Consider the following 144,179-nt stretch of genomic DNA (forward strand, 5'->3'; position numbering starts at 1 on the left):
TTCGGGCACACCTCTGGCAAGTGCCAGAAAGAGGCGGTATGCTGAAAGTGCTCGCAAGAGCACCCAGAAATCGAAAAGTGCGGAATGATTTGTTCTGTAGGAATTGCAGAGGCAACGGCCACTGCTTCAACGGCCATAGCAGATGTTGCCCTGTCTTTATGAAGGAACAAAACATTATTAGGACTGACTTGAACGCTAACGTTTCTTTTGCGGAAGTAAGGAAACTCGAGACGGCCAAAACGGCGGAAACGTCGTATGCGGCCGTCTTAAAGTTCTCGAGGTTAATCGTCTCTGCGCCAAGTGCTACTCCTGAGAGAGTTAACACCAATAGCACATCAAACGTGTCCGCGGCAAACACGGCATCATCAGCTACTTCCGAGGTAGTGCACCCCGTGGAGAGAGTGACTGGTTTGAAGCGAAAGCAGAGCATAAAGCACAAAGTGCCTGCCGGAAATATCCTCCGTACGAGGTTGTGGTGTTTTGGCTGGACCTAGCCTCCACCCATCACGTGAAGAGATGGTTATAGGAGATGAATCGCCCGAAGATAGTTGTTGTTTCGAAGTCCACCAACCGTGGAGCCGATCTGGCGTGGAGGTAACATCCATACTTCTCACGCTCAAGATCACGAGTTCAATTCTCACTCCCGACAATCTTCCAAAATGGAAGGTAAAAGTGACGAACCAGCCAGAAGCGTTGAAAGTCACTATAATACAGAAAAAAAAAGTCCACCAACCCTCCGAACGTCCCCCAGCTGCATTCTATCGAACAATTTCATGGCGAAAACAGAGAAGGAACTAAAAATAAAGCTAAGAATGAACATGCTAGCATGATAGCAAGTATGTTTTCGACCATTTTTTAAGGCAAGCATTAGATGGACTTTCACAGGCTGAGAGGATCAGAGAAACAGAAAGATGTTGAGAGGTAAACAGAAGAAAGTAGAAAAAAGAAAGTAGAAAGAAAAAAAGAAGAAAGAAGAAAGAAGAAAGAAGAAAGAAGAAAGAAGAAAAAAGAAAGAAGAAAGAAGAAAGAAGAAAGAAGAAAGAGAAAGAAGAAAGAAGAAAGAAGAAAGAGAAAGAAGAAAGAAGAAAGAAGAAAGAAGAAGAAAGAAGAAAGAGAAAGAAGAAAGAAGAAAGAAGAAAGAAGAAAGAAGAAAGAAGAGAAGAAGAAAGAAAGAAAGAAGAAAGAAGAAAGAAGAAAGAAGAAAGAAGAAAGAAGAAAGAAGAAAGAAGAAAGAAGAAAGAAGAAAGAAAAAGAAGAAAGAAGAAAGAAGAAAGAAGAAAGAAGAAAGAAGAAAGAAGAAAGAAGAAAGAAGAAAGAAGAAAGAAGAAAGAAGAAAGAAGAAAGAAGAAAGAAGAAAGAAGAAAGAAGAAAGAAGAAAGAAGAAAGAAGAAAGAAGAAAGAAGAAAGAAGAAAGAAGAAAGAAGAAAGAAGAAAGAAGAAGAGAAGAAGAAAGAAGAAAGAAGAAAGAAGAAAGAAGAAAGAAGAAAGAAGAAAGAAGAAAGAAGAAAGAAGAAAGAAGAAAGAAGAAAGAAGAAAGAAGAAAGAAGAAAGAAGAAAGAAGAAAGAAGAAAGAAGAAAGAAGAAAGAAGAAAGAAGAAGAGAAAGAAGAAAGAAGAAAGAAGAAAGAAGAAAGAAGAAAGAAGAAAGAAGAAAGAAGAATTGGGTAGGCGAGTTCTGTAATTTTTCTCTTAAAACTGTTCATAAGCTTCTGTCCAGAGCCTTCTCAAACCATTTTACTACAGGATCTTTCAGATTAAACGCTCACGTAACAAAACAACAAAATAACAAAATAACAAATAACTTCTTCAAAAGAGAACCGATTTTTATTTTTTTAAATCGAAAATAAAGCTTATCTTAGGACATTATCGATGTGACCACCTCTTTTTTCGATAATGCGTTATAAACGGCGAACAAAATTCTTCATGCACAACTCTAACATTACGACTTCGATGCTGTTGAAAATCCGAGTTATTTCTTCTTTAAGTTCCTTAAGTTTAAGTTTTGTTTTGTCCTACCTTGTACGCAGAATCTACACTGAGGAAAAGCGGTACACAACGATTGATGAACTCAAGGCCGCAATATCCGAGACATGGGAAACATAGATGTTGGGAACCTTGCTCTTTCCCTTCAGTGTGGAAGTTAGCTAAAGTCATCCCAGTACTGAAACCGGGATACTTCTATTCTTAAGAGCTATCGACCCATCAGCTTGCTCTCCGCTCTTTCTAAGATTTTCGAAAAATGCGTCCAGAGTCGAATTCTTACTTTCGCGGATGAGAATGGTGTCCTTCCTGAGGAACAATTTGGTTTCCGGAGGGGAAGATCCACCATTCATCAACTTACTAAAGTTTCAAATATTATACATCGGAATAGGTCGATGTCCACGACAGCAATTGCGCTCTTGGATATTGAAAAGGATTTCCACAATGTGTGGCACGATGGCCTGGTGTACAAGCTGCATCGATTCAATTTTCCAATGTATCTTATCAAGATCATTAGAAATTACCTCTCTGATAGGGAATTTCAGGAACCTCTGTATAATGTGTGTTCTGATCATTTTAATATCGATGCAGGTGTGCCCCAAGGAAGTATTTTTAAGCCCATTCTGTATAACATTTAAACTGCGAACATCCCACCGCTTCCCGGCGATGGTATATTGTCCCAATTTGCCGATGACACTGCGATCTTGTTCAAGAGTCGCGTCATCGGTGCTCTTACACGCAAACTGCAGGGTGGCCTGGATACTCTAACAGAGTATTATAACAATTGGAAAATTGTTATCAATGCGGCGAAGACTTCGGCTATTTTATTGCCGCATTCGAGATCTCCTATACTTGTTCCGACCAATAATGTTAGAATTCGGTTCGGTGACTCAAACTCCAACGTATTTAAAATAAAGACTTAAGATGCATAGCAATAGTTGGTCACTTAATATGTTAAGTTTCATATAATAAAATGAAATATTTAGTATTTATGCAAAAAAAATATAGACATGGGAAAATATCGACAAATCCGTTCTGCAGAATTTGGTAAATAGTATGCCAACATCGATTTTTTCTGGTTATTAACCGAAATGGCAAGGTTACCAATTATTGACATGTAAATATGCCGATTGTTCTGAATTTTTCATTTATGTTTTTTTTAATTCGTTAATTTTTACAGGCTCAGTTACATAGGTTTAAAGAAGCCAAACTCTTAACTATATTTTTACTATTAACATGTTTTCTTAATTCTACGGTTAATGAAATAGGAAACCGATTACTTGCGGTCGACTCGAGTTTAGAAGGGTGACACATTTTCCTTAGGAAAAGGATGGGATGTAAGGAGATTGTAACAATGTTCACACTCACACTCACACTGAATTCTTAAACTATCCTCACCAGTCTTGGTAATGGTTACCATCGTATCACCAATTATGGAGACGTATGTGCTGTGTCATTAATGAACATCATAACATGAACAGTCAAAGTACCGTCGATCTAAAAATGTCATATGACATTTCGGTTTTTTTCCGTCTTATTCATTAGCTATCCATCGTCCCGTAATTAAACAACAGTGTTCACGGGGAACGCTCACCGCTTGAACCGTTCATTCAACACATTCAAACTTGATTGGGAATAGTTTGTCGGTTGCTTTGATCTAAACAATCCGTCTAAATATCATCCATCGTGTATGGATGTGTGAGTGAGAAGGTGGATTTATGTGTGCAGCTACGCTTGAACCAGAATAAAGAGAGAAGAAAAATGCATACCACTGCAGTTTTAATGTCAAATGACATTAAAACTACAGTCAAAGTAGCCGGAATTAAAGGATGGTTATGAGCACGAATGGTAGAATGGAAATAGCATATTTTCACCGCTCTTCTGGGTACGTTCGACAGAAAGAGAGAATATATAAACGTTCAATTGATTGTCATGTTTGTGGCTGTGCGTTTATTTCAGAGGTGACTGTGGGAACCGAGCAATGCTTTCTTGGTTACATTCGCAATACATATTGAGCTGTGAGTCAAAAAAATAAAAAATAAAATTTGCTTGTTCAAAAATATAAACAAAATACATCTGTGTAGTACTGTACCAATACTGTGTCAAGTATATTCCGTTCCTATTTTCATATATCAAAGTGCAATTCATAAAACGAAATTAATGGCGTTCAGCTTTACCCAATTCATAAACGGATTTACCACGTTTCGCGCTCGAAACGAATTTGCAAATGGAAACACGAAATATCTCAGTAAACAAATTCAAATTATCAAATGGAACCTATTTAACGGTAGTGCAAACATCACACGGTGAGCTTTGCTCCCATCCCATAAATGGATCGCAAGCCAAACAGAGTTCGAAATCGGCTCTTTATTCCGTTTTAGACTACACAAAAGCCGGTTCCCGGTTGCCGGTCTGCCATTCTCCGGCTCTTGGTCTACTACTCGCGCCAAAAGGCCAGCTGAGGGAAACATACTCAGATGTTTTCCCGTCCCGTTCACCATTTTAGCACCAACATTCGTACCAACAAATGCAGTATTGTTAGTCTGATTTACCTTTTTTTTTTTGTGTGGGCGTGAGGGTAAGTGCTTCCCACTTGGTTCGTCCACAAAAAAAGAAAAACAATCGAAATACGGTCGAAGCTACCGAATGCACCAGGTGTAGCGCACTGAAACAACGAAATGGCATGCTGCTAGCGATTTAATTAAGCAGTTGATGGTGGTTTATTTTACGGGGTGTATAATTTAATTCAATTAACCTAGCCACCGAAATCATGGAAAATTCGCTTCGGGATCAAAGAGGCACCCGGCTATGGTTGTTGGTGTTTCGGTTATAGGTGTAATCACGACCGTTGTTTGTGAAATTTTTCGGAGTATGGATTTTAACCCGCCAGACAATCAAACCTTTTTCATGTTCTCAAGGGTGTGGACTGTCGGCATAAGGGTGCAAGGTGACCGGTTCTCAGCTTAGCCCACAATTGCGACTGTTTTTGACGTAGAACTACGTCTTTCATTGAGGGTGCCAAATCAGAATACAAGTCACGTTTCTGACATAGGACTATGTCTTTAATTTCTATATAGGGGGTAACTCTACGAAAAATGTAACGATTCATTAAGATTTTTCAAACGCATATTACCCAAAATCATTATCGCGACATATGTTGTGTTATATACCATTGGACAGGAAATTTATCCAGAATTTTTTTGGCTCAAGACATGAACAGTGAATATAGTGAAAAACAATTTGACGCAACGCAACGAGCAATCGTTTTGCCTACATTTAGGCGTTAACTCACAATGTGGTTAGATGCGTATTCTGAATTATTCTCGATTTGCCGATAATAGGCATTTATCAGTTGTCAGAATCAAGGGGGGATGATTTAGGAATGATCTTGAAGATGATATTGGATGATTTCACTCTATACTCCCCAAAGATTTGATGAGAGCCTGCTTCAAAAAGGTTAAACGTCGAAATTTTTAGAAATTTTATTAGATTGAAGTTCAGGTTGTTGTCCAATCAATTCGTGCTCAATTCACGTTTAACGTGTAGGTCTTGCTACTAACAATTTAATTTGGTTATGGAAAAAAATCCAATTAATGAATTTAACCGGCTGATCATTTAGATGTTCCAAAAGGTATGCTCACGCATATGTTCATGACTTCCATTTGATGTATCAAAAAAGACTAAAATACAGATTTTGAACAATGGAAAAATTATAGGAGGTTGTGTTCAAGACACGACCGCATTGTTGACGTAGAACTATGCTGTGGTTTAATTCAAGTCGCTTGTTTATAACTGCAGATATGATTCTATAACGCTACGAAAATTAAGGGAATAACCATCCTACCAGTTCGGTCACCCTGAAATGTTTTTTTATTGTAGCCAATTATTGTCAATTGACAATAATTGTCAATTGACAATAATTGTCAATTGACAATTATTGTTTGATGATTCATTCTTGTGCTCGCAGACCAATACATGCTCGAGATAAGCGCAGCTGTCATCCTTAGTGGAAAAAGTTTTGCTACTGGCAAGCGATACCAAATCACATACAAAATTCCAGAACGACATTTACTTCCTTGGTGTCAAAATAATCGAAATAAATTCTATCTGCTAATCTCCATAATCTCGAAAAGAGTAGCACTGTTTCATTATGATCAAGATTAGCGCAAATACAATCCTAGTTGGAAGCAGTTTTGCGACTGGCACGCGAGCCCAAATTAATTATTAACTTAATATAACTTATTGAATAACTTTTTTTTTTTGTGCACAATCTTAATACCTGCTTCACCATAGGGTCAGTTCAATGTATTGATGGCAGAAAACAAACAATGTTAACTGCTTGGAAAAAGGATGAATATTTGCCTCAGCAGAGATTCATTACTAATACCTTAGCACAAATATTTCCCTCCCGCTATTTCCCCTCCTTGTTTATATTAATCATTACGGCTGCATAATTTGCAACACCAAACAACCGTCAATTATAGCATAAGAAAATTATGCGATTGTTGCATTTTTACAGGGCCAATACACACGGGAGCAGATACAAATGGGGTTTGAGCGTAGCGAAGATGCACTATTTTTACGTACGGGTTATGAAGCACGCACGTACGCACACAAATATCCATATATCGATGGCTTGAAGCAACAAAATATACACACACTTATCTCCGTTTTGCGCTCTTCTCAACAGAAGTCCTTTCTGTTAATATTGCCAGTCTAGATTAGCCTTGCTATCATCCTTTGTGGAGAGAGTTTTCCTACTGTCATGCGAAACCAAATCACTGATAAAATTCCAGAACATTTATTTTCTCGGTGAGCTGACGATAGCCTAGCTTGATGATTCCCCCTACGCGTAATTTGGTCGCGTCAACAGCTCAATCCGAAACGAAGACATGTGATGCCACAAAACAAGGAAGAACAAGCGATATTCATTGCTTTGAATACAGAACGATACTGAAAGTTTGCCTTTCTTCCTTGCTTGAGACTTTAAACATCTTCAGTTCATTCGTCTCTAATCATCAAACAGGCCCTTGGAAAACTTTACTTTATCCATCATATTACTCCTCCACTCCCATTGCCTTGAGAGAGGCATTCGATCCCTCGCCGTCCAGCTCGCCCAGCAACGATGTTGTTCAGTCGATTTCCTCACGAAGAATGAAAGTTTGTCTCAGCGAGATCTACTGTTTATACTCTAGGCGGGGAATATTTGCCTATTCGTTCTTCTTTTTTTCCTTTGTTCACGGAGACTTTGCATCTTATGATTTCCCCTTGGTTGCTCGTTATAGACAGCTCTGTTCGGGAAAGCACACAAATGGACAGAACAAAGGTATGAGGAAATGGGAATGCTTGCAGTTTTCATAAATTTATACCATATACAGTGTATGGGATTGTAATGTATAGCATATCAAACAAATCTTAGGGAATTTCCGATTCGTTTGGTATGTAAATCACCAAAATCCGTTTGCGGCAAAAATAGTTATTAACGTTAACTTTATTTCATAAAAACGTGACCTGTTTTCTGATTAGGCACCCTTAATGAAAGACGTAGTTCTACGTCAACAACTCTATTCAAATGCAATTACTACACACAATCACAGTCCTATGTCAAGATCGCGTTCGTGCCTCTGGGACCAGACCCATCAACTTTTATGAAATAAAGTTAACGCTAATAACTATTTTTGCTGCGGACCGATTTTGGCGATTAGTATAGCGGAAGGTTGCCCTGATTCGACCGGTGGCCCTGAACCGACCATCCCTTGGATCTCGGGAATGGCACAACCTACCGAATGTTAAGCAGTGTCAAATGAAAGGTGTCACTACACTGACAATTTGGTAGTGTGGTGATCTTTTTCCAGCTCCCTTCATTCTAGCGTTTTGGCTCCGTTTGATGTTTTCAATGCGTAAAAAACGGAAAAAATAAATTTTTGACCTGTACGGAAAATGAGTTAAATATTCTTGTAGATGTCGAAAAATTACAAAAACAATTTCGATTGCTTTTGGTCTGCTCTTCGAAATAAGCTATATATATTGAATCTACCTGTTACCTGTATTATACGACATGCCGTTTGCTCCGCCGGAGTGCTACCGCTACGGAGCACTGCGCCGAAAAGTGTGCACATCGCGTTGGTGTGACCGATGTGCAGTATCACTTTCATATCGTCTAAAAACAATGCTCGAAAATACAGCCCACCGCGCGGATTCCATCTATAGACGACGCTCATAGCGAAAGGGTAATTGGAAACAGTCAAGGTGGGCCTAAATCGACCCTTTGTTTGAAAAACGAAAATCGATCGCATCGTGAAAAATGTCCAATTTCAAACGCTTGTTGCTCAGTCATTTCTTCATGGATTGATGAGATTATTGCATCAAACGATTTCGGCACTCTATAACAATTTTTCACCTTGAATAAAATATTATCATGTAACTAACTATCGAACAATTGAAAAATCTCAACCGCTATCCTAACAGAAATACCCACTTCTGATTGGTCGAATCGACGACCCATGCGGCGGGTCCCTAACAGAGACATCAAAACCAAGCTGCCTAGGGGTAATTGGCATTGCAAATACATAAAAGTGGGGGGAGCTTTTGCTCCCACCGAAATGTGTTCCCTAACAGAGACATCAAAACCAAGCTGCCAGGGAGAAATCGGCATTGCAAATACGTAAAAGTAAGGGGAACTTTTGTTCCTACTGAAATGTGTTCCCTAACAGAGACATTAAAACCAAGTTGCCTTGAGGAAATCGACATTGTAAATACATGAAATAGGGGGATAATTAAAATTAAAATTTGGAACTTTAAAGTTGGTTGCTTCGTGAAATTTCATATCAATGCCCGATCGTGTTTTGTGAAAAATTTAGCACAAGTGTAAGTGTAAAATTCTATATGGTAGCAGTTAAAAATGACTTGAAATATAAAATGATTTATTTCAATTTTCATAAATAAAAATCAAGGTGTGTTCCAGCTCGAGAGCGATAGCGGGTCGTTTATAGGCGGAAAGGAAAGTTTATAGGCGAAAAAGATTGGAAAAGTGAAGAAATATTAGAAAAGGTGATTTCCCATATGCTCTACATATAGTATTAGGTGTTGTTAGTACAATTAAAATTCGCATTGGGTTGAATAAACACTCAGAAAGTAAAAATTATAAAAGAAAACCACCTTCCCATTTCAAATATGTTTTCTCTTTATTAAAGTAACATGTTTTTACTGATGAGAAAAATTGATAATTGTGTTCGGTATTGGTAATTATCTGGATAACATTGGTGAGTTTTTTTTCACTTTATTTCATCCATACATAACACAGGATGCATCTCGTTTAGGAGGGCGGTTTTCATCATATCTCGTTCCACTTCGGTATCTTTCATCTGATACGCACCATCCAACGACTGTTTACCATCCTTCTGTCATCATCATTCGGTAAACACTGGTGGAGTGAACAAACAATACCCAACAACCAAAAAAGGGCCCTTTTCAGGGCCACCGAATCATTAACAAAGAGCTTAACGATGTAATTCTTCAAACATATCCAAAATCAGCAGAGAGCCTAACGAAATCCTACGTCAACTATGCGGTCGTGTCTCGGACACAACCCTCCTGTGACTTTTTTTTTTCTCAAATATACGCGATAAAAAACTGAAATATTTGTAAATATGTGCTGATGTCTTGCATACTAGCCAGCTTCGTGTGTCACTTGGAATCAATAATGTTTTGTCACTATTTTAAACATCCTGCGCAGGAATAAAAGGTTGTGACAAAAGTTAAGTATCTGCAAATTCGTGAACATATGTGCGAATGTGGCATCTCTGATCAGACTTGGCAACCAGCAGAATGAACGGCTTGTCACTTGCTGTTCATCCTTTCACATACATAAAATGAACCTCTCATGGCATCCGATACGACTGTAGAAATAGTGAGGATAGTTGCGTGATGGTGGTGTGACAATTGTCATCTTACCTCACCGCGTAGAATCAGGCTATATAGTGTTCAGTTGAAAATCTTTCAGGATTTGTGAAAGCCCTGTGAGATCACCTTCTGAAAATTTTACGTTCGTTTACATTCGGATAAACGCCGCATTCGGGTAAATGATAGTTCAGGTAGCTGTCGCATTCGGGTATTTGTTAGATTCGGGTGAATGTCTTTCGGGTGAGTGGGTTCAGGGTAAATGTGACACAATCTGCGAAACGATAGATCGGGCGCTTAGGCCACACTCTGTCATAAATATACAGGAACAGTCTTCCATGTGTTTTGGAAAGAAATGTTTTGGGATGAATAATTTCTTTCCGTGTATGAAAAGAAACGAAACAAAAGCAATGAATACTGCGACATCGGGTGATATGATGTTCTTGAATTATAAACATCTTCATGATGTACATGATGTTCTTGAATTATAAACATCGTGTTTGTTTTCACATGTCTATGTTTGTGTATCATTGTTCGTGTTGGGGATAGACACTCAACACTAGCGAGAATCATGTTCGAATTCAAACAAAAATATGGAATTTTCACATCGCGTGGACATGTGTAAGTGTTTTTCGGAAGTCTGTACAGGAATGCAATAAAATCCTCTCGGGCTAGTGATAACCCGCCGGGAAGGAGAAGGAAAAATAAACGTATCAGGCAACATTGCACCGTATGCGATGAGTGCAGTAAATCGGAGCCTATCTCCAATTGTAAACACCGACGGACGGAAGAAATCCCAAGATCGTGATGAGACAAAGGTCGTGATGAGACAATGAGGCTTCGTCAGCATATGGGTGTACAGTTTCCAGGCCCATGACTTCCCCACCGTATTTTGCCGTTCGTCACGATTTGGAGCCTTCTGCACTTTGTACGTATGCAATCCCTCCCGGTCTGCAGTTCTCTGAACGAATGACTTGGACAGATTCAACACATCCCTAACCGAAACATTGGGATTCCGCTTAAACACTTCCACGACACGCTTTTGATCCTGATCTCTAATATAACATCCATCCATACCGCATTTCTCCTTCCGTTCGATACTCATAATTTCGTAGTAACGACTCACCGTTGACTGCACTATTTCGAGTTTTTTTCCGATGTCCCGATGAGAGAGTTGAGGATTTTCCAGATGCTTCGCAAAATCCATTCGCGGCGATGCTTTTCTGATGACGCCATTCTTCCAATTTTCGAAAAACTGACAGCTATAAATATACAATATAAACAATACACTCTAAGCTACTTCTATCCAAATTTTCAAGAGAAAATACCCACAGTATTATATTTACAGCGTTTTTTACGAAATGCAATTAGATGTGGGATACCCTTCAATAAGATTGTGCACACTTCAATTCGTATACCTTGTAAAGTGACGTTTGTAGTCAGGCCCATTGTCATCGTATAATAAAATCCCCAAAATTTCTCCAACCAAACCAACGTTATATTAAAACGAATAAAACTAAGATTAATCAGTGCCCATGCTTTTCCTAATCTCCGACTCCTTGAGTTTGATTCCTTCCTCCATCTGCCTTCCAAATTCTGGGCTGAGTTCAACTTTTTTGGGCCGCTTCGGTAGCGACCAAAATGGTTGATCCTTGCCGAATTTCTGCGCCTGTTCGATCGACTCCGGCAGGGCTTGGTGTAACGTCTCCGGCAGGAATGAAGCACACACCGCCGCAAACATGGACAACAGTCCAATCACCAGGAACGGATAGCGCACGTCGTACTCCGATCCCAAATAAACCACATACGGACCCAAAACGCCGAATAAGTTAGCATTTATTGCAGCAAATGCCAGTCCCGTCTGCCGCAGACACGTCGGATAAATCTCCAGCGACTGCAGATTTACGGCAAAGAAATTAATACTGACGCAGAATTTGATGGCAATGGTTAACATCAAGGTGACGAATTCGTACTCGGAATTGCGGACTATCATCAGGATCGGCACGCAGATCGAAGCCGCCATGGAGAATGCCAGGCAGTTGGAGAAGCGTCTTCCTAGTCGATCCGATAGAATCTGGCCGACCATGTAAGCCGGCAGCTCGATAGCGCTTTGCCACAGAAAATTGAGGAACGGGTTGCCATCCATTCTGGAACTGAGCAGCACCAGCGTGAAGTAGGTGATGCTGGCGACAATCCTGGAAGTAATATAACCGGAGGATAAATAAAATAAACCAGTATTCAAAGGTTATGTACAGCAAATTTCGCGTGGCTGACAATCTAAACAGTCCCGTTCGGATGCGGACCATGCAAGCCCAGCCCTTCTGCTGTACAAATATCGCACTTTTTTGATAACTACAGCCACTAGTTCTACTCACCAGCAGCAGATGCAGAGAATTGAATTTTTCGCCATCCGCCAGCCACTGAATAGGGACGCCATTCCGTAGACGGTCTCCACTTTGCGGTGTGATAAAATCTTCTCCAGCATGTGCTCATCGAACGGCAGCTGGCGAATCCCGTTGACGGTGGCAATTTTCCGCAGTTCCCGCATCGAGCGGCGGTAGTGCCCTCGAGTTGCCAGCCACCGAGGGGACTCAATCAGGTATCTAAACGAGGTGAGAGATAGAGAGGAAGGAAGACAGGCAGAAAAAAAAACAACCAATAAAAATTGAGGTTAGGTTTCGTTCTATGGGAGCAACACGCACACACACACAAAACGTGATTGCAAGTGTCGGAGCCTTATTGTGCTATTTTCCAGGTGAACTGCGGCGGCTTGGGAAAATGGATTCGGAAAACACGCTGCAAACGGGGCAAAAAACTGTACAACATCCCCGTGAGTCATGCAGTTGCGAAATTACTTTCCACTATGTTATGGATGCTGCTCCCAGAAACGAAAACATAAACGAATCTGCATACAGTGGAACGATCTGCACGTGCACTTTTCACTACATTTTTCGTGTTATTTTTTCTGCTGGTGCTGTGTGGGGATTATGCTGCGAATGGGATTATTTATTAGGTGTAACATTTTCGCTGGCACCTCTGGAAGGCGGTGCCATTTTTAGCGCGACCAAACAAAAGTGAGAGGTGGGAATATATTGGGCCAAAATGGAAGGAGGGAACATACAAAAAACTGACGTACCAGTATAGTTTGATTTAGTACATTATTAATTCCATGTGGATTTTTGTGTTCTTTCATAAATTTGTCCATTTGTATCGACTCAGTTACAAAGGAGCCGGATTCGTTTTTGCATGCTTGCTTAGGACTAGGGTAAAACCATCGAGAACCGATTACTCACGAGCGATTCGAGGATAGTCGGATGACATGATTTTTTGAGGAAATAAAAGAAAGACTAGAGGATCATGACAATCGAACCAATCATACAGGAAGATCCATAGGTTCGAAGAAAATATAGAGTTTAGACTTATAAACAAGAGTAGGTCAACCTACACATCTCTCGTTGACACCTTGACTCATTTTCCTCGGAGCCGAGAGGTCAGTCCATGAAGGATGCCAGGTTTTGTATAGAGCAAAAACATAAAATAAGCATCCAATTCAGAAATAAGTATTTTGTTATAATTCAATTTCAGTCCAATTCAGAGAAGAGCATCAATTTATAGTAAGGATAACTAGCGCGAAAACAAGTAAACAAACAAAAACTTACTGTGGAATGAAGACAAACAAAAATATCGGAATGGTGGTGAACAACAACGCCCAGAACCAGTCGCGTGTCGCCCAGAACACCAACGGCATGATGCAGAGTCCGGTCGTCCACCCAATACATTGCATCATGGAAATGTAGCCGCGTCGTTCACTGGAAAACGAATAAACAAAAATCACAGAGCATAAGAATGATGTAAATAGCATACATTGTGAATGGAATGATTTCAATCGGGTTGTTCATCCATCGTAATGCTGAGGGTGTATGCTTAGCTAATTGAATCATGATAACCTGAAAAATGATGCATATTTATGTGTTTCTCTTCAAACCGCACAAATTAGAGCTAACAATAAACAAAACGCTAATAATGTTTCCAACCATTTCCCGTTTGTCAAATTAATAGGAAAACACGTGCTGTGATATTTACCTTTTCGATATTTCCATTGCTATGATTAAAGGTGCCTGGAAAATGGAATTCGCTGTCAGCGATCCGAGGACGGCTGCAATGCTGAACACGATGTAGATCGATGCCGTGAACATGGAAATAAGTCTCCCGGCGGTGATGATGAAAACACTGAAGTAGAAAACTGGTCGTCGACCGATGCTGGAACGAAACTTGGAATCAGTGTCTCACACCAAACGTGTTCAATTACATGCTCTATAATGCTGATTATATCTACAGTTCCCGCTTAGCAGACACTCAATGAGCATTCGATAAGTTTTCCCTTCTCGTTTCTTTACTGCTATTCAATCGAATCGTATCAGTAAAAGTATCGTAAACTGTAATGTACAATGAAAACTTTTGACATAGGACTATGTCTTTGATTTCTATATAGGGGGTAACTCTACGAAAAATGTAACGATTCGTAAAGGGTTTTCAAACGCATATTACTCAAAATTGTTATTGCGACATATGTTGTGTTATATACCATTAGACAAGAAATTCATCCAGCATTTTTTTTGCTCAAAACATGAATAGTGACTATAGTAAAAAGTTAACAATTTGACGATTAAAATGGGTTTCTTTCGATTGCACCAAACACTCGCTTTCCTCCGCGACGCAACGACCAATTTTGTTGCCTAACTTCGGGCGTTAGCTCAAAATGTAAGGGGCTATCCACATACCACGTGGACAACTTTAGGGGGGGTAGGGGTTACAAAAATGTCCACGTTTGTCCACGGTGAGGGGGGAGGGGGTCTATATCACATCCACGTGGACACTAATAAATATTTTGAAAAACAAATATATATCTGTGTTCAACAATATAAGAAAAATATTCTGCATTGCAAGCAAATCTATACGTATTTCTGCTGTCTGATAGCACTGCGCGGTGGAAATTCTATATTTATACATATCGTTGAAATTTTTGCCGAAATTTGTATTCAGACAGTATCGCACATGAGCTGAGAGCTATCGATTTTTTTTTTTTTTTATCCAAAATATATATTTTTATTAAGGCTCATATGGCGTCAACCTGACGGGGCCGGGAGTTCAATATTTCGACAATGTTTACCTTATAACTATGTTAGTAATATGTAACCGATTGCTCGCGGTTGGCTCGAGGTTAGTATTACAATTGTTTTCGTAATTGTGATGTTGCTGTCTTCAATGATCTGTACCTGTGCCCGACACGGGATACTTCCTATTGGGATGCAGCTGACCATTAATCAGCAACGCCCCCCTAGTCTGTACCCCATATCTAGCGTGGTGCGTCTTCTCGAGGAATCCAGGATAGAATGGTCACTAGCCGGCGCAATCATCAGCTCGTGTAGATTTGTTTCAATTGATTTAAAAGAATCTTACGTTATCATTATCGATCAGAATTGGGACGCTATTATCGGCAGGATTCAGATACCACTAAAGCACGTTGGAATGTTGTAATATTAATAAAACACGACATTGTTTTCGATGCTTCGATTCAGTTTTCGCTCTCAATGTAAAAACCGCTTCGTTTATGTTATTCAAGAACTCTAACAACAAATTCATTCACGGGGACCTATCTTTAGAGAAGTCTTCCTAGCAGCGATGCTCTTCTTTGATGAATTATAATATTTTGTGGAATACGCTGATGATGATTTTGTGGAGACGCTGATGAAGAATAATCCTCGGTATACGACACATCAATTAGCAGGTTCTATGTATCTATGTTCATGAGCACCTGGTGAAACTAGATTAAGAAACGCTACAATTTATGAGTTCTACACCTATTGACCGAAAACATGAAATGGATCGTATCTCCATCAACAACTCGCTTCATAAATGCAATGAAAACTCGCAGTTTGAAGCAAATAGTGTCAGGCGAAGAAAAATATTATCCTTTACAACAATGTTGAGCGAAAAAAAAATCTTTGAGGTGAGCGAAATGAACCATCATTAGATATCTCCGAAACCGATCTTCACCTGCAGAAAGTCATTATTTGTGTCTAGTAAGATAGAAAAAAAAATCCTGCATTATAAGCTACTACCAAACATCCAATCGATAAACTTCAACAAGCACTATTCGTAACTAAACGAAGCAAAATCGTCAATCTAGAACAAACGTTCAGAATTGGCCAAGACGTCCTCTTCCAGAATAATGCCAAACCTTATATTTCTTTGGAAGCCCCTCCAAAAATTTTTAGAGTTTGACTAGGATGTGACCCGCTATCATCAGATATTACAATTTTTGTTCATCACTTGTTTAGACCCCCAATAAAAAAAAAATTGAAGGTAAAACATTTTGGTTGCGCGTTCGCTTAGTAAGCGATCGATCGTGAGTTTAAACCTCAGGGTCCTCAATTGACCATCAACAGAATAACTACGTCCACGCAACAATTATCAGCGATGGAGATCGATCCACGGCCGAAATAAGATCGATTCATCCTTACAGCTGCACTGCTCTGCAAGAAACATCGGGCTGTTCAATTAATAACACAACAATGATCATGTTAACTGTGTCCGCTGTCCGGTGGTCCAGCTGGACAATGGAAGAACAGATAAAGTACTCTTACGCCTTAATGGCTATTGTATAATGTACCATATGCAATGGTATAAAAGGAATACTCTTACACCTAATATGGCAACTGTGTCATGCACTATTTACAGATTTGACAAAAAAAAATGTGACATGTACACGATAAAATGCTAATGAACCTAAATAAATAAACAAATGGGATAAAAAAAGAATTTCGACTCATTGGACACAGTTTTTTAACGAGAAAACAAAGAAGTTCTGCGATGATAAATTCTGCAAGTTGCATGAAGAATGATGAATGATCGGCAATTTTGGAGTTGAATTCGCCAAAACTACATAGCACAACACAACATGTCTATATCCTACATGTTATGATTTTCAATCACTGTATTCCACTGTCTACGAAGCACATGATTTCATTGTCTTATTATCTTGAACACTCACAGTTCAGCCAGCTTGCGTCGGTTTATGATAGAAAATGTCCGAGATTAGATTTATATGTGATGTTTTTCTATAACGTAAATATTATGATTTATAACGTGATCACATTGTAAATGAAATTTGGGTGAAAAAAAGGGCTATACAAATAGCTTCACGAATTGTTGTCCCCCAAGGCTGTCAAAGAATTGAGAAGAAATTGCCTCTGTTAATTATGTTCACATGTTTATAATGTACAAACATAATAGAGAATAGAAACAAACATAAACTTAAATTTAGGCGCAATTCAGCTATTTTGACGTAGAACTACGTCTTTCATTAAGGGTGTCAAATCAGAAAACAGGTCACGTTTTTATGAAATAAAGTTAACGTTAATAACTATTTTTGCCGCGAACGGATTTTGGCGATTTATATACTAAACGAATCGGAAATTCCGTAAGATTTGTTTAATATGCCATACATTAGAATCCCCTGGTTAGTAAATGGTTAAAATTCATGGAAACTTTAAGTGTTTCTATTTTCCCATACATTTGTTCTGTCCATTTGAGTGCTTTCCCGAACAGAGATATCAATAACGAGCAACTTATCGACGACCAACGGAGGGGAAATCGTAGGATTTAAAGTGTCCGTGAACAAAGGAAAAGAAGAAGAATGAAGGGGAATACTTGCCTAGAGTATAAACAGTGGATCTCGCTGAGGCAAACTTTCATTCGGCATCGGACTGTTGAGTAATCCAGTTCACTTTGCTTGCGCTGCGCTTCGATCTAAGATTGGACCCCACCAGTGGTAATCCAACTTGGAAATCGTCGTTTGATTTTTTCGTTCGTTTTTCGCGTTATTCATATTGTTTTTTCTTCTTTCCGCGTCATAAATTGGACGCTTCGCGTAGTGTGCGATGAGCAAGAAGAAGAGGAAGGCAGGCTCGAGCCCTGCAAAAAACGAACGCATTGCCAGGGGCAATTAAATTTCGAGGTAAGCGTCATCTAATGATGCACGCGGTGTTGGTGCAGTGAAAAGCGCTCGCACTGAACCGAGCCTTCGCAAATGTGACACCGCACCGAACAACAGCGAAGTAGGCGATTTCGGCGCGTCGGTCGAGAATGTAAACGCCCATGCAGCAACCAAAATCAAGCTCCCCCCGCTGGTGGTGAAGGCGGTCGCTCTTGACAAACTCATCAGCGAATTTGCATCGATGGGTGTTTCAGCAGAGTACAAGCTGTGTGGCATAATTCAGTCTTTTTCCATGCAGGTTAACATTGTTTATTTTCCGTCTTCATAAGGGCTTCGTTGGTGCCTTTGAGAATGCATCAATGCACTAAACCGACGTTATGGCGAAGCAGACGTTAAGGTTGTGCACCAAAAAATTATTTGCGAATACCAAGCATCTTGAATGTCTTACTGGAATGTTATAAGTTATTTGGGTTCACGTGCCAGTCGCAAAACCACCTTCAACTAGGATTGCATTTGCGCTAATATTGATCATAATGAAGCATTGCTATTGTTTTCGAGGTTGTTATTAACAAAAAGAGTTTATTTCTCTTGTTTAGTCATCAAGAAAGTAAATGTTCTGGAATTTTGTATGTGATTAGGTTTTGCTTGCCAGTAGCAAAACTTCCTCCACTAAGGGTGACAGCTGCGCTTCTCTCGAGCATAAGAAAGTAATGCAACTTTTTTCGAGGCCAATAATATTAACAGAAGCGTTTCTTTTGAGAATAGCGCAAAATTATGAGAAATGTTTATATTGCTAGTAGTTTCAAACCACCAATGTATGGCTCTGTATGCATGCTATGGTGAACGCATGTTTGGCGCTTGGTTTACGCTTAGTTTGTACGAACGATATCTAGAGGTGCGATTCCTTTGAGGCAATACTAAATAACATGTAGCATGATATTTGATACTTGCAAGTGTTATCATTGTTGTTGTTTACATGCGGTGCCAAAGATATATTGATGTAGTTATGAGATATGGAATAATGGTGCTGGTGCAACATGTATATAATCGACTGTAGCCGAGTCTATGTCAATTTCGAAAAAGGCCACCGGAAGAGCCTTCGAGGTAAAATTTCAATGCATTGACATGAAATAAATTGCGACATACGATTGTTTTGCGAGGGCAAGAATGAATCATCAATCAATTATCGTCAACTAATTCTACAATGAATAAACCATTTCAGAGATTATTCTACTAAGCAGTTGTTTTTAAAATTTCACAGCATTATAGAATAATATCCGAAGGTATAAACAAACGACTTATATAAAATAACAGCGTAGTTCTACGTCAACAATGCGGTCGTATCTTGGACACAACCTCCTATAATTTTTTACGATTATTTTTTCCAAGAAATGGAGAAATGTCCACGTGGACAACAGGGGGAGGGGTATAGACAATGTCCATGTTTGTACACGGTGGGAAAGGGGGGTGTCTGAAATCGTAGTTTTTCTGTCCACGTGGTATGTGGACAGCCCCTAAGTTGATGCATATAATGAATTATTCTCCATTTACCGATAACAGGTATTTATCAGATATTGTATTTTATGTTGTCCAATTAATTCGTGCTCAATTCACGTTTTTATCGTAATGACATGTAATGTTTGTCCAGGATATCATGATATCGAGCATTTTGTTTGGTAGTGTAAAAAATGCAAAAAAAGAATTTAACTGGCTGCTGAATTAGGGTTTCGAATAGGGTATACTCACGAATATCAGATTATGATAGCGTGAGTAGTCGCGGTCTTAATATATGTATGTCTTCCCTATAAGCCCGCTACACTTCCTCGAATGCACTTGCGCACCACTCTCCTTTCCCTTTTCTATTCATAAGCTTAGCACCCAATGAGATCAATGCACTACAGCAGCCACACGATCTTCCCAAGATAGCACTCATGGTCATAGGATACTCAATGTACATCACCCGGCTATTAAGTTATTACAACCCCTACAAACAATGTTCCGGAAAACGTGGCCACGAAGGAGAAAATGCTATTTTTTATCTATAATTTATTTCTGTAGTCATATATTTAATTGACTTAGTCTTATATTTATGTAGATCTTAACTATTTAGACTTGTGTTTTAAAATGATAAATGATGACTTCTTGTCTTCTTCTGCATGATTGAATAAACAGAAGAAAAAGGGTAATAATGGCTTGAATGGTATTTTTGTGTTCCGGTTCCGGATTCTACCACGTTATCTCATCTAACCCGTTTAAAGGATACAAGTTCATATAAGAAACGGTTTTTTTTTCAGCGCTTCCATTTGATGTATCAAAAGAGAAAAATTATAGATTTTTAACAATGGAAAAACTCAATTCGAATGCAGTTACTACAAACAATCACAGTCCTATGTCAAGATTCCGTCCGTGCCCCTAGGCTCAGACCCATCAACTTTTATGTAATGTTTACAAAATGTGTGTGAAAAATAAATGTTGTCTTTTTTTGTCCACTCAGATGTTATTCAATGCCCTTCTGTTTGAAGGCATCCTAAATAAAAATCCACTTGAATACTTTTATAAATTATGTTACGTTTTTCATAGGACTGGAAAAGGCAAAATTGTGGTAAACTCTCTCTCTCTATCTCTGATTGTTAATTTCCTCCCATTCCGCAGCTTTTTTAATTTCATTACTTCTTTCTTTTTACTTCTCAGCCTTTTCTTTCCTTCTATTGTTCCAAACGCCGGATATCATCGCCCTTCTTTTACCGTCATGCGATCCTCCAATGCGGTTACTCCGTTACTCGGTCGATTTTCGGCCAAAATTTTTTTTTCGAGATGACACCAGATCTCGACGTTTCATGCATTTCATGCAGTCATTCGCCATCGAAAAAAAAATTCGATTTTCCAAATTTCCTTTACTCCGCCCTTGGAAGATTTTCGGAATCAAAAAATCAAAACGCTTCGAGGCACTCCTAAATCATGTCCGATTGAGCTGATACTTTGCACAGATCATTTTTTTGGGCCAATAAACAAAATGTACATGGTCGGTTTTTGAAATTTGACATGACATTTTCGCTGCCACTCTAATCTACATATATAAAAATGGATTTCTCGAGAATCGATCAAGCAAACGGAACCAAATTTGGCATGTGGAGGTTTTAGAGGGTTCGAAATGTTTCTATGGTGGTTCAACACTCCTCTCCCCTCTCTCAAGGCGCCTAGAAGTATATCCTGAGATGGGCCAACTTGCTAAAACCACTCTTCGGCCATCTTGGAAGTCTACTGTGTTTTGTTTGTGAACAAAACACAATACGCTAGTGCCGAAGCTCGCTCGAGATCAGTCTGTCTCTTTCACGCTACAGGCAAATAATTTCCCATCTGCTTTTTTCCGTGCTGTTTTCATATACCAGTTCCCCTAACCAACTTAGTGACGAAACGGCCTCACCTTAGGATATACTTCTAGGCACCTTGCCCTCTCTAAGAGGAAGGGGGCTGCCATACAAATGAAAAACAAATTTCTGCATAACTCGAGAACTAATCATGCAAATGGAGCCAAATTTGGGATGTGAGGGTTTTTGGGTACAAGAAAGACGGGTGGGTAATGTCGGGGACATAACCGGAGTGACGTAGGACTATACAAAGGGGAAAGCTTTTGTTAAATATATATTTTAAATATATTGTTTTATTTTCTTCACCTACGTGAATACCTACCTATCTACCTGAAAAATGGATTTGTTTACTGTTTACTCTTTATGAATATGTTGATGGTTCTGAAAAGAAACTTTGGTGTTGTGTTTTTGTTATCACTCGATATTCCCATCTTGTTCGGCTAAACCTTCCTGTTTAGCGATTTGTTGTCACTCGCCACAGCTTTCACAGTTGGAAAATTTCTTCCCATCCAGCTTGTGACATATTTTACAGTAAATTACATTCAATGGCACGTCGCATTACCACCACTCAGTGCCGGATTGGAGGTAATTTTAACCTGTAATTGAACATTTGCGATGACAGTGGTACAGTGTCGACTTTCAATGTGGGGTCATAATTTGGATCTCTATGTTTACAAAAATGTCCAACTAAATAAGTCACATTACATGTCCGTCCAATTAGCTAAATGTCGAACTAATTGTAGATTACTGTACTTTCAATCTGGAAACAATTTAAGAATTGGTGAAAATTGAATAATCAGGAAAGTCCCCAACTATCAATAAGCTCAGAACAACTGCCAAATTCACATACTCATCAAATCCTGGCAAACAAATTATGAAAACATCAATTTGTGTTTTATTATTATTTTGGATAATGTTTTAGAAAGCATTAAACTTTATTTCCTAAACTCTTTTTTGGAAGGTTTAATGGCCCGGAAAAGCGCCTTGTTTTATGGAATGGTTCCAATTTAGAAAACTTAGTACTCGTGGTTTTGAAAAAAACCATTTCGAACGCCCTCGATGCCGCCTTGTTCTGGATTTGCCGCCAAAGCAGTTTGTATAAAGAACAAACTTTTTTCTTCTGCTACCTGATGCCGTTTTGCGATTGCGTTTGCCACTCGCCATACGCTGCAACTGCCTGTTGTCTTGATGTCCGCCGAACCGAATGTGTTCTGTTCCGAATGCAGGTTTTCTTATCGTCGCGAGCAGCTTTGCCAGCTAACTCGATCACTCCGGCGGCCGAAACTATATAACGCCGGCTAGGTGGACTGGTACACAGGTACTAACGCGCTCGACCTAGTTACCTTTTCCGGTGCAATTGGCGGATACACCTACGGGAAATTGCAGACCACCACGGTTCGAGCGGGATTTTGCCTTTCCCTTCTCTTTTCCTCCTTTGTTGAGTACACGATGCCGATGTCGTACAACCACACGGGTTTACGGTTTGAAAGAAAATTAAATATTTTTTTGGGGTCCGCGTGTTTTATACTCTAGCGGTACACACTCACAGGATAGAGACAAATCGGCAGACTCAGCCAAAGGGGCGGGTCCAACGAGACGAACGAATGAGCGTTAAAAGGGAGCAATGGCAAAAAAAATACATTCATTACGATTTGTTCGCTCGTTGGATTCACATACAGACTAAAAAGGGTCCTTTTCAGGATCACAAAAAGTCTAAAGAGTTTATTGTTTTGTTATCACTCGATATCCCCATCTTGTTCGGCTAAACCTTCCTGTTTAGCGATTTGTTGTCACTCGCCACAGCTTTCACAGTTGGAAAATTTCTTCCCATCCAGCTTGTGACATATTTTACAGTAAATTACATTCAATGACACGTCGCATTACCACTACTCAGTGTCGGATTGGAGGTAATTTTAACCTGTAATTGAACATTTGCGATGACAGTGGTACAGTGTCGACTTTCAATGTGGGATCATAATTTGGATCTCTATGTTTACAAAAATGTCCAACTAAATAAGTCACATTACATGTCCGTCCAATTAGCTAAATGTCGAACTAATTGTAGATTACTGTACTTTAAATCTGGAAACAATTTAAGAATTGGTGAAAATTGAATAATCAGGAAAGTTCCCAACTATCAATAAGCTCAGAACAACTGCCAAATTCACATACTCATCAAATCCTGGCAAACAAATTATGAAAACATCAATTTGTGTTTTATTATTATTTTGGATAATGTTTTAGAAAGCATTGAACTTTATTTCCTAAACTCGTTTTTGGAAGGTTTAATGGCCCTGAAAAGCGCCTTGTTTTATGGAATGGTTCCAATTTAGAAAACTTAGTACTCGTGGTTTTGAAAAAAACCATTTCGAACGCCCTCGAAGCCGCCTTGTTCTGGATTTGCCACCAAAGCAGTTTGTATAAAGAACAAACTTTTTTCTTCTGCTACCTGATGCCGTTTTGCGATTGCGTTTGCCACTTGCCATTCGCTGCAACTGCCTGTTGTCTTGATGTCCGCCGAACCGAATGTGTTCTGTTCCGAATGCAGGTTTTCTTATCGTCGCGAGCAGCTTTGCCAGCTAACTCGATCACTCCTGCGGCCGAAACTATATAACGCCGGCTAGGTGGACTGGTACACAGGTACTAACGCGCTCGACCTAGCTACCTTTTCCGGTGCAATTGGCGGATACACCTACGGGAAATTGCAGACCACCACGGTTCGAGCGGGATTTTGCCTTTCCCTTCTCTTTTCCTCCTTTGTTGAGTACACGATGCCGATGTCGTACAACCACACGGGTTTACGGTTTGAAAGAAAATTAAATATTTTTTTGGGGTCCGCGTGTTTTATACTCTAGCGGTACACACTCACAGGATAGAGACAAATCGGCAGACTCAGCCAAAGGGGCGAGTCCAACGAGACGAACGAATGAGCGTTAAAAGGGAGCGATGGCAAAAAAATACATTCATTACGATTTGTTCGCTCGTTGGATTCACATACAGGCTAAAAAAGGTCCTTTTCAGGATCACAAAAAGTCTAAAGAGTTTATTGTTTTGTTATCACTCGATATCCCCATCTTGTTCGGCTAAACCTTTCTGTTTAGCGATTGCATTTGTCACTCGCCACAGCTTTCACAGTTGGAAAATTTCTTCCCATCCAGCTTGTGACATATTTTACAGTGAATTACATTCAATTGCACGTCGCATTACCACCACTCAGTGCCGGATTGGAGGTAATTTTAACCTGTAATTGAACATTTGCGATGACAGTGGTACAGTGTCGACTTTCAATGTGGGGTCATAATTTGGATCTCTATGTTTACAAAAATGTCCAACTAAATAAGTCGCATTACATGTCCGTCCAATTAGCTAAATGTCGAACTAATTGTAGATTACTGTACTTTAAATCTGGAAACAATTTAAGAATTGGTGAAAATTGAATAATCAGGAAAGTCCCCAACTATCAATAAGCTCAGAACAACTGCCAAATTCACATACTCATCAGATCCTGCCAAACAAATTATGAAAACATCAATTTGTGTTTTATTATTATTTTGGATAATGTTTTAGAAAGCATTGAACTTTATTTCCTAAACTCTTTTTTGGAAGGTTTAATGGCCCTGAAAAGCGCCTTGTTTTATGGAATGGTTCCATTTTAGAAAACTTAGTACTCGTGGTTTTGAAAAAAACCATTTCGAACGCCCTCGAAGCCGCCTTGTTCTGGATTTGCCACCAAAGCAGTTTGTATAAAGAACAAACTTTTTTCTTCTGCTACCTGATGCCGTTTTGCGATTGCGTTTGCCACTCGCCACTCGCTGCAACTGCCTGTTGTTGTCTTGATGTCCACCGAACCGAATGTGTTCTGTTCCGAATGCAGGTTTTCTTATCGTCGCGAGCAGCTTTGCCAGCTAACTCGATCACTTCGGCGGCCGAAGCTATATAACGCCGGCTAGGTGGACTGGTACACTGGTACTAACGCGCTCGGCCTAGCTACCCTTGCGGGGAACTCCAGATCAACACGAGCGGGAACTCCAGATCAAGGTTCGAGCGGGATTTTGCCTTTCCCTTCACTTTTCCTCCTTTGCCATATCCAACCATGGCTGCTTGTGTTGGTTTGTTAATGTGAGGTGATGCGAAACGATGTGGTGTACGGTTCGGATGAGAATGATTGTTACGGCAGCGGAGCGGGGATTTTTAAGCTGACTGGCTGGCTCGAGAATTACGCATGTGTGAGACTGCGACCGATGTTTCGTTCATTTTTTTCTTTTTCCTTTCCAATCGTGCTTCAGTCTATTTCGCTGCTGCTCTGGTTGCCCGTTTTGGTCGGTACGATTTGAGGAGCACAAAATGGACCAATCAAAAATGGGCACATAGTGTATTTGGACAATGCTTGATATTTCACAATTATTCAATTATTTATCTCAAGAAAAATGAAATGTTATTCGTTATGATAGATGCGTAGATATATTTCCTATCAAATGATGCAAAAACCTTTGCGATCTATTGAGAAATGCTCGAGTTATAAGCGTTCCAAATCTTGCATTTTTTCCTACTTGTTCAGTGCCTAGATTTCCATTTCACCCCCTATATCTTCCGGTTAGACGTAGTCCTACGTCAAAATATTTCTATGATGGTATAACACCCCTCCCTCCTCTGGAATGAAGAGGGGGGGGGGTCCTATAAAGTAATACACATATTTTGACCAAACATGACAATTGAAAATTTTCGGGAAACTCTGAAGGGAAATCTGCACGTGGTTGAAAAATCTTGAACGAGAAATGTGTCTGAAAATAATCTGATATTATAATGACGAGTTTTGGTAGAAGTACTAGGATTTTTATAGTCAAAGGTAATTTTAAAGGGTTGATTAGAAGATCAATCAATGAACAGTTCTGCGATTGGACCCATAAAGGTGCGCTTCGTAAAAAAAACGTGAATGTGATAACGAAAAATAAATTTTGGGTGGGACGATGTTTACCGAGTCAGCTAGTACAAAATGAAAATGAATCGGCATCCTAAATAAAAATCCATAGCTTGATGGAAATGCTGGACAAATTATAAGAATGTTTTAAATTACTAGTTGAGTGATGAAAGAAGGGTTGGAATCAAACTGAAATAGGATTTTGTTTCTGTACCATAAGCAATCAAATAATAAAAAACAAACTCGTATGTAACGAACCTAGTTTCAATTTCGAGCCCGATTTGATAGGTGGACACCGCAAGTTATTTTTATACTAGGAGTTCATTGAATCATCTCGGAGGCACAAAAAGGTTATAGTGGGAACTAACATTATTTAATTGTATCTTTTTGTGATTGAAAGTACGAAATGGAATACTCTTTCACGAAAGCAATAAATCGATTCAACGCGGTTTTGTGTAAACACGATATCCACTTTCAGTGGGGAGATTAAAAAAACAGAACATGGACCAATCTATTCTCGATTAAGATAAAAAAAAGTTGGTATTGTTATGCTGACAGCACTCTCCGCCTTCGGACAGATGCATTTTGGGCTGCAAAATGAACAACTCGTGTCTGAAAGGATGCTGATGCGTTTACTGAAACGATAGCGACCCGTACAGACGCATTTCAGTGGCAAAAGGGCTCCAATATTGTTGTTCTAAACTCTCATCGCGTTGTTCGTGCCGCTGTTTGTGTTAGAGTAAGTTGAAAAAAAAACCGAAAAGAGATGGATGCTCGAACCATATCATGCCCGCAAAAATCTAAAATTTTAGTGTACTACCGAGGGTATTAGTACCCGTTTCGGATCGGGTCCGTTCTGTCGACAGGCGGCCGGAATAAAACAATTAGGCATCGAATGCACAATCGAGTCAAATCCACTCCATTTCAGCACCATCACCTATCTCTCGCACTATCGAGATTTCACTCGAGGGTACTTACGTATCGCCCAGCTGGCCGAAGATGAACGTTCCAATCAGCTCACCGAACCGGTTGTACACAAAAATATTTGTCTCCCGGAAGCTCTTGTCGCATACCCAGTCGTGTTCGGTGATGGGCGTGTGGTCGTAATAGGTCCGATCGTACTCGTAGCCATAGGCGCAATCTGCAGGACAATGAGAAACCGTCGGAAGAAATTAATTGAAGTGTTCACTTCAGTTCAAGCGGGATCCGGTCGATTTGGGGGGACACAAATCCGGAAGGCTTAGAATCGTTCTAATTGGAATACCTGATTTTTGCATCGTTTGCATCGCCATAGTAATCAAGTATGCGTGGCAAGCAACTCAAAGAAAATCGAATGTTATTTCGAATACAGTCAGAAAAAAACATACTACATACTTAAAACTATTATCGGTATCTCTAATCGCCCAGAAAAACTACTATTTAACAAGGAAATGCCTTTTCTTAATCTCGACCGATGAAGAAGAAAAAAATAAACATTTCGTAATCGACCACAAATCCTTTAAAATGCTCTATCTATTCTATCTAAAGATGCTGCCATAGTTCTATCCTATCAGCTTACAAGTATCAGCTTTCCCAAGGGAACGTGCACTCGTCGTGGCGCAACACACGAGCAACACCGAGGAAAAATAACGACCGGATCACCGAAATACGATGCGGAAAACAGCGGTTCCGCTTCCCACAGAGCATCCCGAAGACATCGCGCCGCCTCTATTGCTCTGTAACTTCGAGAAAACGGTTTCGCATTTGCCGGAGGCCACGCCAATGTTTATGCAAATTAAATGGATGATAACAGGTACCGTTACAGATTCCGATTACGAGCGGAACATTCAACAATTCGTCAGAGGTATCGAAGGTGGAACAGAATTTAGTGCTGTTTACGGCTTACCGATAATGTCCGACTGCTGGAAGCTCCATTCGGTGTAATCCATTCTGAGGTGTTCCTCCGTTACATTGTACATCTGACATTTGCTGTAACTGAGGATCCCTTTATTGTTCTCTTCCCTGGAATGAAAGAGTAGTCAAATTATAGAACGGATGAATATTTAATTAATAAATTAAATTTAATATATTTATTGTATGTAGATGTATTTCAAAATAAAATTAAGGGTTATTAGGTTAAGATCAGTCAGTGGAATCGTTTTCTAACATTCGAGACGTTGCAAATAAATAAATAAATTAAAAAATGAGAGTGTGAAATTCGATGCAAAAGAATGTTGTTTTGACGTAGGCCTACGTCTTGGATTTCTATATAGAGGGAGTCATTCTACAATGTTTTGTAATTGCTAATTTGGTGGTTCGAAGAGTGCACTCACGCATACCAGTTCGTATCTGAGCCTATGTTCGTTATATACGAGTACTATTCAAAAAGTATCGCGACTTTTGAATTTCAACAGGTTGCGTATATTCTATTTTTGATTTTTTGACGTAGGAATACGTCTTTCGGGAACATGTTGGGGTACAAATTGAAAATCGAAAATCGAACGCCTCGTGAGTTTCATAATGGATTGATGAGATTTTTGAATCAATCGATTTGGCACTACATAACAAATTTTTCATTGAAAAAAAATTATATACAGGGTCTTTCAGGATAAACGCTCACGCAAAAAAAATCGAATAGCTCCTTATAAAAGCTCCTTTCCGCTCCGTCGATTGTAACACTGCATTCCCCACTTCGGGACGATAATATTCGGCTTCTCGTTCAATCTGATCGGATGGTTTTTAGTGTCAAGATGTACAATTTACAAGAACGTGTATTTTGACGTAGGACTACGTCTTTCATTTCTATACCGGGGTGTAAAATCAAAGTTTCGAAAACGAAAGCGTTACGCCGGAGACCGAGATTTTGAGCGTTAAAAGCGCTCCTAAACAATCGAAAGAAATGGTATGATAAACACTTTTTTTTCTTTGTTTCTGTATTATAGTGACTTCCAACACTTTTTGTCTGGTTCGTCACTGTTACTTCCATTTTTTGGAAGAATGTCGGGAGTGAGAATTGAACTCATGACCCTTAGCGTGAGAGGTATGGATGCTACCACTACGCCAGATCGCCTCCTAAAATGAATGATAAATGGTTACTTTTTCATCCAAAAACTTGTTTCAATAGTCTTAAAATTGCTTTCAAAACAGGCAATTGAAATCACCAATCGGTATATAAGCGAGTGCCGCTCGGAAATCTACTCAGTTATAATTGAACAACGATTGGAGCATGTTGTCGCTGTTGTGATGAAGCTAACTTCGTCATGAAAGCGCTGATGAACGGTGTCACCAAGAGCCTGTTTGTGCACCTTAGGCCAGAAGGGAATCCACCAGGAGGAGAGTGATGCCACAAACGGTTCCGCTTGAGACATCGGAGCAGCCACACACACACATACACGCGCTGAACTATTTTGGTTTGGTTACCATCCATCATCGAGAAGATTCCAAAAGATGTCATCGGTGCTGAAAAATAATCTACCAGTTCCCCTTGGAATTGAAAAATACATTCATGCGAAAGAGTTTATTGTAATGTCTTCTATCCATATAACACTGCAACCAAATACATTTGGTTTTGATTTTTCAATCAAGTGCAATGAACAGGTGGTTATCGAGTTAGCATTAACCACTAGTGGGCTTCGAGTATCGAGGAGAATCTGGAAAGATGTTATCGTTATCGTCAAGTGCAATTAGCAGGAAAGCTTCTGAAGATTATTCGTCTCCATCAGTACGATATTTTCGTATCCAATATTGGATGCGCGCGCAACGGAAAATGTTTCGCATCGCGAAAATCATATAATTTTCAATCGATTATTGCTCAGTCGCTGAAAGTTTCAAACTCAGAGAGTACATTCGCCTCTAGTTACCTATTACCTGGCCTGACCTGACCTAAAACGCATTCAATTTGTTTGGAACTGTGGGGGAGCGCAGAAAAGCCGATCCATCAGAAGGAGCAGAACAGGCGACCAAGAGAGTATCAGCATCGAAAAACATCGGAGACATCGGAGCAGCCTCCACACACACACATACACGCGCGTAACTCTTTTCGTTTGGTTGCCATCCAGCGTCGAGAAGATTCCGGAAAGATGTTATCGTTGCTGAAAAATAATCTGCCAGGTCCCCTGGGAATTGAAAAAAACATTCAAGCGAAAGTTTTTATTTTAATGTTTTCTAACCATTTCATTCTCAATCAAGTGCGATCAACGCAAGACCACGTCTTTCGGCAATTTATTAGAGGTGTAATGAATCTGGCAAACGATGTTTACTCAACAATTTCACAAACGAGAAATGGGTGTTGTGAGAAAGGATGAGCAAACGCAAAAATTATGTAGACTGATTTGATGCAACAGATATTTTGTCTATTGGAAATGGAATACAAATCACATTAAAATACAAGCAATGTAGTATGTATTATACAACTTTCGTTTGATTGCTTCTTTTGCTGAATATTGTGCCTTCAACGTAACGCTCTCGTTTTCGAAGTCCCTCAAATATTCATTTATTCAATTGATTCAGATGCAACTAAAAACAAATGATCACTAAATCTACGATAGTCCTACGTCACCCTTGCGGTTATACCACAGATATAATCCACTTCCTGTTTTTACTGAAATCGTACTACTCGAGCAATCGAAGCTATAATGAAGCTTTATCCTCTTATGGTAAGAAATTCAACATTTTTCGTCGTCGATCACTTCCTCTGGGGGTACGTGAAGGACCGTTGCTATGTTAATAAGCCACAAAATTTTGAGGAACTTAAAGAAGAAATAACTCTGATTTTCAACAGCATCGAAGTCGTAATGTTAGAGTTGTGCATGAAGAATTTTGTTCACCGTTCAAAACGCGTTATCGAAAAAGGGGTGGTCACATCGAAAACGTCCTAAAATAAGCTTTATTTTCGTTGCTGTAGTATTATGGCATTTTTCCGAATTATTGGACTCGGACACAAATTTAACGACTGGTTGCTTGATAGAAGCTCATAACACAATATTCCTTTCCGATTCCACCACACTGCATGACTATCTTCGGGTGGTGATCGATTGTCTCAAAATTCTATCGTTCCAAATTGTTCTAAATTATTTGACTTTTCATCACCCTTCACGAATTACAACAAAAACTTATAGAGCCTGTTTCAGATGAAGATCTGCGATTTATTTAACCAAACTTCACCAAATGCTCAGGGATGGTAGTTTTGACGTGGGACTACGTCTAGCCTGAGTATATGGGGTTGAAATGAAAACCTAAACACAGAACATGCAGGAAAAAATGCAAGATTTCGAATGTCTATAACTCGGAAATTTCTTAATAGATCGGAAAGATGTTCAATTGATACGAAATATTTCTACGCATCTATCACAATTAATAAAAGGTTATTTTTCATGAGATAATTGAATAAAAGACAATTGAATGATTGTAAAATGTCAAACGTTATCTAAACGCCCTAACTGCCTCGTTTTGAGTGGCCCGATTTACGGTTTTCCCAACACAGACTTCAAAATCAATGTACCTGGGGAGGAATCCGCTTTACAAATACATGCAAGTCGGGACTATTTTTGTTCCCACCGAGCTGTGTTTCCCTAACATGGACTTCAAAATCAATGTGTCGGAGGAATGCGCTTTGCAAATACATGCAAGTCGGGGGTATTTTTGTACTCGCTCGGAATATGTTTCCCTAAAACGTACTTCTAAACTAGAGAAGGCTGGGAATATCGTAATTTTAGAGATGAATGAACTTTCGCGGTTCGAAAACTATGTAAACATGGAGGATGTAAAATACAATGATCGTTAGACAACTCTTCCGTTCACATATTTTGGTAATCCTAGGCATCATATCAAACATAAGGACGGTCATCAAATTTACTTGTAACGAAGAACATAATCTATCACAATGCATGAATTGGTCTTACATGACAACTGTTCAAACTGTTTACTTACAAAGCAAATATATTGAACTCAAAATGAATTCGAAAATTGTTTCATTCAATCGATAATTTAATAAATACAATACAAATTCTTACTAAGACAACGGTAGTCCCACGTCAACCTTGCGGTTATATCCTAGATATAATCCACCCATTTTGACGTAGGACTACGTCTAACCGGAAGATATAGGGGGTGAAATGGAAATCTAGGCACTGAACAAGTAGGAAAAAATGCAAGATTTGGAACGCTTATAACTCGAGCATTTCTCAATAGATCGCAAAGGTTTTTGCATCAATTGATAGAAAATATATCCACGCATCTATCATAATGAACAACATTTCATTTTTCTTGAGATAAATAACTGAATAATTTTGAAATATCAAGCATTGTCAAAATGCACTATGTGCCCATTTTTGATTGGTCCATTTTGTGCTTCTCAAATCGTACCGACCAAAACGGGCATTCAGAGCAGCAGCGAAATATAATGAAGCACGATTGGAAAGGAAAAAGAAAAAAAATGAACGAAACATTGGTCGCAGTCTCACACATGCGTAATTCTCGAGCCAGCCAGTCAGCTTAAAAATCCCCGCTCCGCTGCCGTAACGATCCATTCTTTGTGTGGACACCGACTGGACAACATCGTTACTGGACGAGCTGGACGGCGAGAGATCGAGTGCCTTTCTCAAGGCAAGAGGGCGGAGGTGGTAGCGCTGGAGTAGAACAGAGTAGAGTTTTCAAAGGGCCTTTCTCAAGGCTAGAGACGAATGAACTGCAAAAGTTGAAAGTCTCTATAATACAATACCTTCCTTCCTTCCGTAACGATCATTCTCATTCAAACCGTACACCACATCGGTTCGCATCACAACAAATCAACAAACCAACCCAAGCAGCCATGTCTGGACATGGTAAAGGAGGAAAAGTGAAGGGAAAGGCAAAATCCCGCTCGAACCGTGTTGGTCTGGAGTTCCCCGCAAGGGTAGCTAGGCCGAGCGCGTTAGTACCAGTGCACCAGTCCACCTAGCCGGCGTTATATAGTTTCGGCCGCCGAAGTGATCGAGTTAGCTGGCAAAGCTGCTCGCGACGATAAGAAAACCCGCATTCGGAACAGAACACATTCGGTTCGGTGGACATCAAGACAACAACAGGCAGTTGCAGCGAGTGACGAGTGGCAAACGCAATCGCAAAACGGCATCAGGTAGCAGAAGAAAAAAGTTTGTTCTTTATACAAACTGCTTTGGTGGCAAATCCAGAACAAGGCGGCATCGAGGGCGTTCGAAATGGTTTTTTTCAAAACCACGAGTACTAAGTTTTCTAAATTGGAACCATTCCATTAATCAAGGCGCTTTTCAGGGCAATTAAACCTTCCAAAAAAGAGTTTAGAAAATACAGTTCAATGTTTTCTAAAACATTATCCAAAATAATAATAAAACACAAATTGATTTTTTCATAATTTGTTTGTCAGGATATGATGAGTATGTGAATTTGGCAGTTGTTCTGAGCTTATTGATTTTCATCAATTCTTAAATTGCTTCTAGATTGAAAGTACAGTAATTTACACTTATCTCGACATTTAGCTAATTGGACGGACCTGTAATGTGACATATTTAGTTGGACATTTTTGTAAACATAGAGTTCGGGGTCCAAATTATGACCCCACATTGAAAATCGACACTGTACCGCTGTTATCGCAAATGTTCAATTACAGGTTAAAATTACCTTCAATCCGATACTGAGTGGTGGTAATGCGACGTGCCGTTGAATGTAATTTACTGTAAAATATGTCACAAGCTGGATGGGAAGAAATTTTCCAACTGTGAAAGCTGTGGCGAGTGGCAAACGCAATAGCTAAACAGAAAGGTTTAACCGAACAAGATGGGAATATCGAGTGATAACAAAAACAGGAAGTGGGTTATATCTATGGTATAACCGCAAGGGTGACGTAGGACTATCGTTGATTTAGAGATCATTTGTTTGAAGTTGAATCTAAATCCATTCTGAATGAATGAATAAATGAATATTTGGGAGACTTCGAAAACGAGAGCGTTACGTTGGAGGCACAAGGTTTTATGCATCCAATATAGGATACGAAAAACCTTGTTCTGAAGAATAATCTTCAGAAGCTAACCTGCTAACTGTACTTGATTGACAAATCACAAACCCAAATGTATTATATGGATATTTTATGGATAGAAAACATTCAAATAAACTTTTTCACATGAATGTATTTTTAAATTCCCAGAGGAACTGGCAGATTATTTTCAGTAACGATTAGATATTTCCACATTTTCCTCGATACTGGAAGCCCACCAGTGGTTAATACTAACTCGATAACCACCTGTTAATAGTACTTGATTGAAAAATATTTGGTCACAGTGTTACATGAATAGAAAACATTCAAATAAACTCTTTCAAATGAATGTATTTTTAAATTCCCAGAGGAACTGGCTGATTATTTCCCAGCAATGATTAGATCTTTCCGGAACTTTCTCGATGCTGAATGGCATCCAAACGGAAAGAATTCTGCGCGTGTATGTGTCGATCATTCGCCGTCCACCTCCTCCAGCACGTTAGGCAACGATGTTGTCTTGTCGATGTCCTCACGAAAAATGAATGTGTCTCACCACCAGAATATCGCTTAAGTATGCTTTTTGTGTGTGATTGAATCGAGAGAAGGTGTGGTTTACGATGGCAATTTGGAAGGCAAACTAGAGGGGAATGAACTCTCTGGGCTCGGAACTTTCGGCGACAGCGCAAGAATCGATTGCGGGCGCAATATTGGATACGGAAATATCCTACTGATGGGGAAAAATAATCTTCAGAATCTATCCTGTTAATTGCGATTGATTGAAAAATCACAAAACCAAATGTATTTGGTCACAGTGTTACATGGATAGAAAACATCAAAATAAACTCTTTCACATGAATGTAATTTTCAAATTCCCAGAGGAACTGGCAGATTATTTTCAGTAATGATTGGATATTTCCACATTTTCCTCGATACTGGAAGCCCACCAGTGGTTTATGCTAACTCGATAACCATCTGTTAATAGCACTTGATTGAAACATATTTGGTGACAGTGTTACATGGATAGAAAACATTCAAATAAACTCTTTCACATGAATGTATTTTTAAATTCCCAGAGGAACTGGCAGATTATTTTCCGGATCTTTTTCGATGCTGAATGGCATCCAAACGGAAACAATTCCACGCGTGTATGTGTGTGTGTGTGTAGCGGCTGCTTCGAGATCTTCCCGGGGAACCGTTTGTGGCATCACTCTCCTCCTGATGGATTCATTTCTAGCCTAAGGTGCACAAACAGGCTCTTGGTGACACCGTTCATCAGCGCTTTCATGATAAACGAAGAGCTTCACCACAACAACGACAACATGCTCCAATCGCTGTTCAATTAGAACTGAGTGGATTTCCGAGCGGCGCTCGCTTATATACCGATTGGTGATTTGGTGATTTGATGATTTTGAAAGCAATTTTAAGACTATTGAAACAAGTTTTTGGATCAAAAAGTAACAAGTATAGAACGCGTAGACATTTTATCTTTCGAATGAAGTGTTTATCATACCATTTCGTTCAGTTGTTTAGGAGCTATTAACGCTCAAAATCTCGGTCTCCGGCGTAACGCTTTCGTTTTCGAAACTTTGATTTTACACCCCGGTATAGAAATGAAAGACGTAGTCCTACGTCAAAACACAACACCAAAGGTTCTTTTCAGAACCATCAACATATTCATAAAGAGTAAACAGTAAACTAATCCATTTTTCAGGTAGATAGGTAGGTATTCACGTAGGAGAAGAAAATAAAACAATATATTTAAAATATATATTTAACAAAAGCTGTCCCCTTTGTATAGTCCTACGTCACTCCGGTTATGTCCCCGACATTACCCACCCGTCTTTTTTATATCTATAGTAAATATGTTAATTCACCTGTCGTGTATCGAGAACGTCTCGATTCTGATGACAATCAAGTGGCGGCATGAATTTTCCGGGCCACCTTATCCGCGTTGACGGCATTGAGCTTCGTTTACTAGTTTGGGAGCGCCAAAGATAATAATTGATTTTCGGGCAAAATGACCAACTTTTTGAAATTATAATTACGAATGAAAATTAACTTCTCTATATCAAGTCAATTTCCCCATCCCCCTCACCGTGGACAAACATGGACATTTGAGTTTTGGGAAACTTGAGTTTCCAAAAAGGACAAAATGACACACGTACTTCTTAACATATGTTACGAGACAAATAATATGCTTTATTTTGCGTTATCGTTTCGTCTCGCTCTCTCATCATTCGCATGGAAATGCGAGGCTCAGCGCCGCCATCATGCGTGTAACGCTGTTTAAATGTTGTATTCGTAGCTTGTCGCATGCACACACTAGATGAAACACACACGCACACACACATTCAGCATGCTCACTCGCCTTGAAACGCCATACGTGGCGTCAGCGCCCTTTGTTCCTCAGCGTCGCCGATTCTTTCTGCCAACCGGAAGCCGCCTCTTGTGATGAATGATGTGAGGGCCCGTGCACCGCGAGCACGTGGAATTATTTACAACGCGCGACTGTCACAGCGCGATCGGCTCACGCCAGCGAGTTTAATCACGCCAACGAGTTCGCGCACTCTGTAGCGACTTTTGGCACGAACTGTAACGCAATCTAAATAAGCGCGCAGACTCCCACGCACCGCACTTCTGACCGATACGAAAGTGGTCTTACGTTCATCACCACGTTTTTACAATACACAGCCCGCGCCTCTACCGAACAGCCACAATTTAGCAGCAATGGCGGAAATCCGGTCGGCCTCACCTCATAGCCGTATCCACTTATCAATTTCTTCACTCCCGCACCACGACAGAACAGCAGCAATTCAGCAACCCGCAACAATGGCGGAAATTCGGTCGGCATCGCCAGACAGCCGTATCCGCTTATGATTTTCCTACACCCCTTGGCAGCCTTGGCAGAAAACATGTCATCTTTGGCAGAAATTATGCCATTTAGTGTGCTGGAGAGTCAAATGCGCAAAAAATGAGCTGTTTATAAGCTTAAAAATGGTTTGTATGTATGCGTGCAGACATCTCTTTCTGTTTTCTTTTCTCATTTCATTTGGGATTGTGCCAAAATAAAAAGTCCATACGACGTCAATGGGTATCGAACCAAAGCCGGCTGTAATGCAAAGCTATTTTACACGACCACGCTATCCACAAGGCTAATGATTTGTTTATTTGTTTATTTGTTTGAATTTAAATTTATCTGACAACATCGTCTTAATGAAATAAAATACTTATAACTAATTCAAAACACATCAATACATGAAGCACATTATAATTCTCGATCCTGTTTCTGAAGCGTTGTGACGGTTCTTCGAAATCAAAAAGATGTTTTACTAATGAAAATGTCCTTATCATTCCCGTTATCGGTTCATGATGACCAAACGTTGAACGATGCGGGAACGGTTGCAGCAAATACGAGGACCGTAGGATTCGGCTGGGAGCGCGAAAGTTAACCATCTCTAACAAGTTATGTGCATCTAATTCACCACAAATTAGTTTGGTAACGAAAGTGGCCTGTTGAATACGCCTACGACGTTCAAGTGTATCCAGATTCATTAATCGACATCTAGCTATATATGGCGGCAGATTCCGTAGATCACGCCAAGATAAATGCCTGAGCGCTCTACGGATGAAGCGTTTCTGAATTCGTTCAATCCTGAAGCTCCACATGTGTTGGTAAGGGTTCAAACTACCGATGTGGTTTCAAGAATTGGCCTTACAAGAGAACAGCAGAGTGACATTCTTGAAATGAACCCAAGCTGACGATTAGCTTTAGTGATCAGCGCAGAGCGGTGTGTGTCGGAGGTGAGTTTAGAGTCGAGCGCTACACCCAAGTCGTTGACCTGACTTACTCTCTCCAAGATGATATCATCAATCATGTACTCAAATATAATTGGCTGTCTTTTACGATAAAAACTCATGATCACACACTTAGTAATGCTGATGGTAAGTTTGTTCAACCGGCCCCAGCATACGAACTGGTCAAGCAAGCTCTGCAACCGAAGGCAATCCTCGAGAGTTTTGATAGCCAGATAGATCTTCAAATCGTCTGCGTAGATCGATACACCGCCGGATGCGAGAATAAGCGACACGTCGTTGTAAAATATCGCGAACAGCAGTGGCCCTAGATTGCTGACTTGTGGAACTCCCGAACAAACAGCAAACGGATATGAAGTGTGAGACTGGAGCTTAACACGGAGCGTCCTTCCAGAAAGGTATGACCTCAGCCAGTAGATGAATCCTTCAGAAGCACCAAGACGAGATAGTTTACTCAACAGGATGCGGTGGTCAATTCGGTCGAAAGCGGCTTTTATGTCGGTATAAATAGCATCATCTTGAGCTCGTTCTTCAAGGCGGTTGACACAAAACGATGAGAACTCTAGAAGATTTGTACCTACCGAGCGCCCTGGCAAAAAACCATGTTGTATTGGTGAGATATAGCTCTTCACTTCGAAGAAGACAACATCGTACACGATTATCTCAAATAGCTTAGATGCAGCAGAAAGGCTGGTTATCCCACGATAGTTGATCACGTTGCACTTATCTCCTTTTTTGAAGACGGGAAACATATAGGAGTGCTTCCACACATCTGGGAAGATACCTTGATCCAGCGAAGCTGTGTAGATACGGGAGAGTGGCAAAGCCAAAGCTGAAGCACAGCGACAGAAAACTATCGCTGGAATGCCATCTGGGCCAGAAATTGTTGACCGTTTCAACTTTTTTACGCTTCTCTCAATTATCTGTGTAGTAACAGCGAATGACCGCAAGTCTATTAAAGCCTCCGGAACATTAGCTGCAGCACATTCGGCTTCGGACGGGGTGGCTGCATCGGCTACAAACACTGAAGCAAAGTGTTTGGGAACAAATCACACGTTTCAGGAACAGAGGACGACTCTCGATCTCCCAAGAACACCTTAGACGGGATATCTGCAGTTTTCCGCTTGGAGTTTACAAACTTCCCGAAATTTCTTGGATTCCTGCGCAAGTTCGTCTGGACACGAAGTACGTATGATTTGTAGAGAGTTGCGTTAAGACTGCGGTATGTATTGCTAGCGAGTTGAAAGTTGTGTTTTGTTTCAAAAGTTCGTCGGGATGACAAAACATGAGCTAAAAATCAATTTTGGGTGTACAGGCCGCACCACACAAAGCCCAACCGGCCACCTCCGTAGTCAAACACCGCGGAAAAAGAAAAACACCCGCTACTGTGCAAAGAAAAAAGCACTCAACCGTGCTTGTTCGCGGTACAATTTTTCCCCAATACAGATTTCAAAATCAATGTAGCTCTTCTGTTGAAGCTATGGAAATTCGCTTTGCAAATATACATGCATGTCGGGGGTATTTTTGCTCCCACCGAACTGTGTTTCCTAACACAGACTTCAAAATCAATGTGCCTGGGGGAACCCGCTTTGCAAATACATGCAAGTCGGGGATATTTTTTAGTGTTGAGTACCCTTGTACTCGCTTGTCGTTGTGCAGACCGGAATATGTTTGTCTAAAACGTACTTTTAAACTGAGAAGCCTGGGAAAATCGTCATTTCAAATTCTAGAGGTGAATCAACTTTCGCGGTTCGAAGACTACGTAAACATGAGATGTGCTATAATTTCAGAGGGAACTTTACAATGATCGTTTGACAATTTTCCCGTTCACATAGTTTGGTAGTCCTGGGCATCATATCAAACGTAAAAGGACGTTCATCAAATTTATTTGTAGCGAAGAACATAATGTATTACAAAAATTTCAATACATTCTAAAATAAAGGGTGTGTCACATCAAATTGCATCACGGAAAAAACGCTGTAGAAATTCGCCCAGTAGACCGATCCTTTTGAAAATTTTAGACAGTAAAATAAAAACTATTAAACAACTTTTGGCATTTTCTTTTTATTCATATTTCGAGCCCAAGCCCGTATGCTCGCACCTTCCTCTTTACCCCGTCCATAAGGTTCTGTACAACGTCAGGTTGTTGTTTTTTTTGAACAGAAATCCATTTTCTCTTGAAGTCCGCCTCCGATTTGACAACTTTTGGGTTCTTCCGGAGGGCCTGCTTCATAATCGCCCAATATTTCTCTATTGGGCGAAGCTCCGGCGCGTTGAGCGGGTTCATTTCCTTTGGCACGAAGGTGACCCCGTTGGCTTCGTACCACTCCAACACGTCCTTTGAATAGTGGCACGAAGCGAGATCCGGCCAGAAGATGGTCGGGCCCTCGTGCAATAGTGGTAGTAAGCGCTTCTGTAGGCACTCCTTAAGGTAAACCTGCCCGTTTACCGTGCCGGTCATCACGAAGGGGGCGCTCCGCTTTCCGCAAGAGCAGATCGCTTGCCACACCATGTACTTTTGGGCAAACTTGGATAGTTTCTGCTTGCGAATCTCCTCCGGAACGCTGAATTTGTCTTCTGCGGAGAAGAACAACAGGCCCGGCAGCTGACGAAAGTCCGCTTTGACGTAGGTTTCGTCGTCCATTACCAGGCAATGCGGCTTCGTCAGCATTTCGGTGTACAACTTCCGGGCTCGCGTCTTCCCCACCATGTTTTGCCTCTCGTCGCGGTTAGGAGCCTTCTGAACCTTGTATGTACGCAGGCCCTCCCGCTGCTTGGTCCGCTGGACGAATGAACTTGACAAATTCAGCTTATTGGCGACATCCCGGACCGAACTTCTCGGATCACGTCTAAACTGCTTAACTACGCGCTTGTGATCTTTTTCACTGACGGAGCATCCATTTTTGCCGTTCTTCACCTTCCGGTCGATGATTAGGTTCTCGAAGTATCGTTTTAGTACTCTGCTGACCGTGGATTGGACGATTCCCAGCATCTTACCGATGTCCCGATGTGACAACTCCGGATTCTCGAAATGAGTGCACAAGATTAATTCACGACGCTCTTTTTCGTTCGACGACATTTTTCCAAATTTACGAAAAATTGACAGTGAAGCATGGCCAACGTGATCTATACACTCTTATCTGATTATAAGCGAAAGCTGATGATATAATTCCTAAAAATTAAATTTCTACAGCGTTTTTTCCGTGATGCAATTTGATGTGACACACCCTTTAATATTCGAAGTGGTAAACAAGTGGATTGCATAATATAATTGCGTAGTTCTACGTCGAAAATATGCGGTCGTGTCCTAGATACAACCCCTTACAATTTTTTGTTTAGTTTCAACCTCATTGCCACACTAACTGCTGTCAAAACGTTTTTTATTCACTCAGTTTCAACCTAGTGTCGCACTAGGTTCGCCCCTACAGCTGTTAGTTTCGCACTGAGATGTTTCACGGGTTGGCACTCGGGTTCACCAATACAACTATACTGAACTGTCAAGTTCCGAGTATTGTTTAGGGAAGTCTAAAAATAAACACTATGAAAATGGAAAGCCTGCTGCTTTTGCTTTTGTATTATTGGAATCGTAATCCAATTCGGATTCTGATTTTGAAGAGTTTATTCGCGTAGACTTCGTGTGCTTTCATTGGGAGGCGAAAATAATAAGGTGGAATAAACATGCTATCAAAATCAAAATTATGAATGAAAATTTACTTCAACGTATCGAATATTTATTTGTGTGATGAAATAAGAGGTTTTTTATCGATATCGCAGAAACATATTGAACGAAAACTGTGTCTAATGATGATTTTATATTATAATAGTATGTAATTATTTGTGGAACAAACAGGAAATGCACCGACAAATGGTTAAGTGAGTGACAGGACTACATGTGTTAGGTAATCAAACAATATGAAGTAAAAATTTTCATTCAAACTTTTATATTTGTACACTGCACTTGGCCCTTCTGATCTGTTAGAGAATAATTTACCTCCCAAACACTAATATCGCCACCAGACGTCGACACTGTACATTTGTCGTCGCAAATATAAACAAATCAGACTATATAACGCACACCAACAAACCACCGCATTCGTTAAACTGAAAACCTTTTTTTATTACAGAGTCAGTGTGGCACTAACTCAGTTTTAAAAACGAAGTCGCTATTCGTATGGCGATCCGTGGATTGGCTTTCGGTGGCTCATGTATTGGTGATCAGTTTAGCGATCATCAATATTACTTCGCCACCATGTTCGGTTGTGCTACTTCCGCCAGCGAAACTCTTCCGCAACCGGGATATCATGTTGTATGAGAGAGCGTTAATGTGTTGCGTGTGATATTTGTTACAAGCTACAGCAATGTGACTTAATAATGTAACACAAGTCCGTATACCCCCACTTCCCCTACAAATAGAAAACACGTCATCACTATTTATAAATAGGACTCCTAGGTGCTATTCCTAGTAGCAATACATACATTTCAAAAGATTGTCGAAATGTAGTCATGGGTAATTCCGGGCTATGAAACAAATTGCTGTATTTTTTCAATACCGAGCGAATCAAATATTGTGCCCGGATGATTTAAGTTCGTTCAGGAGTTGTACACTACCTCGCAACAGATCCGTTAATTGACACTCACCTTGGCAACGTTAGATTCCTCCACTGGTCCGCATCGGTAATGTTGTACCGCTCCATCCCGGGAACGTGACAGTTGTGTTGGGGTTTGTTCAGCACCAGGATGATGCTCATGTAGGACATCGAGGCAAACATAACTGCTCCCACGTTGAAGATAAGGTTGAACCGACGCTGGAACCTGCCATCGCTGCCAACCTTCTCGAGAATCCCATCGAAAGCGGCATCATCCGCCTCCATCCTGTTGTGGGTGTTGTGCGGGGTTCCGCTAGCTTTGACTCCCGACGCGCGCTACTCGAGAGCACTTTTTTTTCTTATTCGGGGCTGAAAGATAGCGAAGAAACGGAAATAAAAACCACGGCCGCTGTGAGAAATCTTGAAAACTAAAAGCTTTTCCATTCCCCTGCTTGAAGCTGTTGCGCTTAAGGATTGCAAATCCTTTCTATGAAATGGGATTTTCTCTGTTTGGTGGTGGGAGATTATCTTTTCTTTAGAGCGAAGCTTAAGTCGAGAATGAATAGTATTTTTAGATCCCTCGGAAAAGAGAAGACAAAAAAAATGATGCAAAATGCTTTTCGTCTGTCTCGTCGTGAGAAGTGATTTTGATCCGTTGTGATATGAGAGGAAAACCCGAAACAGTCTGCAAGCATGAAAATTAAAATATTACAGACAACGAGCACTCCATCATGTCTCATATTCAGAGCAGTTTCGAAAGTTCATTCGTGTCATAAATAATAGATGAGTTTTGCTTCAGACCAAAACGGTTCAGTTGATGCATTATTGAACAAAAATGGATAATATCCGGAGCAAAAAAAAATGTTTGTGTCACAATTAACAAGCTGATGAATAATTAACACTTGAAATGGATTCATCTGCACATCATTTTGAATGGAAGCAAAGCCACTGTATTACAATTTCGAAATATGATTCTCTGTTTTATTTCTCCTCGTTTGTAGTATTGGAATGAATCTGATTTAATTTGGATTTTGTTTGGTTTTATAGGTCTATAATGTTTTCTCCTACCTCACCTGTTTCATCCATATAGCATTTAAATTCTCTTCTTGACACTCATATGTAGTGTGATGTAGTCTTTCGAGAACATATTGAGGGTACAAACAGATAAACTAAATGTAGGCCGCGTCACGAAGATTATCCAATTTTAAGTGCTTTTTGTTCAGTTGATGCATTTACGAAATATTTGCTCCAATCGATTTGGACAACCCCCAACAACCGGTTGCAATATAATTATAAAATTTTCAATTTGTAATAGCATTGGAGATAGAGATTTTAATTTCCCATTTTGTGTAGATCGCGAAGCGTTTCCCTAACGCCAACTAGAAAATTTATCGTTTTAGGAAAACATAATTACACTTATCTTTTGCACAGACCAAACAAACAAATTAGATTAACTCAATTCAGGTAACTCAAACCATTAAAAATGCTGAATACGTTCGCAACAAGAAGGCTCTCACTGGAATCCATCGTTAAAGGTTCTGTTCTTCACTTTCCACGTCAAATTGATAACTGTTCGTCTGGTTCATGAATTGGGAAACCAATGATACGCCAGACAACTTCTATGGAGCTGATGTACCGGCCTATTTGGAACCGCATTATTTCGTCGTTGTCATTCAGTCGATGAGTATTCACATCGATATTCTAAAATTGAGACACAGTCATACTGCTTACTTTATTCACGGACTTGCAAATGTATTAATCGCTCTTCACCGATCTGCACAACTCAACATTAATATGAGCATTGATTGTTTTGCTCAGTTGAGACGAATATGGTCCTACACAAAGATTTTCATTGTCGATTTATGCGTTGTTGATATTTGTGAATGATTGTCCGCCATTATCAGTATTTATTCGGTGATATATTGGATATCCGCCTACGCCGATGATAGTGAAATCTTCAGGAATACGCTTCGTACATATTTCATCTATCGTGCAGTACGATAAATGTTCCAGATCACCGCAGGGGTCATGAACCATGCTTGTGGTAATAGTATCGAACTCATATTCCGGTATCCGATTGGTTTGAAACTCGATCGAATTTCACGATTCCGTCGAAATCGGCTTTTGCATTCTTGAATCCATTCGACTCAAATTCAATCGTTCTATGCAAATGTGGCAGCTTGCTTTGTTGCAAAACAAACGTCAATAATTCATCCATATCCGTGGAGCAATTTACTCTCTATCAGATCAGATTAATAGAAATTTGACTTCGTTCCTGTTGACTGGTTGATCTGATATTTGTAACACACCTTTATATTTGCTGTCATTATAAAATGGCGTATTCCATGATCTTGAAAAATCCAATTTGGCCGCCGCTAGAAAAATGGCTGAATGACTTCACTTAAAGAACACACTACATTATGAACAACATACATTCAAATGGTCGGCTCTTTATTTTGACGTAGGATTACGTCTTTCGAGAACATATTGGGGTACAAATTGAAAATCAAAATTCGAGTACATCGTGAAAATTGTCCAATTTCAAACGCATATTGCTGAGTCATTTCATGATGGATTGATGATTTTTTTTGCGTCAATCGATTTCGGCACTCCATAACAATTTTTTATGTTGAATAAAATAATATATGTCATGAAACTAACTATCGAACAATTGAAAAATCTCAACCCCTGTACTAACGGAAATACCCACTTCTGATTGGTCAAAATTGACGACACATGCGGCGATTCCCTAACAAAGATATCAAAACTAAGCTGCCTGGGGGAAATCGGCATTGCAAATACATGAAAGTATGGGGAGCTTTTGTTCCCACCGAAATGTGTTCCCTAACAGAGACTTCGAAAACAAGCTGCCTGGAGGGAATCGACATTGCAAATACATGAAAGTATGGGGAGCTTTTGTTCCCACCGAAATGTGTTCCCTAGCAGAGACATCAAAACCAAGGTGCCCGGAGGAAATCGGTATTGCAAATATATGCAAGTCAGGGGCATATATTTGCAATAAGGTGAGTGATATGATCTAGCAAATAAAATTTGAATTTCCAATTTTAATGTTGGTTGCTTTGTGAAATTTCATATCAAATACCAATCAAGTATTGTGTAAAATTTAGCACAAGTGTAAGTGTAAAATTGTACATGTACAATCCAGGAACTTTGAATAGCATTTTTTCCTACAATTATATTTCCCAATTATTATATTTCATTTTTCAATTGAGGAAAAAACATCCATCATGAGTAGTTGCTTCTGTCTGTACATTATTAAAACCAATAATCTCTCTCTGATTTTCGCAAAATTGAAACACCCAACACCACATTACATCAATACCCTTTTGATTATTCACTACGCATACCTGAGCGCCTCTCCATGCAATGCAAAACAGATGCATGGAGCCAATACAGAGGGGCGAAGGGGCGCCGAAATAGGCCGTGAATGGCCGAACGATGTTTTACAGTTAAAACCTGTTTCAGTTAGAATTTGGTCGCATAAATTAAGACATTTCTCAGCCTAGAAATAACATACAAAAAAGGGAAGGATGTTATTTTGTAGGTATATCAACTCTAAGGTTAAAAAACATGAAAATTATTCGTCATCTGTTCGAATGAATTTTCGAACTTTTCGTGTGATTTTGCCATCTTCTTGGAAAAGTGGTGCATTCGAATTGTATGTTTGATGGTGCTGTCACATTTCTTCAATTTACCTTCTATATTGTCCAATATCTCTCGAACATTCGAACAATTTGGTGGATTGGTTTGGTTAAGTTTTTTCAATGAAGTCGATTTTGTTCTCCTTATTCCACTTGATGCAAACCCGGCTGCAATGGGAGCTTGTCAAGTCAGGTCAGAACATTGGAATATATTCCATCTGATCATCTTTAGGAAGGTTAACGACCTTCAAAGGATAAATTTATCTTGGGAACATTAAATTGATGTTCATGACTTCCAGTCGGACGTTTATCCGCTCTAATAATAATTGTGTGGTCCTCACAAAGCATATATTCCAATGCCGTCAGTTCGCTTAAATTCTTAGCATACCGTTAGATGATTAGGTAGGATGTTGATAATCATTTACTGCGATACCGATTGTTCCATCAGTATTTATTCGACAATATGGAGATTGAATACCTGAAATTAACCAGATTCAACCAAACAAATCTGCGGACAAAGCAGTATGTACACTCAAGAAATGCAACAAGTTTGAAGGGATACGAAAAAAACATTGGTCGTTCAATAAATCTACTGCCACATATGTCGGAAGTCCACGATATATGAATAACATATGTCCATACTAATTCATTACATTTATTTGCAACGAAAAACGTAACCATACAGAATTGAATGAATCAAGTATGTGATCCGTTTTATCTACAAAAAAAAGGATCTTAAATTCCATTGAATTCGAAAAGTGTTTCGTGAAAACACTAATTGAATTACTATTAGAAAAAATATTTGAAGAGAAATGTGAATGTTCAGAATTATTGGAATCTAAAAAACGATTTTGGGCGGGATGAGATTCGCCCAAATCTGCTGGTAATAAAATTAATCAATTGCATCCATTACCCGTCTGCTGTTTATCGGGCGGGAGACGACAGCAAAATAAAATCGACACCCCACTCACTGCGGTCAGTGCAATAGAGAATTAAAAATCCCTCGAAGAGTGTCGTAAGATTTCAGTTGATCGTCTCTTGTACACTTTCCGATCAAAAACTCATCATCCGCTCTATGGGATGGGATTAATCGTTTGTGGCTTGCACTCACGATAAACCTTGAGTAGTAGAAGTAATGCTTCGAGAGTGCATACAGTGGGGATTCCTCTTTCATATTGCTTTTTTGAGATCTTGGTAGCTCACCGTTCCAAGTATTCTCTCTGTGTACATATGAAGGATAAAAGAGCATCGCCTGCTGGGGGTGATTTAAAAACATCCGACTAGAGGGATATACTTATTCATTGATCGTTGAATGTGATTTTTTACCATCACTGTCCAAGATACGACCGTATTGTTGACGTAGAACTACGCTGTTATTTTATATAAGTCGCTTGTTTATACCTTGGGATATTATTCTATAATGCTGTGAAATTTTAGAAACAACTGTTTAGTAGACTAATCTCTGAAGTGGTTTTTTCATTGTAGAATCTGTTGACGATAATTGATTGATGATTCATTCTTGCCCTCGCAAAACAATACACTAGCTGATCGTACGTCGCAATTTATTTCATGTCAATGCATTGAAAATTTACCTCGAACGCTATTCCGGTGGCCTTTTTCGCAAATGACATAGACTCGGCTACAGTCGATTATATACACCACACCATTATTCCACATTACATAACTACATCAATATATCTTTGGCACCGCATGGAAACAACAACAATGACAACACTTGCAAGTATTAAATATCATGCTACATGTTATTAAGTATTGCCTCAAAGGAATCGCACCTCTAGGCATCGTTCGTACAACATAAACCAAGCGCCAAACAAACGTTCGCCATAGCATGCATACAGAGCCATACATTGGTGGCTTGAAACTACTAGGAATATAAACACTTCTCATCATTTTGCGCTATTCTCAAAAGAAACGCTTCTGTTAATATTACTGGCCTCGAAAAAGAGTTGCGTTACCTTCTCATGCTAGAGAGAAGCGCAGCTGTCACCCTAAGTGGAGGAAGTTTTGTTACTGGCTAGTGAAACCTAATCACATACAAAATTCCAGAACGACATTTACTTTCTTGGTGACTAAACAAGCGAAATAAACTCTTTTTGTAATAATAACCAACGCACCAACGAAGCCCTTATGATGACGGAAAACAAACAATGTTAACTGCTTGGAAAAAGACTGAATTATGCCACACAGCTTGTACTCTGTTATAACACCCATCGATGCGAATTCGCTGATGAGTTTGTCAAGAGCGACCGCCTTCACTACCAGCGGGGGGAGCTTGATTTTGGTTGCTGCCTGGGTAACGGCGTTTACATTTTCGACCGACGCGCCGAAATCGCCTACTTCGCTGTTGTTCGGTGCGGTGTCACACTCGCGAAGGTTCGGTTCAGTGCGAGCGCTATTCACTGCACCAACATCGCGTGCATCATTAGATGACGCTTGCCTCGAAATTTTATTGCCCTGACAATGCGTTCGTTTTTTGCAGGGCTCGAGCCTGCCTTCCTCTTCTTCTTGGTCATCACACATTACGAGAAGCGTCTAATTTATGACGCGGAAAGAAAAACACATGATATGAAAAACGCGAAAAACGAACTGAAAAAACCACACGACGATATCCAAGTTGGGTTACCACTGGTGGGGTCCATTCTTAGATCGAAGCGAATGAAAGTTTGCCTCACCGAGATCCACTGTTTATACTCTAAGCAAGTAGTCCCCTTAATTCTTCTACTTTTCCTTTGTTCACGGAGATATTAAATCCTACGATTTCCCCTCCGTTGGTCGTCGAAAAGTTGCTCGTTATTGACAGCTCTGTTCGGGAAAGCACACAAATGGACAGAACAAATGTATGGGAAAATGGAAACGTTAAAGTTTTCATGAATTTTAACCATCTACAAACCAGGGGATTCTAATGTATAACATATTAAACAAATTTTACGGAATTCGTCTAGTATGTAAATCGCCAAAATCCGTTCACGGCAAAAATAGTTATTAACGTTAACTTTATTTCATAAAAACGTGACCTATTTTCTGATTTGGCACCCTTAATGAAAGACGTAATTTTACGTCAAAAAACTGTTTATAATCAAGTTCAAAATTGTATATAATCGAATTATATATGGTCGGTGTTCAGTCAGACTGGACTAAGTAACAAAATATGAAAAAATGAATTAATAGTAACAGTTCTCCTTTAATCAGATCGCACTTATGTTGCAAACAGTCAGGTTTATGTCATAAATTTATTTTGACTAATCAGCAAGAACTGATAATAATATACACTCAGATTGGACCAAGTGCTTACGACCATAGCGATTAAAGAGCGAATATTGGATTTCTCCGCATCAGAAGATTCTTCCCTCTGGCCTTCAGTGAACACGGGAAAGTAACTCGTATTAAAACACAATGTATATGCTTTCAACCGTGGTCCTTCATTGACTGCAGTTTTCAAAATCTCGCTAACCTGTTTGATGCTGAAACATATTTTTTTAGAAAATCAGAATTGTGCTTGAAACACATGCTAATCGATTATTTTTGGAAAATAAAATACTGTTTCAAGCCATAAAACCGGTTTGTTTTTTTTTCATAGGTTTAGTGGAAGAAACTGTACTGAATAAATGATTAGATTTTAACACATCATAGTTCATTCATAGTGGACAAAGTCTCTGAATAATATGTTTTTATTCAGTCAGAGTGACCCAAGTACTCATAGCCAGTCGTAAAACCTTCTTGATTGACCATTAAGACCATCAAAAAAATACAACTGCAACCTAGTTACGAAACAAAATTTTGCATGGAAAAAAGTTTGTTTGGAAAATAGAATGAATTAATATATTATTAGAAGTATTGGTCATCACTAGCCACTACATTCGCGTTCAACTTTTGAAGCCAAGAATGAATCCAATGGTGCTTATTTGCAACGAAACATGACATTTTCAACACAGTAGATATTGAACTTGCAAAACTCAAAAACTTGTTAAAAATATTTGGTTGACAGAGGTCGACACTTCACGATTTAGCAAAAATGAGCTGTGGCCGTCGAATATCCATAGCACCATAAGCCATTTTGTCAAAACGGAACGAATTAGGTTGCACACCCAATCAGTGTTGGAAAAAAATCGTCATCGCTAAGCTCAAATGCATAGATTTTCGGGCTAAGTTGCATCGAAAACCTATATACTCCAAACGAAAACCAAGATGACAGATCCAGACAACCAGTGAATATGAACAAATGAACTTTTGTTCTTCAATATGTTTTGAAGATTATTTTTTCACCCAGTGTCATTTTCATATTGATAATTCGAGACGTCAGAATTGAATCTCATTTTAGCTAAATGAATATCAGCTGTTGTTTACTTTTAACCTGAGGCTGCTGTGTGCGGATGGTTTTTATTTAGTTTGAACTTTTATTGTATTGCTGCTTGCAATACAATAAATACAGCGTTTAGGGATCGTTCGCGGTTTTTTGCTTGTCTCTATCCAAATGTTTTATGAGCCCGTGCTGCTTTGCAGCTGCCGGATGCCGTGTTTGTATAATTCACTGCCAGAACGAATATCATTTCGAATGTGATGAGTATCAATTTGTTGCTTCTGATATTTGAAGTATAAACAACAGCGAAGTTATGAATCCCACTCAATGCCGCATTCATTCATTATAGCAAAATTGTTCATGCATCAGCGATATGAACAAAATGAACTCGTTTGTTATTGTCATCAATATAATGAGGGAAGTGTGTTTCAAGCTGAAAAAAAGTCATTTACACTGAAATAAAATCATATTCGTTACCCGTGAATATTTGTTGATATTCTAAGACACTGCACCCAATACATTAAAAAAAATTGAGTGAATAAAACCTAGAATAAAACTAAACAAGCGAAAATTTGGTCTCTACAGTGATGGAATATTTAGATGATGGAGAGACTTGGCGAAGGAGATTATGGTTATTGGCTATTTTATCATAAATTCCATTACAATATTTCTGATCAAAGTTCTGTTTGATCTTCCGACTTTTCCGTCCACTTATTGTTTTTCGAAAAAAAAAATTGCCAGGCAGACACAAAATGTGATCAGTATATTTCACAATCGCTTTTCACGTTTTTTCCTTACACTCGCGAAATTCGTTCGCAATTTCTGAAAATATTTACTTCCAACGATTTGCAACTGACACGGAGTTTCTAACCACTTTTTTATTTCGTAAATTATAATTTATTTCATCATCGTCCACCCATAAAACAAAATATTTTCTACTGTCTGAACAGGATGTTGTATACTAATGCTATTTTCAATCTCTGATCATTCTGGAATGGACTTTAATGAAATCCATTTATAATGTTGTGCAGTGTAGTAAAAATTTTCCACTGTTTTGAGAAATTTTGAAAGACATTCAAACATATTTTTAATGCATGGGTTTTCGAATATATCACATGGTTCAAAAGGACATTTTTTGTTGTGAAAAATGGGACCACCTTTTGTCAAAAAAATGTTCAAAAATGATCATTCGGAAACAATTTATTAAAAAAAAATAAAAAATTTACAAATCGATAAAAAGACGGAACAAAGGTCGAAAAACGGTACCGTCCCGATAATTGATGAAGTTTTAATAAAACTTGAGTGCACTAGCAAGCTCATTTTAGGTGCTTCAAACATTGGGAAATGGTTTAAGGGGGCGACCATTCATACATGGGTCCCCTTAAGTCTGTTCAAATCATTACTGCACACTCTGCCCCGATGTGACTCATTTCTAGTCGATATTGTTACAACATCGAATGTAGATTATCACCATTATTTAAAACACAAATAAGTGCACAAGTTCACAACTATCCATCTTAGTGAGTAATTCGTATCGCAAACCGAACTAATTCATCACATTTTCTCACGCTTAATTGATTTCGGGTCAAAATACCTTCTCGTACGTGGACCGCACACGGACACACCGGAATCCTGCGAAATATCCAAATGCCAAACAGCTCACGGATTGTTCATCCCGAGACGAATACAGCTGGAACGCCGCTTATGTTCAACCTCCGGTTCACCCGTTTGCGACCGATAACACATCGGAACTGCCCGCTGAGAAAATGTTCGAGCTGCCGGCTAGCTAATGCGACTTAAAGTTGCTGTGAGACTGAAAAGTATTCCATGACATTATCTTGTTAAAAAACACACAAATCTGCTCGCGGGAAGACAAAGCCGGTACTGCACAGCATTCAAGCTCGAAAGTAACTTAATCTTATTTACGCACGTAGACATCCTAAGCCGCAGGAACAGAAACGACGACGACGATGACGGCGTTGAAGATGATCATTTCGAGCTGCTCTCACTTTTCCTGGTGTACCACTACTTACGGCTTTGATCCGGTGCACTTGTTGAGTGTGTGCATTATGATAAGCAAAACAAACCGGATCGTTCAGTTGATAGCGATTGGTGCTAATCTAAATATAACATTGTCCTCGACAACTCAAATCTATCATTACCCAATTCACTTCAATTGGCTCTGTTTTTGGAATGTTGACCCCTTGCGTAGAAGAGGAAGTACTTCGCGCTCCGCAAAATGAAAAAAACATTCTGAATAAAGTATCAAACATAACTGACAGAAGAAAGTTATTTTCGAGCTCTCCGCTGTTGTTAGGTGTTATAAATTTTGTAAATATTTCCATAACCAAAATTGCACCATTACCCAAAACGGCCATAAGACACGGCTCACATCCCTCCGAATTCATACGTGATATAATAACACAATCCTCCGTTCGGTGGTCCTTCTGATAATCATCGATAGCGCACACTTACCCCCCACACCCACACCAAACATCCGCCTTCATCCGCTGCTAAACGCGCTCGTCGTCGAACGGTGCAGATTTTGTTTATTAAAAAAACCCTTTCGTTCCGCAAACAAGTTTGAAAAAAAATGTCCAAACCACAACAAACAATCAAGCGGGTTTCAACAATTTTTCATATTGGGCCTCTGTGTTCGCGGCTCGATTGCTTTCCGAAGCTCGCGCTTTGGCTCCGTTTGAGTCCGCTCTGAGCCGATGAAAAATCGGTCGAGTTTGTTAGTCGGAAAATATGTTTATCCAAATTAAAAACACAAATAACGTCCCACAGTCGTTGGGGAGGAGCGTTCGAACCGTGCGCACCAGACACTGCATCCTGGCTAGGGGTGCTTGATTTTCCAGAATTCAAGGAATGTGGCTCCTTTGTGGTTCTGCAATTGTTTCAACTATGTTTGAATCTGTTTTGGAAACTATTTTAAATATGTGTCCACTGTTTTAATGAATAACATAATCCAATTCAATTCCAATGTTCTCAACAGTTCATCGATTCGAAAAAAAAAAGAAATTAGAAAATGGCGTTCAATCAGTTGTAATCTTGTGCTTAGGGTCATTGTCTTGGTAAAATCCTCGATTCCTAAAGAAAAACATGTAGCGAAGTGTGAACAAAATGATATTGAATCGAGGATTCAAGTTTATTCTTAAAACAGATAGTGTAGAATATTGTATTAGCCAAACGATCCACAGATAAAAAGCTCATATTGTCAGTACTTTAAGCAACACAAAATCATTGTACCGCAAACAAAGCTCTCATTAGCATTATAATAATCATCAGAGGAAAGCTCAGAATCATCATGACAATATTATTGTCACTCGAACAATGTTCATCGTAGGCACATCATTGTAAGCACAGAAATCTCGAAATCATCAATATCGCTTCACGCTACACAAATGTCCATCCAAACGCAACGCAATCCTCATTGTAACGTAACACATAAGGTGTTGTTCTCGCCTTTATCATGCCAATCTTATAAAACTGACCGAATGACCAAATAAAACCACTCCAAAAGCAGATTCGAGAGAATTCAGTTGTACTAAATTCAAACGCGTTTCTCTATTCATCCGAAAAACGGTTTCCGGATCGGTTCATCTTGCGCCGAGTAGTAAACCCTTCGACGTCCGGTGTTCATTGAAGCACCCAGCCGGTGCGTTATCAGATAGCAACCCTTTTAACTATGATATGACACTATGAATTTATCCAAATAGAACGTTCTGAAACATTGTTTTCGACTTTCAAAAGAGGGGAAAAGAGATTTGCATGGTGGAGTACGAATACGAGTTTGTATCACTGTATGTTAGTATGTATGTTTATTTATTATTAGCTAACCCGGCAAACTTCGTCCCGCCCAACATTTGTTTGCAGGCCCCCCTCCCCGCCCTCAGAAAGGTGGAAGGAGTGTTGAACCACTTTAGAAATGTTTCTTGTCCTCTAAAACCCCCACATGCCAAATTTGGTTCAGTTTGCATGATTAATTCTTGAATTATGCAGAAATGTATGTTTCATTTGTATGGCAGCCCCCCTTAGAGAGGGGGGTGGAGAGTTTAACTACCATAGAAATATTTATTGCACCCTAAAACCTCAACATGCCTAATTTGGTTCCATTTACTTGAATAATTCTCGAGTAATGAAGAAATTTATGTTTCATTTGTATGGCAGCCCCTCCTTAGAGAGATGGGTGGAGTGTCTCACCACCATAGAAACATTTATTGCACCCTAAAACCTCAATATGCCTTATTTGGTTTCGTTTGCTTGAATAATTCTCGAGTAATGCAGAAATTCGTGTTTCATTTGTATGGCAAATGAGATTTTTTCAATACCTTTCAGTAACTCAAATAAAGAGCGTAAAATTTTCTTTCTCCAAGAAAATTGCTCTTTGGGCTCCCTAGAAACAGTAGGGGTGTTTGGTTTTGCTAGTTTGAATTTAGTCAAAGCAAAGATGGCGTCGAAACAGCACGTGCTCCGTGAACGCATTGTACGGTTCTACGAAACGCATTTCCAGCAAGGAAAAAAGTTCACGGTGGCACATTTTAAGGAAGAAAATGTACCTGTCAGTACGGTATATCGTATCCTGGGTTCCCTGAACGTAGAGCGGAAGGTCGGAAGTGGTCGTCCGGTGACGATAATGACGAAGCAGAGGAAGACATCGTTAAAGAAGCTGTTTGACAACAAGGACGCAACCAGCCTGCGTGACGCCGGTCGGAAATATGGCTGCTCCCACGTATTGATCCATCGGACCCTCAAGATGGAAGGAATCGTCTGCAGGAAGAAGACGAGGTCGCTGGAGTACACGGAGGTGCAGATTGAGACGGTTAAATCACAGTGTCGGTGGATGACCAAAAAATACCGCGGGACGTCTTTCGTTCTGGACGACGAAAGCTATTTTCCGCTGTCCAAAACGCATATTCCAGGAAATGATATTTACTACTCCAGCGACAAGTCATCCACACCACCTGAAGTGAAATACAAGTTCAAGCACAAGTTTGAACAAAAGGTTATGTTGTACATCGCCATTTCCGGCCGGGGCATTTCAAAGACTTGGTTTAAGCCGAACGGTCTGGCAATCAACCAACAAATCTATCGAGAAGAGTGTCTCGATAAAATCCTGCTGCCGTTCCTGAACGAGCATCACGCGGATGGGAAGTACGTCTTCTGGCCGGACAAGGCGTCTTCCCATTACGCCAAGAAGACGCTGGCGTATCTTGAGGAGAAAAAGATACCGTTCGTGCCGAAAGATCGTAACCCAACAAACTTGCCCCAGTGCCGCCCAATAGAGGATTTCTTTGGCTCACTCAGTGCCCTAGTGTATGAAAACAATTGAAGGGTCAAGGACACGAAGCAACTGACTACAAGAATCCGGAATTGTATCCGGAAAATGGACGTAAGTGCCGTACAAAGTTCTTGTGAGAGCATCGCGACAAAGTTGCATCGAACAGCAGACCACGGCCCTTACTCAAACATTCACTGACATTTTTTTGAAGAAAATACATTATTTTATTAATAAAAAAAACCGCATATTTGAACATGTTTAAGAAGTAATGTAAGAGAGTAAACAAAATCTAACAAAAATGGAAACACTTGTTAATTACTTGAAAGAGTAATAGTTAACAAACAATTCTGTATAGAGTTTTGTTCGAAGTTGGACAAATATCTATTGTAATACAAATTGACAAATGCGAACTTTTGCCTTATAGTAGAGGCAACAGTTCGCACTTATAGAATTGAACTCTTGAGATAACTTGTAGCAAAAAGCAATGATTTATCATTAGTAGCAGGTGAAAGCATCATTAGTAGCGTGTGAAGGCATCATCTAAGTAGGGATGGGATATCGATGACTTGCTCCTTGTTGAATCCCATGATTTTGACTAAGCCGATTCAGCGTAGATTTCGAAAAGACACACGATGCATCCTCATGAAGCTAGATGTCCAATCTCTTCCTGCCAGTTATGAAACCCCTCTCACGCTGAAGGTTACGAGTTCAATTCTCACTCCCGACATTCTTCCAAAAATAGAAGTAAACGTGATGAACCTACCAAAAGTGTTGAAAGTCACTATAATACATAAAAAATAACCTGATTGGATCCGTGCTGGATTTTGTTGGCTTCCGCAAAAAACAAGCACCAGACACCATCAAGATTACATTTGTCCAATGATGATTTGCAATGGGGTTGTCCTGTTTCTCACACTGCTCACTTTCAAATACTGGTCCGAACCACCCAAGGTATTCGCTGACACATCATTTCATAAGTTAAAATGTTCATAAAAGAAAGATTTGAATCATATAATCATTTATTGATATAAACCTCTTCCTCTGAGCTACTTAAGGAATACAGAGGTCTGTCATAACCCGGACGTTTTAAATCTCTCTTCCCAAGCATCTCTATATTCGCTTGTAAGTCCTGAATGAAAACATTTTACTTGTAGGTGGCAACGAGGACCAGAGTTCCTGTACAAAGACGAACGGGATTGGCCAGAACAAGAGAAGAACTGGGTCACTTCCGAGGAGATGCGGATTGTTAACCTACATCATCGTACCGGAACTGAGGAAATATTTAAATTTGAACGGTTCTCCAAATGGGAATGCTTGCTGAGGACTGCTGCGTACGTTAGAAGATTTTGATATAACTACCAGAAGAAAAAGAATGAATTAACGCTCCCAGACCCTGAGATATTGAACAGAGAAGAACTTCTGGAAGCAGAGTTAACTGTGGTGAGGCTGATCCAACGTGAATCTTTCGCAAACGAATACGCTACACTGGTGTTCAACCAACAAGTTCCGATGGAACAACGGAAGTTAATTGATAAGAACAGCAAACTATACAAACTATGTCCCTTTCTTGGTGGTGACGGTTTGATACGGAAGGACGGAAGAATCGATGCCGCACCCTGGTTGTCATATGAAGCAAAGTTTCCGGCGATTTTGCCCAAAAACCATTACGTGACAACACTTATCATCCACAATCATCATCGTAAGTTCGGCCACGCGAACAACGAGACGGTTGTGAATGAATTGAGGCAGCGGTTTCATGTGTCCGAGATCAGATCGGCTGTTAGAAAGATGTCAGATAATTGTAGGAAGTGCAAAGTTCCTAAGGCAAGCCCACATCCTCCTCGCATGGGTCCGCTTCCGGAGTCACGGTTAAATCCATACGTCAGACCATTCACATTTACAGGTCTAGATTATTTTGGTCCCATCTCCATCAGATTAGGACGTAGTTGTGTTAAGCGTTGGGTGGCATTGTTTACCTGTCTCACGACCAGGGCAATTCATTTAGAGTTGGCATTCACTTTGGCTACGGAATCCTGCAAGCTAGCTGTGCGAAGATTTATTGCACGCCGTGGTGCCCCTTTGGAGATATACTCGGATCAGGGAACGAATTTCCAAGGAGCTAGGAAAGAACTGCAACAAGAAACAAACAAGTTGAACCATGAACTGGCTGCAACATTTACGGATGCGGCGACGCAGTGGAAACTGAATCCTCCCTATGCCCCGCATATGGGAGGTATCTGGGAAAGACTTGTACGGTCGGTGAAAGCAGCTTTGGCGGCAATGGAGATGTCCAGGAATCCGGATGAAGAAACCCTCATCACGGCTTTAGCAGAAGCAGAGTCCCTAATAAATAGTCGCCCACTTACGTATCTTCCATTGGATACGGAGGAAAATGAAGCACTGACTCCAAATCACTTTTTGCTGCTCAGTTCAAACGGAGTATGCCAACCAGTAACCATGCAGTCGCATAACACGTCAGCTATTCGTTCAAATTGGAAGCATGTACAGGTCATGCTCGATCGGTTCTGGAGCCGGTGGATCAAGGAGTTCCTTCCAATAATTTCAAGGCAGTCCAAGTGGTTCGGGGAAGTAAAACCGATACATATTGGAGATTTAGTCATGATTGTGAACGAAATGAGAAGAAACAGTTGGGAAAGAGGAAGAGTTGTCAAGCTGTATCCGGGGAAGGATGGGCGTATACGAAGCGCAGATGTGAAGACGTCGACAGGCATCGTTCAGAGACCGTTAACGAAACTGGCAGTTTTGGATGTGGGGGTATGTGCGCAACGGTACAAAACCCCTCGTCAACGTAAAACGCTTCTGGTTCTTTCCCATTTATATAAATTGTTTATGCGAAACTAACGCTTCACTGTCATTCGTTGTGAATACGTCAGATACAGAGTATATACCTCATTCACAACAGTAATAGCTCGGGAGTACAAAGTTGATCGAAATTTATAAACTAAATCGGTTAGTGAATACGATTTTTTCTATTTAGTTGTAAGTAATATTATTCTAAAAATTGAACACAACTAACTAAAAGACAGCTTACAGAACTCAACATTTATACTAAGAAATCGGTTACAAGTAGACGAATAAGTAAGGAAAGGAACATAAATTGTAAGTGAACTATGAATACGAATACGAATTAAAATTAAAATAAAAATATTTCAGCTAAAAGCTTACTCAAAAAAAACGATTTTGCCTTGAGGAATCCGAACCGTCTCTGTAACAATACATTAAACACATTTAACGGCAAACGGTGTGTACTTTTGCCCCACAAGCTCTTTTCCAACTATTCCGATTTCTATAGAAAATTATTGAAGTTTTTCACAAATACGAGTACGCATTATGAATGGTTTCGGACTTTCTAGTTATTTCAAATAGCTTAGTCGTTATCCAGAAAATTGAATAAAATAGATCAAAACAACGCAAAACCTTTCTTACGTTAAAACTTTCCGCTAATGGTATGAAATGTATATTGTTTATACGTGTGGGCTGCTGGTGCAATTATGTATTACACGAATACAGTATTGGAAAAATTTTATGCCTGTATGTTTCAAAAAGTCAATTGCGCACTTTTGCCCCGTTTGTACAGATTTAGAAGTAAGAGACATCATATTCCAATTTATCACACCTCTGACGAAGATTGTTCTTGCGTTCAGGGTTGCCAACTATAATTTTAAAAAATCCGGATGAAATCAGGATATCTCATATTATGTTATCCAGAATTTTCTTGTCGGTTTTTGGAAAAAAACATAAACATAATTTTTATAGGTAGTCATACATTTATTCAATTACATATGCACAGTTTTCTCCACAATTTTCAGCCATCATTCACGTAGCATAAAAATTATTTTCTCTCAGAATTTTATTACACTGTCCATAGAATCGAAGTTCTTGCCTTTGTGATAAAATGCAATATTCGACTAGTTTAGCTAGTGGGATAGCCCCTTTAAGCCAAACTCCAAAATAATTTGCCGTACTATCAAAGAGACATAAAGTTTGGCGTTGTCCTGATGAAACACGGGGCCTATCATATTGAGCAACCCATGGCATTGAGTAATTCTTGCATTTTGACGCTCAATAGATGATAGATGATCCATTCTCATCACCCATCACGATTTTCTTCAAATTGGCATGTTAAAAGCCGAAAAGGTCATATTGTGTCGATGTGAGATCGTGTCAAATGCTTTAGAACATCTTTAACATCAAATCTAGTATACCAATTGAAAGGGAAATTCGCTAAGATTTGTTTGATATGCTATACATCAATAATCCAGAAACGGTTTAAATAAATAAAAATTAGAATAGTTCCCATTTTCCCAAACATTTGCTCACCCCGTACAATCAATACAGGCAACTAATGCATTCGTTTCTGCCCATTTTCAAGTTATTTGGTATAAATGAGCCATCCGCGATTTGAAATCACTGTTTCAATCCGGCTAGCGAGCGGTACTAGTACTTATTATTAGTACTAGTTATACGCTTATCAATTATTGACCCGGAAACTCATTTCAATAGCTTAAAAATAACGTTGAAAAAAGGCTAATGAAATCAAAAATCTGTACATAAACTGGTGCCCATTCGGAAATCCGTTTCAAGAACGTCGTTTGATATTTGCTGAACACGGTTTACTGAGGAGCGTCGAACGCGAACGCTAATGAAGTGTCTTTGTCAAGGCAGGTTGGAGAAGGAGTTTGGATTCAGTTGTTCCCAAGGGGCTTTCTCTGGGCAAGAGACGAATGAACTGCAAACGTTGAATGTCTCCATAATTCAACAAGAAGAAGAAGAAATATATTTAGTTGTGATTGCGAAGTGACATGAGAATGGCCACGATAGCTCACCAAGCACAATGCTCTTCTCTCTCTATCTCTCATTAAGCCGTACAGAAACTACTTTGTTGTTTGGTGGGAAAGGGGTTAATGGTTGATAACGACTCACAATATTCTGTTCCTGCTCTTGAAGGCTTCCCTTTGTGGCTTTGACCCTGAAAATTATGCTCCCAACCAAAATCAAGGTTCATTATACGAAACGTTGTGTGTTTCTTTTTACGTTTTTGTATGTATGAGAATATTTCAATTACGACTCTAGGTGAATATGCCAAGCTAATTTCATGCATGTACCTACAATTTCAATGATGATTCAAACAAATTTGGACAAACAACATCGCATAAAACTATCCTCTTTAACATGATATGTGCGAACGATCACTTTACCCCCACCAAGTGACACCTTTGCCTCCACACTAAAAATGCTTTTCTTCTGATGATGTTAAATGTACAACAATAAGCTATGCTTTGTGAAATGTGAGGATTAGCGGTATGTGAATACAAGAAATTGGCATATTCCTTAGGCTGACCTTTTTGCCCTCATTTCCATCACTATACTGTCTTCAATGGATAATCGGATTTTCGAGTACTGACGAAAAGAAAAACGTAAAAGAAAAAATCACCAAGACACAACGAAAGATAATATTAGTTGCTTCAACATTCATAAACGGCTCTACTGGCTTCGGCATCTTCAATGAAAATTCCAGTGCCTCTTTCAAACTCAAAGATCCTTGTCCCGTGTATGTCGCTGAACTGGGTGCGATATATTACGCATTAGGGATCATTGAAACATTGCCCATCGACTATTATTTTATTTTTTCAGACAGTCTCAGCTCAATAGAGACAATCAGCTCAATAAAAGTTGATGAACGCTCATCTTATTTCCTAACAAAAATAAGACAACTATTGAGTGTTTTGGTCGAAAAATTAGTCACGATTACCTTAGCATGGGTACCCTCTCATTGCTCGATTCCGGGGAATGAGAAAGCGGACTCGCTAGCTAAGGTGGGCGCTTTAGAAGGCACACTTTTTGAAAGGCAAATTGCTTATAATGAATTTTTCCACATTCCTCGTCAGTATACGCTCGTAAGTTGGCAGCGCATGTGGAGTGGTGATGAGTTCGGTCGTTGGTTACACACGATTATCCCTAAGGTCTCGACGAGTGCATGGTTCAAGGGATTGAATGTAGGTGGTGATTTCATTCGCGTGATATCTCGGCTTATGTCCAATCACTACAACCTAAACGCGCATCTCTATCGCATTGGGCTCGCAGCAAACAATCTTTGTGATTGTGGCGATGGCTACCACGACATCGAGCATGTTGTCTGGTCGTGTATCCGTGTAGCACTGAGAGCACAAGGCAGACAATCGGATATCCCCGTCCGGGATATCTTAGGTAGCCGGGATCCTGATCTTCTGCTTTATCTATACCTGTTCCTCAGAAACGCGATGTCAACGTTTAATGATGTTTCCTTCGTTGTGTCCCCGTTTCATATCCCTCCTATCCGATCGATAAACTTTTAATTAGTCGCGGCAATACATACACACACTCTTTACAGATAAACGGGCCGCAGGTTGTGCAGTCCACTGATCATTCAACAAGAGCCAAAGGTTGTACCGCTTATGACAACTCTACACGAGCTGATGATTGCGCCGGCTAGTGACCATTCTATCCTGGATTCCTCGAGTCGAGAGAGACGCACCACGCTAGGTATCGGGTACAGACCAGAGGGGCGTTGCTGATTAATGGTAAGCCCATCCCAATAGGAAGTATCCCGTGTCGGGCACACGTACAGAGCATCGAGGACTGCAACATACCAATTATGAGAACACTTGTAATACTATCCTCGAGCCAACCGCGAGTAATCGGTTACATATTACTAACATAGTTGTAAGCAAACATTGTCGAAATATTGAACTCCCGGCCCCGTTAGGCTGACGCCATATGAGCCTTAATAAAAATATATATTTTGGATAAAAAAAATTCAATGACACCGAGAATGAACCGACTTTTTCGTCGATGAATTGAAAACCAAATAAACGTGTTGATGAATCTAAATCGTCACAGACACCGTGATAAAACAGGAAGTGGGTTATATCTATGGTATAACCGCAAGGGTGACGTAGGACTATCGTTGATTTAGAGATCATTTGTTCGAAGTTGAATCTAAATCCATTCTGAATGAATGAATAAATGAATATTTGGGGGACTTCGAAAACGAGAGCGTTACGTTGGAGGCACAAGGTTTTATGCATCCAATATAGGATACGAAAAACCTTGTTCTGAAGAATAATCTTCAGAAGCTAACCTGCTAACTGTACTTGATTGACAAATCACAAACCCAAATGTATTATATGGATATTTTATGGATAGAAAACATTAAAATAAACTCTTTCGCTTGAATGTCAATTCCAAGGGGAACTGGCAGATTATTTTCCACCAACGATTAGATATTTCCACATTTTCCTCGATACTGGAAGCCCACCAGTGGTTAATACTAACTCGATAACCACCTGTTAATAGTACTTGATTGAAAAATATTTGGTCACAGTGTTACACGGATAGAAAACATTCAAATAAACTCTTTTACATGAATGTATTTTTGAATTCCTAGAGGAACTGGCAGATTATTTTCCAGCAATGATAAGATCTTTCCGGAACTTTCTCGATGGTGAATGGCATCCAAACGGAAAGAATTCTGCGCGTGTATGTGTCGATCCTTCGCCGTCCACCTCCTCCAGCACGTTAGGCAACGATGTTGTCTTGTCGATGTCCTCACGAAAAATGAATGTGTCTCACCACCAGAATATCGCTTAAGTATGCTTTTTGTGTGTGATTGAATCGAGAGAAGGTGTGGTTTACGATGGCAATTTGGAAGGCAAATTAGAGGGGAATGAACTCTCTGAGCTCGGAACTTTCGGCGACTGAGCAATAATCGATTGCGGGCGCATACAATATTGGATACGGAAATATCCTACTGATGGGGAAGAATAATCTTCTGAAGCTATCCTATTAATTGCGATTGATTGAAAAACCACAAAACCAAATGTATTTGGTCATAGTGTTACATGGATAGAAAACATTCAATTAAACTCTTTCACATGAATATATTTTGAAAATTCCCAAAGGAACTGGCAGATTATTTTCAGTAACGATTAGATATTTCCACATTTTCCTCGATACTGGAAGCCCACCAGTGGTTAATGCTAACTCGATAACCACCTGTTAATAGCACTTGATTGAAATATATTTGGTCACAGTGTTACATGGATAGAAAACATTCAATTAAACTCTTTCACATGAATATATTTTGAAAATTCCCAAAGGAACTGGCAGATTATTTTCCAGCAATGATTAGATCTTTCCGGAACTTTCTCGATGGTGAATGGCATCCAAACGGAAAGAATTCTGCGCGTGTATGTGTCGATCCTTCGCCGTCCACCTCCTCCAGCACGTTAGGCAACGATGTTGTCTTGTCGATGTCCTCACGAAAAATGAATGTGTCTCACCACCAGAATATCGCTTAAGTATGCTTTTTGTGTGTGATTGAATCGAGAGAAGGTGTGGTTTACGATGGCAATTTGGAAGGCAAACTAGAGGGGAATGAACTCTCTGAGCTCGGAACTTTCGGCGACTGAGCAATAATCGATTGCGGGCGCATACAATATTGGATACGGAAATATCCTACTGATGGGGAAGAATAATCTTCTGAAGCTATCCTGTTAATTGCGATTGATTGAAAAATCACAAAACCAAATGTATTTGGTCACAGTGTTACATGGGTAGAAAACATTCAAATAAACTCTTTCACATGAATGTATTTTTAAATTCCCAGAGGAACTGGCAGATTATTTTCAGTAACGATTAGATATTTCCACATTTTCCTCGATACTGGAAGCCCACCAGTGGTTAATACTAACTCGATAACCACCTGTTAATAGTACTTGATTGAAACATATTTGGTCACAGTGTTACATGGATAGAAAACATTCAATTAAACTCTTTCACATGAATATATTTTGAAAATTCCCAAAGGAACTGGCAGATTATTTTCCAGCAATGATTAGATCTTTCCGGAACTTTCTCGATGCTGAATGGCATCCTAACGGAAAGAGTTCTGCGCGTGTATGTGTCGATCCTTCGCCGTCCACCTCCTCCAGCACGTTAGGCAACGATGTTGTCTTGTCGATGTCCTCACGAAAAATGAATGTGTCTCACCACCAGAATATCGCTTAAGTATGCTTTTTGTGTGTGATTGAATCGAGAGAAGGTGTGGTTTACGATGGCAATTTGGAAGGCAAACTAGAGGGGAATGAACTCTCTGAGCTCGGAACTTTCGGCGACTGAGCAATAATCGATTGCGGGCGCATACAATATTGGATACGGAAATATCCTACTGATGGGGAAGAATTATCTGCTAACTCGATAACCACCTGTTAATAGCACTTGATTGAAATATATTTGGTCACAGTGTTACATGGATAGAAAACATTCAATTAAACTCTTTTACATGAATATATTTTGAAAATTCCCAGAGGAACTGGCAGATTATTTTCAGTAACGATTAGATATTTCCACATTTTCCTCGATACTGGAAGCCCACCAGTGGTTAATGCCAACTCGATAACCACCTGTTAATAGCACTTGATTGAAACATATTTGGTCACAGTGTAACATGGATAGAAAACATTCAATTAAACTCTTTCACATGAATATATTTTGAAAATTCCCAAAGGAACTGGCAGATTATTTTCCAGCAATGATTAGATCTTTCCGGAACTTTCTCGATGCTGAATGGCATCCTAACGGAAAGAGTTCTGCGCGTGTATGTGTCGATCCTTCGCCGTCCACCTGCTCCAGCACGTTAGGCAACGATGTTGTCTTGTCGATGTCCTCACGAAAAATTAATGTGCCTCACCACCAGAATATCGCTTAAGTATGCTTTTTGTGTGTGATTGAATCGAGAGAAGGTGTGGTTTACGATGGCAATTTGGAAGGCAAACTAGAGGGGAATGAACTCTCTGAGCTCGGAACTTTCGGCGACTGAGCAATAATCGATTGCGGGCGCATACAATATTGGATACGGAAATATCCTACTGATGGGGAAGAATAATCTTCTGAAGCTATCCTGTTAATTGCGATTGATTGAAAAACCACAAAACCAAATGTATTTGGTCACAGTGTTACATGGATAGAAAACATTCAATTAAACTCTTTCACATGAATATATTTTGAAAATTCCCAAAGGAACTGGCAGATTATTTTCAGTAACGATTAGATATTTCCACATTTTCCTCGATACTGGAAGCCCACCAGTGGTTAATGCCAACTCGATAACCACCTGTTAATAGCCGCGCGTGTATGTGTGTGTAGCGATGTCTTCCCAGGGAACCGTTTGTGGCATCACTCTCCTCCTGATAGATTCCCTTCTGGCCTAGGGTGCACAAACAGGCTCTTGGTGACACCGTTCATCCGCGCTTTCATGATAAATAAAGAGCTTCACCGCAACAGCGACAACATGCTCCAATCGCTGTTCAATTAGAACTGAGTGGATTTCCGAGCGCCGCTCGCTTATATACCGATTGGTGATTTCAATAGCCTGTTTTGAAAGCAATTTTAAGACTATTGAAACAAGTTTTTGGATCAAGAAGTAACAAGTATATAACGCGTAGACATTTTATCTTTCGAATGAAGTGTTTATCATACCATTTCGTTCAGTTGTTTCGGAGCTATTAACGCTCAAAATCTCGGTCTCCGGCGTAACGCTTTCGTTTTCGAAACTTTGATTTTACACCCCGGTATAGAAATGAAAGACGTAGTCCTACGTCAAAAAACGTGAGTTGATCGGTGGAGATATTTTTCATTTAAGAAAATTACTTTATGATTTCAACAGGGCTGTGGAGTCGGAAAAAAAATTCTTGACTCCGACTCCAACTCCAACTACGTCTCCTGTTAGAAAAATGAAAAAAACTCGAGATCAGGTTTTTCTACCATATTAACCTTACAGTGAAGGAAATATATACAGGGTTTTCCATTTCGGGCTTCCGAAAGTATACAGCCCTGCGCTGACAACCGTTTGACATAGCTGTCAACCAAAGCGTCATATCGTTAGTTGAATATCTGTCATTTTACAATATGGATCGTTTTAGCATCGCACAACGTATTAATTTTGCTAAATTATACTATAAAAATGATGAAAAACCGGCAAATGTTTTTCGAGCATTACGGACGGATTTTGGTCGTCATGGACGGCCTACAGAGCACACAATCGCTAATGTAGTGCGTAAATTCGAACAAACCGGATCCGTAGTGGATATTGTGAAACCTGTGCATCATCGTAATGTGCGTTCGGCCGAAAATATTGCTGCTGTTGCTGCCAGTATGGAGGATGACCCGAATGTTTCGATTCCACGGCGTGCTCAGCAATTGGGCTTGTCAAACACATCATTGTGGCGAATTTTGCATTTGGACTTGCACCTACATCCATATAAAGTCCAACTGGTAGAAAAATTAGAGCGTGGTAACCATGGTATGCGTCGGGCATACGTCGATTGAGTGAACGAACAACAGCAGCAAAATGCTGAATTTTCGCATCAAATTTTCTTCAGCGATGAGGCACATTTCGAGCTCGGTGGCTATGTGAACACCCAAAATTTCCGTATATGGGGCTCAGAAAATCCACACGTGATTATTTAGAGGCCATTGCATCCGCCAAAAGTCACTGTTTGGTGCGCATTATGGTCTGGTGGAGTCATCGGGCCGTATTTCTTCGAAATTGAGGACGGCGAGACGGTAACTGTGAATGGTGAGCGCTATGGCCGCATGTTACCCTTTTTTTATTGCCACAAATTGAAGATATGGATACGGATGACATGTGGTTTCGGCAGGACGGCGCCACGTGCCACACAACACGACCGAACATGGCCATATTGCGAACGAAATTTGAGGGACGCATAATTCCGCGTTTTGGTGATGCCAATTGGCCGTCCAGATCATGCGATTTGAACCCGCTAGACTTTTTTTTGTGGGGTTATGCGAAAGACCGTGTCTATGCCAACTCTCCGCAAACTCTTGAACATTTGAAAGACAACATTCGTGAAGTTATGACCGAGATACCGCCCCATATGTGCCGAAAAGTCATCGAAAATTAAATGTTCCGGATCAAGGTGTGCGAGGAAGCCCTAGGTGAACATTTGAATGATGTTGTATTTCACACATAATGGCATAAACCAAACTTCAATTTGAAATAAAAATTTCATCGAAATTCGAATTCTAAGTGTGTTTTATTTCAATTTACTTTCGGAATTTAAAATTGGAAAACCCTGTACTAGAGGAGTTTCATGCCAACTCGACTGGCCGTTGGCAGCACCATCTCAGATAGCAGTGAAACGTTGTGGGTGTAAACACACGGGTCATTTAAGCAACTTTGCATACTTGAAATATTCTAAAAATAATCTATGGAAAAAAACAATTTCTTTTCTTTGTTGTTTACAAAAATTTATAACTTAAAAACTATGATACCTACGAAATTCTTGTCAAAGGATGAAATGTAGGAAAAAATACCAAACATTTTTTAGAAAAAGATTTTGCTGGAAAAAAGGTTAATTTATTTTTCTCAAAAACATTTTTTTTAAATTCCAAAAAATATATGTAGGAATAGCACTTATTATTTCCAACAAGTCGTCCATACATCGGAAGATGGGCATTTTTACAGGGAAAAAGTTTTTCGAACAACAACTATTTCATGTTTTCTTTGAAAAAATACAACTAATTCTAATTTTGTTTAAAGTCAAGATAGCGATATAATGTATTCGACAAAGTTTTAGATCTTATTGAAATATAAACTTTTGTCGAAGACATCAACTTTCTATCTTTTATAGTTTTTGGAATATAAGTAATTTTTGTATGAAGACTCCTGAAGAAAATAATGTTTTGCTCGTAACATTTTTGTGTGTAAATTCTCACGTTTGACATGTTCTTGACATGTTTCTAAATAGAGAAAAGTTAGCAGAGCATGTAAATTGCGATAATTTATACATAGAAATGTTACGAATTAAACATTAATAGTATTTTTTTCAAAGAGAAAATTAAAAAGTTGTTGTTCGAAAAACTTTTTCCATGTAAATATGCTCATCGTCCGATGTGTGGAAAACTTGTTGAAAATTATAAGAACTAAAATTTTAGTCAAAGAATGGAATGTAGGAAATTATTTTGGTTTTCATTAAAAATTATCAAAGAATTTTTTGGAAAAAAAAATTTCATTGAAAAAAAAATATTTTGAAAATTTTTCTCGAAAACAATTGGTTTTAAAATTCTGAAAAAAATAGATATAAATAGCCTTTATTACATTTACATGGAAAAAGTTTTTCGAACAACAACTTTTTCATGTTTCCTTTGAAAAAATGCTATTAATGTTCAATTCGTTACATTTTTATGTATACAATATCGCAATTTACATGCTCTGCTAACTTGTCATGTCAAGAACATGTCAAACGTGAGAATTTACAGACAAAAATGTTACGAGCAAAACATTATTTTTCTCAGGAGTCTTCATACAAAAATGACTTATATTCCAAAAACTATAAAAGATAGAAAGTTGATGTCGTCGACAAAAGTTTATATTTTAACAAGATCTAAAACTTTGTCGAGGGTTCAACACACATTTTAGTGTGTGCTTCTTCAATCACAATGCAACTGCTATCTTGTCGCTTATAAATAACGTAAATAGCTGTGGTTGACCAACACACAAGCAAACGGTTCGAACGTGAATAGGAAATTAATACGATCATGAAATAAAATTTTGTTTTATTAGCTAAATATTGGTCGGAGTCGGTAATATTTTTCCGACTCCGACTCCGACTCCTTACACAATGAAATTCCTTCAGAACTCTGTTCTGCTTGAAAATGCTTTTTATATGAATAAGGCGTTTCGGTGCCTTATGATACTGAGCATATCAAAAATATTGGAATCTATCTATCAATCTAAATCTGGATTGTGGACCTGCTAGCCTTGACATAAGCGCACACTTCTGCTATACATTCAAATTCAATCTCTGTAAAACATACAAACAATTTGTTTAAAAAAAAACGTTCAGTTTCGATATAATCTAAGACAACGAAACATCCGATGAAGTTGGAGCATCCCTACTTTCGCTACTACAACGATAACAGAAATGCCAAAATCTGTTCTTTTTTTCCACGATATTGCGAGATTCTCTCTTCCCTTCGTCCTGAACACAAAAAAAATCGCGTTCGGCGAAATTCTTTCACAGGCAGTGACTGAGAGCGTGAATAAGATCACGATCCTCATTGTGGCAATGCTAGGTTCGATATTTATTTCGGATTTAGAACTCTCCTCAGCGTGAAACGGCAAACAGCAAACCTTCAATGAAACATTTTGGTACAAACACTTTCGAACAAATTGTCGAACCGGATAACATCGAAATAGGGAGGCAAAAAAATAAAAAAACAACTATCACAACGTGCGGCTTTGCGTCAACATGGAGGAATAATTTCCATGTTGTTTCCCCCAGCAGCTATATTTGATGTGCCATCCCAAATCGGCTTTTCACATTTTTGGCCAATACATCTTCAAAGGTTTTAGTCTGGAAGAAAGCCACAAAACTGTTATCCCGAAGAGCAACAAATATGAAATTAACCATCGACTCCGCTAAAACATTTGAAGTACAGTATGGTGACGACGGTAAAAAAAATTTCAGCTCTTTTACGAGATAACCTATTTAAAGGACGATGAATTTCCGGCTTCCAAATACGGGTGTTTATCTTTTCCCGCAAACAAAATCACTTCGCAAGTGGCAACACGACTGAATGGAGGAATGGACAGATAGATAAAGTGTAGCGATCATTTCGTTATCTCCATAATTCATTTTTATCAGCATTTTATTGAGGTAGATCATCATTGTATTCATGAACTACTGAGCGAGAAGAAATGCGAAGCTCGTTTACAAGTTGAAAAAGTGCCGTAGAGATAATTTGAAAAGCTGTGCTAATGTCTACTGTCAAGTTAAATTATTTTGTTGTACTGTGATCGCCAATGGAACGATTTTTTCTTCACAAAAAAAAAAGTTCTATTGGGCAAATTGTTGTTGTTCATTGTACTTTCAACAGTTTTTTTTATAAAACTACTATTTTGTATCCGAATTTGTAAACAGTGCAACCTCATGAATTTTAACCATCGCAAATCTCGATTCCGATTGAGAAGCCTGCCAAACACAATATACCCCCTCACTGCATTCCACACGCACATAATCATTCTCCACGCTGAATGCATTTAGATGTCACTGAATGTATGTTGCATTTATGCATTCAACACCGTTGCACCGTTGAATAATTACTCTCGTAAGCAGAACCTGGAATCGGTGCATCATCATCACGCAGCTACTTTGTTTAACCGTTTTGCACGGCTATCAGCTATCAGTGCCAGAACTGTTCCACAGTTTTGGTTTTGTTTACAATTTATCGTGACGATTGTGGGAAGCTCAGTCGGCGGTTTGCCTTCGTCATCAGCAGTTCTGGGGAATTCCGCCGACAATCCAGTCGTCAAGTTCCATATTTCCGTGTGCTCGTGTTCGTGCTGTTCACACCATGTATTCCCCAAATCCCAATCCATACACCCCGATCGATCCTAGCTCATTCGGACTAGACCCAGGACCTCCGTACCCGGTATATCCGGCAGCCGACATGTCCCACGGCTATAATTCAAAATATGGACCGGCACCTTCAGGATTTGGCTTCGGAGGAACCGGTGGGCACGGAAGTGCCTACGGTCCGCCTGGGCCTTCTTCCGGCGGATACGATTACCATGCTCCACATCCGCATTCATATCAACCCCCACACCCGATTCCCTTCATTAAGTTCAGCCCGAAGTCCGGGAGAAAGGGAAAAGGAGCCGCACTTTCGGCTCTCACCTTACTGGCTTTTCTCTATTTTTTAAACCTGCTACAAAGCTGCCTAAAGGAACACATGGAAACTATGAATCCGACTGTAACTAAGCGAGACTGATTCCGTCCGATTCCCAACAATTTACTGATCGTATTTGTAGGTCATGGTGATGACTGCTGGTGCCACCAGACGAAAGGATGCCGGGGAGATTCTGCTGAGCGATAAAGATTCCACGGTTGGCGAATATGCAGCTGTCGATGGATACGGAGTGAATGATGAGAAGTTTCGACCCATTACTTCCGGATGGAATCATATGCCTGTGGCCGGCTCCGAAGGGAATGAAAAACATGGATATGAATATCACAAGCATAGTGCAGGAAGTGAATGGTTTCGAAAAGATGGTGGTAGAAAAGATAATAGTGATTACTATCAGTGAAAAGCGAAGCGTAGCCCTGTATTTATTGAAGCTAGGAAAAAAGGAAGCTATATTTTAAATAATTGAGATACTTGTTGTGTGTTAATGAGAAGCTTTTTTTAACAAATATGATTTAACTGGCTTGAAATTAAACCTTTCATTCAAATCAGAACTCTAAAGATACCAAACTCTATTGAACTATCCACAGCCAGCACAATCACTACTCAAATAGATTTTCGGTTTTGGTATGAATTTAACATTTTTATTTAGCAAAAAAGGAGCTCTCAAAAGCTAAAACGGAATGGCTTCTGTTTTATCATTCAGAAATCTCTAAACGAATAATGGGCAGCACACTATGGGGTATTTCCATACAAGCAAACGGACGAAAATACGTTCATCATTATTTAAAAACATCAGGTATTCTTTCTACTTGTTTTTATCGAAATAAGTTGCTCAAGTTGCAAATTTTGATAGAGGTGTGTTTTTTTTATATGAGAAGAAGAAATTATATTTGGAAGAAGAAATTATATTTGGAGAAATTATATTTGGAAATTATATTCGGGATTCAGTCCCTCAGACTTTTGTGAAAAGTGGTGGTTATGTTCTTTATCGCAAAACATTAGACATGTTTTTTTTTATTTTTTCGGTAGGGTGACCATTTCCAATTAAGGGCTTTCCGAGGAACCAACTTTTTCCTGTTTTTTCCAAAAATGGCTTTTTTCAAAAATCCATAACTTTTGGATCACTGAACCGTTTCAGATGATCGACATATCAAATTGAAGCCAAAGAACTAGCTTACAAAACTTGCAAAAACAATGGATTTTGTTTTCGTAATTATTTATTGTAGTTGTTTTTGTTGTTTTCATGGCTTTGGAATAGAGGGCACCATATTTTTTATATTTTTCCATACCTCATACCTTACATACCTTGATATCAGAGATGCTATTTTTCTCGTTTTTGAGATATGATTTTTCAAAGTTGATTCCATTTTTCCCCTTTTATCCCAAAATGACTTTTTGCAAAACATCATAAGATTTTAACTACTTAACCGATTTCGATGATCGACATATTAAATTGAAGCCAACAAGGTAACCTTCTTTAAATATCACAAGTGTGAGAAGACTGGATTCTAGTCGCATAGGTCTAGTCTAGTCAAATAGGAATATTGGACGAAGACGTAAAACATGTTAAATTTGAAAAATCATATCTCAAAAACGAAAAAAAAACATCTATGATATCAAGATATGTTATGTAGAAAATCCTTAGGTTTCCAGAAGAAATATAAAAAAATGTAGCGCTCTCTATCTTTAGCCGAGAAAACTATGAAAAACTGACTCAATCGATAATTACAAAAACGAAAATCCATTTTTTTTTCTCCAAAAGTAATATTTTTTCAAAGCAAACCAATTCAGAAGCTTCAATTTAATATGTCGATCATCTGAATCGGTTCAGTAGTTCAGAAGTTATAAATTTTTGTAATGGAAAAAAGGTGAAAAAAATTTTTTATCGAACCTTTGGTTAACTTTGGGAAATCATATCATAAAAACGAAAAAAAAATAGCATCTCTGATATCGAGATATGTTATGTAAAAAATACTCAGTTTTCAAGAAAAAATATAAGAAAATATAGCGCCAATGTCGCCAATGTCGCCAATGTCAATGTCAAAACGTTAAACCAGAGATCGATACATGAGATGTGTTTATATTTGTACAATTCAGACGCTGTCTAGACAGACTAACATTGGTTAAGTTAGCTTTGATGTTTAGCTCCATATTTTCAGTACTTAATGAGAGACGAATATGCATTCTCGTAGAACTTCAGAAAAAGATATTTTCCCACATCTCTTTCTCTCTGAAAAATAATTTTCGGTGAAAAGGAAGATACAAAAATTTGAACACTGCACAACTCATCGAAAACTAGATTGATTGACTGAATACTTATTTCGCAGCTTCGCGAGAATCTCTGCGTTAGACAAAATCAACATTTTCATCATGGTGAAGTACACGAACGAGCGACACTTAATAATTATCAAAAATTACTACCGAAATTTGGAATTGGTGGTTGCTACTTCAAGAGTGTTTACTCCTATTTCGGCCGTAATAATCGCCCCAGTCTGCAGTCTGTACATACCCAGCAAACATTGAATCGTATAACAAGCGGCGTCTATACTGCATAATTTACCTCATATTTTAGGTGGTATATGATGCACCTAACTTACATGTACATGCAAAAGTGGAGGCGATATACATTAGAGTGTTAATGCATGTATGGGGAAAAAGATCTTACAATTTTCAAAAATTTATGAAATGGGGGTAAGATGGACATGTTAAAAAGAACTTCAATTGTATCGTTGGAAACTCATGTTTTCTAAAACTTAAAAGCAGTTTCTTACAGTTCAATATACTGGTTTTCGAAATAACTGGCCAAATTTTTTATAAAAAAGTGTTTTTCCATGTTTTTTAATTGAAGTTAGAACACGTCGAAAAGTAGAACCTGTTTATCGATGCGGGTATAATGGACATGTAGTGGGGGGAATATGGACAGGTTCATAAAATATAAATCGCTCGCAAGAGGAATAATTTCGCTCTCTCTCTCTCAGTGTTTGTGTGTCTAGAAACTGAAATAGAACAAAAAATGAAAGCAATAGAAAAAAGAGTTGAATATTCTTCGCTTCACTTTCCATCATACATTGGATGTGATTATGGTTGTGACTGTCCATCTCAACCCCACCAGTGCAATTATTTCAATAATTTAAATTTACCACTTACGAATGAATTAACTTTTCCGTACATACACCCAAAATTGATTTTTAGCTCGTGTTTTGTCATCCCGATTTATTACATTGAATGAGACATAACATAACAGAAAATGTCATGACTCTCAAATACTGGTAAGCATTTGTATAATGTAGGGGAAGTGGGGGTATAGTGGACACCCTAAGGAATAGGGCCATTTCCAGCGCCCACATGCCGATTTAATTCCCGTTTCTCGAAGAACATTATAGTTCAACTCATTGTCCTTCAAGATAGCAAACGGCTTTTACTATAAAAATTCAAAATAGTACACTTTTCATCATTAGAAAAGAAGGTGAAAAATCGAACTTTTTTTTTGCTTGGAGGTAAAGTGGTCACCTAGTGGGGGCAAAGTGGTCACCGCACATATCAAGCTAAATGGGATACATTAATGGTTTTTTTTCGTCCAAATTTGTTCAAATCATATTTGTGATAGTAGGTACATGTATGAAATAAGCTTGGCCTATTCACCTAGAGTCTCAGTTTAAATTTTCTCTTGCATGCAAAAACGTAGTAGGAAACACATAACGTTCCGCATAATGAGGCTTGGTTTAGTTGGAGTGCCATATTTATCCAGAGTCAAAGCCACAAAAGGATCTTCTTCAAGAGCAGAATATGATGATATATATATCAGCTTTAGTAAACAGAACATTGTAAGTTGTTACTCATCTATGACCACTTTGCCCCCAAACATGAAAATATTTTATATGCTAATTAATCGCTGAGATTAAACAAAATATCTGTTCACCTCTCCTAGAATATGTTAACAGTCATCCAAATTGATGATTTGTCCAACATATCAGATTGAATAAACTAAATTTCATGAGAAATTCCTTAGATACCATTCGCACAGAACTACGGCCAAATGTCTATCGCGAAAGTAATTTCTGTTTTTATTTGTATTTTGACATGCGACAGCTCTACTGAAGTGCAGGGTGATTCAAAAGTCATTAAATTCTTCAAACATAAGGGGAATTTTAATACGGCATATATCGTCAATAGTTATACTACCAAACAAGCAGGTGACCACTTTGCTCCCCATGACCAATTTGCCCCCACTACCCCTACATGGTACAGCAATATAAGAATGATACGAGCGAGCGAAACAACAGACAAATAAGCTTTCCACATACTTTGCCACATTCACGGCCCAGACCGAGTTAGATATTGCTCTCCTTCATGCGCTCCTTTTTGACGTAGGACTTCTTCTTTCATTTCTATACCGAAACTTTGACTTTATAAGTTTCGAAAATGAAAGCGTTACGCCGGAGACCGAGATTTTGAGCGTTAATAGCTCCTAAACAACTGAACGAAATGGTATGATGAACACTTCATTCGAAAGATAAAATGTCTACGCGTTATATACTTGTTATTTTTTGATCGAAAAACTTGGGTTCAGTCCGTCAAACGTAACTGAAGAGAGAAAGAGAGAGCTTAAATCGTAAGTCCCCACTCCTTTTCCTGTTCGGGTGCAGCACTACACACAAATATAGCTTCCCGACCGAGGACGAGTCGTTATTCAACCGTCGAGCAAGTAGCAAGGGCAAAGTGCAAATCCAGAGCAAATAGCAAGAGTAGCAACTTATTGCAAAAGTAGCCATAACATCAGCAGCAGATTTTCTACCGGAGTGCAATTCTACCAGCAAAAGAATAATGGCGCATTCGCATGCGCATTAATCGCATAAGTGTAAATAAAGTGTATATATTAGTATTCAGTGATTATGATTATAATGAATAAAGTGTAAATAGTACTCAAACACCATGTGTTCATTCTGCACTGCTCAAACCCTTTCCGAAGCACATCCCAAAAGGTTAGGCCTTTCACAGCACGGAGCGGAGCCACAAGGGATCCCACCCGTCGACTAAAGCGTGTGAAACACGAGGGTTTCTTCCACGCACCCGTTGTATCCATGAGTGGAACAACATCAAACATATACAGTCCACCTCACAGTTCCCAGCAGACGGAACAACTTGTTTCAATAACCTTAGAATTAAGCTAGCGCCGCTCGGAAATCCGCTCAGTTATAATTGAACAACTAATTATTTTCTTCCGAATTCCATTCACGTTATCTTCATATCCATTTTAACATACCCTTTGTGAGCTTATTCTCGAGTATTTTTATTAAAGCTGGCTGGCTGTTTGAGTTTTCAAAAAATCAGACAATGAAATCAACCACTTTGTTTGAAAACAGAATTTTCTCGTCTAAACATCAATAACTTTCGCTTTTACAGGTTCGGTAGTACCTGATGGCTATAATGAACCTAGTAAAAACAAAACATCTGCAATATCATCGTGATCGATGCTTCCGTTGACCTACAACCCTTAATTGTTAAATCATGCTGAATATTGTCCTTAAAAATTCATGCCGATTCTAAGGAAAAAACCCAAAGGATATTTTTGTAGGCATACATCTTTTCCATCATAGATGCACCGTTTTTTCCTGAATATTTCAGCATCCTTCATGCAACATGAGAATTTCATCCTCTCAGAACTTATGCTATACAGTATCTGGTGTGTAAGGCGGGTGGAGTTTTAGAAGTACCCTAGAAGCGTTCTGGATCGTTGATTTTCATACGTTCAGCTGCTAGCAGTTCAGCTGCTAGCAGTTGTTGGAATTCATCGAAACTAGTTGAAGTAGTTGAGTTGGAATTCATCGAAACTAGTAGTAGGTAAAAGCTCATGATACAGATTTTCTTCCAGTCCTACCAGACCCAGCCATAACTTTCTTCAAGCGAAAACCTGCTTCGGGGTTCCATTCACTTGCTAAGATTTTTTTTTAAATCAACATTCTTGTATATGATTTGCCCTTTACAATTCACTACAAATATGTATTTTCGTCGCGTTTATGAAACGAATCGCAGATTGAGATAAGTCCCTTCAAGTGTTTTTCGGTAAAATAAACCCTTATTCCTGAATCCGGTCGGATTTGAAATTAGCACAATGTTGCGTTCTTTAAGAGGGTATTCTAGTCTAAAAATTTGAAAAAAAATCATTTTTTTTTTCATATTTCTCTAATTCAGACATTTAAGAATATACCATAGAAGAGACTTTTTGAAAATCTCATTATTTACCAAGTTATAGCCATTTTAGTGATGCGATATCTTATCTAGTACGGCCATAACAATTAACTTCAAACGCGTTTTTCTCGAAATATGTTTTTCAAACTGGTTTACACGATATCTCAAGTTCTACTTATCCGATCTATGTTTATATGAATACAATCTGTATGTATCTTTCTATCGCATGAACCAATAAAAAATTATAATTTCGTAACTTTACTATTTTAAAAAAATCAAGAACTTGAAAAAAAAGTTTTTAACAGCATTTTTTTCCTTCAAATTTCCGCCATTTCATCAAAAAACACATTGTTGACTTGTCCGAGGTTCATACGATAGTGGTATCTTTACTGATTCAGAATCTGTTCGATTTGTTTGTTTCAGAAAACCAGAAGTGCTGGAATCTTGTACGCCATGGCCCTTTTTTTTTGAACCCCCTCACTCGATCAGCTTCTAATTATGGATATATATTTTTCCGTTCAATTATTGTTTAATTGATATTACAAATAGTGATATAATGGATGGTAAAAATATTCTTTGTTTTACTTTTTAGTAGCTCGAACAAACGTCCGAAATTCGTGTCTCTATCCCCCTTAATCTGAGCGAGTCAAATCCTATCGGATTGTACAAATATTGCAACCTTGAAATGCAGAATGCAAAAGTTTATTTTGTTCGGATTGCGATTTGTCAAATCCGATCGGGTTCCGTAATATGGGTTAATATGTAGTCCATGCATTGCCCCATGCCCTCTATTACCGGTTGGAATAAATTGGATCTTAGTTCATGTGTGTTACCTTCAGAATATGCATTTCAGGAAAGAGGTTCAGTCATATGAAAAAATATGGATGTTTGACCGAGCAGCACTCTCAGGCAGTTCAGTATTTTTATTGATGAATACTGAGCACTCAGGGCGGGCGTGAAGTTCAAAAAATCGTGTAAATACAAAACAGATCTCATTCAATTTTGATTTCTAACTTGAATGTTCTACTTTAAAAAATACTTAACGTTTCCACGTGGACAATATTAAAACCCCCTCCTCCCTCACCGTGAACAAGCGTGGACATTTTCGTAACCCCTAACCCCCCCTAAAGTTGTCCACGTAGTATGTGGACAGCCCCTAACACTGCGACCAAATACATTTGGTTTTGTGATTTTTCAATCAAGTGAATATCAGCAGCAGGAATGCTTCTGAAGATTATTCTTCCCCATTAGTAGAATATTTTCGTACCCAATATTGGATGCTCGCGCAACGGAAAATGTTTCGCATCGCGAAAATCATATAATTTTCAATTCGTTATTGCTCAGTCGCTGGAAGTTTCAAACTCAGAGAGTTCATTCGCCTCTAGTTTGCATTCTAAATGCCATCGTAAAGCACACCTTCTCTCGATTAAATCACGGACAAAAAGTATACTTAAGCGATTTTCTGGTGGTGAAACGCATTCGTTCTTTGTGTGGACACTGCCTGGACAACATTGTTGCTGGCGAGCTAGACGGCGAGGGATCGAGTGATTCATCACCTGACCTGACCTGACCTGACCTGACCTGACCTGACCTGACCTGACCTGACCTGACCTGACACGCATTCAGTTTGTTTCGAACTGTGAGGGAGAGAGTATCAGCATCGAAAAACGGTTCCGCTTGAGACATCGGAGCAGCCGCCACACACACACATACACGCGCAGAACTCTTTTGGTTTGGTTGCCATCCATCATCGAGAAGATTCTGGAACGATATCATCGTAGCTGAAAAATAATCTGCCAGTTCCACTTGGAATTGAAAATTACATTCAAGCGAAAGATTTTCAATAATTTTTTTTTTTATAATTCGATTATCCAGAGTGAAAAAAAAATAACACTCCGAATAACCGAGTCCGATGCAAGGTATATCGTGAAATCAAGCTCCAAATGATTAATTTCATTATGTACATCTGATATTGAAAACTTGTTCTCACTTTGTACAACCTGCGGACAACTGAAATCTTATGGCACTCGGCGTATCTTATGGCATAACGTTACTTGCTCTCGTCCGGCGCCCGATAAACAGCACACAGTTTATCGGAGCAATTGATTTATTTATTACCAGCGGATTTGGACGATTCTCATCCCGCCAAAAATCGAATTTTGATCTAAAAAACCGAACATTCACATTTCAATCGCAAAAGTTTTTCTAGTTTTACCAGAGGGGTCATAAAAATCTTTCCCATCTGTACTTTTTTTCACAAAAATCTATACATTCGCTGTAGAGAAAAAACAAAATTTTTAGCATGAAAAAAATACTCATATATTTACCACAAAAACTACATTTACATTTGCAAGTCATTAGTGTGTTTGATGATGCTTATACATAGTTTTTCTGGATCTAGATAGCATACCATAATTTATTAAAAGCATACCATAAGTGCACCCGTGGCCGAGTGGTTAGCGTCTCACATCATCATGCCGGGTGTACGGGTTCAATTCCCGTTCTGGTCGGGGGATTTTTCATCAGAGAAATTTACTTCGTCTTGCACTGTGGTCACGCGTATTCTAGAGCTTGCCCCTCGGAATACATTCAAGGTGTGTTATTTGACTTAAGAAATCTCAACTAAGTATTAATAATTGACGCTAATTAATGCATACGTTGAGACGGCAGAAGTTCCACAGGGAACGTTAACGCCATTCAAGAAGAAGCATACCATAATTTTCGTTGAATTGTGGTTGCTGTTGTTGTTGGGGGAATTTGGACCACCTAAGAATTTGGACCACCTAAGCAAATCGCCTAATATTTCCAAAACAATACGATCTAAATAAAAAATGTCACATTGTATACTAAGCTACACTTGTTTTCTCTCAATCAATAATGGTTAATCATTATATCAAGCTTTAAACTACCAAATATATCATAAAATAAAAGAGATGAATTTTGGACATTAAAATTTGATGCGGGGTGATTTGGTCCAGTGTGTGTTTCATCGAAAAAACATACTTATGTTTATGTAAAGTATTTTGGAATAATGTTACAATCAGTAACAGTGTTCTGGGATCGATACCAGGTGTCTTGGCCAGGTTCCAGACCAGAAAAGTTGGATTGAGACCATCTCGAATTCTGCATGGATTTTTTTCACTGTTGTTCAAGCATTTTCAAACACTTTTGATGCTTGGTCAAAGAAAATCCGTTCTCGATGGCCTGCGTTGATCTTTCAATCTACTCCTTCTTCTAACGTTGTCTGTCCATCCTCTTTTTGTAATTCAGCGGCATCTGGAATCAATTATACCAAAGAAAAGTCTCAAACCTGTAGGACCAATTCACCCCACAAAAACGTGTCCATGTCACCCCACACAACATGCAGAAATTAAAATGCAATTAATTTCATTTATTGTTATCAAACTTACAATTTCGCTGCATCAAATTGTTCCTCTTCTGTAGGCGGACAGAACTTTACTGCACAATACACGAAAAGTTTGTTTAATCAGCGGGAAAACCTTAAAACCACGACCGGAAAATTCACATTTTTTTGACAATCAAAGTGCTTGCTGTGCTAACATTTCCTTCCACCTGTCGAATTTTACCAAAGTTTTTTTACGTTAGTTACATACGGTTCATTAATGAAAGAAGATGACATTATAAAAAATCCAAGTTGAGTCGTACTTTTTGAGATAATGGGGTGGTCCAAATCACCCCATATGTCCAACTCACCCCGTGTTACCCTACGTGTGGCAACACTGATCGTGGACTTTCGACATATGTGTACAGAATTGTATTGTTGAATCTGATTGATTTCAGATATACAGTCTCTATATCGACATACATGTTGAATGCATACTGTTGGGACTATCGACGGTATCCCAGCGAATGATTATCAACATGCTGCCTAATCATCAAACGGTATGCGTATGAAATTCACCGATTTGACGGCATTGGAAGAGATGCCATGTGACGACTACAAAATCATTAACACGTGAAGCCCCGTTACGGTCGGTAATAGTAATGATTAGATTGATAGCATAGAAGAAAACAATGATATTGGGCATCTCAGCAAACATGAAATCGTATGACTGCTACACATGCTAGGTCGCATATAAATTCGTATCGAATTACAATCGTATAAAATATCTATCGAAAAATGCATCATGTGTATCCGAAATCGTATAAAATGCGAATACGCGATTTTCTATTACATTGCACAATAGTCCAGGAGATGCATTTAAGTGGAAATTAGCATTTAGAGCTCGACAGTTATTCTCTGGACAAAAACTGTCTTCGACAAAGTTATTACATATAATAGAGTGCTCATGTTCATGTTATGTTATTATTAATAGGGTGACCGAAATTGCCGATGAAATAAAAAAATCTAACTCTCTTATCTTTATAGATAGAGGTTGTGTGGCACCTGAACAGCATTATGATAACCTTGATCACAACGGCTGTTGTGCTTCGCTGGAATATCCCACCCTTTGTATATATACTTGAGGGGTTACGACATCGCACATCCTTGAGGCAGTCGATGGCATCATTTGGCTTTCTTCGGACGCAGGCCCATCTACGTGCAGCTGCGGTTCGATGTGGCAGAATGCATTGCTTCATTCCTCGTTTCTGGTGAACACACAGAGGTAAACATAGTTCGACGTTGTTATAGCTCCAGTTATTTGAGACATCTTTGTAGAACAAAGTTTTTCTCTATCTCTTGAAATAAGTTGCTTTAGGGCCACCACGAAAAAAAAACTGTTTTTTTGCTCTAACTTTTATATTTCAAATTCTACATACAAACTATTCTTAAAAGACTTTTATAACTTACAAATACAAACATTTTGCGATGCAGAACTTGTCTATATCTCAACTTTACTCAATTTTATTGATATTTCTACCCAAAAATACGCTCTATTCATTTGTTTGTTATTCTCTCTAGGGCAAAACATAAAAAATGTTTGTTGACGGAATTTGAAAGAAGAAATTTTACTCTATATAATATGTGATATACAAAGCTATCTTATTTTTTGTGTTTGAGTAAATTAAAATTGCAATCATGAGTTTTTGGGTGAAAAGCCATCAATAACTTTGAGCAGGATTAAGACATTGACAAAATCTGCATCGCAAAATGTTGGAATGGATAAGCTCTAAAAGTCGTACGAAGGAAATTTGATTTAAAAGTTAGAGTATAAAAACCTGTTTTTTCATGGTTACCCTAATGCAACTCAGATAGAAAGCAAACAACTTTGTGGGAGATAATTATTCTTTAGACAAAAACTGTCTTGGACAAAGTTGTTACATATAATAGAGCGCTCATTTTTATGTTATCGAAAATAAGGTGACCAAAATTGTCGATGAAATAAAAAATCTAACTTTCTTATCCTTATAGATAGAGATAAACATAGTTGGACAATGTCGAGCCACAATTATTTTCAATAACTTTGTAGAAAAAGGTTTTTTGCTATCTTTTAATATAATTTAGCATTTTTATTCTACGTTGCTTTAGGGTAAACTGACCAGACGTCCCGCGTTACGCGGGACAGTCTCGCATTTCAACAAAATATCCCGCGTAAAATTTCGTCCCGCGAAACGTCCCGCATTTGGCAAAAGAAACGAAAATGTGCCGCGATATCAATATATTTCAATATCACAATTTGATCATGTTGATTTTCTTAAATGGATGAACTTCAAAAAAATCTTTTATTTGGCAGACTGTTCAAGAGCGCTTCTAATGCATCCAAAGATTAATACGTTGAGCTGATTTCATCGCACCGACATTAGGCTTTTTGTTTAGAGAGTGTCAACTGGAAGCGACAGCAACAAAATTGGAAAATGATTTTTATAAAAGTCCCCTATTGATCCGCAGGGACCAACGTGAATCAGACGAAAAGTTCATCTTTGGTCCCCTAGCTCGGTCAGAACTTAACGTTTTAAATAAGCCGGAAGAACTAGTGTATGGTGGACAGGAAGAGGCAGAGTTCTTTGATGAAGTATCGTAAATGAAGCACTGAGCGATCTTACGGAAGTTGGCCGGAACCTGAACCATGACCGATGGAAAGACGTATATCGGCGTGTTATTTTACCTTTTCGTGGCTTTGGTGGTCGTCTGTCTCTCTATTTTGGCCATTCGCCCAAAAGTTTTCTATCGGGCGCAGCTGGGGAATGTTGGGAAGGTTGGTGGTCTTCGCGATAATGTTTATCTCCAGCCGATCCATCCTCCAGTGATTTTTGGGCATAATGGGCTGATCCCAGGTTCGGCATAAAGACCACATCACCATCCCAACTCCGGCAAGCACTTCGAACTATATATCTCCCCGTTCACCATATGACTCGAAAGAAGAGCGGCTTGGACATTCCCGTCACGTCTGTCAGAGAATGACCTTCTTCGAGAACTTGATGTGAAATTCGACGTCATCGCTTACCTGGGAACGCAAAGTACCCGGTCCCCTGCCATTCGTTGAATTCTAGCATTAAGTACGTCTCGACTTTCATTATGAGTACGAAAAGAAGTTTTTCACTTCTTTCGCCGGAAAGAAGTTTTTCACCAGCACCTCAAGCTACTCCTTCTGGGTGATTGTCTGCTGCTCAGATACGGCCGGTCTCGTCTGACGTTTCCGCATAAAAATGTCCATTTTGGCCAGATTCTTCCCCACCGTTTTGCCGGTTGCTTCGATCTCCCGGATTAAGGAGCGGCAAAGAGATGATATTGTAAATACCAGAACGGCTATATCTGGCGGACACAAAGTGCCTCAAGATGTCCAGATCTTTCACTGTGGGGTGGAGCTTGCAGTATGGAAAAATCATCAAGTTGCTTGACAGTGCTGCTGCTGCGAATCAACAGCCTTGAATCATTTTTGTTGTAGACTTAAAGGGTGTGTCACATCAAATTGCATCACGGAAAAAACGCTGTAGAAATTTAATTTTTAGGAATTATATCTTCAGCTTTCGCTTATAATCAGATAAGAGTGTATAGATCACGTTGGCCATGCTTCACTGTCAATTTTTCGTAAATTTGGAAAAATGTCGTCGAACGAAAAAGAGCGTCGTGAATTAATCCTGCGCACTCATTTCGAGAATCCGGAGTTGTCACATCGGGACATCGGTAAGATGCTGGGAATCGTCCAATCCACGGTCAGCAGAGTACTAAAACGATACTTCGAGAACCTAACCATCGACCGGAAGGTGAAGAATGGCAAAAATGGATGCTCCGTCAGTGAAAAAGATCACAAGCGCGTAGTTAAGCAGTTTAGACGTGATCCGAGAAGTTCGGTCCGGGATGTCGCCAATAAGCTGAATTTGTCAAGTTCATTCGTCCAGCGGACCAAGCAGCGGGAGGGCCTGCGTATGTACAAGGTTCAGAAGGCTCCTAACCGCGACGAAAGGCAAAACATGGTGGGGAAGACGCGAGCCCGGAAGCTGTACACCGAAATGCTGACGAAGCCGCATTGCCTGGTAATGGACGACGAAACCTACGTCAAAGCGGACTTTCGTCAGCTGCCGGGCCTGTTGTTCTTCTCCGCAGAGGACAAATTCAGCGTTCCGGAGGAGATTCGCAAGCAGAAACTATCCAAGTTTGCCAAAAAGTACATGGTGTGGCAAGCGATCTGCTCTTGCGGAAAGCGGAGCGCCCCCTTCGTGATGACCGGCACGGTAAACGGGCAGGTTTACCTTAAGGAGTGCCTACAGAAGCGCTTACTACCACTATTGAAGCAGCACGAGGGCCCGACCATCTTCTGGCCGGATCTCACTTCGTGCCACTATTCAAAGGACGTGTTGGAGTGGTACGAAGCCAACGGGGTCACCTTCGTGCCAAAGGAAATGAACCCGCCCAACGCGCCGGAGCTTCGCCCAATAGAGAAATATTGGGCGATTATGAAGTAGGCCCTCCGGAAGAACCCAAAAGTTGTCAAATCGGAGGCGGACTTCAAGAGAAAATGGATTTCTGTTCAAAAAAAACTACAACCTGACGTTGTACAGAACCTTATGGACGGGGTAAAGAGGAAGGTGCGAGCATACGGGCTTGGGCTCGAAGTATGAATAAAAAGAAAATGCCAAAAGTTGTTTAATAGTTTTTATATTACTGTCTAAAATTTTCAAAAGGATCGGTCTACTGGGCAAATTTCTACAGCGTTTTTTTCGTGATGCAATTTGATGTGACACACCCTTTAATAAACGTAAGATTTAAAGAAAATTTGTTCCTATAAATTACCTTTCATCGCCATCCGAAATTAGTCCATTTTTATTTAAATTCATACGTTAACACTAAAATCGATGAAAAATGAATTGGAATTTCCGAGCATTCCGAAAATTCACAACTGAGTGTCGATGCTCAGAAAGAAATAATACTGATCAGTTTAGACACGCTAAACTATGGTTTATGTTCACATAACGTATATACATAACGTTTTGTTTTTTGTGTCCCGCGTTAAACCTCTGACCATCTGGTCACTTTACATTAGGGTGACCATGAAAAAACTTTTTTATTTTGCATTAACTTCTATTTTTCAAATTCTACATCAAAACTGTCTTCGTAAAACTTTTAGTGTTTACCAACACCAACATTTTGCGATGCAGAACTTGTCAACATCTTAATCCTACTCAAAGGTATTGATGGGTTACAATTTACTAAAATACAAAAAATAACATAGTTTCTAAAATCACACATCATGTAGAGTGAAATATGCTCATTCAATTGCCGCCAATAAACTTTATTTATATTTGCCCCAGAGAGAATGACAAACAAATGAGCGTATTTTTTGGGAAGTAATATCGATAATTTTGAGTGAATTTGAAATATTGACAAGTTCTTGATCGCAAAATGTTTCTATTAGTGAGTTATAAAAGTCTTCTTTCAAAGATAGTTTGGACGTAGAATTTGAAATAAAGAAGTTAGAACATAAACAGTTTTTTTCGTGGTGACCCTAACGCAGCTTATTTCAAGAGACAGAAAAAAACATTGTTCTACAAAGATGTCTCAAAAAACTGGAGCTACTACATTGTCGAACTATGTTTACCTCTATCTATAAAGATAAGAAAGTTAGATTTTTTATTTCATCGACAGTTTTGGTGATCCTATTTTTGATAATATAAAAATGAGAGCTCTATTACATGTAACAACTTTGTCGAAGACAGTTTTTGTCTAGAGAATAACTGTCGAGCTCTAAATGCTAATATCCACTTAAATACACCTCCTGGACCATTGTGCATTTATGGTTTCAGTCGTATATCAGTATAACGATCATTCTTGTATTGCGAAATGCAGTATTATATACGCACATTCTATCCATTTTATAATCGCATATCAGTGTGAAAAGCATCGTATATCGTAATATACGGCTTTATATGCGTATAAAATGTGGCATATACGTATATCACCTCCACTTTAGCGTGTATATGCCAGATGCATCATAGATCATCCAAATGTGTCTTGGATGTATGTATATCGCCCCCAATTAGGCGTCGTGCACAAATTACGTAACGCCAAAAATCCGGATTATGGACCCTTAGACCCCCCCCACCCTTTCGTAACGCAATTACATATCTCTAATACACAGTAAGTAACGAAACCTCGGCCCCTAGGGTCCGAAGCGGTGCTCAACGTGTTAATAGGAAATAGGGACGCCCAGACGAGAGAGGGAGAATTGTTAATCGTATACCATACAGATACTCATTCTCGTAGAGCAAATTCCTGCAGCGAGTTGTACACAACACGAGTGTGGAGAGTAACTCAATTATTCGATTTAGATTCAGTCTAGCAATGCACTTGTCAACTCAGAGTTACTAAAAGCATATCATTTTGTTATGATGGGAGAGGAATCATCGTCAGTCGCAGTTTTTACGGATCGCGATCTGTGCAGTTTACGGGCTCGCATTCCACTTCCGCCAGCCGGCACCGTGGGGAGGTAGGGGTAGGAGTTACTGGACAAGAAGCTAAGAACCACGAAAGGGATATATTTTATGCCTGCAGGTATGCGGAGTACGCTTAGTCCAGTCGTTTACCAACGTTTACCAAGTAGGGTAAGTTGGGGTGATTTGGTCATACGGGGTAATTTGAACCACACCTTTATCTCGAAAAGTACGGCTCAACATGGATTTTTTTTATAATGTGATCTTCTTTTATTGTTGAACCGTATGTACCTAATGTAAAAAAAACATTGGTAAAATTGTATGGGTGGAGGGAAACAGTAGCATGAACAAAGCAAGCACTTTTATTGTCAGAAAAAGGAAGTTTTTCGATTGTTGTTTTAAGGTTTTTCCGCTGATTAAACGAATTTTTCGTGTATCGTGCAGTAAAATTCTGTTCGCCTACAGAAGAGGAACAATTTGATGCAGCAAAACTGTAAGTCTGATAACAATAAATGAAATTAATTGCATTTTTGCATGTTGTGTGGAGTAACATAGACACGTTTCTGTGGGGTGAATTGGTCATACAGGTTTGAAGCTTTTCTTCGGTTTAATTGATTCCAAATAATTGATTTGTACAGAAAACGTTGGAAGAGGGAAGAGCTTCAAAAAGCAACGCAGGCCATCAAGGACGAATTTCAATTTTTCATCGTTATCTCTCGATTTCTCAAGTATAGTACCTGTTGCAGTCCTGAAAGATTAATCGGTGACAATCATTTCTCCGATTTTTGTCCGCCTGAAAACCCATAGTGCAGCGTTCCGCCCAATGGAACGTCAAAATTAGTTATATGAAACGCCAGCCAAATGTGCCCCGGGAACAAGTGTCTGAACTTGACTTTCGCTACAGTTTTTTGTGCTATTTGTGCGCCATTCCAACCTCGCAATAATTTTCGTTCTTTCGTCGGGTCGCACAAACGAGGAAATGAAACAAGAAAGTTGCGTAATTATTCACTTAGGTAGCGCTCATATGTGCGATCCGTGAAACGTGAATGGTCACGCTTTGGCGCTTTCCATGGGCACAGAACGGGGGGCGAAAAACCTATGTCTGGTGGTGACACAAAGGGTGTCGTTCAATGAGTCACCATGAGAGATCTAGCGTAGTCTCGACAACTCTTGTTCAATGAATACCGCATTCGTTATATAATCTACATGAATTCAGTTAAACAATACCCCACAAGAGAAAGGATGAATTTGAAAAGGGAATTTGCACGTTCCGTCCTTCGCTCTCTCACTTTCATCCCAGGAATTCCCAACGGACTCTACCCCTTTTTCGTCCTTCCCAACGGTACCGGGGAACCGGAAGGCATCACAAATATGAAAATTCTCGCCTTAATTTGGAGTCTGTTGAAATCATGCCAACAACGGATGGACACAATTCCGGAGCGAAGTTTTTGTGCTAAATCATAACTTTTTAACAGACCCACTAGCGGATCGCTCTCCAGTTAACGCGGCACAGAATTTTCATTTTCCATCCGAACCGGTTGATTCGAACAACAAATAGGGGAAGGCGGCGAACAATGCTTCAACCAACAGTTAATTTTAACTGAAGCCCGCGAAGATCAGCGCGAAATGAACAAGCTGAGAAAAGAGTTAATTAGATCAGAATAGAATTACGTTGTGAAATATTCATTCTCATTGCACGGAACCTGCCAGGGAATCGAAATTAGTCTAACTAGAATAGAATTGATGATGATTCGAGGTTTCGAGGACATATAATAAAGACAAACCGGAAGGGAGAAAATTTAATTAGAGCCGCACTCTAGGAAGAGAGATATACAAAGTTGGCATTATTGATGGGAGTGTCTCCGCATAATTCCGAAAGTCTGAATGAGAAAATTCAAATCGAATATCATTAATAATTTGTTCTTACAATTCATTGTTTACTTCATCGAAAACCCACTAATAGTGTATATTCTGTCGCCTTAATTTGAATATACAGCCATTCCATGCAAAACCGATATAGTAGTTCTCAGATTTTCGTGAAAAGTGGTAGGTTTGTTCCTCATCGCAAAATATTAAGCCCGTGTTTTTAATTTTTTTTCTATTAGAGTGCCCATTTCCATTTTAGGGTGGTACGAAAAATCTTTTTTTTCCTTTTTTTTCCAAAAACGAGGTTTTCTAAAAATTCATAGCTTTTGAACTACTGATACGATTCAGATGATCGACAATAAAATCAAAGTGGACACAATTATACACTGTCTCGATTATCTACTTCTTTTTCTAGGATGGCACTGACGTTCCCAATGGGACTTTCGCCTTCTCAACGTAAGTATTACTTGCGTCATTTTTATTAGTAGTACCTAGTGGAGATTTCTATGCCGATGGAGTATTACATGAATGTATTCTGGAGTGGCAAGCTCTAGAATGAGCTTGACCTAAGTGCAAGTCGGAAGAAATTTCTTCAACGAAAAAACTCCCAACCAGAAATCATGAAATACAGCAGGAATAACGGATCGAAATTGTTATGATTGATCAACAAAGATCCCTCCTAGTGTGCAGTCAGAGCGGAGCATGTGCTATTAATCTGGGCGAAATGGCTCTATATCATGGGCAGATAGAGTGAACCATGTGTCAATCAGTTGTAGGGGAACTGGGGGGAATGTGGTCACCCTAAGGAACATGCCCATTACCTGTGTCCTAATACCACTAAAATTCCCGTTCTTCGAAGAATATTGTAACACAACGTATTGTAGTTCAAGCTAGTAAGCGGTTTTATTATGAAAATTGAAAATAGTACATTTTTCATTATTAGGAAAAAGGTTGAAAAATCTAACATTTTTTCAGTGAGGAGGTAAAGTGATCACCTGTGGGGGGCAAAGTGGTCACTCGCACATATCACGCTAGAAGAGATAAATTTATGCGTGTTTTTTTTGCCAAATTTGTTTAAATCATCATTGAAATAGTAGGTACATGTACGAAATGAGGTAGGCATATTCACTTAGAATCTGAGGCTTGGTTTTGGTTGGGGTGGAATATTTTTCCTGGGTCAAAACCGCGGAAGGGACCCTTTTAAGAGCAGAAGGTGATAAGGTATACCAGCTTATGAAAACAGAACATTGTCAGTAGTAATCCACCACTGACCACTTTGCCCGCCAATCAACGAAAAGCGAAATATGCGAAATAATCGCTGAAGTTGAACAAAATATCTGTTCACCTCCCCAAGAATATGTGAACAGTCGTCCAAACTATTTGTCGCAAAAATCAGGTCAAATTAACTAAATTTCTCTAGAAATCCCTTAAATTCGAAACGCACAAAACTACGGCCGAATGGCTACCGAGAGAGCGTTTTTTGTTTTTATTTATATCTTGACATGCGACAGCTCCACTGTTGTCCAGGGTGACTCAAAAGTCATGAAATTCTTCGAACATAAGATGACTATCAATACGGTGTAAACAGTCAATAGTTATACTACCAAACAAGCAGGTGACCACTTTACCCCTATAATTAATTTAAACAATTTCCAAGCACTGAATTCAAACTAACAAAAACTTTTCTTGAAACTACTAGGTACCTTGTTAAAATGTAGGGTAGGGCGGAGCTGGTTGATCGTAGGGGTAAGTTAGTTAGTGACGATATCTTGAAATCTGAGCGTCTAAAAAAATAGCGATTTATGGATGAAAAATAGCGAATTGTTGATGCAATAAAATAAGCAAATTGGAAAATCTTTTTATTAGGTAGATTGAAAAATACGAACATTATTCCGATTTTGCCAAAAATTATTCACTGTTGAGGGTCAATTGGAACGTTGAACGTTCGTTTATTGAGAAAACGTGAATGTTTGAAAGTATTCATAACCAAAAATCCATTCTGGTCGCTTTTACCAACCGTGAAATGGTAAATTTATCAATATACAGAAATACCATTACCTTCAAAATCCATTGTTCTGCACCATGTTATTTTTAACATTATATTTAATGTTACTTTTAAAATTATGACACCATAATCTTTCTTATTATGAATGTCTGTTCATTTTGATTACAAAAAATAAATATTCGCTCGATTAACCAAATACTGAAAGACAATTATTCGAATGATTTAAAAATGGCCCCACGATTAATCGAATAAACGAAATATTTTAGACATCCCTAGCTGTGCCCCGCAAAGTTCCGGATCCTGATGCCAGATACATGGAAGAGAGACGAAATAGCTGGAATAGATTGCCTGATTTATTTCCAACAACGGAATTCCACACTATCGATTAAAAAGCCCAAAGCTACTATTCTAAGCCGAGCCAGACATTTTAAGACTTTTATGTAGTTTTCAGATAGAATAAGCATCAGAATTTGAAATTGTCATTAATTTGTTTTTTTTTTACTTGACAACATGATATTTGTTAACTGTTTTTGTTTTGATTTAATTAATTTATTAACAATGAAGGAAACCTCTAATGTAAAAAACGCTTATTATTTGACCAAAGAGAAGATGCCTATTATATGATAGATATGCCCTATTTATTGACCAACTTACCCCGTGTGTGAGGTTAGTTGGTCAATTTATTCTGAAATATAAAGACGTTAAATGAAAGAAAAAAGTCAAATAAATTATTCTCTGGTTGTTTTTCATTGGAAGGGTAAAATGTAAGCTTCATCGTGGAACATAACAAGCTAACGCAAAACTATACGTACTATAAAGTTATAATTAAATTTATTCAAAAATGACCAACTAGCCCCGCCCCACCGGCTCAAGCCTGTTTACGTACAAGGTACACTTTTTGATTATATTAAAAAAAAAAATAACTCTAACTGAACGGACCAGTGAAAAATTCTGGTATTCAGTTTGAGTAGTTGAATATCAAACCATCAAGTCACCCATAAGCATCGGATGAACAAGATGATTAGTATTTTTTAAGCCAAGTATGAAGTTACTGTGATTATGGATGACGAGACCTTGGGCCCTATCGAGGTTATAAAAATGTTGCTCGTTAGCCATATTTTCCTATTATAGATACCAACTATCATAATTTTTCGAGCAGTTTGTTTTGGTTTGATTAATGCTTTTGTTGTTTGTTTTGATTCGCTCGTTTTTTTTATTAGTATTTGTTTTACGGTGCTGCCAAAATAGTCCATACAAGGTAAGTGTTCATTCGAGAGTCATTTATATTCATCATATTGAAATCTATAATGCAGAACTTACTTCCAGTGTATATTTCAATGGCTGAAAATGAGTGGACAGAAGAAATAAACAAATCAATACGAGTTTGAACGACTCGTTAAACCGATGATAGCGAATGTAGACATTGCTCGAGGCTTTTATAGAGGCAGTTCAAATAGAGTCCCAGTTAAGCAAAAGTGGAAACTTACGGAAACTTACGGAAATACAAATATTTTCAATTTTCTCCTGAAATGAAAATTTTCATTTTCATTCCAAGATTTGATTTGAAAGCGAGGAACTGTGTATCGGCTCAAGGAGGAGTTTCAAGGATGAAATTGACGAAATATTTGAAGGCAAAGTTCAACAAAACCATGTATAAACATCATACAATTCAGAGGATTATGAGAAAAATATTTTTATGATTTATTTTGTTGAATTGATTGGACTCACAAATTAAACACAAATTTCTACATTTCTCGAGAATTAATCCAGAAAATGAAACCAAATTAGGCATATGGAGGTTTTAGGGTGCAATAAATGTTTCTATGTTAGTTAGACACTCCATCCCTCTCTCTAAGGGGGAGCTGCCATACAAATGAAACACAAATTTCCGCATTACTCGAGAATTAATCAAGTAAACGAAACCTAATTTGGCATGTGGAGGGTTTAGGGTGCAATATATGTTTCTATGGTAGTTAGGCACTCCACCCCCTCTCTAAGTGGGAGCTGCCATACAAATGAAACACAAATTTCCGCATTACTCGAGAATTAATCAAGCAAATGAAACGAAATTTGGCATATGGAGGTTTTAGGGTGCAATAAATGTTTCTATTGTAGTTAGACACTCCATCCCCCTCTCTAAGGGGGGACTGCCATACAAATGAAACACAAATTTTCGCATTACCCGAGAATTAATCAAGCAAACGAAGCCAAATTTGGCATATGGAGGTTTCAGGGTGCAATAAATGTTTCTATGGTAGTTAGACACTCCATCCCTATCTCTAAGGGGGAGCTGCCATACAAATGAAACACAAATTTCCGCATTACTCGAGAATTAATCAAGCAAACGAAACCAAATTTGGCATGTGGAGGGTTTAGGGTGCAATATATGTTTCTATGGTAGTTAGGCACTCCACCCCCCTCTCTAAGGGGGGGGGGGCTGCCATACAAATGAAACACAAATTTCCGCATTACTCGAGAATTAATCAAGCAAATGAAACAAAATTTGGCATGTGAAGGTTTTAGGGTGCAATAAATGTTTCTATTGTAGTTAGACACTCCATCCCTATCTCTAAGGGGGAACTGCCATACAAATGAAACAAAAATTTCCGCATTACTCGAGGAGAATTAATCAAGCAAACGAAACCAAATTTGGCATGTGGAGGGTTAAGGGTGCAATAAATGTTTCTATGATAGTTAGACACTCCACTCCCTCTCTAAGAGGGGGCTGCCATACAAATGAAACACAAATTTCCGCATTACTCGAGAATTAATCAAGCAAACGAAGCCAAATTTGGCATATGGAGGTTTCAGGGTGCAATAAATGTTTCTATGGTAGTTAGACACTCCATCCCCCTCTCTAAGGGGGGCTGCCATACAAATGAAACACAAATTTCCGCAATACTTGAGAATTAATCAAGCAAATGAAACGAAATTTGGCATGTGGAGGTTTTAGGGTGCAATAAATGTTTCTATGGTGGTTAGATATTCCATCCCCCTCTCAAAGGGGGGGCTTCTATACAAATGGAATACAAATATCTACATTACTCGAGAATTTATCAAGCAAATGCAACCAAATTAGGCATCTAAAGGTTTTAGAGTGCAATAAATGATTCTATGGTGGTAGAAACTCCTTACACCTCCCCCCCCCCCTTTTACAGAGTGGGGGGGTCTGCAATACAAATGAAACACAAATTTTCTGCATTACTCATGAATTAATAAAGCAAATAAAACCAAATTAGGCATATCGAGGTTTTAGGATGCAATGAATGTTTCTATGGTGGTTAGATACTCCACCTCCCTCTCTTAGGGTGGGCAAATGAAAAACAAATTTCTGCATAACTCGAAAACTAATCAAGCAATTGGAGCCAAATTTGGCATGTGAAGATTTTAAAGGGCACGAAACGTTTCTATGGTGAATGGACTCTTCTTCCCCCTCTCTATGTGCAGAAGAGGGGAGGGGTCTGTCTTTATTCTATCATATTTTCTATATCAAACATTTATCCATGTAACGGAGAAACATGTTATTTGCAAGTGGTTGAAAAATCTTTAACGAGAATTGTGTCTGAAAATAATCTGATATTATAATGATGAGTTTTGGTAGAAGTACTAGGATTTTTTTAGTAAAAGGTAAATTCCACTGATCGATTAAAAGATCAATCAGTGGACAGTACTACGATTGCACTCATGAATTTGCGCTTAGTAAGAAAACGTGAATGTTTGAAGGTATTGATAACCAAAATAAATTGTGGGCGGGACGAAGTTTGCCGGGTCAGCTATTAAATTAATAAACCTTTATTTTCATTTTTTTTCCTTAATTTTCCAATACAGATTTTTTTTTCGCCAAAAACACAGATATACAGATTTTTTCAGAAAACATTACAGAATTTAACCCTCTACAGCCCAAGCCCGCCTTTAGACGGGCTTCGCGAATTCACTTTTCAAATTATTCAGACATTATTTTCAATGTTCACCCCCACAAGAACCTCTTTATAACATTTTCATCTATCACACATACACATTGTTTTTATGCTGGCAGCTTTCTGCTAGGAGTGTTTTATGTTTAAAGTCGGAAATTCGAGATAAAAGTGGAGTAGGTTTGTTCAGATAAATAAAATACTTGGGCGGTAGAGGGTTAATGTGGCAACCTTGGTGAACATTCCATCATGACCATTTCATGCGACTGCATCACGGGTTCCAAATGCATAAATCTCCCTTTGCTCGATTTTGTCATTCAAATTGGCTCATCAAGCATTGTCAGACAATTTAGATGATGTGCAAACCAGCATTTCTCACAAAGTTAATAGAGAAACAACATTCATTGCTACATGAAATAGCTCAATATCAATCATCATAACTGAATAATGTGTCTAAACAATTAAAATTAGAAGAATCAGCTTTTTTTTAGATTGCGAAAAGATGAAAGTCTGCTTTCCAAATGGATGATGCAATTAGTTATTCTTTTCCAAGGGTTTTAGTTTTTCCGTTTGCATGGGTTGGCATCAGCTGAGCAAACGCTCGTGTTCGCAGAACTGAATGATTCCAGGCACGAAGAAAGATGTGTTCACTCTCCAGCTTTACAGCAGAAGTTGATTTTCTTCTAAACATTAATCCTAATAAGAAACATAGTTCACTACTAACCGATCAATGATCCATTTCGTATTCTTTACCACATGCGATATTTTTTGGGCAAAACTACTGTAGATAATTCATTGAAATAACGCCAAAATTTGCTAATCCATTTGGTAGTCATTTCAATTCATCCCCACAGAATGTCGACCTACAACTTCTCACCCTGTCAGAATAAGTTTTACAAAACCACACAAACTTGTCCGACCTTGCTTCCTCCACATCCTTCGCAACCAGAATTTTCTGCTCCTGACCCGGGGCCCAACTCGCTGCTACAGATGGGGCCGAGATGCCGTTAAACTTTGCGATTTCATGGAGCCCATCTCTCTTCTCGAAGGACGGAAAGCAATGGCAATATGCTTCGCGTTTTCCGACCCGGTAAAGGTGGCATCAGCAAATGAAAAGAACACACCTGTGCAAACATAATTTAATCAAGTGACAAATTAAAATTTCCCACTTTTGTCAGAACACTTTCCTTCGTTCAGCCGCCTGTTCTTCCGCAGAAAATTCAGAAGACTCGGGTGGGGTGCAAGTGGCGGCTTAAAACTTCTGGTTGCTTACTTACAGTAACCCACAGAAATTTCCAGCAGAGAGGCAATGGGTAGCTTTACTAAATGGACTTCAAAAGTTGTGCCTTCCATACGGGTTTGGTGCGATTGCTTGGAACAAACCAACGAAACCGCAGAGACTGGACTGAAAGCCATGATCAGCAGCAGGAGCGGAAGATTATTCAAAATCGCATAATTCGTTGAGATTAGGGAAAGCTTTCATCTCGTGCCAAAGTCAGCTTTAGGGTGGTTCAAGTTAAATATTGTTTTATAAGTTCAACATGAGAAACCTGACGAACTGTGCAAAAAACATACCTATATTCTTTGATCAAATTCAAACTGGAATTTTAAAACCATTTCATATGTATTCCGGTTGAATCAATCCTATCCAGGAATCAACTTGTTTAGTTCACTGCAGCAACCAGGTGGAAAATTTGAACTTTCAGTGCAATTCGTGGGTAGAACAACAGATGTCTAAAGTTTATTTGCGAGGATTAATGTCGGGTAAATTCAACCCGATTCGGAACTTTGGAAATGTTCATTTGCGAATAAGAGCCTGAAGAATTTTCCATAGGCCTTCGTTTTCGTTGTTCACTTTCAATTGATTACTATCAAATAAATAACCTGGCGAATTGTGAGAAACAATTCCCTGTTGTTGTTTTTGAAAACTACCTTATATGTATTCCGGTTGAATCCAATCACAATCAACTCGTTCACTTAACAGCAGTAAGGAGGTGGAAAATTTGAACTGCCATGATAATTTGTCAATGAAACAACAGATGCCAGGAGTTTATTCGAAAAACTTCCAAAATATTGATTTACTATATAATGTGCAATAGATATTTGGAAGTATCTTCCGCATCACTTTGTTCACTGTCAATTAATTATTATCAAATATATATTCAGTTCTATACAGCTGATTCTAAATGTTAAATCAAATAACAGACATAGTAGAAAAAACATTTTGTTGCGTTGCCAAATGTAGATTGAAATTGTTACCATTAGGCGGTTTTATAGCTTCGTTGATTAGTAGGGTTAAAAAAGTTCATCATTGGTCAAGATTTTCTAAAAGTAGAGGGGTCTGAGCATAGAGGCACACACGGAAAATAGACGTAGGACTTCAAGGACAATTGTCTTTGAATTGAGTTTTTGTAGTTGTTCAGAAATCCGTAAATGACGAATTTCATGTAAACCCGACTGGCCGTTGGCAGCACCATCTCAGATAGCGGTGAAACGTTGTCGGTGTGTAGATATGGGTCATTCAAGCAACTTTTCGTACTTGAAATATTCGAAAAATAATTAGACTATTTTTTGGAAAACGCCAAATTTTTTTTCTTGATTTTTTACAAAAATTTATACTTTAAAAACTATGATACCTATGATAAAATTCTTTCCAAAAAATTAAATGTAGGAAATTGTTCAAATTTTCATAAAAAAATACCGAATATATTTTGGAAAAAATTTCGCTAACAAAAAAAGTTATTTCAAAAATTAAAATTCATTTTTCTCAAAAACTTATTTTTTTAAAATTCCCAGAAATATATATATGAATAGCCCTTACAATTTCCAATAAGTCGTCCATACATCGGAAGATGGGCACTTTCACAGGGAAAAAGTTTTTCAAGCAACAACTTTTTCATGTTTTCTTCGAAAAAATACAACTTATCCTAATTTTGTTTAAAGTCAAGATAGCGATATAGTGTATTCGACAATGTTTTAGACCTTGTTAAAATATAAACTTTTGTCGAGGACATCAACTTTCTATCTTTTATAGTTTTTGGAATACAAGTCATTTTCGTATGAAGACTCCTGAAAAAAATTATGTTTTGCTCGTAAAATTTTTGTGTGTAAATTCTCACGTTTGACATGTTCTTGACATGTTTGTAAATAGAGAAAAGTTAGCAGAGCATGTAAATTGCGATAATTTATACACGAACTCGAACTAAACTGAACTTTGAACGGATTATAAGAGTTGTAGCGGTAAAAAATAACGGAAATATAAAAAGTCTTACATATTCTTACAAGTCATCTCCTTTCCTCTGATTCTGATAAGTAATATCGGCAAAAGTAAAATAATTCTTGACATGCATCGACTCACCTTGTCCGTCACGAAAAAAACATATAAAAACGAATGATTCCAGACAAATTCTAGAGATGAAGGGCTTCATTTTGATGAACGGTTCAGTCGCTAACCGGTCACCTAAGTGAACCATTTCTGTTCTTTCCCTCTTTCGTTCAACGGTATCAATACCTGTATCATGAACAACATTGAGTATAGGCTGAAACCCAAGAAACGTAGGCAGCTTCACAACTATTGACGTAGGACTACGTCTAACCTTTCAATATAGGGGCCCTTTTCAATATTTCGGTGTGAAAAAGTGTTCAGTTTTTGAACGCTAATACCTCCACAATTAATGAATGGATTTTGGATCCAAAAACACACATTGATAGGAAATATCCTCAGCAATTGTTAATATGCTACACATAACGGTTTTTCAGCTCATATAAAGTTCAAATTGATGAAAAATTGGAAGAAAGAATTCCCTACTTTCCCATACATTTTGTCTGCGCTGCCGCAGCAAACAGCTATTCATTACAAGCAACCACGGGTACGAGCGAAACGTATGGTCAAGGTGAAGGAGGGAGACAAAACAGAGATTATAAATAAATATAGGCGGTCGCTACAACGTTAACTATATGGCTATACAAAGTGAGCGATGGTGGGGCTTGGCCACATTTAGTGATGTCTAAATTTTTCATTTATTCGATTATCGATTAATCGTTGGGGCATTTTTCAATATTCGATTCATTCAAATAATCGTCTTTCAATATTCGATTAATCGAGCGAATATTTTTTTCTTGTAATAATCACGTATCATGTTGTCATTCTTGTCGCGTGGTCTATCAGGTTGTCGATGTTCCATTATGGGATAAAAAATGATGGATAAAAAAAATTATAAAGCCTAATTCTTAACCTAAAAATGCATAAACCTTGAGAAAAATGCCTTCATTCATTAATCGCGATTATAGTGACAATCATTCGATATATTCATATTTTAATTTTAAATTATTCGATACAAAATTACTCGATTATAATTTCAGATATTCGATTATTTGAATTAATCGAACGATTAACCGACGTCTCTAGCCACATTCTATCATCGGACGCCAAGCAGGATGGACGATATCAGCGAAAATGATTGTCAGCAAAAGGAGATATCGCCACTCTTGAGAGACAGGAGTTTCAATGGGATGTGGAGCAGGAGAGCCTATCGAAGTGTGTTAAAAGCGGTGGAAGCGTCGCGCCGGGTGAATGAGTGGCTAATAACGCTCGATTTGATAGAATGCTGGAGTTTTTAACCCTTCTGTACTCGCGTGCAAAATCATAACACGTATACTCGCGCACGGTGTCACAGACCGAAAATTGAACTTCTCTGTAATGTTTCCATTGTGTATTTTTCAGGATTTATTGGCATTTATTTGAAGAAGAGGGTATTATTAAATGAAAAAATTCCATAAAATATGTTTTCTTCGTCTTTATTATGTTTTAATAGTCATCTAATTCAACCTCCTCAAAATAGAGTAATTTTTGATACTCCAACACAAATAATGAATTTCGAATTATTCACTGTAATTAATCAAAAGTAAGCAACTGAGTATAATTCATGGAAGTATAAAAAGCTATAAAATAACATAAAAACGTATCAATCGATTGTGGATTCATTGGAGTAAGAATCAGAACATAGCATAACTGAATGCTTGAAACAAACATTTTTTTTTTAAATTTTATGCAGTTGTTGCGTGTTTTTCGGGTCTTTTATCGAAGAGAAGAATGTCTTCTAGTTAATTACCAGATGATAAATGTTCTGGAATATAAAGTTAGCATATTTCTAATATTCTTTGTCTCTGTTTTCTTGGCAAACTAAGAATTAATGCCTTTTTTAGATGGGGCGTAAAAGACGATATAAAAGGATTTCTAGGAACTTGCTTTTATTTTTCTTGTTTTCTTGTCGATATTGTCCATTATTAAAAAAAATATCCCCGAAACTGTAACTGTTAAAAATAATCATAAGCTACCGATTAGTTTATAGTTTACTGTTTACAATTCTTCAACAAGTGAAATTCTTTTACAAGTGTGTATATGTATGACCATTATATTTAGCGAATAACTATACGAAAGCCAAACATTTATTTTGCTTTTGAACGTATGAACCTAACGACGAATAGTTAATATATGGATCCGTTCAATCCAGTTACAAAGGGACTGAAATCAGATAAGAATAGTCCGGTAATGATCTTATGCATTATATTCAATAAATATTCCACGCCACTAACAGTAATTTATACATTTCATTCAACAATTTTCTAGAATATGAAAAAAGGCACTTGTCCAAAAAAGTTACTCCTATACTCGCGTCGGTGTGTCAGACCGAAAGTGTTAAAATGTGGCACACGTTCCCTTTGTACCAACACATGCGATACGCTAATCAATGACGAACGACGAATAACGAAGCTAGAGAGAATCGCAAAGTCGTAGTTTTGATAATTTTGAGAAATTAACGAATTATTGATTTCTCGGTCTGACAGACCACTGCGCGAGTATAGGAGTGTTAAACGGTTTTATTCAGCTGTGACATATTTGTATGTTTGTATGTAACATCTTTGTCTATGGCGTGGTATCACATTAATTGAAATTTGACCCCTCTCCTGTTGACCGGTTGATCTGAAATTTGGAACAAACCTTTATCTCTGCAGTCATTATGAAACTGCGTATTTAATGATCTTGAAAATCCAAGATGGCGACCGCTACAAAATGGTGGATTACATATTTTCTCAAAGCCCCATCGATATGGGTATCAAATGAAAGTGATTAACAAGTAGAACATAGTTATTTATGAAAAATGCAAATCCAAAATGGCCGCCACCACAAAATGGCGGATTACATATTTTTTCTAAACCCCATCAATATGGGTATCAAATGAAGGATTTGACTAGTAGAACACAGTAGTTCATGAGCAGTGCAAAGCCCAATTATATCACGATACCAGACGGTAAAATCCTATTACGATATGCTTGCCATCAACTGTGTGTTCGTTGCCGGCTGAACAATAACTCCTACAACATTTGCACCGCACGACATTTGCACGACAAATTTTGTTTTTTTCGTATTTGAATCTAAACGATTGAGTTTTTGCTGAGTGCTGGGGTTTTATTTTATCCTTTGATTTTTGTCTGTAATTTTGTACATGAAAAGCTGCTCATTCTAGGATCTGTGCTCCATGATATTCAAATAATGGACACCCCTTGGCGTAGTCCTACGTCTCTCCGGTTATGTCCCCGACATTACCCACCCGTCTTTTTTGTCCTGGCATCGATATCGTTAGATTAGATAGGACATTTTCTAATTCTTATAGATTTTTGTAGTTACTGGGAAAAGGAAAGTTGCTTCTTTGAAAGCGCAAATTGTATGTCAAAATATGCTTCTCACCCGCCAATGCTGAATGTAATAATTTGATTCGGCTTCTTTCAGTTTTTTCTGATAAACAGGAAGTACACTTACACTTGAATTGAAGAAAAGGAATTACATTTTTACACAGCTTTGCCGAAGATAAAATTTAATTGCAAAATAAGTATTTTCGCATTTTGCATGTGAATGATAATATCGCTGGAGAAAACCAAAAATTTTTCAAGCGTTCTCAATCAAATCAAAATCGAAAACTGTTGAATTAATTTCTTATCTAATGGTATATAATATAACATATCCAGTGAAAGCTCCATATAGCGACATCGCGAAGGACCGTCGTTATAGAGAATAGGGCGTATCGATTTTAGCAAGAGAAATCTATGATAATTTATATCTAAAAAACTATGAGTCGTACCGAAATAATGTCTTAGAAAGAGTTGTAGAGTATTGATGTTCAAACGTGGAAAAATACACAATGAGAAAAAAATTAGTGCTCTTTTTTTATTTACGAAAAAAACTTTAATTTGCAATATATAATATTTTTTTATATAAAATAGTAGTCATGTAGAAAATTCGAAAAATGAGTTCATGATGGCAAAATTGTTTTTGACGAACTTTGTGCAACATCGAAATTTTATGAATTTCCTAAACTTCGAATTTTTGTATGTTAACAATCAATTTTAGCCACAAATGATGAATTCTTATGTGATTTAAAACAAAAAAGCTCATCATCAATCATCAGTAAATAGACCATTCTAATATGTTTGTCGTGTGTTACCGTCATGTTCATTAAATTTTATGAATTTGCTTATAATTTCCAACAACTTTTCCAAATACCTCATTATGGTTAAAAAATATATGTTGAACATCATAAAAACTCATGAAAAGATACTGTTTTATGAGTTCTCAATAAGCTTGAGGAAATAAAACTCAAAATTTCTTGTTACGGAGCTGTTCTTTGTTTCGGTAACTCGTAATTCATGTATGAGTATGTAGATTACACCCAAACTAGCGTTGGCAGAAAACATTTCATCTTTGGCAGAAATGATGCCATTCCGTGTGCTGGAGAGGCAAATGCGCAAATAATGAACTGTTTTAAAAGCTTAAAAATGGTTTGTAAGTATGCGAGCAGACATCTCTTTCTGTTTTCTTTTCTCATTTCATTTGGGATTGTGCCAAAAAAAATCCATACGACGTCAATGGGGATCGAACCAAGGCCGGCTGGAATGTAAAGCTATTTTACACGTCCACGTCCATTGCACCTGATTATTAAATGAAGCTGGGAAGTATTTTCTAAGAGTAAAAAAGGAGCGCACGAAGGAGAACAATATCTATCTCGGTCTGGGCCGTTTATGTGGCAAAGTATGCGGAAAGCTTATTTGTCTTTTGTTTCGCTCGCTCGTATTAATCTTATATTGCTGTACCATGTATATTGTACAAATGCTCACCAGTATTTGTGAGTCATGACATTTTCTGTTATGTTATGTCTCATTTAATGTCATCAATCGGGATTACAAAACATGAGCTAAAAATCAATTTTGGGTGTAGGATGTAATTCAAATTATTTTGTTTATGTCACAGTGTATGGCGAAGAAGCATAAAACTTATACAATTGCATCAACTTTGAATAAATAACTACATTTAATTACATTTCATAGCAATAAATCTTCGAATGCTGAGGTTTTCAGATTCATTCATTTTATCCAGAATCCCTAATCCTTAACAGCACTCAATACTTTGAAAGACCACACAAGACATTTCTTCTTCTTCTTCTTCTTCTTCTTCTTCTTCTTCTTCTTCTTCTTCTTCTTATTCTTCTTCTTCTTCTTCTTCTTCTTCTTCTTCTTCTTCTTTTTCTTTTTCTTCTTCTTCTTCTTTAATGGCACTAAAGTTCCTAGAGGAACCTCGCCCTCTGAACGTAGTATTGTATTACTTGCGTCATTTTTATTAGTATTTACCTGAAATTTGTATCCCAAATAACACGCCTACAATGCATTCTCTGAGTGGCAAGCTCTAGAAAACGCGTGACCACAGTGCAAGTCGGAGGAAATTCCTTTGGCGAAAAATTCCCCCGACCAGAACGGGAATTGAACCCGAACCCCCGACATGTTAGGTATGACGTCAACCATTCGGCCACGGGAGCACATCTAAACATCTAAACAAATCCGTAAATTTGTCATTTAACCCTTCAACGGGTACTGGCAACTATATTGCCACCAACAAAAAATATTCGTTTCGCTGCATTTGAATTATTATTTCAATATTTTACTTAGGCAAAATCTTTCAAAGGTATCTGGCAATACTCCAATATTATTTGGGCTGCTGAAAATGTACGATATTAATTTGAAAGTCATTTTTATGACTTTACGTTTTAAGAGCGCCGACAGAAAATTCTTTTTAAATTCGTCGAAAATGCAACAAGTTGAAAAGTATTTCACTGTAAACGTACTATTTAGGATATACTGTGTAAGGCCATGTATTTTTTTTCAATAAATGATGTATTTGATGAAAAATTCATTTTTTTTTTCCTTTGAAACTCTATATAAAAAAGGTTTTTTTGCCGCACTAGAAATATTGTAAATCGTTGAAATAATCGGTATCACTGCACTAGAAATATTGTTTTGATTTTTGCATAACTAAAGGTGCAATAAAGAGAAGTGTTTTGGGGTTAACGGGCCGTGGCAACTATATTGCCGCAAATTTTTCAACTGTTTCAATAGTTCAATTTTTTTCAAATATAAATATATGTTATTCCTCATGTAAGGATTATGTCCTCTGAAGTTGGAGTCGATTCGTTGCCTAGTTTCCACTACCCGTTAAACGGTTATGGGTTAATATTAGGTTGGGGAAAAAGTAATTATTTTTGGGTGAAACATAAAATCTTTTTTAATATGCTTCGGATTGTCCAATATGGGTCAAATATGCACCGTTTTGTTGTAAAATATGTTGCCATTCTAAAGGTTGCTTTAACATGCCTCTCTCATAGATTTTTTTCATCCCATCTGTTTATTTTATTTGGCTCATTTATCAATTCAGCTGTAACAGAGCCGAATCTATTCGTGTACATTTTTATCTAACGATATTTTTGTTGTATATATACAACAAAAATATATATGTACAGTAGCAATTTTCGGCGTAAAATGATTCCTATTCTATCGTTACAAATGTCGCATTTTTTCGGTGTGAGAATATTCCTATTGTTTGAATTATCATAGATGTCTTGGTCTTTTGGTCATTGGCGAAAAACTCTAGCAATAGATTTTTATAATCTTCTCTTGATCCCAATTTCTAATCACTCAGGAAGTTTTATAATGCGAGGAAAAGGTGGTAGTCACTTGGTACCAGGTCCGGACTATAGGGTGGATGCTTTAGGACTTCTCAATCAAGCTCCCGGAGTTGTGTGGCCTTGCGTTATCCTGATGGAATACAACACCTCCTCTTTTGGCAAATTCTGAACGTTTCGCTAGACTCGCTAGACTCAAACGGTCCATTTGTTGACTATAGAGATCTGAATTTAGTATATTGCACTTAAAAATTAAAAAAAAAATAAAAATATTTTTTAAAAAAATATATAAAAAAAACCTCGTTCGCAAAATTTGTAACTACCGCCCATTGGTCGTGGAACTCTAGGAACTGTGGGAACTAAGAGAGATCCCACGAATTGTACCAGTCATTCTCCGTGGAACTTCAATTGTCCCGAAGACACTTGTAAGCACTGAAGGTGTTGAACATGGAGAAGGAATTGGCCGGCATCCAAAAGTCAGTTATCCTTAGCACTTGCGCGGTTGTCCGACAAATCCTCGGTCAGGACTAAAAAGCACAAGCATGCAGATACGTGCATTCCGCAGAGCCTAGTCCTCATTTGGCATTCAGAAGCCCGGGGGCAGGTGAATATTCTGGCTAGGTTCGTCTAGTTAAGAAATGAGATAAGTCTGACAAAAGAAATAAATCGCACGTATTTTACTGTTACATTATCGGCACCATCAACGCCATTCACAATTTCAGCGGCCTAGTTTGCATTTTCGCCTTTATAAAAGTGAAAGTGTAAAATGTAACGTATTTTCTCTTTGTTGACTTTTATTGTTAACACCCTGTAATTCTCAACATAATGGAACAAACAAAAAACAGCAAAATGATTTTTTTCAGTGTAAAATGCCACCTTTACAACGAGCCTAAATTGTATGATCGATATTACGCGAGATATTGATCACTAAAGTCTGCTACCGAGAAAACAACGGATTACTTTTTCCCCAACCTATTATAATTATTTGAATCAATGATTCGTTAAACAACGTAGTTTTTCGATTTTCAACCTTCAGATAGAATTATTTACTGCCTCTGCGATAGGATCATTGTACAACAGATAAATAAAAAAAAATCATCGTGACTGCATTGTAATCAAATTACTTCCGTAAATTGTACTTGAAAAATAAGATTATAAATAACTTTCTATCCAAATTGAACACAAAATACAACGGACAAAGCGCGATTATAAACCCTGCATTAACGTTATCTCTTTTGTCGCTACTTTTCAGCCGATTAAAGAATATTTTATCAATTACACGCCCACTGCGCTTTCATGCTGAAGATGCATGGTTAAACGTCTCAAAACATGTTTCCCCGGCCCTTTTGTGACTCTAATGTGACAACGACATTACTGGTGCATTTCCCGCACAAATCACTTCACGGGAATCACCCCTCCAAAAAGAGTTTTAATAAACGAAGGTGCGCTGAACCTTGACATGTCGGAGGTTCCAGCTGTTGCGCTGAAAAGTAAAATGTTTCTGCTCGCTGATTTTGGCGGTTAGTTGGAGCAACGACGTTGCACTTGAAACATCACCATCTTCCGGTGTCTGCAACACATTTCTGCGCTGTGCATCTATGATGGCGGAGCATCTTCTGCAGCGGTTCGCCACTATGGGAAGCACAACAACGGTCACACCACCATCTACAATGGCCACCCTCAGCCAACGGGTTCACCATGAGCCATTCGTGAGATATCCGGTGTATGGACCAGGTTCTGGTCCTGATGCGTATGAGGATGGGGGCGATTTTTGGCATGGAGAAAGTGCTGCAGGATTTCTTACTGGACCACCTCCTCCAATTCCACCACCGCCGGTACCACCAAGGCCACCAGTATTCCCGTACCGGCTACCTTACGGAAAGTTCGGAAACGTCCGCTTCAAAGGAGCTTCCGTTGCAGTTCTGACATTGATTGGATTTTTGTTTTTTCTGAGTGTACTGCAAAACTACATCCGGGATTACTCCACTACCAGTACACCAACGGTGAGTATAATGAACAGCGTCGGTGTTAACTACTTGATGTATCTTCCCTTCTCCAAAAAGGTCATCGTACTCTCAGCCGGATCTTCCACGAAGGAAAATCTGCCACAGTACCAATTTCTGCAGAAAGATGATCACCATTCAAGCAAGGAGGACGAAGGCTACACTAACTACAAGAAAATCTCACATGGAAAGCGTACCAAAAATCAGAAACGACATTCGTCGGGTTTTGTTTCAACCGAGTCTCCTCCGTATTCTGATTTGCTCAGTGTCAGTGGATTGAAGAAAAAATGATTTTACTATAACATAGAAAGTTTGATTTTATTTATTTAGTTATTAGGGAAAATATAGGCCGATACAATAGCTTTGAAATTATAAATTAAGCTGTAGAGTTCTAGTGCGTAAGGTTCTAGCACCTGCTAAATGGATAAAACAGTTGTAATTGCCTGTGTGCGGACACAATGTCTACAATGTAACTTAATATCGCAAAATTGGAAGGCGATATTCTCTCACAATCGAAAGTGATTCAACACACAATTTACCGACCGACAATAAACACCCTCACCGTTATCCACCTTATGTCATCAATTTTTTTATCAATTATAACGCCCAGTGAACCGTTCCTGATTCGAAAGCAAACAACTTGTTTAAATTTAATCAGGAACCACAATTCCAGTGATCCCACAATAATTAGCACATTTATTGGTCCTTTCTGTTGATTCTCTTCCGGTGAAAACAAAAGCCCAAAAATATCACCATACTCCATTCTCCTTCGCGGGTGTAATTATTCATGCGCACCCTTCCAGGTTTAATTTTTCGCTGACCCTGCCATCGCTCCAAAAGGGGCCATAAGAATCAGTCATTAATTATAAAATTCCGTTTCCAATCTACCCATTTGTCACCCACTTGGTCCCGTGCCGATTCCACATGAGCTGGGGGAAGGGGAGATAAAAGATTAATATACAATTTCTAGTGGAACGCATGAATTAAATATGAGACAACTCAATCTTTCAACTCCCACCGGAAACCCTTCGCTGGCGCCGAAAAGTGTTGGCGTATTTTTGATTTACAATTTAAATTTCTTTTTTTTCTCCTCAGGGCTCTCCCAAATTGCTAAATGCTGATGGACCGGGATCACTCCCGGACACAATTCTCTAGCGTAAATTAGTTAATTTATTAGATACAGCGAAATAGAGCATTGACTGCTAGCGGTGGTGATATGCTAATGACAGTGCAATAAAAGTTAAAATTTGGCCTTCATTTTCTGCATTTTAGTCCCCTGCAATTTTCTGTCCGTCTGTCTAAAAAATGTAATTTTTTTTTTTTGCTGAGTTTGTTCTGTTACATCTTTTCTGCTAATGGTAGAATGAAAGCTGAATTAAACTACGTAACCATAACTACCAATTATGTAAATTAGCAAACTATTGTTTCCCTTTATATGAAATGGTAAAAAAGTGCTTTGCTTGTTCGTTAAACAGCATGAATTCTAGTTTAAAATTACATATAAACATATTGGGTTGGGGAAAAAGAAATTCCGTATACTGGCAATATATGGCAACACATAAACATATCGTGTGTTGTACTTATCGCATCGGGTCATACTATACGGCTATTTAAAGACGACAATCTGTGCTAAAAGTGTCGTTTTGACAGTGTTGTGATTGTCCTTTTCAGTCTCAATTTATAGCGCGTCAAAGATGGAGTCCAACAAGCAAGAAATTCGCCATATTTTACGTTTCTACCACCTGCGAGGTAAAACTGCAACGAAGGCCGCTGAAAAAAATCGTGTAGTTTATGGACACGATACTGTAACGATTCGCACAGCACAGCGTTGGTTTGATCGATTTCGTTCTGGTGTAGTGGCTGTCGAAGATTCACCCCGTACCCCCCGTATAGGCCAATCGTCGTGGAAGCCGATAAAATCGTTGAAATCATCCAAGTCGACCGGCATGTGAGCACTCGCTCGATTGGCCCGGAACTGGGTATAGACCATAAATCCGTTTGGAACCATTTGTAGAAGATTGGACTCCAAAAAAAGCTGGATGTATGGGTGCCACACGAGTTGACGCAAAAAAAACTTTTAGACCGAATCAACGCCTGCGATGCACTGCTGAAACAGAACAAACTCGACCCATTTTTGAAGAAGATCACCATCTTCTGGTGATGAAAAGTGGATCACGTACGACAACCTAAAGTGAAAAAAGTCGTGATCGAAGCGCGGTGAGCCGGCCCAAACCATCGCCAAGCCCGGATTGACGGCCAGGAAGGTTTTGCTGTGTGTTTGGTGGGATTGAAAGGGAATCATCCACTATGAGCTGCTCAACTATGGCCAGACCCTCAACTCGGTTCTCTACTGTGAGCAGCTTGACCGTTTGAAGCAGGCGATTGACCAGAAGTGGCCAGAAATGATCAATACGAATGGTGTTGTTTTCCACCAGGACAACGCTCGGCAACATCTTTGATGACCCGCCAGAAGCTACGGGAGCTCGGATGGGATGTCCTATTGCACCCACCGTATAGTCCGGACCTGGCTCCAAGTGATTATCATCTCTTCCGGTCCATGCAAAACGCTCTTGGTGATACTAAGTTGGCCTCAAAAGAGGCTTGCGAAAACTGGCTGTCTGAGTTTTTTGCAAATAAGGAGGGGGGGTTTTAATGGAGTTGCCTTCTTCTTTCCCCAACCCTATATAATTTTCTTCACAAACAACTCAATGCAAATGCCACGCACTTTAGGGATTCAGAACAAATAAACGGTTCAATAAAATAAACTCCCATGATAGTACAAATCTATTACAGTCGATTTACTGCAGAAATAATTGAACGAACATCACTCCATTCTGTCGTTAACACGTTGAGCTCTGACCGTCAATAAACTTTCCGTCTGACTCATGTCAGTCCCTGCGGACCGGGTTTCCAAAGACAACCCGGACCCGAGCTGGCCCGAAGAAGGCTAGGAAGTTAGCTTTCCTGTCCTGTCTTAAGCGATTGGCTTAAGCGCCACCTCTTTCGAGGACCAATCGCCGTGTTCGATTGCCCAGCTAGAGGCCTGACACGCAGGCCTAAATTATGTCCTTTTATAAGGATCGGAGAACGGTCGAGCTGTATCAATTTCTGTCAGCGAAGGCTGACAGAAGACACCCGCAGGAAGCTCCAAAAAAATTACCAAACACCTGAGAATCACCCTAAGATCGATGGAAAACCTCTACAGGGTTTTCTCATCACAGGCAATGTTCAACAACACTACACCAGACTGGCACGGCTATCTGGGAAACAAAAGGCTCACCTAAGAATACTAGGAACATTTACTCGACACACGGATAACGTGAAACTTTCATGAATAATAAATTGAACGATTACAGGCTCACATATGACTTTTACTTTGGAATCCGCACTATCAAACTGGCATTACGAGAATCGAGTCCGTTCAGAGAAGATTCATTCGGTACGCACTTCGCCTGCTTCCGTGGCGCAATCCTCATCAGCTTCCTAGTTACGAAACCCGATGCTTGTTGATCCATCTGGATTCACTGCACTGCAGAAGAAAGCTAGCTAAGTCTTTGTTTGTAGCGGATACACTCACTGGTCGCGTCGATTCTCCAGAAATTTTAAGCCACCTAAATCTCAACGTACCACCTCGACGGTTGCGAAAGTTCCTTTTCTGCGGACCATATTTCGGCGAACGAATTATGGCATGTACACAGCAATAGCAAGCCTTCAGCGTGCATTCAACACAGTTTCTTCGGCGTTTGATTTTAACATTTCGCGTGTTACATTGAAACAACGGTTTTTAAAATTAATTAGAGTTAGATAATTGTATCATTTGGACCACTGTAGTCTGTTGATGCCAGAACAAATAAACAAATCATAACTTAACAATGACGACGAACTTTCTGGGTGGACTACTGAATTTAGATTTACATTTATTTGTACATGAATCTTTTCTTAAACTAAGGGGACATCACATGTGCACATGGACAATAACAGGGTACCTGGGGAGTGCGGTGAGGACAAAAATTTCCTTTTGCTTCTTTGCGGCGGATTCTCCGCCGGGTGGTTAGGTTCCAAAAAAGGAATTATAATATAAGGCAACGGAATATCATCAGCATATATTATAGTCCGTTAATTGCACAAATTTACCTGTCGTTTTATTAGCTCTTTTAAATTAATTGAGCGATGCGCGAACAGACACTCATTGGACGAACTACTTTGACGATTGAGCTTTCACCCTGTTCCAGGGAGGCGGGATGGGAAATCTAAGCTCTTAAGTATAGTTTCTGGAGTATCTTTTAGATTACTTTCAGTTGTGACTTAGTGGAGGTACACTGTGAATGTTTCAGTGTGAGTATTCGAATTTAAATGTGACCTTATTAATGATTCCTAATGATCCCAACCAATAAATAAATAAATAAATGAATAAATAAATAAATAACTATATATATAAATAATTAAATAATTATAAATACCCAAAAATATTGTAAATAAATTAATTTAGAAATAAATAAACAACACTCAATATACATGCACACCAATAATAAACAAGTAAATAAATTATCCGAAAATATGACATGATGAAAACAGCCGTGGCAACTGTTACACTTTGTTACTGTCGTTTCCATGTTTAATGAGACCGACACAAATCAGACGAAAAATTTAGTATCAGTTCCCAGAGACCTGCGCGAGGTTCAACGTGTTAACAATATTCTAGAAAAGTATTATCATGAATAATACTGAATTCAATTAACAGCGGAAACATGGATTAGTTTTTAGTCGAGTTCAAGAAATCGCTAGCTCCACTAGTGGTATAACACGAAATAAGCCAGAAAAACTTTAACGAAGTAGTAAGGATTCAAATCACTGCCGGAGAAGGCGGGCAATTCACGAATCTACAGTGTCGACATCTACCGCGAAGGAAAGTGAATTATTCTCTATCAGATTAAAAAGTCCGTAAGAGACCGTCCACATACCACGTGGTATCTTTAGTAGGGATAGGGATTACGAAAATTTAGTAGGGATAGGGATTACGAAAACGTCCACGTTTGTTCAGGGAGAAGGGGGGAGGGGAGGTGATATTGATTATATTCACCTGGACACTAATGAATATTTTGAAAAAAAGAAATATATATCTGTGATAAACGATATAAAAATCTATTCTGCATTTCCAGGAAATTTATCTGAATTTATGAATAAAGGGTGTGTCACATCAAATTGCATCACGGAAAAAACGCTGTAGAAATTTTATTTTTAGGAATTATATCTTCAGCTTTCGCTTATAATCAGATAAGAGTGTATAGATCACGTTGACCATGCTTCACTGTATTTTTTTTGTAAATTTGGAAAAATGTCGTCGAACGAAAAAGAGCGTCGTGAATTAATCCTGTGCACTCATTTCGAGAATCCGGTGTTCGGGACATCGGTAAGATGCTGGGAATCGTCCAATCCACGGTCAGCAGAGTACTAAAACGATACTTCGAGAACCTAACCATCGACCGGAAGGTGAAGAACGGCAAAAATGGATGCTCCGTCAGTGAAAAAGATCACAAGCGCGTAGTTAAGCAGTTTAGACGTGATCCGAGAAGTTCGGTCCGAGATGTCGCCAATAAGATGAATTTGTCAAGTTCATTCGTCCAGCGGACCAAGCAGCGGGAGGGCCTGCGTACATACAAGGTTCAGAAGGCTCCTAACCGCGACGAAAGGCAAAACATGGTGGGGAAGACGCGAGCCCGGAAGCTGTACACCTAAATGCTGACGAAGCCGCATTGCCTGGTAATGGACGACGAAACCTACGTCAAAGCGGACTTTCGTCAGCTGCCGGACCTGTTGTTCTTCTCCGCAGAGGACAAATTCAGCGTTCCGGAGGAGATTCGCAAGCAGAAACTATCCAAGTTTGCCAAAAAGTACATGGTGTGGCAAGCGATCTGCTCTTGTGGAAAGCGAAGCGCCCCCTTCGTGATGATCGGCACGGTAAACGGGCAGGTTTACCTTAAGGAGTGCCTACAGAAGCGCTTACTACCACTATTGAAGCAGCACGAGGGCCCGACCATCTTCTGGCCGGATCTCGCTTCGTGCCACTATTCAAAGGACGTGTTGGAGTAGTACGAAGCCAACGGGGTCACCTTCGTGCCAAAGGAAATGAACCCGCCCAACGCATCGGAGTTTCGCCCAATAGAGAAATATTGGGCGATTATGAAGCAGGCCCTCCGGAAGAACCCAAAAGTTGTCAAATCGGAGGCGGACTTCAAGAGAAAATGGATTTCTGTTCAAAAAAAACTACAACCTGACGTTGTACAGAACCTTATGGACGGGGTAAAGAGGAAGGTGCGAGCATACGGGCTTGGGCTCGAAGTATGAATAAAAAGAAAATGCCAAAAGTTGTTTAATAGTTTTTATTTTACTGTCTAAAATTTTCAAAAGGATCGGTCTACTGGGCGAATTTCTACAGCGTTTTTTCCGTGATGCAATTTGATGTGACACACCCTTTAACAGGCTGATTGATAGTTTCGCAGTGGAAATTCTATATTTCTTCATATCGTTGGATTTTCTTTTTTGAATTTGTATTCTGAGAGTTTCGCACATGAGCTGAGAACGATCGATTTATTTTCATTGATTTTAAAGAATTATGCACTGTATAATCGATCAGAATTGAGACGCCATCATCGGCAGGATTTAGACGCCACCAAAGCATGTTGGAATGCGTGACCGGAATAAATCGCCCCAGAAAACAAATGTAACAGAAACAACCGCTCAGAAAAGTGTAGTACGCAATAAATATTGTGGCGTGGTCATGGGTATACATGTCTTACAGAAAAAAACCTAATTAGTATTATGAATCGTTTTTCTTTTCTTTTTCGTTTTTTGAAATTTATTCTGAAGTCAATGTAATGGGGGCGAAGTCCGCATTTAACAAGGATAACGAATCCGAGTCGACCGCCGACCCGCTGTCGGAAGCGGCGGTCTCTCGCATAGGAACCTGTGTTCCACTGATTACCCGGTTAGTTTGAAACATGGGATACGATCCTTTAGCAAGGTCCGATCGAGGTTTAGTAAGCGTCGGACGATACGTTTGCCCGGTTAATTTTTGTTTTGAAATAAATCATACATTGCAATTCAAAACTATTGCACCACGATGTGAAGAAATTTCCACAATTATTGGTATTTTGGTTGCGCGTAAAATCATAACTCGTATAAGGTAAATGATTTTGGTTTGTCCTGTCGAAAATATGATCATGGTTTGTCCACTAGTGCACCTGTGTCAAATCAGGTATTCGAATGTTTCAAAATTTATAAATAAAATTGTCTTTTCCATGATTTACAGTAGCTTTATAGTATACTTTTACGGATTCACATGTTTTAAAGGATTGTAAAATCCACCTTCTATTGGTGTCAATGCGCCCCTCATCCGAGCTAACTTTTAATCGATCACCAGATGATTATTTCACACGTATTCAGACCTTTTCTGGATTATAACACTTACAAGTATTGTACACATCATGCTTGCACACGATTTGTATCAGATTTACATAGCTAAGCCATGTAATTAACGCATTTCGCTGACATGATCATTTTCGTTAAAAACATTAAAAATTGATTAATTTTAACGCCTTGTGGTAGTATTAGCAACTAGTGATTGGAGTTTTTCAAGAAACCAAAACTCGTCTTGATTATATGTAATTTTCATGCAGAAAAATTGACTTGCATTTACTAGTTGCGTGAAAACACCCTAAATCGGACAAACCAAGATCATTTACCCTACTCGCGCACGGTTTCACAGACGGTCCTATATCCATAATGTTTTTCCCGCGCCATAATATTTCTAGCCTGAAATCGTACCTTTATTCCGTCCACGTGTTATGTGGACAGACCTTAAGTAGTTTTAATTGTGAGAATTCGATTGACAGCCATTACTTTATGCCAGGGTCCAACATTTTCGAGAACATGGCGAAACATGATAATCGACTCTTCTCTTAGTCACTTCGCTTCGAGTAGAACTACTTCGGCATTCACCATCTACATGATTATTCTTGATCTTCACGCTCGTCAATTCATTTCTAGTTTGAGCAAATGATTCATCTAATTGGCATGGCGAATGAATACTAATCTCTCATTTATCATTTCTAAACACAAGTCTAAATAGGTAAGATCTACTTAAATATAAACCAAGTCAAATAAATCTATGACTACAGAATTGTATTATGGATAAAAATATAATTTTCTCCTTCGTTGCCAAGTTGTTCGGAACATTATTTGTAGGGGGTTGGGATAACTTTATAGCCAGGTGCTGTATATTGAGTATTCCCATGAGTGCTTTCTTGGGAAGTTCGTGTAGCTATTGTAGTGAACTCACTTCCTTGTCTCATTGGGTGCTAGGTTCTGATTATGCATAGCAAAGGGGAAGGAGAATAGGCCAGTGCATACGAGGAAGTGAAGCCGGCTTCCAAGGAAGACATATATGGGGAACATAATATTCACATTGTGAGCTAACGCCGAATTAAAGGCAAAAAATTGCTCGTTGCGTTGGGGAGGAAAGCGAGTGGTTAGTGCAATCGAAAAAACATATCCATATTTAATCGTCAAATTGTTTAACTTTTTTACTATATTTTTTTCGGGTCTCAAGATAAAAATTGGATAAATTTCCTGTCTAATGGTATATAACACAACAGATGTCGCAATAACGATTTTGAGTAACATGCTTTTGAAAACTTTTAATTTTTCTTAGAGTGACAAATACATAGTCCTCACTCTATGCTGATGATGAAGGACACCATTTATCAATTCTAAACACAAGTCTAAATAGGTAAGATCTACATAAATATAAACCTAAGCCGCCGGCAACTGGTTGTTTGCTGGCTGACTGTCGAATTGTAATGGCTACTTTAAATATAAACCAGAGAACGGACGATATACATCTATTACTCTCGATGCAACTTATTCTATTTTATCAATGCTACCTTCATTGTACAGAACGCTTTTACTGAGCGGGGCGAACAATGGACACAGCAACAACATTCCCAAAAAAACTCTCAACGTCAACACATCTAGCTGTTCGAGGTGTGATTATCTATATGGGAATGTAGTTACTATGTCCTTTTTCAAGTCGCACAGAGAATCATGTTGCATCGAAGCTCGATGCATATATTGGGTTGGGGAAAGAGAAATGTCGTATTTCTGATAGAAATTTGACGCTTTATTTAACATACTTTAAATTATCCAATTTAAGTCAAATATGCGCCGTTTTGTTCGCAAGCTTGTTGCCATTTAGAAGGCAACTTCATTATCCAACTACACCCCCCCCCCCCCCCCTCATAATACCCCCCCTCCTTATTTGCAAAAAACTCAGACAGCCAGTTTTCGCAAGCCTCTTTTTAGGCAAACTTAGTATTACCAAGAGCGTTTTGCATGGACCGGAAGAGATGATAATCACTTGGAGTCAGGTCCGGACGGTGGATACGGTGGGTGCAATACGACATCCCATCCGAGCTCCCGTAGCTTCTGGCGGGAGCCATCAAAGATGTGTAAGGCCGAGCGTTGTCCTGGTAGAAAACAACACCATTCCTATTGATCATTTTTGGCCGCTTCTGGTCAATCGCCTGCTTCAAACGGTCAAGCTGCTCACAGTAGAGAACCGAGTTGAGGGTCTGGCCATAGTTGAGCAGCTCTTAGTGGATGATTCCCTTCCAATCTCACCAAACACACAGCAAAACCTTCCTTGCCGTCAATCCGGGCCTCGCGATGGTTTGGGCCGGCTCACCGCGCTTCGACCACGACTTTTTTCGCTTTAGGTTGTTCTACGTGATCCACTTTTCATCACCAGTCACCATCTTCTTCAAAAATGGGTCGAGTTCGTTCCGCTTCAGCAGTGCATCGCAGGGGTTGATTCGGTCTAAAAGATTCGTGTGGCACCCATACATCCAGCTTTTTTTGGAATCCAATCTTCTGCAAATGGTTCCAAACGGTTTTATGGTCTATACCCAGCTCCTGGCCAATCGAACGAGTGCTCACATGCCGGTCTACTTGGATGATTTCAACGATTTTATCGGTTTCCACGACGATTGGCCTACCAGTACGGGGTGTATCTTCGACAGCCACTACACCAGAACGAAATCGATCAAACCAACGCTGTGCTGTGCGAATCATTACAGTATCGGGTCCATAAACTACACGAATTTTTTTCGGCCGCTTTCGTTGCAGTTTTAGCTCGCAGGTAGTAAAAACGTAAAATATGGCGAATTTCTTGCTTGATGGACTCCACCTTTGACGCGCTATAACTTGGACTGAAAAAGACAATCACAACACTGTCAAAACGACACTTGTAGCACAGATTGTCGTCTTTAAATAGGCGTATAGTAAGGCCCGATGCGATAAGTACAACATAAGATATGTTTAAGTGTTTCCATATATTGACAATAGGGTAAATGATCTTGGTTTGTCCAGTCGAAAACGTGATCATGGTTTGCCCACTTTTTAAATGCTCTAATTCAGCGCTCCTGTGTCAAATAAGGCCTTCGAATGTTTCGATACATATAAATGAAATTGCCTTTTACATGATTTATAGTAGTTTGATAGTATATTTTTACGAAATCACATGTTTTAAAGGATTATAAAATACACCTTCTATTTGTGTCAATGCGCCCCTCATTCGAGCTAACTTTTAATCGATCACCAGATGATTATTTGGCACGTATTCAGACCTTTTCTGGATTACAACACTTATAAATATTGTAAACATCATGCTTGCTCACCATTTGTATCGGATTTACATAGCTAAACCATCAAATTAACGCATTTTGATGAACTCAATTCTGTTCATGAGTTGTCCAATTCAATAATGTTGTTTTGTCCACATGATTTCTATGGCAACCGCTTGGCGCGCTGCAGTTTGTTTATGTTTGTTTATGGTGTGCTTCGCGCATAGCAGAAGTATGGTTTTTCTGTGTTGATTGTGTGAGGTGAACACTTCTAAAATGCCCAAGAAAAGGCAATATTCTGAAGAAAGCCTAAATTATGAATGAATCAATATGATGACAGTAAACTCAAGCAATGATAAATGCAACATCTAATTGTGAATTCGAATGTTTTCATTCAAAAATGGAGATTTCTAATACCGGACAAACCATGATCATTTTTTTTGGGCAAACCATGATCAGAGGTGGTCAAACCATGATCATAATTCTTCTTTAAGGAAAATCGTTAAAAAACGTAAAAATTTGAATTATTTCAACACCTTTTGGTAGTATTAGCAACTAGAGACTTGGGGCTTTTCAACAAACCCAAACTCGTATCGATTATGTGTGATTTTCATGAAGAAAAATCGATTTGCATTTACTAGTTGCGTATAAACACCCCAAATTGGACAAACCAAGATCATTTACCCTAGTTGAAGTAAAAAAGTCGAGGGCTGGACATATCTCTTAGAACTACAGAACACTGCTTGTGGATGTTCTCAAGCAAGACGTTGTCTCGCAGAAAAACCACCTTATTTTTATTCAATTACATTTACAGTTCACAACGAATTTTTGCCTCAAATCAATTTTCAAAGAGTATTTTTTCAGCGTTCTAAGACGTTTTCATTCGCGACAACAAATGATCTATTCGTATTAAGGCTTTTGTAGGGCCAACGCATAATGATATTGTTCATGATAATGCTTCATCAAATACTGATCATCAACAAAATATAGTATTTTATTTTATTTTAGTGAACATGTGTTTTGTAAATCAAAAATTATTGATCCTCCTTCAATGGTACTAACGTTCCTAGAGGAACATCGCCGTCTGAACGAAGTCATTGCGTGATTTTAATCAGTACTTAGTTGAGATTTCTATGTCAATAACATGTATATAAAGTATTTTGAGCGGCAACTCTAGAATACGTGTGACCACAGTGCAAGTCGGAAGAAATTGAATATAACGGTTCCGTATTTACATACCTGCTATATTCCAACAATTGGAAATTAATCTATAATTTTGAATTACCTAGCAATGTGTCGTCTTACTTTCAGTTAATTGTATCGCAAAAAGCACAAAATCAAATAGCGGGATTTCCTTGGTATATCTCCGTATAACAATCCCTTGTTACAGTAAACTCGAGCAAAGAACGACTACCTGAGATATCACAACACGACACGAGACCTGAACGTGAACACAACTGCCTCTTCCACATTTCAAAACAACATTAACTAGAGAAAGTTCTGCACTTTCTATACTTAGCGAAATATGATGAAACCTGTTCAATTCTTACTGATGGGGTATCCATTTCTGAAACGCTAACACTAACAAATTAGCATCTGTAATTGCGTTCAAAAGTTCGAAGCATAAAGTTTTATTCATCAAACATGAACGGAAATGCGAGAAGTTACTAGAATCATTCCCTAAGTGGCGATAGAAACTTGCAAGGATGTGTCTGCTATCAACGAAGCGGGTTTTAGGGCGGATCAGCTGGATCTAAGGTGAATCGCGATGTGGAGGTAAAAAAGGTAAATCCAAGACCGCTTAATTTCGGTCACCTTTTCTTGTTTGTCTGCTGAAGACAAGCAATAAAAAATAGGCGGATATATTTGAATCGACCGTTTGTCATCCGACATGTGTATAATGAAAAATCGAAGAAAACCAGCCCCCGACGCTTCTTTCGCATACTTGGCCGAGATCCCTACGGACCACATTTATTATGGAACATAGAATGAAAAATAAAAAGTAAACTGATAGTTACGACAAAAAATATTGGTTGGTTGGTTGCCTGGCATAGATGGATAGATCTCTTTTCTCTGTCCGAGTCTGTCTCAAACAAGTTAAATCCTTGATAACATGTTTCCCATAGCTGAACCCGCGAAAGCATAAAGTGCGCTACACATATAGCGTCACTGTCACCGTCCCGTCGACTATTCTCTTGGACTTATTTTGCCGACGTCAAAGTTGCCGGTGATGGTGTATGTGAATGCTACCATACGATTTCCATGGGAGAATGTTTGACATTTCTCGCGTAACTTTTGAAAAGGTCCTATGTAACAAATGTAAACAAATCGAGTTAATGGATGCACGTTATTAGTTTTCAATCATTGAATGCATTACAAAAACAATCGTTCACGTATCTATCTTCTTCATCATTTTATTGCAGATATAAAAAATATTCAATGTACAGATTCGGATTTCAAGCACCCGGTACTTCGGACGCCACTTTCCTCCGACGCCCGAAACGTCCGAAGTAACAAAGCAGTCAAAACAAGACGAAGTCGTACTTCGGTCGTTTTGAGTATTTGTTTCTTACAGGTGTTGTTATCGATTTCAGTGCAATTAAACGAGTGATAACAATAATAATCTGTCTTTAGAAAGAAATGCGAAATGCTTTGGATTGTTGTTTATTAGTTAGTTTCAAATTCTTATCGTGCAACGTAATATGTCCAATGTGCAAACACGGGCAGTTAAAACGTCCAATGTAACATTTTTCGCTTCGAGACTTCAACTTCAATCTCAAATCAAGGAACAACAGTTACGATTGGTTTTACAGAGTTATTCTTGACAGCTAGTGGTGAAAGCAGCGAAAAAGATCGATAGCTTTTAAGACAATTCGCGAAATAATGTTCGGGTCTTCAACTTCGTTTCTCTCGAGTTGACGAAAATGTTACATTGGACCTTTTCAAAAGTTACGCGAGATTTCATTCTTTTACGTTGCCTTCACGGTGTCGGGACGTTGTATGTGTAGCGCACTTAATTCATCAAATGATGTATGGCTTCTGTGTGAACAAAAATAGCAGCCGCCATCTATGGCAAAAATAGAACAAACTACGTGATTGAGAACTACGTGATGGGAACTTGTCAGTGGTATTGGCGTTTTCAGAAAACCGACATGCCAAAGAAAGCCTTTTAATTGTTCGTACAATTTCAAAAACTCTGGAAATGTCTTCACATGTTTTTGAATGTCTCAACAAAAAAGGTGTCTTCACAGCAAGTCAAATGTGTTCGCATCTGGCATCTTGTTGCGTATAACCGCCCACCTAATAAGAATCAGCACCCTACTGACAATTACATATCAACTCGGCCAGCAGTGTATTTAGCAAGGTTTCAAACCATCTTCCCGGAGGCGGGTTGCAGATAAAGAAACATGTGTTTTCAACCATTTTTAAGGTATGTATACATATGTAAGAATTTCACATAATCATAAAACATTGGGTCCATTTTTTTAAATAAACTCTTTCTTCATTGAAAATAAACTTTATTCAAGTATGCCAATATGCCAATGCTGGCCAATAGCATTATTATCCGTTATAGATAATAGTTATAGTTTCGCTTGGGTTGTCGGCGAAAAGCTTCAAGTGTTTTCGACAGCCAATGTCGGTCAGTGCTTTTTCCAGCAGGAGAGTTCTGCAGTAATTGAAACAAATGCTAGTCAGACAGTGCAAGGATTGGACTATACGATGAATACATAACTTGTATACTTGATAATAGACATATACCGGGGTGTTAAATTCAAAGTTTTGAAAACGAAAGCGACGGAGAGCGAGATTTTGAGCGTTAATAGCTCCTAAACACTTCATTCGGAAGATAAAATGTCTACGCGTTATATACTTGTTGCTTTTTGATCCAAAAACTTTTTCAATAGCCTTTAAATTGCTTTCAAAACAGGCTATGGAAATCACCAATCGGAATATAAGCGAGCGCCGCTCGGAAATCCACTCAGTTATAATTGAACAGCGATTGAAGCATGTTGTCGCTGTTGTGGTGAAGCTAATTTCGTTCATCATGAAAGTGCTGATGAACGGTGTCACCAAGAGCCTGAAGAGTGATGCCACTGAGAAGGTGACCAAGAGAATATAAGCATCGAAAAACGGTTCCGCTTGAGACATCGGAGCAGCCACCACACACACATACACGTGCGGAACTCGTTTGGTTGCCATCCAGCATCGAGAAGATTCCGGAAAGATGTCATCGTTGCTGAAAAATAATCTGTCAGTTCCCATTGGAATTGAATAATACATTCAAGCGGAAAAGTTTATTTTAATGTTTTCTATCCATATAACACTGCGACCAAATACATTTGGTTTTGTGATTTTTCAATCAAGTGTAATTAACAGGAAAGCTTCCGAAGATTATTCTTCCCCATCAGTAGGATATTTTCGTATTCAACGGAAAATGTTTCGCATCTCGAAAATCATATAATTTTCAATCGATTATTGCTCAGTCGCTGAAAGTTTCAAACTTAGAGAGTTCGTTCGCCTGTAGTTTGCCTTCCAAATTGTCATCGTAAACCATACCTCTTGATTTAATCACGGACAAAAATAATACTCAAGCGGTATTCTGGTGGTGAAACGCATTCATTTTTCGTGAGGACACCGACTGGACAACATTGTTGCTGGACGAGCTGGACGGCGAGAGATCGAGTGATTCATTACCTGACCTGACCTGACCTGAAACACATTCAGTTTGTTTCGAACTGTGAGGGAGCGCAGAAAAGCCGATCCATCAGGAGGGGAAGAGAAGGCGATCAAGAGAGTGTCAGCATCGAAAAACGGTTCCGCTTGAGACATCGGAGCAGCCGCCACACACATACACATACACGCGTTTATTTTTTGTTTTCTAGCCATATAACACTGCGACCAAATACATTCGCTTTGTGATTTTTCAATAAAGTGCGATCAACGTAAGACCGTCTTTCGGCAATTTATTAGAGGTGCAATGAATCTTAAGACGGAATTCCCGCTTTACGCGCACTGGCAAACGATGTTTACTCAACAATTTCTCAAACGAGAAATTGGTATTGTGAGGAAGGATAAACGAACGCAAAAATTATGTAGACTGATTTGATGCAACAGATATTTTGTCTATTGGAAATGGAATTCAAATCATATCACAATACAAGCAATGTATTATGTATTATACAACCGCAAAGGTGACGTAGGACTATCGTTGATTTAGTGATCATTTGTTTTTAGTTGCATCTGAATCAATTCTGAATGAATGAATAAATGAATATTTAGGCGACTTCGAAAATGAGAACATTAAGTTGGAGACACAATATTCAGCAAAAGAAGCAATCACACAAAAGTTGTATAATACATAATACATTGCTTGTATTGTGATTTGATTTGTACTGCGCTCGTTTATATTCCGATTGGTTATTTCAAAAGCCTGTTTTGAAAGCAATTTTAAGGCTATTGAAACAAGTTTTTGGATCAAAAAGTAACAAGTAGACATTTTATCTTTTGACCGAAGTGTTTATCATACTATTTCGTTCAGTTGTTTAGGAGCTATTAACGCTCAAAATCTCGGTCTCCGGCGTAACGCTTTCGTTTTCGAAACTTTGAATTTACACCCCAGTATAGAAATTAAAGACGTAGTCCTACGTCAAAATGCGTTTTAAGCATACTTAACAACTAAAATGGCGTGACAAAATTTTGGACCAGTTCCTCGATTCGGTTGTTTCGGCCGATTTTTGAAGAAAATTGATTGTTTCTCGGTGGTATTTTGTGTTTTTCGGATCCTGATAAGTATTTATCATGTAAACAAGAAGTATGTAAGGTTTAAATTCTCGGAATCTAGTTGCAGTCAACGAAAAATTGGTCGCGCGCATAATTGCACGGAAACACAGCAGATGGAAGGAAAAACTTGGGTCCATCGCCCAATAGGCTGCGCTTAAATGCCACAGTATATCACGAAGACATTCAAGCATGTAGGAGGAAACATTATGGTGTGGGGGTACATTATGGTGTATGGAGTTTTCCCCCCCTGTACTGGGTGGAAAAGATAATGGAATGAATGACTTGTTTTAACTACAGATGTTATAATTTTTTTGGAACAATGCAAATAAATTATTATAAATGGGTTGAAGCACTGGATTGGATTATTTTTCTCAATGTTCTGTCACTTACCTTTTTGCTTGAGCAGTGGTCTTAATATTTTGTCCGACACTGTAACAGTTCGGCTGTAAAACAGTAACAGTTCGGCAGTAAAACAATTTTTTTGCCAAATTCAATTTTATTATTCAACATAATTCCCTTCGAGGGCGATACAGCGATTATAGCGATCTTGCAACTTGATACCATTTTTATAGTACTCTTTCGGTTTTTCCTCAAAATAGGCCTCAGTTTCGGTAATCACTTCATCATCGGACTTAAATTTCTTGCCAGCGAGCATTCTCTACAGGTCTGCGAACATAAAATAGTCGCTGGGGCCAGTTCTGGAGAATACGATGGATGCGGAAGGAATCCGAAGCCCAATTCACGCAATTTTGCCATCGTTTTCATTGATTTGTGATTTTTCCATTTCTTTCACAATAACAAAAGTTCACTCTCAATGCTGTAACTCACGACCAAGCGACCGATTGCTGTCAAATTTTGACACGTATCCATTGACAGATGATGCTTTGTGATAGTCAAGTAGATTTTTGCAAGAGCCGCCATCTAGGTGTCAACCTTATAAACTTTTTAGCCGAACTGTTATGTGTATAGGCTACGTGATCCAAATGACTGGATAATGATTATAATTGAATTTGAATGTCCATCATTTGTACAAAATTAATAATCTTATTAATATAAAAGTGAAGCTATATATCTTCTTTATTACTTTGAAAAAATAACGCTTATATGTTACATTCGGGTAAATGTTCATTCGGGTAGATGTTCCATTCGGGTACATGTCGCATTTTGGTATTTGTCTTTCGGGTAAATATGATACAATCTGTATGCATTCATTCTATTTGACATATATATCACTTTTTTCATTTAACATTAAACTTCAAAAAATCATTCTACAAAACCAAAGTAACTTGGTTGTTCAGTGTATTAAAAATGTCGGATTTCGCTCCGAATAAATAGCATTTGATTAACACTCCTGTACTCGCGCGAAATATTGTAACTGAAATATTGCTATTGTGTATTTTTAGGCGTTATTGCAATTTATTCAAAGAAAAAGATATAATTGAATGAAAAATCTCCAGAAAATATGTTTTCCCTAACTTCATTCAGTTTTAATAGTCATTTAATTCAGTCACCTCATTCATTCTCGGTCTGTCAGACCTATTCGCGAGTTAAGTAACTGTGCCTGTAAAAATAAACGAATTTAAAAAAATAAGTAGCATTTGTGGCATTCGCAACTTTTCTTTGTTATTACCAGTGTTGCCACGCGTACAGGTAACAGGAAAGATACAGATTTTTTCGTCGTTTTTGGTACAGAGTACAAATTTTCATCAAAAAGTACAGATTGGTACAGATTTTTTCCGCATGTGAAATTTCTTACTTTTGAACAAAGCAACATTAAGGTATATGACGACTTTAACGTCGCAGTATCGCTTGGAGCCATTTTTTAAAATTTTAATTCATGATAGTACGCAATCCAGATATAAAAAAATTATGTAAAAGCATTATAAAACACACTAAGTACTTGCAAATGTAAATGTAGTATTTGTAGTAAATAAATGAGTATTTTTTCACGCTAAATTTCTACAACGAATATTTTCGATAGTACAAATTTTTGTACGACAAAGTACAGATGAGAAAGATTTGTATCCCTCTGGTCTAGATTAAAATGTGGTATCACTGGTTATTACTACGGTATTTCGACAACACTAAGCGTAATAAAACATAGTTTTCACCAGGTGGAGCCGGCTAATCCACTCTGAAACCAAATGGATGAAACGAAATATCGGTCTAGAATAAAGGGAAAAATTGTTTTATTTTTTGTACTTGTTTTTATTATCACGCGATTTCCGAAACATCTGCTTAACACTAACAAATGAACTTTAGAATTTAGTTTGTACATGGATCATAGATATACTCTGTGTGTACATTCCAGCACTTTAAAAATGAAAATAGGTTCTTGTCTTGTCTCAAAGAGATATGTCTTCTGGAATAGAGGATTTGTTATTTATGTTTTTCCTTTTCTAAAATTTGCACTTTTGTTCTGGATGGGTACTCTTGTTCTTATGTTTTTGTGGCTGATTCACAGTTGACAATCAGTTGGTTGTTTTTCTCATTCACAACAGCGTCGCCAGAAGCATTGTTACCACAACAATCCCCAAATGACTTACGAGAGCATGTCCCGAGTTGGACCACTTCAGGCCGGAGAAGTTTATGTTGGGAACGCGTTGTTCTGCAAAAAACACGTAATTTCCAAATCTCAATATTAGGATTCAATAACAATGATCATGGCACTGAAACATACCTCACCGGAAACGTAAAGAGGTGTACGAGGATGAACAGAAAAGATAATCAACAAAATACATCTTTAATAGGACACAGGAATAAAGGATTCTAGAATAAACACAAAAATAAAAGTCACTCATTAGGGATGATTCTGTCACACCTCACTCACCATAAAGATTCAATCTGGCTTCGGCGTGACCCTCTTTATTCGAGGCTTTGCATATATAGTCTCCATAGTGTGAACTTCCAACTGACGTTATCTTTACAACGGATGTTGTGACATCATCCGGCTGTCCAGTTTGGGAAATGCTGCAATATACGATCAAATTTTCGTTCAATCATCGCGCCTTTTTATAGTCCCATCGCCGTCTCACCTGTACGACCCACCATTATGAATTTGCTGTCCTTTTTTGTACCAAGAGATGGCCGGAGAAGGGAATGCCTGCACCACACATTCCAGCTCTATGTCGTATTCGGTAGCTTGGGCTACTTTCGGTCGTGGCACCGAGATAACCGGTGCAAATTCGACTTCCAGATTGATGGTCTTGGAATCCGGCTTTCCAACTCCGTTATCAGCTATACAGAAGTACGTACCACGATCCTCTTTGGCCAAAGAGGACAGAGACAGCTCGTTGCCGCTAAAGGACTGTCCACCGATCGGCAAAATTGCGCTATACTCTCGCTTCCACGTGATCGACGGCCGAGGATAGCCTTCGGCAGCACACGCCAGCTTCACATCCTCTCCTTCGGCTTTCGTGATGGCAGTTGCAATCAAATTATCCTGCAGAATCGGAGGATGTCGAACCAGAAGTTCAACCGTGGCTGTCACTTTGTTAGTGCTGTTCACCTGGATCTGACATTCGTATAGACCGGCATCGGTGTTAACGATATCGCTGATCTAAAATGAGCATTGTATGAGCAAAATGAGCCTACTCGAATTGGATTGATAATTAGATTTCTCCCTTTTTGGGAATGGATGTCCCACTGGGACTCAGAGAATGATATATGTGCTAGGGGAAAATATATCCCCTTCTTGATAGAGTTATTAAAATGTATAATTGATGAGGTGTTCAAACAAAAGGGGATATTGCATAGATGGCTAGTCAAAATTTGCAATTGAGCATCGTTGCAGTATTGCTTACCGTCAATGTATACTTCATGGTATTATTCTCCTTATCATCACTCAGCCTGAATCGTTCCTCAGCTACGGCAAGCGTTGGGCCCAAAGATATCGTGTTGAAACTCTGCGATCGGTCTCGGTTAGTTTTCTGCCAACCGACGGTGAATTTACCCACATTAGTGATGTCACACTCTAGTGATACGCTATCACCGATATCCTTGATTTGTTCCGAACTAATAGAGGATATCGTCGGGCTTGCCTGCTGCGAAGCACCTGTAAAGTGTATCAAATAAAGCAAATATTGATTCAGTTTCCATTTCTCTCTCCTCGCTATCGGTCACAGTAATACGCGTGCATTAGGTCGCATGTCGTGTGACCATTATCGCGAAATTCCCGACACGAGGGTCCACAAAAAAAATAACACACGGCCACGCTTGCTTCCAATCACCAAAAAGCTATGTCGAGCGCATCATCATCACTTATTCATATCTCCTGAACAAGGATCCGGCGCCGACGGTTATCACCATGGAAACACTTACACAGATTCACAGCGAGCATGCAAATTATTAGCGTGTCCCAGTGAAGAAACCTCATAATCGCTGAACCACTCCGGAGTGCACGTAGTTCCCCCATACTTCGGCACAATAGCTTGGAATGTTAAAACACCAGACGCACCGGGAATCCTTCCACCAAGCGACAACGGAACACACGCACACACAAACCCCCAGTTCTATGTGGGTAAAATAAACGGGTGGGCGATTGAACTAATCAAACCCCAAAGGATCGGTCCGCTTATATCAAACGACGACGATGAACTGATGCTGCGAGAGAGTAACAGGACATACTGAAGCGTGGAAATATTTGACTGAGAACGGCCGGGAAGAATTTGGAGCGAATGAAGAGAGCAAAGGAACTTCAGGATGAATATAATGACGTACGGGCTTGGTGCGTCCATCCGATGATACATTGGAGAGAAGTGCAAAAATAACCGAGGATGAGTGCAAGTATTGTGATCGAGAATCGAGATCGAAACAATTTTCCGTTAAAATGTTAAACTATACGAAATAGATACTGCTTTTTAGTTTATCTGAAGCATTTGAATAAATAGAAACTATCGATGATAAGCTTGAATCGGAAACATAATTGTATATTAGTATACCCCGAGTAGTACTTCCTCTACAAGCTAATTAAATATTGAAAAATAAATTGATCCGAACGCTTCGCTTTTGACGTAGGACTACGCTTTTAATTTCTGTACCGGGGTGTAAGTTCAAAGATTCGAAAACAAAAGAGTGACGCTGGACTGCAAAGTTTTGAACGTTAATACATCTTTTCCGGCTGAACGGAGTGGTATGATAATCATTTCATTCGAAAGACAAAATGTCCATGAGTTATATGATTGTTAATTATTGACCCGAAAACTTGTTTCAATAGCTTTAAAATTGTTTAGAAAACAGGTTATTGAAACCATATATAAACTCGCATACGCTCTGGGAATCCATTCAGTTGATGCGGCGATGTGAGATGAGGACGGTCGCACTCAGACGTCTATGCATTATGGTCTTCTTTTCCAATTTCATTTCTCTTCTGCAGTTGAACCGAACGGATGGCTATAAAACATGACACTTCCTTTGCTTTAGTTAATTTCTACCTCTATTCTCGCACCGTGAGGACTCGTATCATTGGGACCAAGCAGACAGCTCGTAAATCTACCGGTGATAAGGCACTACGAAAGCAGATTGGAAAAGCGCACCAGCCGCAGGAAGTGTGAAGAAGTCACATCGCTACAGACCGGGAACCGTCTCTTTGCGTGAAATTCTTTGCTATCAGAAGTCGACCAAATTGCTGATCTGCAAGCTACCTTTTGCAGCGTTTGGTTCGTGGAATTACTCAGAAAAACCGACTTGCGCTTCCAAAGTTTTCCGCCGTTATGGCACTGCAGGAGGCAAGCGAGGCATATTTAGTCGGCCTGTTCGAAGATACCAATTCGTGTGCTAAGCCATACAAAACGCGGCACATCATGCCCAAGGACATCCAGCTGGCCTGTCGTATCCGAGGAGAACGTGCTTAAACAGCCGCGCTTCCACTTTCGTTATTAATACCTCAGCATTTAATCAACGGCCCTTTTCAGGGACACCAAATTTGATGGATTAGAGTTCAGAAAAGTTTTTGCAGGCCGAACTGAAAAAAGCATTTAGCGAAAATCGTGGTGTCGATGATAATTCGATACCGATGGGCGCCATTGACTATGGATTTGATAATGACGAGTATGAAATATATGATAGTGGATATTTCACCATATCGAAGAAATCACTTTTTTTTTTATCCAAAATATATATTTTTATTAAGGCTCATATGGCGTCAACCTGACGGGGCCGGGAGTTCAATATTTCGACAATGTTTGCCTTATAACTATGTTAGTAATATGTAACCGATTACTCGCGGTTGGCTCGAGGTTAGTATTACAAGTGTTTTCGTAATTGTGATGTTGCTGTCTCCAATGCTCTGTACCTGTGCCCGACACGGGATACTTCCTTTTGGGATGCAGCTGACCATTAATCAGCAACGTCCCCTAGTCTGTACCCCATATCTAGCGTGGTGCGTCTTCTCGACTCGAGGAATCCAAATTTGAATGGTCACTAGCCGGCGCAAACATCAGCTCGTGTAGAGTTGTCATGAGCGGTACAACCTTTGGCTCTTGTTGAATGATCAGTGGACTGCACAACCTTTGGCCCGTGTATCTGTAAAGAGTGTGTGTATGTATTGCAGCGACTAAGTAAAAGTTTATAGATCGGATAGGAGGGATATGAAACAGGGCACAACGAAGGAAACATCATTAAACGTTGACATCGGCGTTTCTGAGGAACAGGTATAGATGAAGCAGAAGATCAGGATCACGGCTACCTAAGATATCCCGGACGGGGATATCCGATTGTCTGCCTTTTGCTCTCAGTGCTCTAGAGAGCTGAGAGCGAGCAGCATGGAACCGGATACACGACCAGACAATATGCTCGATGTCGTGGTAGCCATCGCCACAATCACAAAGATTGTTTGCTGCGAGCCCAATGCGATAGAGATGCGCGTTTAGGTTGTAGTGATTGGACATAAGCCGAGATATCACACGTTTATCAACTTTCATTGAACGAATTGCCTCTATTGAGCTGTGACTGTCTGAAAAAATAAAATAATGGTCGATGGGCAATGTTTCAATGATCCCTAGTGCGTAGTATATCGCACCCAGTTCAGCGACATACGCGGAACAAGGATCTTTGAGTTTGAAAGAGGCACTGGAATCTTCATTGAAGATGCCGAAGCCAGTGGACCCGTTTATGAATGAACCGTCAGTAAAGAACATTTTATCAGATCTAACTTTCCCATATTCTGCCGAAAATATCGGCGGAATAGAATCGGAGCGTAGATGATCTGGGATTCCATGGATTTTTTGTCGCATGGACAGATCAAAATTGACAGAGGAATTGCAAAAGTATGGGAAGCAAAATTGGTTGGAGATGCCCGGTGAAGGGTGCACTTCATGGGTAAAGAAATCATGGTACAAAGTCATAAAACTTGACTGAGGAGTCAGTTGGAGTAGATTTTCGAAGTTATCAATCACCAATGGATTCATGATCTTGCAACGGATGAGAAATCTGTAGGATAATTCTGTGAATCGAAGAGTAAGCGGGGGTATTCCTGCCAAGACTTCGAGACTCATCGTATGTGTCGAATGCAAACACCCCATTGCTATACGCAAGCAACGATATTGTATTCTCTCCAGCTTGAGAATATGAATCCTGGCAGCTGATCGGAAGCAAAAACTGCCATATTCCAACACTGATAATATCGTTGTTTTGTACAACTGAATGAGGTCTCCTGGATGGGCACCCCACCATGTTCCGGTTATTGTTTGGAGAAAATTGATTCTTTGCTGGCATTTCTGTTTCAAATACGCAATGTGTATTCCCCAGGTACATTTAGAGTCAAAATATACTCGAAGGTATTTGAAAAACATCGAGTGCCTGATCGCTTTACCGGATAGGTGAAGCTGGAATTGGGCGGGTTCGTGCTTCCTAGAAAAAACGACCATTTCAGTTTTCTCCGTAGAGAATTCGATACCCAGCGTTAGAGCCCACGTGAACAGGTTGTTCAGGGTATCTTGCAAGGATTTTTGCAGAATGGCGGGATTAGTACCCGTGATGGAAATAACTCCATCGTCTGCAAGTTGTCTCAGCGTGCAGTTTCTAGTTAGACAATCATCCATATCATTGACGTAAAAACTATACAAGAGGGGGCTTAGGCAGGAGCCTTGTGGTAGGCCCATAAAACTGTATCGAGAAGATTTCAAGCTGCCATGATTGAAAAACATGTGCTTTTCTGAGAGTAAATTGTACAGGAAATTATTCAGAATTGGCGAAAGTCCACGATTATGAAGTTTCTCTGAGAGAATTTCCATTGAAACTGAATCAAATGCCCCTTTGATATCAAGAAAAACGGAAGCCATTTGTTCTTTACGAGCAAATGCGATTTGAATTTCAGAAGATAGCAGCGCGAGACAATCGTTCGTCCCTTTACCTCGGCGGAAGCCAAACTGCGTATTTGACAGCAAATTGTTCGCTTCAACCCACTTGTCCAAACGAAGTAGAATCATTTTCTCCAACAATTTACGAATACAGGATAACATTGCAATCGGCCTATACGAGTTGTGATCGCAAGCCGGCTTGTTGGGTTTCGGCTTGTTGGGTATTTATAGAAATCACTTTGATGAAAGCTGCGTTATAAAATTATTTGTGTACGAATGCCACAATCGATAGTCGATTCTAATTTGCGCTGGGTATTTCAGAGGAAGACTCGATTCCTCTATTGAGCATTAATAATCTCTTTCTGGCAAAACGAAGTGGTATAATAATCATATTATTCGAAAGATAAAATGCAGATGTTTTCTGCCAAGCTCCTTTCAACCTCCAACATCTCTTTCTCCCTTTTGTAGTTTTTCAATTCCATTTCTCCTCTGCAGTTGGACCTAACGGAGCATTTAGCGAAATCCGAGGTATCGATGATAATTCGATACCGATGGGAGCCATTGACTATGAATATGATAGTGAAGAACGCGATAAGATATGGTGTAGTTGATATTATCGAAGTGGATATTATATTACATATCAATATTTTTTTTTCTTTCTTTATTAAAGAGATTTTCAGCCAAAGGCTGGTTCATCTAAAAAAATATCAATATTTGTTTACGAATGCTGCAATCGATCGTCGTTATTGGGAAGGGTGTCTTATTTTTACTGTGTTATTCCGAGGAAGAATCCATTCCTTCTCAAGTGTCAATAATCCTGTCCCGGATCAACGATGATTCCGATTGTCGGGACTTGGGGAGTGGGTACTATTTGCGCTGGGTATTTCCGAGGAGGAATCGATTCCTCCTCTACGATTCCCCCTCCCCCACTACAATCATCATGAGTACATGAAGACGATCATATAAAGCAAAAGGTTTTTCCAAGCTTCTGTGTTTGGAACGTTTAATATGATTCAATATGACTTTAACAACGAAACAAAATTGTTGAAATCTTTTGTAAACCTTCAAAATAAAGTTATTTCGAGATAATACATTTATGTCTATTTTCCAATTCGGTGAATTTATGAAACATTTATTTATAAACCAAATATAAAAACATTGCTCAAATATAAAGTGACCAGACGTCCCGCGTTACGCGGGACAGTCCCGCATTTCAACAAAATGTCCCGCGTAAGATTACGTCCCGCGAAACGTCCCGCATTTGGCAAAAGTAACGAAAATGTCCCGCGATATCAATATATTTCAATATTACAATTTGATCATGTTGATTTTCTTAAAAAATAAACCTCAAAATAAAACTTTTATTTGGCCGACTGTCCAAGAGTGCCTCCAAGAGAGCTGGTTTCATCGCACCGATAGTGGACTTTTTGTTCAGAGAGTGTCAACTGGGAACGACACAAACAAAATTGGAAAATGATTTTTATAAAATTTTCCTATTGATCCTCAGGGATCAACGTGAGTCAGACGAAAAGTTCATCTTTGGTCCCCTAGCTCGGTCAGGGCTACACGTGTCAAATAAGCCGGAAGAACTAGTGTATACTGGACCGAAAGAGGCAGGGTTTTTTTTCCAGTTCATTTATTTGTAAGGCTCAATCACATAAGCTTTGTGGAGCCGCCAATTCAAGATTTGTTTATACAAAATTCAACTTGAATCTATGTTTAGTAGGATTCGACCGATTACTCGCGGTTTACTCGAGGTTAGTGGGGCAAGAATTTTTTTGGGACGGGTCAGGTTAGGGATATGGATATAAGGTATCATTGTTTCAACCGAGGGTTACCTCACGCACTGTAGCATTGTGCAAAATGACCAGGGATAGCATCTGGTGTTCGACTAGCTGTCGAGGGTGTGCGAGGTTGAGATGAGGGGAAGAGGCAGGGTTGTTTGACGGAGTATCGCAAATGAAGCGCTGGGCGGCGCCGGGAAGTTGGCCGGAGCCTCAATCATGGCCGATGAAAAGATGTATGTTGACGTGTTCTTTTACCTTTCCGTGGCAGTCAGCTATCTCTCCATTTTGGCTATTCGCCCGAAAATTTTCTATCGGTCGCAACTGGGGGATGTTGGGAAGGCTGGCGGTCTTCGCGACAAAATTTATCTCCAGCCGATCCATTATCCATTCTCCAGTGGTCTTTTGGCATAATGGGCTGATCCCAGGTACGGCACGAATACCACATCACCTTCGCAACTTTCGGCAAGCACTTCGTACTCGTTCCCCGTTCACCATATGACTCGAAAGAAGAGCGGTCTTGTCCTCCATTATGAGCACGAAAAGAAGTTTTTCACTTCTTTCGCCGGAAAGAAGTTATTCACCAGCACCTGAAGCTACTCCTATATTTAAGGAAAATTCGTTTCAATAAATAATTTTTTGTAGTTTTTTTTCATCGCCATCCGAAAATAGTCCATTTTTTAATGCATACGTTAACACTAAAATCGATGAAAAATGGATTGGAATTTTAGAGCATTTTCGGTAATTTGAAGAAAATTGTAGAATTTGAATCGTGCTTGCCAGACTTAAATGCTCTGAATGAGCGAATGATTTTCAGCCGTAAACAAAATCTAAATCACCGAAAAATCTCAGAAAGAAATAATACAGATCAGGTTTAATTGCAAGGACACATGTTAACAGTCTCACGAATAAATGAGACTTGCTAAACTATGGTTTATTTTAACATAACGTATTCACATAACATTTTGTTTTTGGTGTCCCGCGTTAGACCTCTGACCATCTGGTCACTTTACTCAAATAATATCTTCGGAATCGACATAATTCCTCACCGCGAATTTTCGATACGTGTCTTATATCGAGTGGAAGCGGCAGCCATGGTATCGGAGTGGTTATTTCTGTTTTGGAAAAAAAAGCCAGAGCCATATAAGATTTGTTCTCAATGAATGTCTTGTTTCATAACCCATCATATTCCATGAGTTTTCTCACCCTGAATTAGTTTTTTGAACGCCGTAAAACGAAAATATGATTCCTTAATTACTGTCTAGCCTTCGGTCAACAATTCTGGGGGTGGAGGCGATCTGGCGTAGTGGTAACATCCATACCTCTCACGCAGAGATCACGAGTTCAATTCCCACTCCCGACATTCTTCCAAAAAAAAATTGAAGTAAAAGTGACGAACCAGCCGAAATGTGTTGAAAGTCACTATAATAAAGAGAAAAAAACAATTCTGGGTGTAAAATCGGTGATAATCGATAAACAGAGTCACCATTACCTTGACTTTGAATCGATTTCGATCTGATTTTGCGGTTTCGGCTCTGTTAACAGGCGTAATTGTACGGCATATCGACTGATTTACATTCCAAACTCTAAAATCCATATCTCATTAAAATGCGTTTTATTAATGTGGGTTCGGAATTGCATAATTTCAGGATGGACATGAAGTCCCTGACGTGATTGAATATTTGAAGTAAATTTAGGTCTTCCGGAACTATTCGAGCGTCAATAGACTTCGTGTCCAAACAATTTTATGAATGGTACGAATTGACTCGTAAAATAAAAACAGTTCACCGGCCATCTTCCCCAAACTTAAATGAAAATTTTCAGTCGCAAGTTCTTTCGTTTTAACGATGTTATCATCAGTTGAAAGAGTTGATGATGTGTGAACCATGTAAACGTTTGGACATAAACATCCAGTGGAAATTTTGTGAGAGCATGGTGGATGCTAGGATAGCTAACATCTCTTAACTTTTCAACTCTCCCCTTCCATCAGATTCATGCTCTGTCGTAAATCTGGAACCAGTTTACCCCTCACATAACATTCTTCAAACACCAGAAAATGCATTACACATCTGTTTGTACATCTTGTTTCTTCGTTTACAAACCTTCTCGCCCTTCTCTACCTGTCTGACACTATGACACTGTTGGTACAACAGAGAAAGCTAATAAAAAGCATTGCTTATGCTCTGTTTTCTTTACCGTGGCACCCAAAATCATGCATCCACCATCAAAAGGATCTCGGCGACAGAAAGTCATAAACGAGAGGAATGAGAGTGAATTGTTTACCGGTCCGTCAGTTCACACCTACGCTCCCCCCGCCGGCGACGCGGTTATATATGCTAAAGGACTGCTTTCAATGTGTGTTTTTTCTGTCTTTTGAGGTTTTCCTGGTACTATAGAATTCTGAAGAATGAAGGACGTCGGCCCCGACCGTGTCTCATAAATGACTGCCTGAACATGAAATGTCGGCTATCATCCATTGTCTCGAGTGGATTGCCTAGACCTGTGTGGATGAGAGGCGAGGGAGAGGGAATGTATCTTTCCTGAGTCTGTTCCGTTTTCCAGAAAATCAGAGGTGTAATTAAGTGTTTATCCGAAGCCGAGTATTATTCGAAGGGAGACAATACGTGCCTTGAGGCGACGATGATTACAAGACCTATTTGGCTTATTGTATGCGTAATGAATTTGAAGCACCCTCCGTGGTATTTTTACGCAACTTCCGCAGAGGAAATTTCATTCCTAATTTGATGCCCTTTTGAATCGTCAACATTATGTTATGAAATTTTTCGTTGACCTTGAATTCAGAGAAAATGAATGAGGCTGACGATCATCGTTTCTTCAACTCTTCAATATTTTCTAATAATTCTTCCAGCGTACGAAGTCGGCCAAACGTATGGAAGCATTCATTTAAGAACGACCGAACAAACGAATAATTTAGTCCTTATCTATGCAATAAAATAAATTCACAAACGAAATATCGCAATAATTTAGAGAGACCATCTCAAGAAGGCTCTCTCAATCATAGCAGTGCTATAATCCCACTGTTTCCACTAATTCATGTATAACAGTTTTGCTTTTGTCTTCCGAATAAACAGCATCTAAATCAGCTCACATAGAGGGAAGTGTTACCATTGAAAAAACGGCGTTCCATTCGATCCAACTTTCCATTTTCTCTGTTATGCCGGTATTCATAACAAACGAGGATGTGTGGGTGGGTGTTATTCAACACTCGAAGCTTCTGAGCAGGGAGAACTATGCAGAGCACACGTGAGGGACGTGCCTCTCAATCATTTTGGCCGCTCAATATGAACACGTACTCTCGAATAGAACTATTCCAAATTAAACAGAGTATGCTAGGTCGGAGTTTGTTTATGGTATTGCTCAACCGATTATCCGAAACACAACTTGGAGCGGGAGTGTATTGAGCATTGGATTTTGAAATTGATGATCGAGGCATGTTTATGTTCAGCTTACTCAATGGAAAGGCTCTCTTAATACCAGGAAAGCTGCTTTAACCCTTTGCGGTCGTATTCAGTTTGGTCTTGGGTGTCGCACTGGTCGGAATTATTTCGACTTGAAAGAGCTATTATAAATATCTAGGAGTATTATGAAAGATTTTTGACGTAGAACTACGTCTTTCATTAAGGGTGCCAAATCAGAAAACAGGTCACGTTTTTATGAAATAAAGTTAACGTTAATAACTATTTTTGCCGCGAAAGGATTTTGGCGATTTGCATACTAAACGAATCGGAAATTCCGTAAGATTTGTTTAATATGCTATACATTAGAATTCCCTGGTTTGTAAATGATTAAAAATCATGAAAACTTTTAGCGTTTTCATTTTCCCATACATTTGCTTGTACATTTGTGTGCTTTCCCGAACAGAGCAGTCAGTAACGAGCAACTTATCGACGACCAACGGAGGGGAAGTCGTAGGATTTCAAGTCTCCGTGAACAAAGAAAAAGTAGAAGAATGAAGGGGAATTTTTGCTTAGAGTATAAACAGTGGATCACGCTGAGGCAAACTTAAATTAGAGGCGAATGAACTGCAAAGTTTAAAGCCTCTTAAAAACAAAGAAAGAAAGAAGGCAAACTTTCATTCGTTGCTCCGCTCCCGTGTTAATCGGTCGCTTTTCTAGTGAGCTCGTGATTTTTAATACAGTTAGTTTTGTTGTTGTGTGCGTGGCGCGTTGCATTCGGCAAGTGCATTTACCCTCGATATGGGAAAACAACGCTCTAATAAAGAGCAACCAAACACTGCGAAGAGGACTCGCTCTCAGGCAGAACTAAAGATGAACAGTCTGAAGAAGCACAACAGCTGCTTGCAAATAATAAATTTGCGGCGCTTCCAGTGGAAGATGGCGGAATTATAACCAAAAAAGAAAAGATGCCACCGTTTTATACAAAAGGTTTTCCGGACAAATTCCGCGATGAAATTAAATTGCTCATCTCTAAGGGCCTTCAACTTAAATATAGCCTGTGTACTGATGGTTATAAAATAATGGTTCCGGGATTGAACTATTACAGGGCAGTTCAGGAATATCTGAAAAGAAAAGGGGTGGAATATTTCACTCATGATATAGTGGCAAACAAACCATTCAAGGTTGTTCTTCGTGGACTGCCGGATTGGGAAACCAAAGAAGTGCAAGATGGTTTGACCGAACATAACCTGAAAGTGATTGCAGTACATAAAATAAATAGACGGAATAAAAACATCACATATCGCGATCAGCTGTATCTTATCCATCTCGGACGAGGATCCATCAACATGGCTGGGTTGAAAGAAATCAAATACGTAGAACATATGACCATTAAATGGGATCGATACAATCCCGTTCATCGCGATGTTACTCAGTGTACGAACTGTCTGAACTTCGGGCATGGTGCCAAGAACTGCTTCATTAAAAGTAGATGCAACTTATGCAGCGGTAATCATCACACGAGTGCATGTATGAAGGAGGATGCAACCACGAAATGCATACACTGTGGCGATGAACACTCATCTACTAGCCGTGTTTGCCCTAAGCGGGCAGAGTTCATAGAGAAACGGAAAAATATATCGATGAATAATAACTCTATTCGGAGAAGTTCACACATCCACCATACGGTTCCACAGCAAACTAATACACGGAGACCCATTCCTGTTCTTGAGCCTCTTCCGCTCTCCGCCGCGGAGAAAAACAAAAAGGTCACTCTATCAAATCGAATTCCAAATACGCCGGATCTGTCGACATCGCGCGCCCCTCCTCCTGGAATAATGAGCTTTGCTCAGGTAGTAGCTGGCGCTACTCAATCAACAGCAGCAGATTCAGAGGATCTGTATACCGGCGTGCAAATGAGCGCCCTTTTTCTCGAATTTTCGCGTCAGTTTCGTGCCTGTAAAACCAAACAGGACCAAATCACCACGATGATGAATTTCCTGTACCAGTATGGCCAACCATCCAACCAATCTTAAAATCATCACGTGGAATGCCTGCTCGCTTGCAGCAAAACAGATGGAGCTCGCAGAGTTCCTTAGAAACTATAAGATCGACATCGCAACTATCACCGAATCTCACCTTAAACCCAACATCAACTACCACCTGCCTGACCATACTATTGTTCGACTGGATCGCTCCACAACACGAGGGGGTGGTGTCGCTGTAGCAGTAAGGCGAGGTCTGAAGTTCCTTTCATTAAGAAGCTTCAACCTCAAAATTATTGAGGCTATCGGCATCGAACTTATAACAACAACAGGGTCAATCAACATCATTGCAGCGTACTGCCCCTACCAAGTGAAGGAAGGAGACGGCTCCAGTCTGCTGCTACGCAGAGACCTCATCGCACTTACCCGGAATCGTGGCAAATTTATCCTAGCTGGAGATTTGAATGCCAATCATGAAGCCTGGGGGAATCTTCGACGAAACATGAATGGCAGAGTTCTCTTTAGTGATCTTCCTTGCGGGCACTACAACATCCTGTGCTCCGAGGAGGCAACATACTTTTCTCCGGCTGGGGTTCCATCAACTCTTGACATTTTTGTCACAAATATGACCAACATCCAGCAGCCAACGGTGGTGCACGAGCTAAGTAGTGACCACTACCCGGTAATGATAGTTCTTGGTGAACAGGTGGAGACCAGGAGGTTGCAGCGTAGGAATTACCATCGAGTCAACTGGCCAGCTTTCCAGCAACTGGTCGACGCTGGCGTGATTTTTGACCATTCGCTGCATACCAAGGAAGACATCGATAGTGTGCTGAGTGGCGTAGAAGAGGCACTGTGTGTAGCTCGCGAGCAGCATGTCCAACAAGTTCCGTGTGTAAGTAGCTTTCTCGAAATTGATGATCTAACCAAACAACTTATCAGATTGCGAAACATCTATCGAAGGCAGTTTCAGCGAACTCGCCTTCTAGAAAAGAAGTTGGCGGCGAATCAGCTTTCCAGAGTGGTCCAAGCCAGAATCTTGGATCTCAAAAACAAATTTTTTTCTCAAAAATTGAACCAGCTCCCATCCCATTCCCGTCCCTTCTGGAAACTGTCAAAAATTCTAAAAACCGAACCCAAACCTATCCCTCCTTTAATTCCCGATGCTCCTGGTCCTGATCTTTTAATAACTCCTGCTGAGAAAGCTGATGCGTTGGGCCATCACTTTTGTAATTCACACAGTATTGGGCAAGCCATGCTCAGTCCCCGGGAGGCTGATGTTGCGGAAGCTGTGGCTGAGGTTGATCGGACCCAACCAACTTTGGATGATGAGCAGAGAATAACCGCTGAAGAGGTTGAGGCTAAAATTAAAGCCTCGAAAAATATGAAGGCCCCCGGCTTTGATAATATCTTCAACCTGGAGCTGAAACACCTAAGCTCCAGGTTATACGGACATTTAGCATCGATCTTCAATCGATGCTTACAACTTGGTTACTTCCCCTCGAGGTGGAAGTTAGCTAAAGTTGTACCCGTCCTAAAGCCGGGGAAAGAAGCATCCTTAGCCGGAAACTATCGCCCAATCAGCTTATTGTCTGCTCTCTCCAAGGTTTTTGAGAAACTGATCAGCTCCAGGCTCACAGTTTTCGCCATAGATAATAATGTTCTCCCTGACGAGCAGTTTGGATTCAGGAGAGGTCGATCAACAATCCATCAGCTCGTCAGGGTAACGAACACCATCAGGCGGAATAAAACTGTCGCCAAATCAACTGCAATGGCATTATTGGATGTCGAAAAGGCATTCGATAATGTCTGGCATGATGGTCTGGTGTATAAGTTGCATCAGCGTCATTTTCCAGTGTTTCTGATTAAAATAATCAGAAATTATCTTTCAGACAGAACATTCAGGGTCTCACTGAATAATATCTGCTTAGAGGAACTGAACATCATTGCAGGGGTGCCCCAAGGCAGCATCCTGGGACCCTTGTTATTCAATATATACACGTCGGATATTCCTCCCTTACCAGATGATGGTAAGTTATCTCTGTTCGCAGATGATACGGCCATTATCTATAAGGGACGAATAACACGTGCTCTGACGGAGAAGCTTCAGCGGGGTCTTGATGTCCTGTCTGAATATTATAACAACTGGAAGATTCGCGTGAATGCGACGAAAACCCAGACCATCCTTTTTCCATATTCGAAATCCCCGCGACTTGTTCCGCCTGAAAACCTCAGGATCAGCTTGGGAAATAATACCTTAAACTGGTCCAATGAGGTAACATACCTTGGGCTCACCTTAGACAGCAAGCTGTTATTTAGACAACACATTGATAAAATAGTGACTAAGTGTGGTATAATGATCAGATCATTGTACCCACTCATAAATAGAAAGTCTTCTCTGTGTCTGAGTAACAATCTTGCTGTCTACAAACAAATCATCTTTCCGGTGATTGAGTATGGCTTGCCTATTTGGAGTAACTGTGCCCAGACGCATCGGCTCAAACTCCAGCGAATACAAAATAAAATCCTCAGAATGATCCTCAATCTTCCCCGCTGGACAAGAATAACAGAGGTCCATGATCTGGCTGATATTGAAACACTGGAAACCAGATTCGCCACCAAATCAAATAAATTTCGAGAGGACTGCTTACACTCGGAACAAACCATTATAAACAACCTGTATAGGTGATTAGTTTAGGTAGGGTTTCTCATTTATGTAAATAGTTAGGGTAACAAATTTTATTATTTCTTTTCTTCTCAAAAAAAAAAAAAAAAAAATAACTGCGACTGCGGTTAATGTAGAATAGTTATCCATAACAGAAAAACAAAAATCAAACAAAACGAAAATCTTAATTTTGAAACGAAGCTGAAAAGAATGTTTTTTCTGTATCACTTTTACTGTAAATTATAGCTTAGCTCTAAGATTTCTGAATAAAACAAATTTTAATGCAAAAAAAAAAAAATAATGCAAAAGGCAAACTTTCATTCGGCATCGGACTGTTGAGCAATCCAGTCCACTTTGCTTTCGCTGCGCTTCGATCTAAGATTGGACCCCACCAGTGGTAATCCAACTTGGATATCGTCGTGTGGTTTTGACGTAGGACTACGTCTTTCATTTCTATACCGGGGTGTAAAATCAATGTTTCGAAAACGAAAGCGTTACGCCGGAGACCGAGATTTTGAGCGTTAATAGCTCCTAAACAACCGAACGAAATGGTATGATAAACACTTCATTCAAAAGATAAAATGTCTACGCGTTATATACTTGTTACTTTTTCATCCAAAAACTTGTTTCAATAGTCTTAAAATTGCTTTCAAAATAGGCTATTCAAATCATCAATCGGTATATAAGCGAGCGCAGCTCGGAAATCCACTCAGTTATAATTGAACAGCGATTGGAGCATGTTGTCGCAGTTGTGGTGAAGCTAACTTCGTTTATCATGAAAGCGCTAATGAGCGGTGTCCCGAAGCGCCTGTTTGTGCACCTTAGGCCAGAAGGGAATCCATTAGGAGGAGAGTGATGCCACAAACGGTTCCGCTTGAGACATCGGAGCCGCCACCACACACGCACATACACGCGCGGAACTATTTTCGTTTGGTTGCCATCCATCATCGAGAAGATTCCGGAAAGATGTCATCGTTGCTGAAAAATAATCTACCAATTCCCCTTGGAATTGAAAAATACATTCATGCGAAAGAGTTTATTTTAATGTTTTCTATCCATATAACACTGCAATCAAATACATTTGGTTTTGTGATTTTTCAATCAAGTGCAATGAACAGGTGGTTATCGAGTTAGCATTAACCACTGGTGGTCTTCGAGTAGCGAGGAGATTCTGTAAAGAAATTATCGTTATCGTCAAGTGCAATTAGCAGGAAAGCTTTTGAAGATTTTTCTTCCCCATCAGTACGATATTTTCGTATCCAATATTGGATGCGCGCGCAACGGAAAATGTTTCGAATCGCGAAAATTATATAATTTTCAATCGATTATTGCTTAGTTGCCGAAAGTTTCAAATTCAAAGAGTAAAATCCGATCCGATCCGATGTATCCCTTCTCATCACCTTTTCTTCCTCTCCTTTCCCTTCCTCTCTGTCTCTTCTTCCTGTAGCCGTTGCCGGAACTTCCTCCCGTTCGTGCTGTCAACGCTGACAGCTCACCTTTCTCCTTCCTTCGTTGTCGGATTCACGCATGATTAGTACTATACATTTATTTTGCTCAAAAGACTTTACATTTACCGACTATTCAACCAGTCCAAAACAAACAAAATTTGACTTTCATACTATACAGAAAACATTGAACAGACAACTCTTCGTGACCGATAATCGGTAACAACATTCAAGCGAAAGAGTTTATTATGTTATATATCCATATAATACTGCGACTAAATACATTTGGTTTTGTGATTTTTCAATCAAGCGCGATCAACGTAAGACCACGTCTTTCGGCAATTTATTAGAGGTGCAATGAATCTTAACAAGGAATTTCCGCCCTACACGCACTGGACAACGATGTTTACTCAACAATTTCTCAAACGAGAAATGGGTGTTGTGAGAAAGGATGAGCGAACGCAAAAATTATGTAGACTGATTTGATGCAACAGATATTTTGTCTATTGGAAATGGAATACAAATCATATCACAATACAAGCAATGTATTATATATTATACAACTTTCGTGGGATTGCTTCTTTTGTTGAATATTGTGCCTTCAACGTAACGCTCTCGTTTTCGAAGTACCCCAAATATTCATTTATTCATTCATTGAGAAATGATTCAGATGCAACTAAAAACAAATGATCACTAAGTCAACGATAGTCCTACGTCACCCTTGCGGTTATACCACAGATATACCCCCTTCC

At 39.1% G+C, this 144,179-nt stretch overlaps 6 protein-coding genes across 7 annotated transcripts in view; 3 read left to right on the plus strand and 3 right to left on the minus strand.

Annotated features, from left to right (window-relative positions):
• Positions 1-8,134, minus strand: part of LOC129761080 (heat shock protein 83-like) — a 10,500-nt gene extending 2,366 nt beyond the window's left edge. The window contains exon 1 of the mRNA XM_055758781.1: positions 8,024-8,134. Within this exon, the coding sequence (XP_055614756.1) occupies positions 8,024-8,134 (111 nt within the window). The remainder of the gene's footprint in view (positions 1-8,023) is intronic.
• A 3,220-nt stretch (positions 8,135-11,354) lies between these two features.
• Positions 11,355-52,329, minus strand: LOC129778362 (beta-alanine transporter-like). Its single transcript, XM_055785233.1, has 8 exons — positions 52,100-52,329; positions 42,578-42,894; positions 28,049-28,164; positions 27,142-27,304; positions 13,962-14,138; positions 13,538-13,687; positions 12,254-12,481; positions 11,355-12,073 (listed from the first exon to the last, which is right to left on the minus strand). The coding sequence occupies exons 2-8, from the start codon at positions 42,808-42,810 to the stop codon at positions 11,401-11,403; spliced, it is 1,740 nt and encodes a 579-aa protein (XP_055641208.1). The 5' UTR covers positions 42,811-42,894; positions 52,100-52,329; the 3' UTR covers positions 11,355-11,400.
• A 4,352-nt stretch (positions 52,330-56,681) lies between these two features.
• Positions 56,682-58,737, plus strand: LOC129761081 (uncharacterized). Its single transcript, XM_055758782.1, has 4 exons — positions 56,682-56,740; positions 56,944-57,120; positions 57,199-58,564; positions 58,684-58,737. Exons 1-4 carry the CDS (start codon positions 56,682-56,684, stop codon positions 58,735-58,737), a joined length of 1,656 nt encoding a protein of 551 aa, XP_055614757.1.
• Positions 58,738-70,615: 11,878 nt separating this feature from the next.
• Positions 70,616-72,195, plus strand: LOC129763107 (uncharacterized). Its single transcript, XM_055761879.1, has 2 exons — positions 70,616-71,626; positions 71,685-72,195. Exons 1-2 carry the CDS (start codon positions 71,228-71,230, stop codon positions 71,958-71,960), a joined length of 675 nt encoding a protein of 224 aa, XP_055617854.1. The 5' UTR covers positions 70,616-71,227; the 3' UTR covers positions 71,961-72,195.
• Positions 72,196-106,911: 34,716 nt separating this feature from the next.
• On the plus strand, positions 106,912-107,940 carry LOC129763078 (uncharacterized). Its single transcript, XM_055761835.1, has 2 exons — positions 106,912-107,375; positions 107,436-107,940. The coding sequence occupies exons 1-2, from the start codon at positions 106,971-106,973 to the stop codon at positions 107,664-107,666; spliced, it is 636 nt and encodes a 211-aa protein (XP_055617810.1). The 5' UTR covers positions 106,912-106,970; the 3' UTR covers positions 107,667-107,940.
• Positions 107,941-126,299: 18,359 nt separating this feature from the next.
• On the minus strand, positions 126,300-128,478 carry LOC129775932 (lachesin-like). 2 transcript variants are annotated; one of them, XR_008743033.1, is made up of 6 exons: positions 128,156-128,475; positions 127,639-127,889; positions 126,871-127,394; positions 126,666-126,805; positions 126,516-126,604; positions 126,300-126,443 (listed from the first exon to the last, which is right to left on the minus strand). XR_008743033.1 is itself a non-coding variant. In XM_055781218.1 (5 exons), the coding sequence occupies exons 1-5, from the start codon at positions 128,247-128,249 to the stop codon at positions 126,328-126,330; spliced, it is 1,125 nt and encodes a 374-aa protein (XP_055637193.1). In that variant the 5' UTR covers positions 128,250-128,478; the 3' UTR covers positions 126,300-126,327. The 2 variants fall into 2 exon arrangements, 1 of the variants encoding a protein (XP_055637193.1); XM_055781218.1 differs by lacking the exon at positions 126,516-126,604 and having other exon boundaries at positions 128,156-128,478.
• Positions 128,479-144,179: the final 15,701 nt, after the last annotated feature.

The sequence above is a fragment of the Toxorhynchites rutilus genome, chromosome 1, assembly GCF_029784135.1.
Source record: "Toxorhynchites rutilus septentrionalis strain SRP chromosome 1, ASM2978413v1, whole genome shotgun sequence".
NCBI lineage: Eukaryota > Metazoa > Arthropoda > Insecta > Diptera > Culicidae > Toxorhynchites > Toxorhynchites rutilus.

What these genes read in the sequence shown, in the direction of transcription:
- LOC129775932 (XM_055781218.1), bottom strand. Translation starts at nt 128,249, where the DNA reads ATGGGGGAACTACGTGCACTCCGGAGTGGTTCAGCGATTATGAGGTTT. An exon ending in CCATGAAGTATACATTGACG is followed by an intron (nt 127,395 to 127,638) that starts GTAAGCAATACT and finishes TGCTCATTTTAG; the next exon opens with ATCAGCGATATCGTTAACAC. An exon ending in AGCCAGATTGAATCTTTATG is followed by an intron (nt 126,444 to 126,665) that starts GTGAGTGAGGTG and finishes TGTTTTTTGCAG; the next exon opens with AACAACGCGTTCCCAACATA.
- LOC129761081 (XM_055758782.1), top strand. Translation starts at nt 56,682, where the DNA reads ATGGGGTTGTCCTGTTTCTCACACTGCTCACTTTCAAATACTGGTCCG. An exon ending in ACTGGTCCGAACCACCCAAG is followed by an intron (nt 56,741 to 56,943) that starts GTATTCGCTGAC and finishes TTTTACTTGTAG; the next exon opens with GTGGCAACGAGGACCAGAGT. An exon ending in TGGCAGTTTTGGATGTGGGG is followed by an intron (nt 58,565 to 58,683) that starts GTATGTGCGCAA and finishes TGAATACGTCAG; the next exon opens with ATACAGAGTATATACCTCAT.
- LOC129763107 (XM_055761879.1), top strand. Translation starts at nt 71,228, where the DNA reads ATGTATTCCCCAAATCCCAATCCATACACCCCGATCGATCCTAGCTCA. An exon ending in TGGAAACTATGAATCCGACT is followed by an intron (nt 71,627 to 71,684) that starts GTAACTAAGCGA and finishes TCGTATTTGTAG; the next exon opens with GTCATGGTGATGACTGCTGG.
- LOC129763078 (XM_055761835.1), top strand. Translation starts at nt 106,971, where the DNA reads ATGATGGCGGAGCATCTTCTGCAGCGGTTCGCCACTATGGGAAGCACA. An exon ending in CCACTACCAGTACACCAACG is followed by an intron (nt 107,376 to 107,435) that starts GTGAGTATAATG and finishes TTCTCCAAAAAG; the next exon opens with GTCATCGTACTCTCAGCCGG.
- LOC129778362 (XM_055785233.1), bottom strand. Translation starts at nt 42,810, where the DNA reads ATGGAGGCGGATGATGCCGCTTTCGATGGGATTCTCGAGAAGGTTGGC. An exon ending in TTCGGCCAGCTGGGCGATAC is followed by an intron (nt 14,139 to 27,141) that starts GTAAGTACCCTC and finishes GTTTCGTTCCAG; the next exon opens with CATCGGTCGACGACCAGTTT. An exon ending in GCAATGGAAATATCGAAAAG is followed by an intron (nt 13,688 to 13,961) that starts GTAAATATCACA and finishes TTCGTTTTCCAG; the next exon opens with TGAACGACGCGGCTACATTT.